The sequence below is a fragment of the Pan paniscus genome, chromosome 15 (genome assembly GCF_029289425.2).
Source record: "Pan paniscus chromosome 15, NHGRI_mPanPan1-v2.0_pri, whole genome shotgun sequence".
Classification (NCBI taxonomy): domain Eukaryota; kingdom Metazoa; phylum Chordata; class Mammalia; order Primates; family Hominidae; genus Pan; species Pan paniscus.
Genome location: NC_073264.2, coordinates 57,425,731 through 57,569,909, shown reverse-complemented (window position 1 = coordinate 57,569,909; position 144,179 = coordinate 57,425,731). Strand labels below are relative to the sequence as shown.

At 40.5% G+C, this 144,179-nt stretch overlaps 1 long non-coding RNA gene across 2 annotated transcripts; it reads right to left on the bottom strand.

Moving 5' to 3' along the window:
- Nucleotides 1–25,463: 25,463 nt before the first annotated feature.
- LOC134728896 (uncharacterized) lies at nt 25,464–142,357 on the bottom strand. 2 transcript variants are annotated; one of them, XR_010109758.1, is made up of 7 exons: nt 142,252–142,357; nt 131,743–131,868; nt 127,126–127,171; nt 124,990–125,168; nt 122,867–122,932; nt 108,317–108,413; nt 25,464–26,308 (listed from the first exon to the last, which is right to left on the bottom strand). It is a non-coding gene; the product is annotated as an uncharacterized LOC134728896 (long non-coding RNA). The 2 variants fall into 2 exon arrangements; XR_010109757.1 differs by lacking the exons at nt 25,464–26,308; nt 127,126–127,171 and adding exons at nt 57,021–60,988; nt 62,918–63,002 and having other exon boundaries at nt 142,244–142,357.
- Nucleotides 142,358–144,179: the final 1,822 nt, after the last annotated feature.

Sequence of the window (144,179 nt, the reverse complement as noted above, 5' to 3'; positions counted from 1 at the left end):
CCTGATTGCCCTGGCCAGAACTTCCTATACTATGTTGAATAGGAGTGGTGAGAGAGGGCATCCCTGTCTTGTGCCAGTTTTCAAAGGGAATGTTTCCAGTTTTTGCCCATTCAGTATGATATTGGCTGTGGGTTTGTCATAAGTAGTTCTTATTATTTTGAGATACATCCCATCAATACCTAGTTTATTGAGAGTTTTTAGCATGAAGGGCTGTTGAATTTTGTTAAAGGCTTTTTCTGCATCTATTGAGATAATTATGTGCTTTTTGTCTTTGGTTGTGTTGATATGATGGATCATGTTTATTGATTTGCATATGTTGAACCAGCCTTGCATCCCAGGGATGAAGCCAACTTGATCATGGTGGATAAGCTTTTTGATGTGCTGCTGGATTTGGTTTACTAGTATTTTATTGAGGATTTTTGCATCAATGTTCATCAGGGATATTGGTCTAAAATTCTCTATTTTTGTTGTGTCTCTGTCAGGCTTTGGTATCAGGATGATGCTGGCCTCATAAAATGAGTTAGGGAGGATTCCCTAACTTTTTTTTTCTATTGATTGGAATAGTTTCAGAAGGAATGGTACCAGCTTCTCTTCGTACCTCCGGTAGAATTCAACTGTGAATCTGTCTGGCCCTGGACTTTTTTTGGTTGGTAGGCTCTTAATTATTGCCTCAATTTCAGAGCCTGTTATTGGTCTATTCAGGGATTTAACTTCTTTCTGGTTTAGTCTTGGGAGGTTGTATGTGTCCAGGAATTTATTCATTTCTTCTAGATTTTCTAGTTTATTTGCATAGAGGTGTTTATAGTATTCTCTGATGGTGGTTTGTATTTCTGTGGGATTGGTGGTAATATCCCCTTTATCATTTTTTATTACGTCTATTTGATTCTTCTATTTTCTTCCTCATTAGTCTTGCTGGCGGTCCATCAATTTTGTTGATTGTTTCAAAAAACCAGCTCCTGGATTCATTGATTTTTAAAGGGTTTTTTTTCTGTCTCTATCTACTTCAGTTCTTCTCTGATCTTAGTCATTTATTGCCTTCTGCTAACTTTTGAATGTGTTTGCTCTTGCTTCTCTAGTTCTTTTAATTGTGATGTTAGGGTGTCAATTTTAGATCTTTCCCGCTTTCTCCTGTGGGCATTTAGTACTATAAATTTTCCTCTACACACTGCTTTAAATGTGTCCCAGAGATTCTGGTATGTTGTGTCTTTGTTCTCATTGGTTTCAAAGAACATCTTTATTTCTGCTTTCATTTCATTATGTACCCAGTAGTCATTCAGGAGCAGGTTGTTCAGTTTCCATGTAGTTGAGTGGTGTTCTAGTTTGATTGTACTGTGGACTGAGAGACGGTTTGTTATAATTTCTGTTCTTTTACATTTGCTGAGGAGTGCTTTACTTCCAACTATGTGGTCAATTTTGGAATAAGTGTGATGTGGTGCTGAGAAGAATGTATATTCTGTTGATTTGGGGTGGAGAGTTCTTAGATGTCTGTTAGGTCTGCTTGGTGCAGAGCTGAGTTTAATTCCTGGATCCTTGTTAACTTTGTCTCGTTCATCTGTCTAATGTCGACAGTGGGGTGTTAAAGTCTCCCATTATTATTGTGTGGGAGTCTAAGTCTCTTTGTAGGTCTCTAACGACTTGCTTTATGAATCTTGGTGCTCCTATATTGGGTGCATATATATTTAGGATAGTTAGCTCTTCTTGTTGAATTGATCCCTTTACCATTATGTAATGGCCTTCTTTGTCTCTTCTAATCTTTGTTGGTTTAAAGTCTGTTTTATCAGAGACTAGGATTGCAATTCCTGTTTTTGTTTGTTTGTTTGTTTTCCATTTGCTTGGTAGATCTTCCTCCATCCCTTTATTTTGAGCCTATCTGTGTCTCTGCACATGAGATGTGTCTCCTGAACACAGCACACTGATGGGTCTTGACTCTTTATCCAATTTGCCAGTCTGTGTCTTTTAATTGGAGCATTTAGCCCATTTACATTTAAGGTTAATATTGTTATGTGTGAATTTGATCCTGTCATTATGATGTTAGCTGGTTATTTTGCTAATTAGTTGATGCAGTTTCTTCCTAGCATCCATGGTCTTTACAATTTGGCATGTTTTTGCAGTGGCTGGTACCAGTTGTTCCTTTCCATGTTCAGTGCTTCCTTCAGCAGCTCTTGTAAGGCAGGCCTGGTGGTGACAAAATCTCTCAGCATTTGTTTGTCTGTAAAGGATTTTTATTTCTCCTTCACTTATGCAGCTTACTTTGGTTGGATATGAAATTCTGGGTTGAAAATTCTTTTATTTAAGAATGTTGAATATTGGCTCCCGCTCTCTTCTGGGAGATCCGCTATTAGTCTGATGGGCTTCCCTTTGTGGGTAACCCGACATTTCTCTCTGGCTGCCCTTAACATTTTTTTCCTTCATTTCAACTTTGGTAAATCTGACAATTATATCTTGGAGTTGCTTTTCTCGAGGAGTATCTTTGTGGTATTATCTGTATTTCCCAAATTTGAATGTTGGCCTGCCTTGCTAGATTGGGGAAGTTCTCCTGGATAATATCCTAAAGAGTGTTTTCCAACTTTATGCCATTCTCCCCGTCACTTTCAGGTACACCAATCAGATGCAGATTTGGTCTTTTCACATAGTCCCATATTTCTTGGAGGCTTTGTTCATTTCTTTTTACTCTTTTTTCTCTAAACTTCTCTTCTTTCTTTATTTCATTCATTTGATCTTCAATCACTGATACTCTTTCTTCCACTTGTTCGAATTGGCTACTGAAGCTTCTGCATGCGTCACGTAGTTCTCGTGCCCTGGTTTTCAGCTCCATCAGGTCCTTTAAGGTCTTCTCTATGCTGTTTATTCTAGTTAGCCATTCATCTAATCTTTTTTCAAGGTTTTTAGCTTCTTTGTGACGGGTTTGAACATCCTCCTTTAGCTTGGAGAAGTTTGTTATTAGCTATCATCTGAAGCCTCTTCTCTCACCTCGTCAAAGTCATTCTCCATCCAGCTTTGTTCCATTGCTGGCGAGGAGCTGCCTTCCTTTGGAGGCTAAGAGGTGCTCTGATTTTTAGAATTTTCAGCTTTTCTCCTCTGGTTTCTCCCCATCTTTGTGCTTTTATCTACCTTTGGTCTTTGATGATGGTGACGTACAGATGGGGTTTTGGTTTGGATGTCCTTTCTGTTTGTTAGTTTTCCTTCTAACAGTCAGCTGCAGGTCTGCTGGAATTTGCTGGAGGTCCACTCCAGACCCTGTCTGCTGGGGTATCACCAGTGGAGGCTGCAGAACAGCAAATATTGCAGAACGGCAAATGTTGCTGCCTGATTCTTCCTCTGGAAGCTTTGTCTCAGAGGGGCACCCAGCTGTATGAAGTGTCAGTTGGCCCCTACTGGGAGGTGTCTCCCAGTTAGGCAACTCGGGGGTCAGGGACCCACTTGAGGAGGCAGTCTGTCCGTTCTCAGATCTCAAACTCTGTGCTGGGAGAATCGCTGCTCTCTTCAAAGCTGTCAGACAGGGATGTTTAAGTCTGCAGAAGTTTCTGCTGCCTTTTGTTCAGCTATTCCCTGCCCTCAGAGGTGGAGTCTACAGAGGCAGGCAGGCCTCCTTGAGCTGAGGTGGGCTCCACCCAGTTTGAGCTTCCTGGCCACTTTGTTTACCTACTCAAGCCTCAGCAATGGCGGACGCCCCTCACCCAGCCTTGCTGCCACCTTGCAGTTTGATCTCAGACTGCTGTGCTAGCATTGAGCAAGGCTCCATGGGTGTGGGACCCTCCAAGCCATGCACGGGATATAATCTCCTGGTGTGCTGTTTGCTAAGACCATTGGAAAAGCACAGTATTAGGGTGGGAGTGTCCCAATTTTCCAGGTACCATCTGTCATGGCTTCCCTTGGCTTGGAAAGGGAATCCCCCCACCCCTTGCACTTCCCAGGTGAGGCGATGCCCCGCCCTGCTTCGGCTCACACTCCATGGACTGCACCCATTGTCTGACATGCCCCAGTGAGATGAACGCAGTACCTCAGTTGGAAATGCAGAAATCACCCATCTTCTGCATCGCTCATGCTGGGAGCTGTAGCCCCTGGTACCTATTTTATAGGATTGCTGTGAGGGTCAAGTGAGTGAATAGATATAAAGTGTTTAGAACCATGCCTGGCACAAAGCAAGTACTACCTAGGAGCTTGCTATTAAAATAATTTTAACATAATTATGTATATTTATATAAAAATTTACATAATAAAATAATAGCAAGCTCCTACACAGTGCTTGCTTTGTGCCAGGCATGGTTCTAAGCACTTTACGTCTATTCACTCATTTGACCTTCATAGTAATCCTATAAAATAGGTACCAGGATTATCCCCACTTTACAGATGAGAAAACTAAGGCACACAGAGGTTAAGTAATTAGGAGATGTTGCAGGTCACTCAGCCTCTAAATTGGATCTAAGATATAGATGCCATAGCTCTTTGAAAAGTTAAAAGCATCAGACATGGGTCAAGGGACATAATGACAATCTGGATGGTGACAATGGTGATAATGCTTGGTCAGTACAGACACACATATCCAAGTAAGAACCAGAGCAAGAGGGGTAGACAAAAGCCAGTCCAAGTTCTCTGGGGGCATTATACTTATGTAATTTGGGGTCCCACTTTAAGAAAAAGTTCAAAATTACATACCAAAATGAATATTTATTTAGAGAGAGAAAAGAAATCACAAGTTAAAAATCTAAAATTATGTCAAATGCAATAAACACTACAACATAATAAATCAACAGCCTGACATACCTCTCAAATTCTCTCTTTCCCATCTTATTGGCTGCATATTCTTTAATCACCTTTTCATAGATCAACAATCGTATAGTATCATCTGCTAAAGAGAGCCTAGAAAACAAATTTATTCTTTCCTCTAGTGCAGTAGATTAGAATGTGTTTGTAATATTAACAGCTTAACACTTTATTTCAGTTTTAAAATTTGTTACTAGAAATAGTGTGTGAATTTTAGGATGGATTTTGAGTTTGCGAAAACCCTGAATACACAGATCTTTTGTAATGAGCTGATGATTTCAGGGCATTTCCAGGTTTGCCATGTTGTGCCTGCTCGTTTGTACTCTTTGAATTAATAGCATTCATAAACCAGAGTCTAGGAAGGAACCCAAAGTGTGTAGCCCTCCAGCTTTCCAGCTCTGAGGGCACAGATCCCCAGGCTACCAGCCTCTGACCTCTAATGCCCAGGCCCCTCTGGCCTTCACTTCACAGCTCTGAAGGTTGCAGCTGTGTTTCTGGTAACAGAGTCTGCTGGTCCCCAGGAAGTGGCACCCAGCTCCCAAGAGCAGTTCAGGTTTCATCTCCCAGGTCGAAGACTGAAGTGCAGCGACATGATGGCCCTGTGATCCAGGCCAATGTTGGCAGCGCTGGCCATGGCACTGGAGGGGTAGGAGGCCCAGGCAGGCCCTGGAGTTAAAGCCGTGATTTATTCCAGGAAGGAGGTAAGGGCTTGATGGGCAAAGACTGAGCCAAATATGCTAATGAGAAGACTTGCTAGACTGTGCATGAGCTGAAAGGCAGCTAGGCATTTCATCGTTCAAGTCAAACATCTGAGACATTCCAGCAGTCAAGACAAATCTTCAGTTGAACAACTTTCATTACAAGCCATGGAATGAGCAAAGTGGGGTTGGGAGAGAGCACTAGATTAGCAGTCAGGAGATCTGGGTTTCACTGCCTGTATTAGGCTGCAGCCAGCAAACCATTTAATTATCAGCCTGTAATTCCTCTCAGTAGATGGAAATGCTGAAATGGATCACCAACTCAGTCCTTTTCAGGACCCTGGACTAGCCAGACAAGAGTGTGAATGGGAATCCCCACCCCTCATATCCTAACCACCCAAATAGGCAATTAGCTGAGAGGAAGCACAGTCCTTGCCACTTTTCCTAGGTTCATTGTAGAGCACCCTGGGAATTCCATGAGAGGGCACCATAAACTATTCTTTAAGAGTAGAATATTTTCTATTGCCATCCTGCAGTTTTAGAAGTTGTACAAAGTCATGAAAACCTTGGAGCCTGAAATCTCAAACAGAAAAGAGGAGGTATGGAAGAATTTACAAGCACCCTCTTCTAGTTTGAGGCTTGTGGAGTGTATTCTCAATGATGAAGGTGGAAATAAAATGTTTTCCAAATAGAGCTTTTAAATGTTTCCAAATGTTCTTCTCCTTCTCTCCTTTTTCTTTTTCCAAAATATTAATGTATCATATAAAAATGCTTGTCACTTCCTAAGTTGTGTTTATTTAAGCATCTTAAAATAACTTGTAGGCTTTTCTAGCTAGAATATTAGTGAATAAGCTCTTAAGCTACTGCTTCTCCAATCAGTAGAAAAAATGTTTTAATGATGCACAGTGGTGTGACATAAAAAGTTAGAATATACACCCCTGATGCAGTTAAGAAATTTCTAAAATTTAGTCACTGGTGTACAAATCTGTTCAGGGAACACTTTGACTTTCAAGAACAGCATCACGAGTGCTCTGGTGTCAATTGGTTTTAAAAATGAGTGTGCGGCACTTCTTTTTCTCTGACCAATAATTTTTCTTGTTTTAAAAATCATTATTGTTATCTCTGATAATAAAGAAACAGATGGCCATAATAAAGATTACAAAGTGTATACTGTAAAACCATGAAAGTTCTGATAATCCCAGAGATAAACACTGCTTGGTTTATATTCATCCAGATATTTTTTCAAAGCATGCTATTACAGATCTTCACAGTATACATAAATTGAAATAAGAACATACATAATGCTATTTTCACATTGCCTTTTTGTTTTCTTTAACTTGAATCTTAGTAATGGACATCTATCTATGTCAATGCATGTGCAGTTGCTTCTCTGTTTTACACTACCCTAGTATCCTATTGTATGGCACTATCATGATTGTTTAATCTGCTTTAGATATGCATTTGGGTTATTTCCAATGTTTCTAAATGGCAGCAGTAATGAGTAAAATACTTGTTTCATAATCTTCGTGCACATCTGCAAGTGTTTCTGCAAGAGAAATTACTAAAAGGGGAATTGCTGGGACAGGTACTATGCATCTCTTAATTTTGACACACACTGCCTGTCTTCTAAAAGAATCAAGCCAATTTATACCCTCACCATTATTACATAAATTAGCCTGCCTTTTCCTCTTACATTTTTGCAAACACTTGTACCCACTAACTTTTAAAGCTTTACCAATCTGATTAACAAAGAAAGATAACTTATTTAAATTTCTTACATCTGGATTTATTGTTACATAAGATATAAAGATATTATGGAAGTGATCACTAATAATAAACTTACAAATAAGTAAATAAATAAAGTAGTAATAAAAAATTTAGTTCAGTAGTTTTTAAAGCTTTCTCTAAGTTTCTTAAGCTTTAAGTTTAGACATCGAAATAATAGACCATCAAATAACAGTACGGATTACCAACAGAGCGGTTTCATAATGGAAGCAGCATGCTCCTTCTCCAGTTTTCTGTGCTTAGGAAGTTGGATGTGTGTGTTCTGGTTCCTGTAAACTTCCTGACATTTTACCCTTTCCCTCAGTCTCCCCAGCTCCCCAAATGAAGTCCATACATGAGTAGGCAGCTATAAAAATGATTTATGTATATAAATAGGTTGCTATTACTTTCTTCTAAAGATTAAGCGGTCTAGCTTCAGTTCATAGGGCTTTCAGGAAAGCATGGCTTCATTTTTAGTGATTTCAATTTAGGAAAACTGTGGGGGTGGGGCAGGGAGGAAAGAAAGAAGGAAAAATTTGAAAACATTATTTTGGAGATTCGTAGCCAGAAAACAATTTATAATTCAGTCCAAATTATAGAAAATAATAAAAATTCAAAAACATTGGGCAACACTATAATCTAATAGCAGGTGTACTGTAGTTTATTCTGAAATATAATTTTTGTCTCTCCAATTCCCCAAGACAATATCATAGCAGGACCAATTTATTTGTAAAATAAATTTTAGTCTTATTATACTTGGCTTGATTATTTGCATAAAAGGCAGCAAGAATAATCATTTGCCATACGGTCTTTTCTTTTTAAAGAAAATTTAGCTTTGCTGAAATGTTTTCTATAAGGAATATAATATTATACATTTTTTTTGAAGTCTCAAGCCCAGCCAAGAATATATCTGTGCCTGCAGATATCTGTATAAATTGGGTGAATTCTTCTCCTTTTGAGATTTCAAGAAAACTTGGGGTTCCTCGACATGTCAGAAGGTGACATTCTTTATTTACCACAGGTCAGGACCCTGTAAAGGTCAAGGTATAAGGCCAGTTTTCCCAAGTGGCTCTTATCAGCTGTATATTTTTACAAGGCAATCTGAAAATACATCATTCTAGCCAAAGCCTTGGTAAAATAACCAGTGTCTCTAGTTATGTCATGTTATAAAAGAAAACAAATTCTTATTGAGCTTATGTGAAGAACTGTGTGACCATAAATTAAGAATACTTACAAATAGCTTCCAAATTTTGGAAAAATTAGGTAGAGGGAAAGAAATTATATTTTAAATTTTGCTCATTAGAGTATACTTTACGCAATTGTTAATTTTAAAGAAAGTTTCCCTGACTGTGAAAAACAAAACAAAAAGAATCAGAAAATGTTTTAAACAAAAAGTCATAAAAGATTATGTCAGTCTTCTATTAGTTCAGTCCATGCAATTAACTCCTGTTCTGCTTATTCAGCAAACCTCATGAATATATCAGTACTCCATGAGAATCCTGGAAGTTTTTCTATTTTAATAGCACAATCTCTAAATTTATCAGAAACTTATATAATCTTAGAGTTGATTATAATCCACTCTATAAAAGGATCAAAGTAAAATAACAATTGTGGGTGACAAAAGGCTTAGACCAGCCATGATTAAAGACACAACTAATGAGGTTACAAGGGATCATGGTGGACAGGAGGCAGGACTAGATTGCAGCTCTGGACAGAGCAGCATGCGGAGGCTTGCATTATGAATTTTTAGCTCCAGATCAAGTGCAAGAACAAACCAGCAATGCGGAGAGGACCCACAGACCCTCTGAAGGAAGTGCATTGCTCATGCATGACCCAGGAGACACCCCAAATACTGAGTGCCCCAGCTGCGGAAGCGGGAAAGGGAGACACTCCTCTCCCGAATACACACCCCCACTGGAGAAGGTGAAGGTCTGTTTGCAGGAGAAGTTTCTGACTTTACCTGGAGCTGAGTCAAGTTAGAGAGCTGAGTGAAATACAGGGGTAGAGGAAGCAGCAGAAAGGCCCTGGGAGCTCACTGGGTCCCTGAGCAGCCTATTCCTTCCAGGCACCACAGGGATCCATCAGGAGGGTGGCCAGAGGAGCAGGGGGTAAAACTCCACAGGGAGAAGGAATTCTCTAGCTGAACTTTGTAGTAATTTGAATGAGGCAAGAAGCCTCCTGGGTAGAACTTGGGGGTCAAATCAGGCATGCACACTTCAGAGGCAGAGGAAGAACTAAAGCCCTTTTCTCTCACAGCTGGGAGGCAGAGAGCCTCAGGCAAGTTTTCGAGCCTATTGCCCACTGCCTGGAAACAGACTTGGGGCTACTGGGGGAGGCATGGTGGCAGTAAGACCGGCCCTTCAGTTTGCGTGGGAGCTGGGTGAGGCCTGTGACTGCTGGCTTTCCTCTGCTTTCCTGACAACCTGCATGACTTAGAAGAGGCAGCCATAATCCTCCTAGGTACACAACTCCAGTGACTTGGGAATCTTACTTCCATCCCCCATAGCAGCCACAGCAAGACCCGCCCAGGGAGAGTCTGAGCTCAGACATGCCTAGCCCCACCCCCACCTGATGATCCTTCCATATCCGCACTTGTAGTGGAAGACAAAGGGCATATAATCTTGGGGGTTCTAGGGCCCCGCCCTCTGCCAATCCCTCACCACACTACTACAGCTGATGCTTTCTGGAAAGTGCCACCTCCTGGCAGAAGGCCAACCAGCACAAAAATAGAGCATTAAACCACCAAAGTTAAGGACCCTCATGGAGTCCATTGCACCCTCCACCACTTCCAGCAGAACAGGCGCTGGTATCCATGACTGAGAGACCCACAGATGGTTCACATCATAGGACTCTGTGCAGTCAACCCCCAGTACCAGCCTGGAGCTGGGCAGACTTGCTGGGTTGGCTGGACCAAGAAGCGAGACAACAATCATTGCAGTTTGGCTCACAGGAAGCCACATCCATAGAGAAAGGGGGAGAGTACTACATCAAGGGAACACCCCGTGGGACAAAAGAATCTGAACAACAGCCCTCAGCCCTAGACCTTCCCTCTGACAGAGCCTACCCAAATGAGAAGGAACAAGAAAAGCAACCCTGATAATATGACAAAACAAGGCTCTTCAACATCCCCCAAAAATCACACTAGTTCATCAGCAATGGATCCAAACAAGAAGAAATCCCTGACTTATCTGAAAAAGAATTCAGGAGGTTAGTTATTAAGCTCATCAGGGAGGGATCAGAGAAAGGCAAAGCCCAATGCAAGGAAATCCAAAAATTGATATAAAAAGTGAAGGGAAAAATATTCATGGAAATAGATAGCTTAAAGAAAAAACAATAAAAAATTCAGGAAACTTTGGACACACTTTTAGAAATGTGAAATGCTCTGGAAAGTCTCAGCAATAGAATTGAACAAGTAGAAGAAAGAAATTTAGAGCTCGAAGACAAGGTCTTCAAATTAACCCAATCCAACAAAGACAAAGAAAAAAGAATAAGAAAATAGGAACAAAGCCTCCAAGAAGTCTGGGATTATGTTAAATGACAAAACCTAAGAATAATGGTGTACCTGAGGAAGAAGAGAATTCTAAAAGCCTGGAAAACATATTTGGGGGAATAATCAAGGAAAACTTCTCTGGCCATTAAAGACACCTAGACATCCAAATACAAGAAGCACAAAGAACACCTGGGAAATTCATCACAAAGATATCTTCACCTAGGCAGATTGTCATCAGGTTGCCCAAAGTCAAGACAAAGGAAAGAATGTTAAGAGCTGTGAGACAGAAGCACCAGGTAACCTACAAAGGAAAATCTGTCAGATTAACAGCAGATTTCTCAGCAGAAACCCTACAAGTTAAAAGGGACTGGGGACCTATCTTCAGCCTCCTCAAACAAAACAATTATCAGCCAACAATTTTGTATCCAGTGAAACTAAGCATCATAGATGAAGGAAAGATACAGTCATTTTCAGACAAAGAAATGCTGACAGAATTCGTCATTACCAAGGCACCACTACAAGAACTGCTAAAAGAAGCTCCAAATCTTGAAACAAATCCTGGAAACACATCAAAACAGGACCTCTTTAAAGCAAAAATCACACAGGATCTATAAAACAAAAATACAAGTTAAAAAGCAAACACAAAACAACAAAAACAACAACAACAAACACAAAGTACACAGGCAACAAAGAGCACGATGAAAGCAATGGCACCTCACATTTCAATATTAACGTTGAATGTAAATGGCCTAAATGCTCCATTTAAAAGATACAGAACTGTAGAATGAGTAAGAAGTCACCAACTAACTATCCGCTGCCTTCAGGAGACTCACGTGACATGTAAGGACTCACATAAACTTAAAGTAAAGGGTTGGAAAAAGGCATTTCATGCAAATGGACAGCAAAAGCAAGCAGGGGTAGCTATTCTTATATCAGACAAAACAAACTTTAAAGCAACAGTGGTTAAAAGAGACAAAGAGGGACAGCATATAATAGTAAAAGGCCTTGTTCAACAGGAAAATATCACAATCCTAAATATATATGCACTCAATGCAAGAGCTCCCAAATTTATAAAACAATTACTAATAGTCCTAAGAAATGAGATAGATAGCAACATAATAATAGTGGAGAACTTCAATACTCCACACTGACAGCACTAGACAGGTCATAAAGACAGAAAGTCAACAAAGAAACAATGGATTTCAACTATACCTTGGAACAAATGGACTTAGCAGATATATACAGAACATTTCATCCAACAACTGCAGAATACACATTCTATTCGACAGCTCATGGAACGCTCCAAGATAGACCATATGATAGGCCGTAAAATGAGCCTCAATAAATTTAAGAAAATTGAAATTATACCAAGTACTCTCTCAGACCACAGTGGAATAAAACTGGAAATCAACTCCAAAACGAACCTTCAAAACCAGGCAAATACATGGAAATCAAATAACCTGCTCCTGAATGAGTATTGGGTCAAAAACAAAATCAAAATGGAAATTAAAAAACTTTTTGAACTGAATGACAATAACGACACAACCTATCAAAACCTCTGGGCTACATCAAAGGCGGTCCTAAGAGGAAAGTTCATAGCCCTAAACGCCTACATCAAAAAGTCTGAAAGCGCACAGACAATATAAGGTCACGTGTCAAGGAACTAGAGAAACAAGAATAAACCAAACCCAAACCCAGCAGAAGAAAGGAAATACCCAAGATCAGAGCATAATGAAATGAAATTGAAACAAAAAAATACAAAAGATAAATGAAACAAAAAGCTAGTTCCTTGAAAAGATAAATAAAACTGATAGACCATTGGCAAGATTAACCAGGAAAAAAAGAGAGCAAATAGAAATACCCTCATTAAGAAATGAAACAGGGGATATTAGAACTGACACCACTGAAATACAAAAGATCATTCAAGGCTACTATGAACACTTTTACACACAAACTGGAAAATCTAGAAGAGATGGATAAATTCCTGGAAAAATACAACCCTCCTAGCTTAAATCAGGAAGAATTAGATACCCTGAACGGACCAATAACAAGCAGTGAGATTGAAATGGTAATTAAAAAATTACCAACAAAAAAAGTCCAGGACCAGATGGATTCACAGCAGAACTCGACCAGACATTCAAAGAAGAATCGGTACTAATCCTCTTGACACTATTCCACAAGATAGAGAAAGAAGAACCCCTCCATAATTCATTCTATGAAGCCAGCATCACCCTAATACCAAAATCAGGAAAGGACATAACCAAAAAGGAAAACTACAGACTGATATCCTTGACAAACATAGATGCTAAAATCCTTAACAAAATACTAGCTAACTGAATTCAACAACATATCAAAAGGATAAGCCACCTGGATCGAGTGGGTTTCATACCAGGGATGCAGGGATGATTTAACATACATGAGTCAATAAATGTGATACACCACATAAACAAGAATAAAAACAAAAATCACATGATCATCTTAATAGATGCAGAAAAAGCATTAGACAAAATCCAGCATCGCTTTATGATTGAAACTCTCGGTAAAATCGGCATTCAAGGGACATACCTTAATGTAATAAAAGCCATCTATGACAAACCCACAGCCAACATAATGCCGAATGGGGAAAAGTTGAAAGCATTCCCTCTGAGAACTGGAACAAGACAAGGATGCCCATTCTCACCACTCTTCTTCAGCATGGTACTGGACGTCCTAGCCAGAGTGATCAGACCAGAGAAAGAAATAAGGGCATCCAAATTGGTAAAGAGGAAGTCAAACTGTCACTGTTTGCTGACGATATGATTGTTTACCTTGAAACCCTAAAGACTCCCCTAGAAAGCTCCTAGAACTGATAAAATAATTCAGCAAAGTTTCCGGATACAAGATTAATGGACACAAATCAGTAGCTCTTCTATATACAGTGACCAGGTAGAGAATCAAATCAGGAACTCAACCCCTTTTACAATAGCTGTAAAAAAAATAAAATAAAATACTTAGGAATACACCTAACAAAGGAGTTGAAAGACCTCTACAAAGACAACTACAAAACACTGCTGAAAGGAGTCATAGATGACACAAACAAATGGAAACACATCCCATACTCATGGATGGGTAGAATCAACATTGTGAAAAGGACCATACTGCCAAAAGCAATCTACAAATTCCATGCAATCCCCATCAAACTATCACGAACATTCTTCACAGAATTAGAAAAAACAATTCTAAAATTCATATGGAACCAAAAAAGAGCTCACATAGCCAAAGCAAGAGTACACAAAAAGGACAAATCTGGAGGCATCACACTACCTGATTTCAAACTATACTATAAGGCCATAGTCACCAAAACAACATCGTATTAGTATAAAAATAGGCACATAGACCAATGGAACAGAATAGAGAACCCAGGAATAAACCCAAATACTTATAGCCCACTGATCTTCGACAAGGCAAACAAAAACATAAAATGGGCAAAGGACACCCTTTTCAACAAATGGTGCTGTGATAATTGGCTAGCCACCTGCAGGAGAATTAAACTGGATATGCATTTCTCACCTTATGCAAAAATCAACTCAAGATGGATTAAGGACTTAAACCTAAGACCTGAAACTATAAAAATTCTAGAAGATAATATTGGAAAAAGCCTTCTAGACATTGGCTTAGGCAAGGATTTCATGACCAAGAACCCAAAAACAAATGCAATAAAAACAAAGATAAATAGCTGGGACCCAATTAAACTAAGGAGCTTTTGCACAGTAAAAGGAACAGTCTGCAGAGTAAAAAGACAACCCACAGAGTGGGAGAAAATCTCCACAATCTATACATCTGACAAAGGACTAATATCCAGAATCTACAACGAACTCAAACAAATCAGTAACAAAAAAACAAATTATCCCACCAAAAAGTGGGCTAAGGACATGAATAGACAATTCTCAAAAGAAGATATACAAATGGCCAACAATCATATAAAAAAATGCTCAACATCGCTAATGATCAGGGAAATGCACATCAAAACCACAATGCGATACTACCTTACTCCTGCAAGAATGGCCATAACCAAAAAACAGTAGATGTTGGCATGGATACAGTGAACAAGGACCACTTCTACACTGCTGGTGGAAATGTAAACTAGTACAACCATTATGGAAAACAGTGTGGAGATTCCTTAAAGAACTAAAAGTAGAACTACCATTTGATCCAGCAATCCCACTACTGAGTATCTACGCAGAGGAAAATAAGTCGTTATTCAAAAAAGATACTTGCACACACAAGTTTATAGCAGCACAATTCACAACTGCAAAATCGTGGAACTAACACAAATGCCCATTAACCAACAAGTAGATAAAGAAACTGTGGTGTGTGTGTGTATATATATGATATATGATGGAATACTACGCAGCCATAAAAGGAATGAATTAACCATGTTTGCAGTGACTTGGTTGAGATTGGAGATTATTATTCTAAGTGATGTAACTCAGGAATGGAAAACCAAACATTGTATGTTCTCACTGATATGTGGGAGCTAAGCTATGAGGACACAAAGGTATAAGAATGATACAATGGAATTTGGGGACTCGGGGGGAAGAGTTGGGGGGGTGAGAGATAAAAGACTACAAATATGGTGCAGTGTATACTGCTAGGGTGAGAGGTGCACCAAAATCTCACAAATCACTACTAAAGAACTACACATGTAACCAAATACCACCTATACCCCAATACCCCAATAACTTATGGAAAAATAAAAATAATAAAAAACAATACACAATTAACAAGGAAATTTGGTTACTTCTGTGGCATAAAACAATTTACATAACAATCATAATTACTACTGATAAGATATACTAAGACATATTAGAATCACAAGATCTCATAAAATTTTGGAACACTTACTAATAATACAGTTATATAAACCTAATCTAAAGAAGGTTAACACCATTTCATACTTGACAATTCTTCCTGTATGATTTTAGTATACCAAATGAGCCAAATACGTCCCTTTTGGACTTCAAGGACCGTATATCAAAAAATTAATGAGGTCAAAAAGGCAAAATTTAGAATTTGATTTTGGAAAGTTTATCAAATATCAAAAGTTTAAAACACCTAATTATCACAAAATAGGGTCACAGGTCATTGCGAAATAAGTCATTCATTTAACCAAAGTGATAACTCAAAGATTTCAAAAAAGGCAAAAGTCTTTATTCTTTGAAAAGACTTACTTTCCAAACAGTAAGCCCTAATAAAGATAGAATGAGGCTAATTAAATCTGTCTCTCAAACCTTATAAATAAATCTATTAAATTTTAATCATCTTGACCACAAGATGCAATTTCTATAAACCTTTTTATAACCTTTTGTAATTGTTTTTATTAAAAAGTAAGTTAATGCTCCAAGAAAACCTTGTTAATCTGACATAGGGGCCCAGATGCTGGTCTTGCATCAGTGTGCCTTTGATATTAATGTTTAACTTATAGAGAAACTCTGAACTAATTTTATTTCTCAAAATCGACCCTTACAATCTCATGCTCCCACCTCTTCTGCAATAGTCCTTGGACCTACAGGGGTTAGTTTTAATTTCTGACCCTGTGTCTCATGAATTTGGTTTATTTTGATTGTCATCTTCTCTTGGATCTGAGGATGAGACTTTAACTGCTGTCAATGTTTAAGATTTAGCAGGACTTGGTGTCCCTTTTAGACCCAGGAGTCAAAGCCCTATAACTTAACAACACAAAGACTTTAAAAGCAATACAGAAAATTACATGGATGTAATAAACTTAACTTTTTAATTTCAGCTTTTCTAGGCAAATAAAAAAACTTAATAACAATGATGCAGAAATTATTTCAATAAAATATAAAATCTATTTGTTAAGCCAGTTACCACAAGGTAAACAAACAAACAAAAGACCTTCTGAAATGTGATTGCTTTTCCCTACAGGGAGTCCATTTAGATAGGCTGCAAGTTAAAATTTATGAAAATGGCTTGACTTACTTAGACATAGGAAGAGTGTGTCCTGTGTCCTAAGTGAAAGTTTTCTATTTTATATAAGAATTTAAAGCCACGTGCACAGGACATTATATTGGAAAGAAACATTTCCTTTAGACCTTTAAAATAAAACATTTTTAGCATCAGTCCACAACATCAGGTAGAATCTGAAGGAAAAAAGTTACAGGAGCTGACAAAAATGTTGAAGAAGAGAGTTATTATATCAGGCCTTCTTGATGGGGGGAGAAAGCTGAAAACAGTGAGACACAATAAAAATTAAACTTTTGGGTTAAAAATTAAAATCTCTTGTCATTTTATGAAGAGTAAATCAATACCTTAAGAAAATTTTGTTGTTCTAACCCATTCTTTAGTGTATTTTTAATATGAAAGCCCAATCTCTAGAAAGACTATTGTAAGTAATTTAATTATAACCAGCTTGATTACATAAAGTGTTTTTTCCATAAATTGTCTTTTTACAAACCTTATTATGACTTATACAAACCATTTATGACACCCTTGGACTTCCTGTTTTATCCTAAACAGCCCTCTTTCTTAAATAACCAATTATTTTGTTTTAAGACAAAAATTTTACCGCACGATTCCTTCTCATGTAAAATTATTTTCCTTTTAACCTTTCTTACCAAAAGTATCACTTTGTACTTATCTTTCTTTACATCTTTCTTATTTACTGGTTCATTTTACCTTGTTTTATAAATAACCTTTAAATAACCTTTGAATTAGACAAATTATTTCCTTTTAATAAGAACATATTGTTTTTTAGAAAAATATTTTCCTGTAATTGTTTTAAAAAGCTAGGTGACCCAAACGTTTAATGAATATCTATGATTTAATTTAACTGTAGATTCTAAATTATTATATATACATTTGTTTTACAACCATTTATTGTTATATTAACCTAATTACGTTTTGTAAAAATTAATTTACCTAGATTACTTATGAAAACTGTGATTGTCATCATTTAAAGTTATTTTCTTGTTAACCATTTTTTATAGTCTGTGAATTTCAGTTGCTAACCTAAGTAAGAAATTTAAGGTTAAGTAAATATGGCTTTTTTTTTTAGTAAGACAGGATTTAGCTATTTTTTATTAAATTGATAATATTGCATACCTATTTATCAAAAAATTACATGATAATCTTCTTTTGGGCTTCATTTAGAGCTTTATAACCCTCATGTCAAATCTTGACATCTGATAATATTTAGCACAGATAAATATAAAACTGCTTGGCCAATAAATCAAAAAAATAATATATGTTGACAATTCTGAATCCATTCTCATTTCATTTTACCAATTAATTAAGAGCCAGCTTATTGATTAAAAATTTACTTAAGTAGCTTGAACTTGAAAAGTATTTGGGCTTATTTACTTAATTTATGAATATTCCTTTATTTTTAAGCCAATTTGGTACCTTATGGCCATAATACATAACAAAACACATATACGTACATTTAAACACACCTAAGCACACATGCACACTTACTCATACAAATAATGATTCTATAGCTTTTACTTTGGAACTGTAGCCATGAGATATCATATAAATTTACAAGTTTACAAAAAAAAATGCTTGGATGCAAACAGTGGTTTTTATCTCAACACCAGTAGAGAGGCCTTCTAAACTAGAAAAGTTACATTTTCTTAAACAAAAACCACATTCTCTTTTTTTTTTCACAAACTTTACCAAAACACATCTTACTCTCCCACTATTCTAACTCTTAGTAACCTTAATTCCTAGTGAAAAAGGTAGGATCACTTAATTGATCACAACATGAGGGGGTGTAGCAGAGGTGGGGATGGTTAATGGGTACAAAAAAATAGAAAGAATGAATAAGACCTAGTATTTGATAGCACAACAGGGTGACTATAGTCAAAATAAATTAACTGTTCATTTAAAAATAACTAAAAGAGTATAATTGGTTTATAACACAAAGAATAAATGCTTGAGGAATGGATACCCCATTTTCCATGACATGATTATTACACAATGCATGCCTGTACCAAAATATCACATGAATATATGTGTATACCTACCATGTACCCAAAAAAATTAAAATAAAAAAGTAACATGACTTTAAGATTTTAAATTACTGGGGAGAATTTTGAAACTAAATATACCAAATTAATCTTACCAAAAAATACTGAAGTCATGTGAACTGAAAAGCCTCTGAGTTAGCTTCTATTGGTCTGATAAATGCTTATTTTTAAAAAGCCAATTAATGAGAGCTCTTTCTTCTAATTGGTAGTGAAATATTATTTCTACATGACTTTATAAACATACAGACATAACAAGCTCAGACAGAGGTGAATTTTACAGATTTAAAATTTTTCATTTACCTGTTTTCAAAAAATTTCTCTTCCCTACTTTAGACTATTAATCTCTTGATTATCTGTTCCATGTCCTAAACAATAGTTAATTAGGCAACTCTAAATTTTCATCTCCAAAGACATGACTTAAGTGAAGCAAGGTAGAAAATTCAAAGTCACAGACGTAAGTCTAAACAAATGCAAGGTCTGTTATGTAAACTTTAAGCTATTGTCTTCCCCCTAAATTTCCTAGTGGTTTAGGTGCAGAGACAGAGATGCCCTTACAAAATGGAGATTTCCTTTAAAGATATGTATTTCCCTTACAAAGAGTTTTATTACAGTGACTTAGTTTGATAGGTTGTGGTTTCAATTTAGCTTGATTAGATTACCGGCTTTAGGGTGGAGACCTTTAGGAAACAGGATCAAGAAAGCATGTACAATTTTCTAATCTAAGCATGCAAACAACTAGTAGCCTCCTGTAGTAATGACCATTTTCTGTAAACTGTCCTCAACTTCCCCTAACATTGTAGCTCTTATCTATTACACATGCCAAAGTCAAATCCTCTCACAGTACTAGCTAATCTCAGGTGCCCCCAAAAGCCAAAGAGGTCAGGTAACACCATGCAAAAAAGCAGAGCTTTAGATCGGAGAAGAATATGTCCACGACTCTAGAAACTCCCCAAAGAAAGCAGAACATCCAAAACAGAGATGAATGGTGCCTTTATTCTCAATTCTTTAAGGGGCTTGAGTCTTTAGAAGCCCTCTCTAGATTTTTTTCACTTGGTACTGAAGATGGCAAAAGGGAAGGAGGAATAGGGTGGGAAAAAATAATGAAAAAATTAAAAATAATAATGAAAAAAAAAAAGAACAATTTTTTTTTAAGAAAGGAAAGCCAGGCACGGTGGCTCCTGTCTGTCATCCCAGCACTTTGGGAGGCCGAGGTGGGTGGATCACTTGAGGTCAGGAGATTGAGACGAGCCTGACCAACATGGTGAAACCCCATCTCTACTAAAAATACAAAAATTAGCTGGGTGTGGTGGTGTTCACCTGCAGTCCAAGCTACTTGGGTGGCTGAGGCAGAATTGTTTGAACACAGGAAGCAGAGGCAGCAGTTATCCAAGATCGTACCACCGCACTCCAGCCTGGGTGATATAGCAAGATTCCATCCAAAAAAAAAGAGAGAAAGAAAAGAAAAGTAGAAAGAAAAGTAAGATAGGAAGGAAAGGAAAAAAAGGAAAGAAAGAAAAACAAAGAAAGAAAGGAAGGGAGAAGGGAGGGAGGAAAGGGAAAGGAAAGGAAGGAAGGAAGGAAGGAAAGGAAGGAAGAAAGAGAACAGAGAAACCAACTGTATGGGTTCATTTTTTGTTGTTGTTGTTTTGTTTGTTTTTTTGTTTTTGCAGCTGCAAGGAATTTTACCCAGAGGCCTTGCTCCCCATAATTTGGAATTCTCCTTAAGATTTGACCAAGTCAGGTAGAGTTGATCAAATCTGATGGGAGAAAGATGGAACAACCTACCAAAAAAAAGTTATTGAGTGATTTAATGGTAAGGAGAAATGAAGATCAGCTGGTGGTCAACCTTAACTTTTAGTCATTGTGGAGAATTTTCAAGACAAAACCCCAATTCGGCTACTTACCTAAGATTGTTGCCCAGGCTCAAGACTGCTCTCTACCATCTTAGAAACAGGAAAAAAACTCAAACTCGCTTTCCCTATTGGAAGTGAGCTGAAACACCAGAAAGGAATTGCCTGCCCTTTATCATCACAGAAGCAGGAAAACTCACCTTCCTTGTTGGAAGTGAGTAAACCTCCAGAAAAGGAGTTGAAGAGCAAACCCAACTTTGGAGGATCTCAACCAAACTTTGGAGGATCAGGGATTCTCTGGAGGGGGCACCTCCCAGACATCAGCAAATTGTCCTGTTGGTTTGAGCAATAGATACCCCAAGCTGGTATCAAACACCACTGGGAGATTTGTCAAAGGTCAGGGCCACCTCCACTCAGAGTCCCTTCATGCTTGACAATTTGTAAACCAAAAAGTATATGAGACAGGTCTCAATCAATTTAGAAGTTTATTTTGCCAAGGTTAAGGACATGGCCAGGAGAAAGAAAACAACACAGAATCACAGAGACAGTCTGTCGTCTGTGCCTTTCTCCAAAAGTGAATTTGAGGGTTTCAATATTTAAAGGGGAAAAGTGGGGTGGAGGAGTAAGAGAGAGGGTATGGGCATCCACACATTGCAAGGGAAAAGGAGCAGGTAGGGGAATAATCAATTACGCATTTGTCTCATGCTCAGTAAGTCGGCAATTTATTATCAGATAAGGTGAACATACCTGTGGAGATAGTTAACCTTTTATCTGCTTAGGAACAAAAGGAAGGGCAGCTTCTTGTATGACTCAGCTTTCATCTTAATTTTTTCCTTTTGGCATAGTGAATCGGGGTCCTGAGTTTTTATTTGTCTTTCACACTGTGTTATAGGAGTTTTGCATTTTACATTTGGCCAGATATTGCAAAATCATTTTTGAAAGAAGTTGTACCAATTCACACTCTCCCTGGTGTATACAGGGCTTTTCCTCACTCTATCAAAGGAAGCTCTTTAAAAATTAGCAATCCTACAATTACCATGCATGATAAAACTGTACTGAGGAAATGGATTTTAAATAAAAGATGCAAATTACATAAATTGGAAGCTGTTTGGACCCCTCAAAAGGGAGTCAAGTCAGGCCCATTGATATGAGTTTCCCTTTACGGTGATACACCATTTGTCTGCATTTACACAAAGACCTTTGTGAACCACCCCAACTTTGGCAATTTTACCCAAAATCACCATCTCTGATGGAGGTGATGGTCCCAACAACACTTACGTGCCCATACCAAAACTGCTTTGTAGCACATTTCCATTCTAAAGCTTGAGCTTAACCCCAAGTTATTAACAGAATCATCTTGTGTTGCCCATGAATTATCCACTGTTCTAACTAAGCCACTGATTGCCCAAAGAGAAAATATCATATTCACTGCCACTAATCATAATGCTATCTTTGGATTATAGAACTTTTCCAGCAAAGCGCTCACAACACTTTAATATATCTCGTTTAATTGCACCGCAGCTTGCTGAGGTGGGAAAGGCGTTGTTGAGACTCTGTAGAGATATAAGGAGAAGTCTTGATATCCTCTACAGCAGCTATCAAAGCAAGGTCCTGTGGCAATGTCCCAGAATAAATCAAGATGGAGCCAAAGAAACTAAGTGATGAAACTCTTTAAAAAATCTATTAAATTATATATATTTTTTAGTCTCTTTTGTATTTCCTCAGAATCTGTAGGTGACCTTTAAAAATGCAGCATCAGGGCAAAAGTGGGCTACTAAGATGCTAGACCTCCTTCCAGTGGGTGTTAGTGAGGCTGGCAGATGGTTCCAGCCTCCCGTTTGGCTCATCATAAATCTAGACAGAGCTGAGGGCACAGGTGCCCACAGTCTTTTAACCTATAAATAAAGGAATCACAGAGTTTGGTGTGGATGGTTAGGAAGGGAGCGCAGGTAGCAGTGGGAAAGACAAATTTGGCAGTTTTAACCCTGTCACCAGCTGGGCAGGTACCTGATTCCAGTGTGTTAAAGCAGGCTCTTTGGAGCATTTGTGGTGGTATATTTTCATTAGGATTCTTTAGAGTTCACAGGCTCAATTCAGGTAGTGCAGTGGTTGTTTGGGTGAGAAACCCCACAGGTCTGACAGGGACTGTCTACTGTTTACAGGACAGTAATACATGCAGTGAGAGGCTTGGTTTTAATTCCAGAGAATAACAGAAAGTTTCCTGTTGGCTATTCTGAGCTCTCCTGTCAGAAAACTGACTTTGAAAGGACTCTGTCAACCCACTTGGATGTCCCAGAGCTGCGCCAGCCAGGGAATCCTCAGAGCCCCACTCTGCCCTGAGGCAACCTTTCCCTAGTGGAACCAACCCCTGACATAAAAGCCCCACTGAGTGGGTTCTGAAGTTTTTGCACCATCCAAGGCCTGTCCAGCCTGAAACAGCATGACACTTTCAATACAATCCAAACTCCTTCAGCTTCCCCAGGTCTCCAGGAGAGGGGCAGGTAAAAGGAAGAGGGAGAGAGTCCTTTCTGTGTCTTGAGCTGTGCTAGGAGTACATATAATATTCATAACTTTAAACACGGTAGACACTGGTTTAGCCATTTTGCAAAGGGGGAACTTGAGGATCAGAGAGGTTAAATAACTTGCTCAGAGTCACAGAGCTCCACAGTGTCTCTACAGACATGTGTTATTTTTTTCCTGCCCAGCATCCCTTTATCCTTAAGTAACAGCACCACCTTTCCTGAAGTTGAATGAGATCGATTACTTCCCTCTCCCACCCCAACCTCCCTGCAAGAGTGTACATGTGACTTAGGATTCACCAATCAGCAGCCTCACCAAGACCTGTGTTATAAATCTTGGCAAAGACCTTCCTCCATTCATCATGTGAGTCTGGAGCTGCTGAGGAAGCACTGTCCTCAGAATGAGGCCAATAGAGAAATCACTGGAGCAGAAAGAGAGAAGGAAATAGATTTCCAATGATGTCTTTTGAGTACCTGGATGTAGCTGTTCCTGAAGGCAAAACACATGCCTGGATTTGTCAGCTCTATTAGTTTAGACAATGAGTCCTTACTTTTACTATTTTGGTCAATGCACTAAAAAGCTGGAATTTGAACCTAGCTTTGTCTGACTCCAAAGCCAGTGTTCTTTTGACTCTACAGAACAGCTTCCCCACAAACTTAGCATTCACTGAGCCTGTATTTTCCTAAGGCCAGGTCTCACAAGTCCAAGTTGCAGGATTCAGGGTGGAGAACAAATCACAACGCACCCATGAAGTTGAGGACACTTGGAGGATTGGTCCATTGCAAAAGTCTCCCCTCCCCAACAGACACACACTCTCACATATACATATTGCTCTGAGGTTGGTGGGAAAGAAGCTTGCTTTGCTATCTGGGCCCATTCATACTCTGGAGCTTGTAGCGAAGCTGTGGTGGGTGATGAGGTCCCTTGGCTGAGATCCGTCCAGTTGTACATGTATGCTGGGATACTAAGCACTCCCAGGCGGATGGCAGGGCACCAGCAGTTTTCACAGTGTTCCTGGGAAAACATTGCTGGGTAATTGTTTAGTCAGCTTGGGCTGTCATAACAAAATAGTAGAAATTGCATGGCTTGAAGAACAAAAGTTTATTTTCTCACAGTTCTGGAGATTGGAAATCCAAGATCAAGGTGCCAGAAGGGTGGGTTTCATTCTGAGGCCTCTTCTCTTTGCAGGTGACCACCATCTCACTGTGTGCCCATATGACCTCTTCTTGTACACTCAGAGAGTAAACAAGCTCTCTGGTGTCTCTTAAGGACACTAATCCTATTAGATCAGAGCCCCATCCTATAGCCTCATTTAACCTTAATTACTTCTGTAAAGGCCCTGTCTCCAAATACAGTCACATCAGGGGTCAGGGCTTCAACATATGAGTTTTGGGGAAGTAGGAGGGATACAAACATTCAGTCTACAACAGAGATGTTCTGGAAACTTTTAGTCACAGGGAATGTGGAGAAAATTCAGAAAGAGTATTCAGGGGAGTCTACAGGCAGTTGAGGCTGCTTCACAGAGCTTAGGCTTAGGTAGTTTGCAGCAACAAAGATAGATATTTTCTGGACCTGTGCTTCTTTGCTGTCTCATGACAGGACAAATGTTGGGTTTTCCTCTTTTGTTTTGCTGGCAATGTATGTTGGGGCCTCCTGGTTTCAAGATAAATTCATGTGTTAAGGTTTGTGGTATCCCAACTGGGAAAGCTAAATTAGTTAATTGAAAAATGAAAAAGAGGAAAATTAAACCAGCAATTTCTCCAAACATATTGGGCCAATTTAAAACCCAGGTTAACATTGATTTATTGTTTTAATAAGATTCCTGTATAAGGAAAAATGACTGGTCTGCAACATAAATAAATTTGGGAATGTGTTTGTTTGGCTGCAATATCCAGGAGCAACAGGGCAAATGACTCCTTAAGTTTTTGCATTTTTTTCTTATCTTTAAAACCCCTGGGCCTTCAATTTTTAGTTATTCTTAGTCAAGACCAATGTCCACAAAATAATGCAAATATTCTGAGCTCCCCCTTCACCAAAAATGACCCATGAAGCCATCTCAGAACCCAGATGAGGGTATGGGGCAGACACTGCCCTGAAGCTCTCCAGCCAGGACAGTGCCATGGCTGGAAGAGAAACCCTGCTCAGAAGAGGCCAAGTGAGAGGACAGCTGGACCTGCCCTCAAACCCAGCCTCAGCCCGGCTCACCCTGTCAGTACAAGGTGTCCCCATAGGGGGCTGAGTCTCCAGGAAACAGTGGCACTGCTTCCTCCTTTATGAGTCTAGTCCATTTCAAGTTCAGAGAGCTTGGTCAGCTTCCCTTGGCCTCTCAGGCTGATCCTCATGCAGGGGCTTTGGGACTTCTCATTGAACATCCTGGAAGAGGTGGCCATGGGAAGCTATGTGCACTTCCATCTGACGACAAGGCCCAAGAAAAAGCGTTCAAAACTCATAGCCAAGTTCCAGACATTGCAAGGCTAACCCACAGCCTCAAAAATCACGAGGTCAACCTAGACTTCAACAACATAGAAGCCAGAGACATAAAGGGCATCTCCAGGGCCTCACAAAGATGGCAAAGACAATGCCCAGGCCCCTAGGCTCTCAGGAATCGACCTCTGGGAAGTAACAGACTCTATCTAGAAGGCAGCGAGCATAAATAGTGGATTTAACTGCTCCTAATGTTGTATTTCTTGAGCTGCGTGATAGATACGTAGGTATTGGTTTGGTTTTCCTTATCCCTTTTTGAATGTCTTAAAAACTGCATAATACATTTAAAAAATAAAGTAACATTTAAAAAGAGAAGGTATTGAAGAAGGAGAGTAGGAATGTCTTTTGAAACTCAATATGCTTAATAAAGTTGAGGGAGAACTGAAGAGTTACATGTTCATAAGTTCGGAGAAGAGACTTCCCATTCTGGGGCTACAATGTTTCAAGTCTTTGCCGAGTGTGAAAGAAATCAAATTTATCAGCTATTGAGTTGAATCCTAAAATAATAGCAACAGACCGTTCTTCTTGTTTGGACCCAATGGAATAGAAAATCCACAAGTTTTGTCTTTCTGCATGAAGAGTGCACTTAACCCTTTCAATGCTCATTTTCATGTAGCTTTCATACACAGACCAGAGAAGAGATAAACAGCCTTTTGCCTTTCACCATGGAGGATGAAATTCAGATACATCACAGGAGGAGGCTGAGCACACCTTGGGAAGGAATAGGAGGGCTAAGGTTAGAAACGAAGGCATTTTACTCCACAAACCCTCACTCCCCGCAAAGAAAGGCTTTACTCATTGCCCTGCCAGCATGTATCAAATGTTAGATAAAATTAATTGGGAATGGACATTGTTATTGATTTGTATTTGTTGGTGTTTATAACCTTACATTATCAACAAATGGTAGAGGTAAAAAGGCTGAGGTGTAATGAGGGGTGGAAATGTTTAATGGAAAGACATCACCTCTATCGTGAGGCATTGCTCACATGAACAAGCCCATGAAATTGATTTCCAGGAAAATGCTTTAGATGAAAATCCAAGGAAAACTTTGACAATTACCACAACTGTTATCTTTTGGGGAATGTTTATGCATATGTACATATGTTTATGTTTTTAATTGAACTATAGCTTATATTTGATAATAAGGAGGTGTATTAGTTTGTTTTCATGCTGCTGATAAAGACATACCCTAGACTGGGTAATTTATACAGTAAAAAGGGCTTATTGGGCTTGCAGTTCCACGTGGCTGGGGAAGCCTCACAATCATAGCAGAAGGCAAGGAGGAGCAAGTCATGTCTTACATGGATGGGAGCAGGCAAAGAGAGAGCTTGTGCAGGAAAACTCCCCCTAATCATAACCATCAGATCTCGTGAGACTCACTATCATGAGAACAGCACAGGAAAGGCCTGCCCCCATGATTCAATTACCTCCCACCAAGTCCCTCCCACAACACATGGGAATACAAGATGAGATTTGGGTGGGGACACAGCCAAACCATATCAGGAGGCCTATGTGAAACAGGTAAAGCTGAAAGGCCTTGTTACATATGGTAAGCATGTACTTCAAATAATAAGTTACATGTGGCTTCATTCATTGCTCCACTGTAAGTGATAAATTCAATGTGATTCGATTGATTAAAGAGTTACTAGTTGGAAGGGCGCGGTGGCTCACACCTATAATCCCAGCCCTTTGGGAGGCTGCGGTGGGCAGATCACAAGGTCAGGAGATCGAGACAATCCTGGCTAACACGGTGAAACCCTGTCTCTCCTAAAAATACAAAAAAAAATTAGCTGGGCATGGTGGTGGGCGCCTGTAGTCCCAGCTACTTGGGAGGCTGAGGCAGGAGAATGGCGTGAACCCGGGAGTCAGAGCTTGCAGTGAGCCGAGATAGCGCCACTGCACTCCAGCCTGGGTGACAGAGCAAGACTCCTTCTCAAAAAGAGTTACTAGTTGAATTAATAAATGGAAACAAAATGAAAATATTGTTATATAAGAAGACTCATTTGAGGGGTTAGAAAGAATACAGTGGACCTGTTTGATAAAATGCACAGCACTAATGCCCACCTGGAGAATTGTATCACTGACATGTTAACAAGAAAACCTTCAAAACTGTAGTGTGATGAGGTGGGAAAGAAGGTTCCAGCTCAGGAGTCAGGGAGATTTGGGTGGAGCTTGGATCCACCTTTTACCAGATGTGTGAACCTGGGCACCAGGCTGCTCGTCTGTATGATGGGAGTAATAAATACCCACCCAGGTGGTGGTCGCAAGGGAAAATGAAGACATGTTTATAAAACTCCAAGCTCGGGGTAGGCACACGGTAGGCACTCAGTCATAGCAGTCTCTTTTTCCACCTTGGGAAGAGATGCTTTTATCTAAAGGTGTCATTTTCTCAGGAGAAGGGAGCCTAGGTTTTAACCAGTTAGAGCAATAGTGAGAGAAACAAAGGAACTGGATTTTGTCAATATTTTCTCCCCATGGCTGCAAAACCCTCTATGAGACACATCGAGTTCTTGATTACAGATTTCAGCTGCCAATATGCAGGGGTGTAGCATATCCAGTTGTTAAATATTGAAATGCTTCCTTACTGGCTGCTAAGTTGCCTCTGCATCCACTCCCTGTACAACCACCCCAGCCACCTTGGAACCCCTCACCTTCCCTTGTTCCAGCAACCAAAGGGTTAATACCTGCTCCTTAGGGTAGTAGGGGAGAAGACTGTGCTTCAGGGCCTTTTTAGGAGCTCTGGCTCATGGATCATTCCAATGCACTGACACCCAGGCCCTACTGGTTTCTAAGTACTTGAATTATCACCTCTGTTTCTAACCAGCTCTCCTCATTTACCTTTTCTTTAGCTACCATCTCGTTTGTGGGAGAGCAGCAAACTTGAAATCATGCTCCCCTTGGGAGGCCCCTGGACTAGAGCCGCCTGTCCTAGCAAGTGTCTTGTCTACTTAATTTCCCTCCTTTGCTCCAGCTGCCATAAGGTCACTTTTCCTTGTAAAGTTTGTAATATGAACCAAAAGGATATAACTGAAGTCCCAGCCTACAGGGTAGCTTTGTTTATTTTGAAGATTTCAGAACCATGAAAGAAGGGATTTTAACAGTGTGGTTTCCTGTGGGTGGGCCTGATCTAAACACTGATCTTTTCCCAAGGGCACAGACTTGGAAGGAGCTCACAGAGCTGCTCCTGGACCCGGCCCATGCACACACAAAACTGAGCAAGTTTGGCCCCTGTTTCTCTCCAGTGGTGCCCCAGCCTGTGAACCACTCCTTCTCTAGGGTGTTGAGTTATTGTAAAAAGGTCCATGAATCCATATGCACCCCAAGCACTTTCTTTATTCATCTCACTGGTATTTACAGAGTACTGCAGCGTCCCCGTCCTTGCTGATTTTCAAATGTAATTCAATGCCGTGTGATTAATAAAATAAAACTTAATCCAAATCTTACTGAACTCAGGTGCTTTTTATCACATATTTTAAAAATCAACAGATACTAAAAGTACAACTACTATCAAGTGGGAATGGTATAAAATTTGACATTAACAAGAGGTACTCCTCCTAGAAAAGTTGGACAGCGTTGTGGCTCATTATGGAGGTGAGAAGAAGGCACATAATTTAATGACTAGTATAAGGGTAAAGAGACATCAGAACATCAAGCCATCACTCTTCTGCCTGGGAGGTCATTATTCCAGTCAATGGGGTGTCCCTGGTTCTGCATAACTACAAAGTAAAGAGGAATATTAGGGTAATTCTGGAATCTGAAACCTGAGGGAAGTGTGCTTACATCTAAATAGGACTTTTACAAGCAAGATCAGTCATGGCTGATGGTATGTCACCCCCTCTGGAAGCACAGAGATCTGAAGAGGGCTGGAGGCCAATGCAATTAGATTTGCGTCTTCTCTTCCCTCCCTCCTCAGCCCTCTGCCCTCCTGTTCTTCCTCCTCTGGCTGGTCTTCAGAAAAGTGTTGGCAGGTAGCTTCCAGCTGGGATAGCTGCCAGGTTTCTAGATGGAGGAGCTATGCTGCAGCTGTGTTGGCAGGGAAAGCAATGGAGGAGCCAGGGTAAATGAATTAAGTCCTGATTCTCCATGGTTAAGCTATAGGACATTTCTAACACATGGGGGCAGCTGCTGGCTGCATCACATCAGCTGATAGAAGTATAGTGTTGCAAACAGAACGAAATATAACAGTGACCAAAATAAAGAGAATCACCATGCTACAGCAATGTAGGGAGGGGTAACCTCCTTTTAAACAAAACCCCAATGCAATTTTTTTTAATCCACTATTTTTTATTATTTGCTGAGGATGTTGTAATACACCTTCAATCAAGCTGCACTATTTTGAGTAGCCATCTTATAATCGTTCTCATCTAACCCCAAATTGGCAGTATTCTAGGGAGTAGCCAGTTTCTAAGGGCAATATGTCAGGTCTCTATAGAATGAAATAAATGGAGAATTGGCAAAGTGAAGGTGACAAGGGGAATGTAGTCATCTGTGTCTCAGATCCAAAACACATTACTCTTTCCTCAAGAAATGGGATAAGTCATGGCTAAGCAACATAGTGGTGGAGGCATGCAAGGGCCAGCTCTCCAACAGAGCCTCCTCCAAATGTTTAAGACTCCTCAAGAGTTCACTTCTGATTTATCGAACTGATGAAAATATTAAGAATCTTTAAAATTGCTTTTGCTTCAGTACCATTGCAGTAGGCAGAATAGTGCCCTCCTCCCCAAAACGTCTATGTCCTGCTTCCTGGCACTTGTGCACAGGTTACTGTACATGGCAAAAGACTTTGCAGATGTGATTATTTTTTTTTTTTTTTGAGACGGAGTCTCACTCTTGTCACCCAGGCTGCAGTGCAATGGCGTGATCTCACCTCACGGTAACCACTGCCTCCCGGGTTCAAGCGATTCTCCTGCCTCAGCCTCCTGAGTAGCTGGGATTACAGGTGCCTGCCACCACACCTGGCTAACTTTTTGTATTTTTAGTAGAGACGGGGTTTCACCATGTTGGCCAGGCTCCAGGCTAGTCTCTAACTCCTGATCTCAGGTGATCCACCCGCCTCGGTCTCCCAAAGTGCTGGGATTATAGGTGTGAGCCACCATGCTCGGCTGTGATCTTGACATGGGGAGATTATCCTGGATTGTCTGGGGTGGGCACGATGTAATCACAATGGTGTTTATAAGTGAAAGAGGATGACAGGTCAATCATTGTCAGTGATATGATGTGAGAGAGACACGACTGGCCATTGCTGGCTGGGAAGACAGAGGAAGGCGCCACAAGCCAAGGAATGCAGAAAGCTTCTAGAAGATGTAAAAGGCAAGAAAACAGGTTATCTCCTAGAGCCTCCAGAAGGAACACAGCCCTACTGATGCCTTGACAACAGCCCAGTGAGACCCATTTTGGGCTTTTGACCACTGGAACTGTAAGATAATACACGTGTGTGGTCTTAGGCCATGAAACTGGTGGTAATGTTATAGCAGCAACAGGAAACTAATCCAATCACAATCACATCATGTCAGATTTGTAGCTGAAAAGTACTGAATTCCAGTTAGGATTAAAAACCGTCTATTCCATTTAGAAACATTTCTCTAACAATATTTATTAAACAAATATCTACAAAATATTTCAACTTTCATAGAACTGAATTTTCTCAGTTCCTTTTCTCAAGGGAGAGGTGAGTGTCAAACTCTAATTATATTCTATAGTTGGGTAAATATGGAGCAAGGGATTTTTGTAAAACCTAAGGCACATAAAAATATGTAACAGACAGAAATGGATATTTAGGTCTCGCATGGGCCACTCCAGTGAGAACTCAACTGCTGTGCCTCACCAGTTTTGGAAATAAACGCACGTCTAGATAAAACTCTATTTTTCCCATATCCAGTTTCTGAGATACATTAGAAATTCAGCCTTCAGAAGTAGTTAGTACATTACTTAAACTAATATCCCCAAGAACTTAAATTCAGTATTATACTGGCAGAAACTGGAGACATGAAACTTAATTCTTATGGCTTTCACAAGAGGAAAAGAAAGACAGCTTTTACTTGAATTGTTCACGTTAAGCTATTATTTTCCAAGGTGCATTTCAATGGCCTTTTTTTGGACCAGGTGTGCATTTCATGTAAAGTGATCTCTGACTTTAAAAGGTTCTGGAGTGGGAAATATATATAAGAATCATTGGCCTCACAGCATAGCATAATAACCCAGCCTGGTGTCTAACTGCACAATACAATCCTAGGTAAGATTGCTGGGAGCATATTTTAAAGCTCTATCCCTATTGGAAGTTATTTGTATGTCAATTGTGGATCAGCTGCAAGTAACCCAAGGCCCTCAGTAGTGCACTGTTAAGGAAATGAAAACAAGCTGGAATTGGTAGGGATCAGGACCAGACAGAAGATCCAGCTATAGCATTGCTTCTGAGGAAGATGACCAGTCCCCCAAAAGTAATGGGTTGGGGATATGGGAAGTGTGGGTTCACTCCAGTATGGCACTATTATTATTCAGGTAGATTCAAGTAGTAAGTATTGAAGTCTAACTGATGGTATCTCTGAATGAAGGAAGTACCCCTTAGCGCCTGGGTAGTAGCTGCACCTTCCAAGAAGGAATGTAATCCACATCCATCGTGTGGATTGAAGCAGAACAGCTTAAAGCTAGGATAGGAGGAAATGGGGGTAAAAACATATGTAGCTCTACAGGGAGAAAGAGTTAAGCAGACTGTCATGGTGTTGAACTAGGGGGCAGCTCCAGGCCAAGGAGGAAAGAGGAGTTGATGAGGCAGGGCAAAATCTCTCTGCTATATGGATTACACACTAAGAGAGTTACTCAAGAGACCAGCAGTTCCTTAAGCAGCAACCAAGCTTCAGACAGCTTAATTCTATATCTCATGCATGATGGGTAAGGAACCCTGGATAAACTTCTCAGACAGCTTAATTCTATGTCTCATGCATGATGGGTAAGGAACCCTGGATAAACTTCTCAGCTTGGTTCTGATCAGCTTGGGGACTGGCTGTGGCTGGTCCTTCCAGTTGAAAATCATCAGTCCTTGCAGACAGGCAGAGCCAAGGGCAGCGTGGGAGTGGCATTTCCAACAGTGTTGGCTTCATCCAAGTGGATCATGATATTTTTCAGTAAGAAGCTGTGAGAATTTGAATTTTGCATTCCTTCTCCAATCTTAAAGCTGCTCTGTTCTCGTCTCATGGACATTTAACTTTGCAATTCAATTAAGTGAGGCTGAAATTTGAAATGGAAAAGTTAAAAGAAGTCTCCCCAACATTTAATCCGCAGGCCTGGCCCTGCATTTGCTTAGCCCAAAAGAGTAAGGCAGAGCATGAGAGATGAACCTGAGGGCTTGGGAGCAAGGAAGGTAGGAAGCAAAGCAAACTCTGAACTGAATCAGAGCGCATGTAAGGCACAAAGTTAAGAAAGGTCCAGAAGAGCCGATGAACCATCACTGTTCAGGGATCTCTGAAGACTCCCAAAGAAAACCCAGCAGTGCAGAGGAGGCCAGTGGAAACTCAGACTTGAGGCCATTAAAGTCCCAGCTCTTCTGAGACATTAAGCAGCCACCTTCCCCACTAACAGCACACCCTTTTGCAGGCAGGGAGGCAGGGGAGCAGGTTGCGTGAAGCAGTCAACTTCTGGTGTCATTAGGGTGGAGAGAAGTTTTGGTTCACTTGAAAGGTTTTAGGTTTCAGACCTGATACATTCCCAAACACAAGGAGGGCAAATTGCACACTTTAATTTACAAAGGCAAAATGCACTGGAGTAGAAGTCTGCAGGAGGATTTCCTCATGGATCCCACTCCATGGGGGCTTGCAGGAGGATGGTGGAAGAACATTTGCAAAGAGCTTGGACTTCACAGCGATGCAGCTGATTAGCAATCTTCTTGTTAACTTCCGACTGATCTGTTTCATAGATTATCTTTTCTATCCCTTCCCACCACTCCTTAATACAGTCCTGATATGCCGGTGGTGGGAGGTGGGGTCAGAAGAAAGAGGGAGGTAGGTGTAGAACTGGACGATCTCATTGTCAGAGTGTGAGTGGCCCTGGTGACCCACCAGGACAAAGGACCGACCTTGGACTTTGAGGACAGAGAAGGCCTATGGCCCATGTAAGACCTGGCCACTGAATTATTAAGGGACAGGTCAAAAAATAGCTTCTTCCCTTTTTTAGTTTCCCTTTTGGCTGAGCTTGCATTACCCCACCTGTCAGATTAAAAGTGGTATGGAGCTTTGTAAATACAAATACCAGTTATGAAAACACCTGCAGCGATGATCTCAGGTGGTGTCTCCAGGAAACAGAATGCGAGATGGAGATTGCATGCAGGTAGCTTATCGGGGAGTGCCATCCACGGGGGAGTGAAGGAGGCCAGATTGGGCAGTGGGAGAAACTCAGCAGTGATGTAGTCACAAGCAAAAGTCTCAGCTTATTCCACTGGGAGCTCTGAGGCTGGGCTGGCTTTGCAGAGTTGTCCTGAATTGGAGTGAGGAGGACAGGTCTTAACACTCCTGCGTGGTCACTCATTGAATGTGGGCTGCCCAGGAGAGAAGGATGTGACCTTGGTCCAGGTGGCTTTCTTCAGGCCTGTCCTGGAAAGGCACTTGGATGAGGAGAGTCAGCCTCCAACACAGGGAGAGTGAAGCCTCAGGTTTGCGGGCTACAATCTGGGTGGTGTGCCACTGTGTCCTCTGCAGCCCTCCCCTGCACTGCTCCCATTTTCTGGCTTCATACACTACATTCTGGCAGCAGTTCCCCCAAGATACTGAGGGACCTTTTTTCCTGGAAGACACTTTTTTTTTTTTTTCAGACAGAGTCTCGCTCTGTTGCCCAGGCTGGAGTGCAGTGGCGTGATCTCGGCTCACTGCAAGCTCTGCCTCCTGGGTTCATGCCATTCTCCTGCCTCAGCCTCCCAAGTAGCTGGGACTACAGGCAACTGCCACCACACCCAGCTAATTTTTGTATTTTTAGTAGAGACAGGGTTTCACCGTGTTAGCCAGGATGGTCTTGATCTCCTGACCTCGTGATCTGCCCACCTTGGCCTCCCAAAGTGCTGGGATTACAGGTGTGAGCCACCGCACCTGGCTGGAAGACACTTTTAAGACAAAAGTTAGTGGTATAAACTACAACTCTTGCCACAGCAGCTGATCTTGGGGTATAACTGGTTCTCACCATTCTCCTTCTTTACTATCCATTCTAGATCCCCATCATCTTCTCTAGCTAGTGCCTTAATGGTTTAGATGGTTTACCTGGGGAGTGGTCCATACTCTCATCCCCGAGTAGCTTAGGTGCCTGGTCACTATGTACTTCTCGAGCCATGGATGCTGCTCTTGTTCATTTCTCATCAAAGTGGGGCAAGAGAGTCAGGAGGCATCCAAGCAGATCACCTGGTGCCACTCACTTTTTCCAGCTCTCCTTCCTTCTGATGATCAGGGTCAGTTATTCCAGCTAGAATGGTGACTCCTCTCTTTGCCTGGCATAAGAAGCTTGCCACAACCAGGTGGAAGCCATAGTCTGAGGTTTAGTGGGCTACTTGCTATGTCCTGCGGTGAATGCATTTCCATTCTGGGAACCAGGACCTCTGAACCACAAAACCCAGAGTTGTGAAGCCAAAAACCACAAATTCTCCAAGTCAGTCACTGGGAGTGACAGAAAGCAGGGCCACTCCTACTTCCACTTCTCGGTCCCCAGAACCCTTCAATCTATCTAATGGTTTGCATGCAGGTAGTTTACTGGGGAGTGCTCTCAGTATCACACTTGTGGGGGTATGAAGGACTCAGAACTGGGCAGCTGCAGAAGGACCATGATACAGTCACAAAAAGCTTCAGTGAGTCCCACAGGGAACTTTGGGGCTGGGTGACCCTGCAGAGCTATCCTGAATTGGGATGAGCAGGCCAGACCTTTACCCTTCTGCATTGCCATTTAATGGTTGTTGACTTAGGGTATACCCTGCATCCTGGAGGGTGACACCCCATCTGCGTTGGGCATCCTCTCCCTCTGTGGCCCCTCTTCCTCTGATTTCCTTATCCTCAATCTTCTCATCTTTCTCCTTCCAGGCCCCTGACCAACCAGCCAAGTATTTATCATTGTCTATAAAGATTCCAATCTCAGGCCGGGCGCGGTGGCTCACACCTGTAATCCCAGCAATTTGGGAGGCCGAGGTGGGCAGATCACAAGGTCAGGAGCTCGAGACCAGTCTGGCCAACATAGTGAAACCCTGTCTCTACTAAAAATACACAAAAAATTAGCCAGATGTGGTGGTGTGTGCCTGTAGTCCCAGGTGCTCAGGGGGCTGAGGCAGGAGAATCGCGTGAACCTGGGAGGCGGAGGTTGCAGTGAGCCAAGAGCGTGCCACTGCACTCCAGCCTGGGTGACACAACGAGACTCCGTCTCAAAAAAAAAAAAAAAGATTCCAACCTCAGATGACTATTCTTTTCACCCAAAATAGATAGACAGGTGAATCACCCAAAGCTGTGCCCATTGTGAGGCTTTCCAGCTTACACCTACATGATGAGCTGAGCCACCCATGTACCAAATTTGACCTTTACTCTCCATTGTCAGGTGGTCATAACAGAATCCCCCATGTGGCTGAGGGAGAAGCACCAGTTTCTCAGTGGATGCCACAGGGATCTGGGCCACCTGCTCGTGCAGCCTACTTACGCCCTGTGGCCCTTTTTGTGCCAATTCTCAGATACACCACTTCCACCTTACTTTAAGACAAAGGGTTTGAGAGTTAACATAGTCCTGGGAAAAGATCACACATGCATTCTTTTGTCTGTCCAAAGTGATCACGAACTATTTCTGATCTTCCTTTCTCACTAGAACAAAAAACCCCCACATTATCCATATTAAAAGCCACATACTGTGTCTCAAGACCAAGTTGATCATCGTAGCAAAGATGTCACATGTTCACAAAATCTGTAAAATCGTGGCTACTATTTGGTTGAGTTTACAGTAATCCACTGTTTCACTCTTCAAGATCTGTCTGCCTTTTGTAGGGGGGCAGACTGGCTCATTAGTTGGGACATGATGGGGACCACTCTCCTCCTCCCCCCGCATCCTTTTAGGTCTTTAAAAATTGCACTAGTCTTTGACATTCATTGCCCCTTGGTTGTTGTGATGGTTAATTTTGGGTGTTGATTGGATTAAAGGATATCCAGATAGCTGGTAAAGCATTATTTCTGGGTATGCTTGTAAGGATGTTTCTGGAAGAGGTTGGCATTTGAATCCGTGAACTAAGGAAGATCCACCCTCACCCAATGGGGGTGACACCATCCAATTGGCTGAGGACCCAGATAGGACAAAAAGGCAGAGGAAAGGTGAATTATTTCTCCCTCTTCTGGAGCTGGGACATCCTCCTTCTCCTGCCGTTGGATATCAGAATCCCTGGTTCTCTGGCCTTTGTACTCCAGAACTTCCACCAGTAGCCCTCAGGTTCACAGGCCTTTGGTCTCTAACAGAGTTACACCATTGGCTTCCCCGGTTCTGAGGCCTCCAGACTTGAATGGAGCCACAATGCTGGCTTCCCTGGTTTTCCAGCTTACAGAAGGCACATCATGGACATCTCAGCCTCCATAATCATGTGAGCCAATTCCCCTGATAAATTGCCTCTCACATATCTATATGTACATACTATTGGTTCTCTCTCTGAAGAACTCTAATACAGTTGTGAAGTTGTTTTCTATTTACTATCTTGGCCAATGAGGTGAGGAGATGGTTTTCATTCAGCCTTCCTTGCATTAATAGCTCTTACCCCACAGCTAAGGAGCTAACATGGGTGTTTTTTCAATCACTGATTACATCTGTTCCAATTATACATTCCAGGGCTGAGAAAGAGACTTCCTGGTGGATCTGTGCACCAGTAGACACCCTAAGAGATGGACCTGACCAGCTCCTCACTTACTATCTGGACTCCATGTGTCTACACTTTAACAGGCGGTCTAGATGACACTTCAGCTCCCCAGGTGTCAATATCAGCTTAGACTCTGTGTCCAACTGTCTCTGAAATATTTGGGTATTCCCTTTTTCCCACTGTATGAGTACACAAGTTCTAGAGGAAGCATATTCCAAGGACTTTCTGGCCTTAAATAGCATATCCACTCCAACATGCCTGCTTCTCTGAGTCCTTTGGTCCTGTCTCTGGCATTTTCCATGGTAGTTCTGACACTTCCACTTCATATAGTATGAGCCATCTATTTCTCCAAGTTCCAAGATACATCATGGCAGCATTTAGATTGTTTTCTTGGGGTCCTTGTCAGGGTGTTATATTCTGTATCATGGGAGAGGATTCTCATATCCCTAAACTCTCCCTTGTCCAACTTTATTTTCTGTCTAGGATCCAGAACTCGCAGAATCCAGTCCAACGGGTAGTATCCTGGCTTTTGCCAGTATGTGTTATTTAGGTCCTGCAGCCCCTTCCTAGTGCAGCCTTTTTCTTTTCCAGCAGACCCACTGCTTCCCCAAACAAGTCAAGGTATGACTCAACCCTATTCACATGCCTGTTGATCAAGAGGGAAGCTGTGAGTGGATTTGGGGGAGGAGGAGCATGTTGCCTTGTAAAACAGAGACCTCTGTGACATCTTCAGGCAAGGGAGGAGCATTAGCCTTTAACAAAGAGCAGTGGGACCCAACTGTGGTCCCAGAGGGTTCAGAAGAATCTGGAAATTCCCACTTTTCTAGTACACCAACCCAGATATACCTATCCCAGGCCCAGGTCCCACTCCAGGCCTTAGCATAGCAGACCTGTCAGGGCTAAGAACGCAACCTTCTCTGGAGCTCTGCTACTTTCTTGATTAAGCCTTTGGCCGTCCTTCAGTTTATCAGCTCTCCAACTGCAGGAGATGAGTCTCTGTATATGCTGCAAAGGCAGACTTCTAGCTTTCACTTTTAGCCTTTAGTTTGTGATTTATCACTCTTTGTACCAACTGTTGCAGGTTTGGATCCCTGAGAAAATCTGAGACAGTTTTGCCCACAAAAAGCTTATTAGGAAGTGGAACTACTCTGGGGACCATCTCTTTAAGGACAGTGAAGGAAGCAGAATTGGGCCAAGGGAGAAGATGAACCATGATGCTACCACAACAGAGGCCTCACTGCTCCCATGGCGAGCTCTGGAGCCAGGATGGCCCTGCAGCGTGGTCTCAAGTTGAGATGAGTGGGGCAGGCACCCAGTAAGGGTTGCCCCTTGGAAGGAAGTGTAACCTTGGTCAAGGTGACTGGCTCTCTTTAACCCAGAGCAAGTCCCAAACAAGGACTTAGTTAAGAGTTGTCAGCCTTGGGGAGATGGAATGAGTGCTTGAGGCTGCTGGGAGGATCTAGACAGAGAATCATGACATCGTCTACAATGACCCACCTAACACATATGGAGTTTTACAAACCTTAACTGCATAACAAGTCATCGTTTTCAGATTCTCAGGTAAAATTTAGGTGAAATACATCTTTGTAAGTCTCAATTACACAGCATCTTAAGTTTTCTAGGGGTCTCAGGTTTCAAAACAAACCAAGGTCTTTTTTTTTTCCTTTTTAACATAGACAACAAAAGGGGTCCATGTGGCATTTGGAGTAGACAATCCCAGTGATGGTCCTGCAAATGGTCCCAGAATTTCAACCCTCCTGTCTACCCTTCCTTTGCTACTTGGAGCTGAAAGCCACAGCCAAACTCTAAGCAACTCAACATGCTAATAGCCCTATGGTATACATACATGTGTTCTCTGAGCCATACTTTCATGGTCCTGAGCCACCCATAGCCACCCACTATCTGCATTGGGTCTGTAGACAACACACTGATTCCCTCTGGTGCAAAGAAGGAGCATAATAAGCAAGGCCCATTCCTTAGCAAAGAAAAGCAGTTGAATTCGGTGCAATGAAGACAAATTGGCCATAAACTCTGCAAGCCACGGAGGTTATTTCAGTTACTAAATGATTAAAGTCTCTAATCTCTGGAGCGGTGATAAAGAACACCGGAGAAGGGGGCTGGGTTTTTGATGCCTGGGGAAGGTGCAAAAACATCTCTCTTGAGACCATGCCAGAGGAAGCCCACCCCATAAAAGAACCACAGATAAGTAAGACATCATTAATAAATCAATGACAGGAAAATGAAAATGGAAGCAGATGAATCAGCCAGCAGATCGGGTTGTAGATGAAAAACAGCACATCTGTTGCTGCTGTCGGTGCATTAACAAATAAGTCTGCTGGATCAGATGGTCTTTCACGCTAATACTTGGAATAATGAAGCTTCAAGAGCGATTAAATCATAAATCAATTTTTAAATGTATCTTGTAACTCCCCCAAACAACAGGAGGCATATTTTTCCTTGCTTGAATTCTTTTTGGCAGGCATCGGAAGGTGCAGGGATAAAAAAACGCTGCCTCATTTTGGCTCTGCTGTGAGGTACAGGCACACAGCTAATTTAGTGTTTAGCCTCACGATTTGATTCTTACCAGCTAAAGGCACCGAGCTGTGCTTCATCTATATGTTAAATCCAAGCCAATGCATTTCAGCCTGAGCAGTACCCACCCGTCTTCTTGTCCAAGACAGCTCGGTTCTAGTGCCTGTTCCTCTTCATGCAGCTATTGATTTACATTTTATTTTGTTATTTTTGAAGACTTCAGCAAAATTAGCAATTGAGGTGGTGAAGTATTTTTCTCCTTTGAAGCATAACTCCTTTTCTTCTATACTGAAAAAAAAGTTGCTTCTCTCTAATGGCAGAGTGGCCTGGTTGTAGGACATTAAGGATGGACATGAGTGGTTAATTTGGCAAATTCTACATCCATGTCCAAGAGGAAGAGATGTGCTCTCAACATAATTTTTTACTTAAAAATGTTGGGACAATAAGGAAAGAGAAAAGGGAAAGGTTCAGGCTAAGAGAGGCAGACAAGGCCAGAAAGGACATAGGGTCACAGATCAGAAAAGGAAATCAAGTTTTGCTCCAAAATTTCTCTGAAAAGCAGAAAATCCTGTGAACTGACCAATAAATGAGTTCTTACTGAATAAGACAAATGGGGAAGAAATAGGAAGAAAGAAGGAAAAAGAAAGATGTGTAAGAAGATGAGTAGAAATGGTGAGAGGAGAACCCAGGATGAGGCAGAGGGAAACCAGGCCATATTTCCTCTCAGCGCACGGCCTTTGCTCCACATTACACCTCCTAACCAGCCCGGGGACAGTTGCACTCCAAGGAAGCAAACTGTTCCCTTCTTCTTCTTCTTCTCCTTGAAACACAATGGCTCTTTCAGGAAACAAACAAACAAACAAAAGCTAGGAAGAAACTATTTTGTTTACTTTGTCACAGAAAACAGGCTACCCTTGGGTCAGGAGATAGGGTATTCTGAGTTCATTTAGAACAGCCAGCAACACCCATGTTTGGTGAGAAGATGCCAAAAAATTATACCAAGTGGAAACTTTTATGTTAATTAATGAGTGACAATCAAATAAAACGATCAAGTCTCATACAAACATTTCCAGAAATAAGCACAAAGGTAGACAGAGGCTGGTTTTTTTTTTAATCATTGTAGGATCTGACAATATAAACTTTTCATATTAGATATTACCTATATACAATTAGAATCCAAACCAATTGGAAGATTCCATGGTCACCTGATAACTTCAAATGAAGATATCCAGAAAATTTAGGGACAGGTGATATCCTATAAACCAAGGTTTCTCAAACTTTTATGTACCTACAACTATCTGAGGATCTTGTGGGAATTCAGATTCTGGGGAAACATTTCTGGAATGGTAGAGTAATGACCTCCAAAAATAGACTTTTCCATAAGAAGCAATAAACATCCTGGCAAAAATAGTCAAAATCAATTTTTTTCAGAATTGTGGAAATTAGCCAAAGGTATACAACACTCTGAGGTGCATTTCTTCAAGAAAAGCAGCTGAATATTGGTAAAAACAGCAAGCTTTGTGACATTCTAGCTTGCCCTATCCCCATTCCCTTCTCCACAGTTTCCTAATAGTCTCAAAAGTGAACAGCCTTACAGCCATGGTAACTGTAAAAACAGCAGCCTAGCAGTTACTGAAGGAAGAAGAATGGGTTTGGAGCTTAAGTCTAAAGACACTCAAGATTCAGAAACAAATAAGTGAAAGGAAGGAAGAAGATCTGCTATGCAAACAGTAACCTAAAAAGAGCTGGAGTGGCTATAATATTAACAGAAAAATCGACTTTAAGACCATTGTTACTAGAGATAAAAAGAAGATTTTATAATCACAGAATGACCATTCCATCAGGAAAACATAACAATTACAAACATGTATGTCCCTAATAACAGAGGCCCAAAATACATGAATGATTAATAGAATTGAGGAAGAATTAGATTCAGCAGTAATAGTTGTAAATTTCAATATCCCACTTTTAATAAGGGATAGGCTGACAAGGCAAAAGATCAACAAGGTAATGGAAGACTTGAACAACACTATAAAACAGCTAAACATAACAGAAATCTATAGCACACTCCACCAAACAACAGAACACACGTTGCATCAAGCAAACACTCAGCATTCCCCAAAATAGAACACACGTTAGGCTATAGAAAGAAGTCTCAATAACGTTAAAGAGATGAAAATCGTAGAATCTTCTATGACACAATGGAATGAAATTAGAAATCAGTAATGGAAAGAAATTTCAGGAATTCACAAACGTGAAAATTAAAAGACACACTTCTAAATAACCAATGAGTTAAAGAAGGAATCACAAGGGAAAGGAAATAATGCTTTGAGATGAATAAAAGAAAACCACAACATATCAAAACTTATGGAAGGCTGCTTGCCTTAGTCCATTTTGGTTGCTATAACACAATACCACAAACTGGGTAGATTTTAAGCAACAGAAATTTATTTCCCACAGTTCTGGAGCCAAAACAATCTTGAAAAAAAAATAGGAGGATTCATACTTCCCAATTTTGAAACCTATGACAAAGCTCCAATAATTAAGACAGTATGGTACTGGCACGAAGATAGACTTATAGATCATTGAAATAGAATTGAAAGTGCACAAAGAAGCTGTTAATTAATGGCCAATTGAATTGTGACCGAAGTGTCACAGCAATTCAATGAGGGGACGAACAATCTTTTCAACAAAGGGCGCTAGAACAACTGGATAGCCACAGGCAAAAGAAAGAAGTTGATCCCTTTCCTCACGCCATATATAAAAACTAACTCAAAATAGATCAAAGACAAAAATGGAAATACTAAAACTACAAAAGTTTTTTTTAACTATTAGTTTCAGGGGTACATGTATAGATTTGTTATATAGGTAAATTGCATATCATGGGCACTTGGTGTACAGATTACTCAACACCCAGGTAATATGCATAGTATCTGATATGTATACCCTCACCCTCCTCCCACCCTTCATCCTCAAGTAGGCTCCAGTGTCTGTCATTCCCTTGTTTGTGTCCCTGTGTACTCAATATTTAGCTCCTATTTATAAGTGAGAGCATGCAGTATTTGGTTTTCTGCTCCTGCATTAGTTAGCTTAGGACAATGGCCACCAGCTTCATCCATGTTGCTGCAAAGGATACGATCTTGTTCTTTTTAATGGCTGCATAGGCTTCCATACTGTCTATATACCACATTTTCTTTATCAAGTCTACTGCTGACAGGCCATTAGGTTGATTCTACGTCTTCACTATTGTGAATTGTGCTGTGATGAACATGCATGTGTATGTGTCTTTAGAGTAGAAAAATTTATATTCATTCCTTTGGGTATATACCCAATAATGGGGTTGCTGGAATGAATGATAGTTTTAAGTTTGAGAAATCACCGAACTGCTTTCCACAACGGCTGAACTAATTTACATTCCCACCAGCAGTGTAGAAGTGTTCCCTTTTTTTTCCTGCAACCTTGACAGCATCTGTTGACTTTTTAATAATAGCTATCCTGATTGGTGTGAGACGGTAGGTATCTCATTGTGGTTTTGATTTGCATTCCTTTCATGATTAGTGATGTTGAGCATATTTTAATATGCTTGTTGCTTTTGTGTATGTCTTCTGAAAAGTGTCTGTTCATGTCCTTTGCTCACCTTTTAAAGGGATTGTTTTTGGCTTTTTAAATTCCTTATAGATTCTGGATATTTGACGTTTGTCAGGAGCACAGTTTGCACATATTTTCTTCCATTCTGTAGGCTGCCTTTTTGCTCTGTTAATAGTTTCTCTTGCTTTGCAGAAACCCTTTAGTTTAGTCCCATTTGTCAATTTTTGTTTTTGTTGCAATTGCTTTTGGCATCTTTGTCATGCAATCTTTGACAGGGCCCTTTACAGAATAGTATTTCCTAGGTTGCCTTTCAAGGTTTTTAAAGTTTTAGGTTTTACATTTAAATTATTAATCCATCTGAAGCTCATTTTTGTATATGATGTAAGGAAGGGGTCCATTTTCAATCTTCTGCTTATGGCTAGCCAGTTATCTCAGCACCACTTGTTGAATAGGGAGTTCTTTCCCCATTGTTATTGACTTTGTTGATGATCAGATGGTTGTAGGTGTGTGGCATTCTTTCTTGGCTATTACGTTACATTGGTTTGTGTCTATTTATGTACCAGCAGCAAGCTGTTTTGGCTACTGTAGCCTTGTAGTATAGTCTGAAGTCAGGTAGTGTGACACCTCTTTGTTCTTTTTGCTTAGGATTGCTGTGGCTGTTCGTGCTGTTTTGCTTTCATGTAAGTTTTAAAATAGTTTTCTAATTCTGTGAAGAATACCATTGCTGGATTGATAGAAATAGCATTGACTCTAAATTGGTTTGGGCAGTATGGCCATTTTAACATTATTGATTCTTCCTATCCATGAGCATGAAGTGTTTTTCCATTTGTTTGTGTCAAATCTGATGGTTTGAGCAGAGTTTTGTGATTTTTGTGGTAGAGGTCTTTCATCTCCCTGTTTGGCTGTATTCCTAGGTATTTTACTCTTTTTGTGGCTATTGTGAATTGGATCACGTTATTGGTTTGGCTCTCACCTTGGACATTGTTGGCATATAGAAATGCTACTGATTTTTGTACATTAATTTTATATCTTGAAACTTTGCTGAAGTTGTTTAATCAGATGTAGGAGCTTTTGGGCAGAGACTATGGGATTTTCTAGGTATAGAATTATATCATATGCAAACAGAGACAGTTTGACTTCCTCTCTTCCTATTTGGATGCTTTCTTTCTCTTGCCTGATTGCTCTGGCTAGGACTTCCAGTACCATGTTGAATAGGAGTGGTGAGAGTGGGCATGTTCTTGTCTTGTTCTCAAGGGGAATGCTTCCAGCTTTTGTCCATTCAGTATAATGTTGGCTGTGGGTTTTTTGTAGATGGCTTTAATTATTTTGAGGTATGCTCCTTCAGTGCCTAGTTTTTAAGGATTTTTAACATAAAGGGATGTTCAATTTTATCAAGTCTTTTCTGCATCTATTAAGATGATTATGTGGTTTTTGTTTTTAGTTCTGTTTATGTGATGAATCACATTTATTGATTTGCATATGTTGAACCAAACTTGCACCCCAGAGATAAAGCCTACTTGATCATGGTGGATTAGATTTTTAATGTGCTGCTGGATTCAGTTTGCCAGTATTTTGTTGAGGGTTTTGGCATCTATGTTCATCAACAATATTGGCCTGAAGTTTCCTTTATTTGTTGTGACTCTGCCAGGTTTTGGTATCAGGATGATGCTAGCTTCAGAGAATGAGTTAGGGAGGAGTCACTTCTCCTCAATTTTTTGGAAAAGTTTCAGTAGGAATGGTACCAGTTATTCTTTATTTGGTAAAATTTGGCCATGAATCCATCTGGTCCTGGGCTTTTTCTGGTTGGTGGGCTTTTTATTACTAATTTGACTTCAGAACTCCTTATTGGTTTGTTCAGAGATTCAGTTTCTTCCCAGTTTAATCTTGGGAGGTTCTTTGTTTCCAAGAATTTATCCATTTCTTCTAGGTTTTCTAGCTTGTGTGCACAGAGGTATTCATAGTTGTCTGAAGATTTTTTGTATTTCTGTAGGGTCACTGTTAATGTCCCCTTTGTAATTTCTGATTGTGTTTATTTAGATCTTCTCTTTTTTCTTTATTGGTCTAGCCAGAAGTCTCTAAATCTTATTTATTCTTTCAGAAAACTAACTCTTGGATTTGTCAATCTTTTATGTCTCAATTTCCTTCAATTCAGCCCTAATTTTGATTATTTCTTGTCTTCTGCTAGCTTTGGGGTTGGTTTGCTCTTGTTTTCCTAGTTTCTCTTGGTGTGATGTTAGGTTGCTAATTTGAGTTTTTTTTTTTTTTGGAGACAGGGTCTTACTCTGTCATCCAGGCTGGAGTGCAGTGGTATGATCGCAGCTCACTGCAACTTCTGCTTCCTGGAATCAAGTAATCCTTCCACCTAAACCTCCCAAGTAGCTGGGAATACAGGCACGAGCCACTGTGCCCAGCTAATATTTTGTAGGGATGGGGTTTCACTATGTTGCCCAGGCTGGTCTTGAACTCCTGGGCTCAAAGCAATCCACCTGCCTTGGTCTCCCAAAGTGTTGGGATTACAGGTGTGAGCCACTGCATCTGGTCCTCTAACTCTTCACCATAAACTCCACCTTTTAACACTACTTTAGCTATGTCCTGAGATTATGGTATATTTTATCTTTGTTCTCATTAGTTTCAATTTCTTGATTTCTGCCTTAGTTTCATTGTTTTCCCAAAAGTCATTCAGGAGCAGGTTGTTTAACTTCCATGTAATTGTATGGCACAGAGTGATTTTCTTAGTATTAATTTCTATTTCTATTGCACTGTAGTCTGAGGGTATGGTTGGTATGATTTTGTTTTTTTAATTTGCTGAGAATTATTTTATGGCTGCTTGCTGTTTGGTTGATTTTAGAGCATGTGCCATATGCAAATAAGAAAAATCTATATTTTTTGGAGGGGTGGAGAGTTCTGTAGATGTCTGTTAGGTTCTGATATGGTTTGGGTCTGTGTCCCCACCCAAATCTCATTTCAAATTATAATGCCCAATGTTAGAGGTGGAGCCTGGTGGGAGATGATTGGGTGATCATGGGGGTGGGTTCCCCCTTTGGTACTGTTCTCATGTTAGTGTGTCAGTTACCATGAGATCTAGTTGTTTAGAAGTGTAGCGCACTGCACTCAACTCTTCCTCCTGCTCTGGCTGTGTAAGACATGCCTGCATCCCTTTTGCCTTTTGCCACAAGTTTCCTGAGGCCTACCCAGCCATGCTTCCTGTACAGCTTGCAGGACCGTGAGCCAATTAAACCTCTTTTCTATATAAATTACCCAGTCTCAGGTATTTCTTCATAGCAGTGTGAGAATGGACAAATAAAGGTCCCAAATATCTTTGTGAGTTTTCTGCCTCGGAGATCTGTCTAATATTGTCAGTAGGGTGTTAAAGTCTCCCACTATTATTGTGTAACTATCTAAGCCTCTTTGCTGGTCTCTAAGAACTTGCTTTATGAATCTGGTTTCCCCCTTGTTGGATGGATATATATTTAGGATAGTTAGGTATTTTTGTTGAATTGAACCCTTTACCGTTATATAATACCCTTCTTTGTCTTTTTCAATCATTGTTGGCTTGAAGTCTGTTTTGTCTGAAATTACAACATCAATCCCTGTTATTTTCTGTTTTCCACTTGCTTGTTAGATTTCTCTCTGTTCCTTTATTCTGAGCCTATGATTATCATGAATGTGAGATAGGTCTCTTAAGGCATCATACAGTTAGGTATTGCCTTTTTATCAAACTTGCCACTCTGTCTTTTAATTGGGATATTTAGCCCATTTACATTCAAGGTTAATAATATAGGTTTGGCTGTGTCCCCATCCAAATCTCATCTTTAACTATAGCTCCTACCATTCTCATGTTTGTGGGAGGGACCCACTGGGAGAAAATCTTCACAAACTATGCATGCAACAAAGGACCAATGTAGAATCTACAAGGAACTCAAACAAATCAGCAAGAAAGAAACCAAATAATCCCATCAATGAGTGGGCTAAGGACATGAATAGGCAATTCTAAAAAAAAAGATATACAAGGCTGGACCATGGCAGCTCATACCTGTAATCCCAGCACTTTGGGAGGCCAATGTGCATGGAATGCTTGAGGCCAGGAGTTCAAGATGAGCCTGGCCAACATGGTGAAACCCTGTTTTTACTAAAAAATACAAAACTTAGCCAGGTATGGTGGTGCATGCCTCTAATCCCAGCTATTCAGGGCTGAGGCATGAGAATCACTTGAACCTTGGAGGCCGAGGTTGCAGTGAGCCAAGATTGCACCACTGCACTCCAGTCTGGGTGACATAGTAAGATTCTGTCTCAAAAAAAAAAAAAAAAAAAAAAGGAAGGTATGCAAGTGGCCAACAAATACATTCAAAAATGTTCAACATCACTAATTATCAGGGAAATGCAAATCAAAACTACAATGCAATACCACCTTACTCCTGCAAAAATGGCCATAATTTAAAAATAAAAAAATAATAGATTTTGGCATGGATGTGGTGAAAAGGGAACACTTTTACACTGCTGGTAGGAATGTAAGCTAGTACAACCACTATAGCAAACAGTGTGGATATTACTTAAATAACTAAAAGTAGATCTACCATTTGATCCAGCAATCCCACTACTGGCTATCTACCTGGAGGAAAAGATGTCATTATATGAAAAAAGACACTTGCACATGCATGTTTATACCAGGACAATTTGCAACTGCAAAAATATGGAACCAGCCCAAATGCCCATCAATCAACGAGTGGATAAAGAAAATGTGGCACATATACACTATGGACTGCTACTAAGCCATAAAAAGGAATGAAATAATGAGATTCACAGTAATCTGGATGGAATCGGAGACCATTATTCCTAAGCGAAGTAACTCAGGAATGAAAAACCAAGCATCACATGTTCTCACTTATAAGTGGGAGCTAAGCTATGAGGATACAAAGGCATAAGAATGATACAAATGGACTTTGGAGACTCGAGGGGACGGGTGGGAGGGGGACAAATGATAGAAGACCACACATTGGGTACAGTGTACACTGCTCAGGTAATGAGTGCACCAAAATCTCAGAAACCACCAGTAAAGAACTCATCCATGTAATCAAGTACCACTTGTTCTCCCAAAACCTATTGAAATAATAATTAAAAAAGAAAGTGAAAAGACAATAGCAAAGACATAGAATCAACCCAGGTGCCCATCAGCAGTGGATTAGATAAAGAAAATGTGGTACTTATACACCATGGAATACTACACAGCCATAAAAGAACAAAATCATGTCCTTTGCCAAGACATGGATGTAGCTAGAAGCCATTATCCTAAGCAAATCCTAAGTAACAGAAAACCAAATACCTTATATTCACACTTGGAAGGGGGAGCTAAGCATTGGATACACATGGACACAAAGGTGCGAATAGACACTGGAGACTCCAAAAGCGGGAAGGGAAGGAAGGAGAAGGGAAGGGCTGAAAAACTATCTATTGGGTACCATGTTCACTACTTGGGTGACAGGATCATTAGAAGCCCAGCCTCAGCATCATGCAGCTAACTCATGTAACAAACCTGCACGTGTACCCCCGAGTCTAAAATTTAAAACAGAAAGTGAAAAGATAATGCATAGAATGAAAGGGAATATTTGAAGATCATATGTCCATGATCTATCAGGTAGCCTTACAATGCAATAATAAAGAGACATAACTCAAAATTGGTCAAAGTACTTGAATAGACATTTCTCCAAAGAAGATATAGAAATGGCTAATAAGCACAAGTAAAGATAATCAACATCATTAGCCATCAGTGAAATGCAAATAAAACATACAGTGAGATACCATCTCATACCCACTAAAATGGCCATCCTAAAAAAGATAATAACAAGTGTTGGTAAGAATGTGGAGAAATTAGCCGGCATGGTGGCTCACACTTGTAATTCTAGCACTTTGGGAGGCCGAGGTGGGCTGATCATGAGGTCAGGAGATCAAGACCATCCTGGCCAACATGGTGAAACCTCGCCTCTATTAAAAGTACAAAAATTAGCCGGATGTGGTGGAGCATGCCTGTAGCCCCAGCTACTTGGGAGCCTGATGCAGGAGAATCACTTGAACCCAGGAGGCGGAGGTTGCAGTGAGCTGAGATCACACCACTGCACTCCAGCCTGGCAACACAGCAAGATGCCATCTTAAAAAAAAGAAACAAAAGGGGAGAAATTGGGAATACAAAATGGTGAAGGCACTTTGGAAAACAGTTTGGCAGTTCCTCAAATGGTTAAACCTAGAGTTACCATATAACCCCACAACTCTACTCCTAGGTGTATGTATATACCCAGGAAAAATAAAAACATATATTCACACAAAAATTTGTAGATAAATGTTCAGAGCACCATTACTTATAATAACCAAAAATTTGAAACAACTTAAGTGTCCATCAACTGATGAATGGATAAATGTTAAAATATGTTATATCCACACAATGGAATATTATTTAGTCATAAAAAAGAATGAAGTACTGATTTATACTATAGCATAAATGAACCATGAAGACATGCACTACGTGAATGAAGCCAATTAGAAAGATACATATTGTATAATTTTATTTATGTGAAATGACCAGGATAGGCAAATCCATGGAGACAGAAAGTAAATTAGTGGTTGCCTAGGGCTAAGGTAGATTTGGAGAGAGGTGGAAAGGGACTGCTATTGGGTGTAGAGTTTCTTTTTTAGGTGATGAAGATGTTCTAAAAGTGATTGTATTATTAGCTCTACACCTCTGTGAATATACTGAACGTGTTTGAATTGTATAATTTAAATGAGTGACTTTAAACTTTAAATTTGTTTTAACAAATTTAAACAATTTAACAATTTGTTAAACTTTAAATTTGTTCCTGTGAATTATATTTCAATATAAAGCTGTAATCTGGGAGGAGAAAATACCACTACCTAACTCCCTCATACAATGAGAGAAAGAAAAAAGAGAGGATGGGAAATGTAGTCTCCAATGACTGGCATATTCCAAGTTCTATTACTAAAAGAAAGAAAGCAGGATGGGTATTTGTGCACTTAGACTCTGCCACACATCCCATCTCCACCACGTCCTGCTCTCTGACATAGCCTTCATGTGTGCAGATCAGGGCAGAAATTCCCCAGACATCCATCCTATGCTACCCTGGCAGCCAATGTGACTATTTCTCTGAAGGCCCTTCTCCCATCTACTGCAAGTCACCTACCATGGAGTTTACCTACTCTTCCGTGATATAGTTTTGTTTACTCAAAATGGAAAGGACATGTCCTGACTTAGTGTGATGTCTCCTTTAGCCCGTACCTAATGTCCTGGCCTATACAAAGTAGAGCCTGTTCCCTTCTGAGGTGAATACTTCTTTGAAAGAGAAATTTACTCCAAGTTTTTGAGGGCTTAAGTTAGATGCCCTGTGGATAAATTTCCCTGGTATCAAACTCTCTGTTTCATGTCATCCTTTACCACACACTTCTTTTTTTTTTTTTAAATCAAGACAGGGTTTCACTCTGTTGCCAAAGGCAGGAGTGCACTGGCATGATCTCAGCTCACTGCAACCTCCGCCTCCTGGGCTCAAGCGATCTTCCTGCCTCAGCCTCCCAAGTAGCCAAGACTACAGGCACATGCCACCACACCCAGCTAACTTTTGTATTTTTATAGAGACAGGGTTTCGCCATGTTGCCCAGACTGGTCTTGAACTCCTGAGCTCAAAGGATCAGCCCGCCTCAGCCTCCCAAATTGTTGGGATTACAGCCATGAGCCACCATGCCTGGCCACCACACACTTTCAATGACCTTCTACTTTAGGGTGAATTCTTTAGAATTCTTTAGCATCCTAAAGGGGTTGAGAAGGCCTCCAGCTTAATAGGTCAGGGACCTTTACCATTTTATCACCCACAGGGCCCAAGAGGTCTCTGTGCAGGAAGGCTTAAAATCCCTTCCTTCCAATGGTGAGTCCCACTGTATTCTTCGCTACATTTATAGAAGGAAATTTAGTAAGTGTCAGATAAGTGCTTGTTGATCTATTGATTCAGCCTCACCATAGAACTGAGAAAATTCAGTCTAAAAAGAAGTAAAATCGTGCTTAAAGCTTGCACTACAGGGTAGTGTAGGAGGGTTCACCAGGGTGCCTCAGTTTTCCCATTTGTTAAATGAAGATGCTATTTTTGAAGTGTGTGAGCATCTCCAGATAAATGCTAATAACTGAGAAAATGGATTCAGCATCTGACTGTCTGAAAGTGGAAGGAGTTGACAGAAAAGCCCTCCTTCTCTATAGTCAGGCTTCTCTGTAACACGGGAGAGAGGCTGTTTTTCAGCAAGCTCTGGGAAAGAACACAGGGAACTAAGCTGAGAAGGGTAAGTTCATGACTCAACAGACATCCTTTCCTGTACTTTTGCTTTATCTTCTTACTTAAGCAAAGTTGAAATTGTTTCCTTGCTGAGCTTGTTTTTCCAGAGTATTAGCTAATGTGGTAATTGGGATACATTTGTTCCTGTTAAATTCAGGATTTCAAGAAGCAGCTGAATTTAAACTAACCTAAGTGTGATATATAAAGATCTTTAGTGTTCTTTAATCCAGACCATTATTAAACTTCCTGGAATATGGAAAAAAAACAAAATAATTAAATAAACTCACATTGTGTTGTAAAGTCCATTTGCATTGCACATACCAGAAGATCATGCTTGGATGGGTTTTTTTAATTTCTTTACTTATTTCCTTTACTAATGACCTCTGTACTCATTAGAAGGTATTAGCACATTACAAAGACATTATGAAGCCTCGATGGGCGTACATTTGTCCCATATTTAATTTTATTCCTGAGAGTAATGCTCAGGTTTTCCTTCATGCTGGTTTTCTTTTCAGCACACTCTGGTAGTTTGCAAATAAAACAATCAGGGCTAGTTTCACAGGAGTACAACCTATGCAACCACACAGGGTCCCATGTTTAGAAAGTTCCCAGACTTGGAAGGATCACATACTCGTCTTAATGTTCTGCTGTCATTTTTGTTAGTTTATTTCCAAAGAAATTCATTTCTTTGGAGAGCCATTCTCTCTGTGGTTTTAGGTTGACATAAGTGACTCCATTTTGGTACTGATACCCTTCACATCGTCTTGAGATTCTCAATAATTTCGAACAAGGGGCCACATACTCGTTTTGCACTTGGTCCTGAAAATTTTGTAGCTGGTACTAACCACAATACTTGGAATTTCAGATCTCACCTCTGATCATTATTAGCTGTGTGGCCTTGGACAGGTTTCTGAACCTCTCTCAACTTCACTCTCCTCAAACATTAAATTTGAAAGAACAACATCTGTCTCAGAATTGTTGTAAGAATTAGCATTCAAATAAGATAGAAAATACACTGGTGTGTAGCACATAGTTCTAGTAACTAACTCTTATTAATTGCACACTCTGTGCCAGGCACCGTGCGTGCTGTTTACACAGATCAGCTCATTAATTCCTTGCACCTGTGGCTGATGATCAGCAAATACACCATTTGCACTTAGAGGATTTTTATAGCCAGTGTCCATTTCTCACTGGTCCAGCCTCCATTCTGGTTGGTGTCTATGGTGATTATGGTTATCATTACTATTTCTCTCGATGCTCTGTGCAGCTGGTAGTATTTTATAAATGAAAGAATTGAGGCACAGACATATTAAGTAACTTGCCCAAGATCACACAGCTTATAAGTAGACACTCCTTAACTATTAATGGCATAAACTCTAGTAAACAGCAGAGAGAGGTGAGATCTTTTAACTTGAAGTTTAATGTTCTTTCCTTCTGTCTCCAATTTTTTACCCTCAAGGAGTTAATAGTTGAGTGAGAGTGATGTTACATATAAATCTGGCTACTGCACAAAGCTGTGTGCTCCTACCTGTTCAGCCTCACCTGCCAAACACATGCTCTCCAAGCTGCTTGCAGTTACCCTCTCAGGCTTCCAGGCCTTTGATTAAATTGTTTCCTCATCTAAAGGTTCTTCCCTAATTCCCAGTCCTTAGCACTTCCTACCTAATATCTCACTTTCTTTTAAGAATCAACTTAAGTGGTTCACCCCTTAAGAAGTCCTCTCCTCTGAGCACTCTTAGAATTTTACGCATAGTTTTATCATAATGCGTCTCACATAACTTCTAATGCTGGTTTTCTTGTCTGCCTTCCTCCAGGCCTGAAAGATCATTGATGAGCAAAGATGACATATTGCTCATCTGGGTGTCACCAGCACTTAGGAAAGTGTGCCTGACACATAGCTACTATTCAGTACATAATGAATGAAAGTTGGTACCATTTTCCAAGGAATATCAGATGCTCTAATTCAAAGGGGGGAGAGATGAACTCAATGGATAGACACAGCCTTCATAGAGGAAGTGGTCTGCATATTAGGTTTTGAAGGATAGGGAAGACTAAAATAATAGGATTGAGGATACAGGCAGAAAATCCACTCAGATGGAACAGCTTGTGCAAAAGTGGGAATATGGAAGGGTTAAGACAAAGCTTGTTTAGAAAACAACAGGTAGATCATTTGGCCTGGAACATTGTATTCTTATTGAGCAAGGGATCCCCAAACCAAATGCTTCTTGGAACCAGGCTTTATAGCACAATAAATAAATAAAACATGGCCCCATGTGGTACAATAGAAGGGGAAGGGATTGTGGCAAACCGAAAAACACATGCCCTATTGTGAAGGAATTAGTTACTACTTCTCCATGACCAATAATCATGTAAGGATCTTTCGATTTTTCCAGATAACATGAAAATCCAGATTCTACATGTGTGAAATATCTTGATTTTTTTTTACTTTTTATTTTTAAACAATTTTAGACTTGTAGAAAAACTGGGAAAATACTGCAGAAAGTTCATGTATACTCTCCACCCAGCTTTCCCTAATATTGTCAGCTTTCATACCCATAGTATAATTCTCAGAACTATGAGTTAACATTGCTATAAAGAATTAAACTGCAGTGCTTATTCAAATTTCATCAGTTTTCCCCTAAGGTTCTTTTTCTGTTCCAGGATCCAGTCCAGGATCCCACATTGCTTTTAGTGTTGTATTTTTTTGTTGTTGTTTTGTTTTGTTTTCTGACAGAGTCTCACTCTATTGCCCAGGCTGGAGTGCAGTGGCATGATCTTGGCTCACTGCAACCTCGCCTTCTGGGTTCAAGCGATTCCCCTGCTTCAGCCTACTGAGTAGCTGGGATTACAGATGCCCACCACCATGCCCAGCTAATTTTTGTATTTTTAGTAGAGACAGGGTTACACTGTGTTGGCCAGGCTGGTCTCAAACTCCTGACCTCAGGATCCGCCCGCCTCGGCCTCCCAAAGTGCCGGGATTACAGGCGTGAGCCACCATGCCCGGCCTAATTGTTGTATTTCTTTAGTTTCGGTCTTTCCTTGTCTTTCATGACTTTAACATTTTATTTTGTTTTTAATTTTTTTTATTATACTTTAAGTTTTAGGGTACATGTGCACAACATGCAGGTTTGCTACATATGTATACATGTGCCATGTTGGTGTGCTGTACCCATTAACTCATCATTTAACCTTAGGTATATCTCCTAACGCTGTCCCTCCCCCCTTCCCCCACGCCACAACAGGCCCCAGTGTGTGATGTTCCCCTTCCTGTGTCCATGTGTTCTCATTGTTCAATTCCCACCTATGAGTGAGAACATGCAGTGTTTGGTTTTTTGTCCTTGCGATAGTTTGCTGAGAATGATGGTTTCCAGCTTCAACCATGTCCCTACAAAGGACATGAACTCATCATTCTTTATGGCTGCATAGTAGTCCATGGTGTATATGTGCCACATTTTCTTAATCCAATCTATCATTGTTGGACATTTGGGTTGGTTCCAAGTCTTTGCTATTGTGAATAGTGCTGCAATAAACATATATGTGCATGTGTCTTCATAGCAGGATGATTTATAATCCTTTGGGTATATACCCAGTAATGGGATGGCTGGGTCAAATGGTATTTCTAGTTCTAGATCCCTGAGGAATCACCACACTGATTTCCACAATGGTTGAACTAGTTTACAGTCCCACCAACAGTGTAAAAGTGTTCCTATTTCTCCACATCCTCTCCAGCAACTGTTGTTTCCTGACTTTTTTTTTTTTAAATCAAGATACAAAAATTAATTTTATTTCTATGCATTAGCAATGAACAATCCAAAAGTGAAACTAAGTAAAAATTATGTTCATAATAGGATAAAAACACTCAGAAATAAATTGAACAAAAGAAGTGCAAGCCTTGTACACAGAAGACTACAAAACATTGCTGAAAGATATTAAGAACATATAAATTAATGGAGAGACATTCCATATTCGTCGATTAAAGACACTATTATTAAAATGGTCATTCTCGTTCAAACTTATCTGTAGATTCAACACAATCTGAATCAAAATACTGGCACAGCATTTCAACACAGTCAAAATGCTGGCAGGCATGTTTTTGTACAATTTTTTTTTTTTTATTATACTTTAAGTTTTAGGGTACATGTGCACATTGTGCAGGTTAGTTACATATGTATACATGTGCCATGCTGGTGTGCTGCACCCACTAACTCGTCATCTAGCATTAGGTATATCTCCCAATGCTATCCCTCCCCCCTCCCCCCTCCCCACCACAGTCCCCAGAGTATGATATTCCCCTTCCTGTGTCCATGTGATCTCATTGTTCAATTCCCACCTATGAGTGAGAATATGCGGTGTTTGGTTTTTTGTTCTTGCGATAGTTTACTGAGAATGATGGTTTCCAATTTCATCCATGTCCCTACAAAGGATATGAACTCATCATTTTTTATGGCTGCATAGTATTCCATGGTGTATATGTGCCACATTTTCTTAATCCAGTCTATCATTGTTGGACATTTGGGTTGGTTCCAAGTCTTTGCTATTGTGAATAATGCCGCAATAAACATACGTGTGCATGTGTCTTTATAGCAGCATGATTTATAGTCATTTGGGTATATACCCAGTAATGGGATGGCTGGGTCAAATGGTATTTCTAGTTCTAGATCCCTGAGGAATCGCCACACTGACTTCCACAATGGTTGAACTAGTTTACAGTCCCACCAACAGTGTAAAAGTGTTCCTATTTCTCCACATCCTCTCCAGCACCTGTTGTTTCCTGACTTTTTAATGATTGCCATTCTAACTGGCGTGAGATGGTATCTCATTGTGGTTTTGATTTGCATTTCTTTGATGGCCAGTGATGATGAGCATTTTTTCATGTGTCTTTTGGCTGCATAAATGTCTTCTTTTGAGAAGTGTCTGTTCATATCCTTTGCCCACTTGTTGATGGGGTTGTTTGTTTTTTTCTTGTAAATTTGTTTGAGTTCATTGTAGATTCTGGATATTAGCCCTTTGTCAGATGAGTAGATTGCAAAAACTTTCTCTCATTCTGTAGGTTGCCTGTTTACTCTGATGGTAGTTTCTTTTGCTGTGCAGAAGCTCTTTAGTTTAATTAGATCCCATTTGTCAATTTTTGCTTCTGTTGCCATTGCTTTTGATGTTTTAGACATGAAGTCCTTGCCCATGCCTATGTCCTGAATGGTATTGCCTAGGTTTTCTTCTATGGTATTTATGGCCCAAGGTAATTTATAGATTCAATGCCATCCCCATCAAGCTACAAATGACTTTCTTCATGGAATTGGAAAAAACTTCTTTAAAGTTCATATGGAACCAAAAAAGAGCCCACATTGCCAAGTCAATCCTAAGCCAAAAGAACAAAGCTGGAGGCATCATGCTACCTGACTTCAAACTATACTACAAGACCACAGTAACCAAAACAGTAAGGTACTGGTACCAAAACAGAGATATAGACCAACGGAACAGAACAGAGCCCTCAGAAATAATGCCACATATCTACAACTATCTGATCTTTGACAAACCTAACAAAAACAAGAAATGGGGAAAGGATTCCCTATTTAATAAATGGTGCTGGGAAAACTGGCTAGCCATATGTAGAAAGCTGAAACTGGATCCCTTCCTTACACCTTATACAAAGATTAATTCAAGATGAATTAAAGACTTAAATGTTAGACTTTAACATTTTAGATGACTACTTGTCAATTATTTTGTAGAGTGTTTCTATTTTCTCATGATGAAGTTGAGATTTTTGCATTTTTTTGCAAAAATACCACAAAAGTGATGCTGTGCCCATCTCAGTGCATCATATTGGGGGTACATGACGTCAATATGTCCTATCAGTGGTGATGCTTACTTTGATCATTCAGTTAAGGTGGTGTCTGCCATGTTTTTCCACTGTAAAGTTTTCATTTTTTTTTTTTTTTTTTTTTTTACCCAATAAACCAATAGTTTGGGGACAATACTTTGAAGCTACAAGTATCCTGTTTCCTCTTAAACTTTAGTCCACTGATTTTAACATCTGTCAGTGGATCTTGCCTACAATGATTACTGTTTAATGTAATATCTGCCTAGTGGTGATATATTTCCTGCATTCATTCTACATTTATTAATTAGAATTCCTCTGTAAGGAAAAGCTGTCCTATCCCTTTCCCCTGTTTATTTATTTATTCAATTATTTATAGTAGTATGGATATTTATTTTATTTTATGGATTACAATCCATTATTATTATTGTTATTTTGTTGCTCAAATTGTTCTCGATTTGCCCATTGGGAGTGCCTTCCAATTGGCTTGGCTGTGATGTGCTTTTGTCATGCCTCATCCTATTTTGAGCACTTCCTTATTTTCTGGGATGGCAACATGTTTCAGAGGCTCATCTTCTGCTTTCCTCGCCCTAGCCCTGGAATCAGCAACTTCTCCAAGAAGCTCTGGCTCCTCTTATTGGAAAAGAAACATCTTGGATTTAAAATATAAAAAATGAACTCAAACATAAAAATATATTGCGGATGCATATTTGGGTCATATAGTTTTTCACGTTGGAACCTCTGATACAAGAGATCACAGAGATAGCAGGAAAGGTCAGAAGGTCGACTCTCTACTTTGAATTGCTAAATACGTATTCTAAACATGTAGCAGAAACAATAGCCTTGAAGGAAGAGATTTTTTCACTACTCAAGCCAGAGCCAAGTTTCTGGGCCAGACAATAGATTTTTTTTTTTTTTTTAATTAATAAGCTTTGTGTTTTACAGCAGTTTTAGGTGCACAGCAACATCAAGCAGAAAGTATAGGGTTCCCAAATAGCTCCTATCCCAACTTACACAGAACCTCCTCCACTACCAGCATCCCCCACTAGAGTGGTACAATGGATGAACTTACATTGACATATGATTGTCACTCAAAGTCCACAGTTTACATTAGGGCTCACTCCTGGTGTTGTATGTTTTAAGGGTTTTGATAGATGTATAAAGACATGTATCCACCGTTTTGGTATCATACAGAGTAATTTCACTGCCCTAAAAACCCTCTGTGCTCTGTCTATTCACTCCTCCCTCCCCACAACCTCTGCCAGCCACTAATCTTTCTACTGTCTCCATAGTTTTGTCTTTTCTAGAATGTCATATATTGTAATTAGAATCATACAGTATGTGGCCTGCTCAGATTGACTTCTCTCATTTAGCAATATGCATTTAAATTCCTCCATGTCATTTCATGGCTTGATAGCTCATTTCCTTCTAGAGGTAAATAATATTCCATTGTCTAGATATACTACAGTTTATCCATTCACCTACTTAAGGACGTTTTGGTTGCTTTTAAGTTTTAACAATTATAAGTAAAGCTACTATAAACATCAGTGTGCGGATTTTTGTGTGGACATAATTTTTCAATTTGTTTGGGTAAATACTAATAAGTATAATTGTCAGATCAGACGGTATGGCTATGTTTAGTTTTGTAAGAAAATACCAAACTGTCTTCCAAATTGGCTGTACCAGTTTGCATTTCCACCAGCAATAAATGGGAGTTTCTGTTGTCTTGTCTCACCAGCATTTGGTGTTGTCAGTGTTTTGCATTTTGGCCGTTTTAATAGGTTTGCAGTCATATCTCAATGTTGTTTTAATTTGTATTTCTCTGATGAGATATGATGTAGAACATCTTTTCATATGCTTATTTGCCATATGTATACCTTTTTTGGTGAGATCTCTGTTTAGGTCTTTTGCCCATTTTTTTTGTTTGTTTGTTTTTTGTTTTTTTGAGATGGAGTCTCACTCTGTCACCCAGGCTGGAGTGCAGTGGTGCTATCTCAGCTCACTGCACCCTCTGCCTCCTAGATTTGAGCGGTTCTCTTGCCTCAGCCTCCCAAGTAGCTGGGACTACAGGTGCCATGCCTGGCTAATTTATGTATTTTTAATAGAGACAGGGTTTCACCATGTTGGCCAGGCTGGTCTTGAACTCCTGACCTCAACTGATCCACCTGCCTTGGCCTCCCAAAGTGCTGGGATTACAGGCATGAGCCACGGTGCCCAGCCTTGCCCATTTTTAGTTGGGTTGTTTGTTTTCTTATTCTTAATTGGGTTGTTTGCTGAGCTTGAAGGGTTTTTAGTATATTTTGGATAATAGTCCTTTATCAGACGTCTCTTTTGCAAATATTTTCTCCCAGTCTGTGGCTTGTCTTCTCATTCCCTTGACATTGTCCTTCACAGAGGAGAAGTTTTTAATTTTAATGAAGCCCAGCTTATCAATTATTTCTTTCATGTGTCATGCCTGTAGTTTTGTATCTTAAAAGTCATCTCCATACCCAAGGTCAATTAGGTTTTCTTTTATGGTATCTTGTAGGAATTTTATTGTTTTTTGTTTTATATGTAAGTCTATGATCCATTTTTAGTTAATTTTTGTGAAGAGTGTAAGGGCTTTATCTAGATGGGTCTTTTTTAAATTTTATTTTTATTTTTATTTTTGCATGCAGATGTTCCAGTTGTTCTAGCAACATTTGTTGAAAAAACAAAACAAAACAAAACAAAAAAGCACCACATTTTCTCCATTGAATTGCCTTTGCTACTTTGCCAAAAATCAGGTGACCAATCATGCAGGTCCGTTTCTGGACTCTCTATTCTGTTTCATTTGTCTCTTTGTCTGTTTTTTTCACCAGATGCCACACTGCCTTGATTACTGTAGCTTTACAGTAAGACAATAGATTTTTAAGAATACAGTACTCACCTGGCTGGTTCTCTTAAAGACAGTCCAGACAGCATGGTGCAGCAACAAAACAGGAGAGACGATGGGGCCAAAGAGGGCTTTCACATTTGTCTAACTCTCCTGCACACACACAGAAGGGAAGTTTGCCTTACTTCTGGATATATCAAGGGAGTGATATAAAGGGCCCCAGTGGATCTGAAGGAGCTTTTGGTTGGGATGAGGGATACACAGAGTACATGGACATGCTAATCTGATACCAAAGAGGAAACAAAGACACTGGGCTAAAGGTGTGATGTCCAAAGACCAGATGGTGCAAGCAATATCTCAGTGAATGCCAGTCCATAATGAAGGCCAACCCCTCCTTCCCATTGCTAGAAGCTTCAGCCTTCCCTGCAACTTAGAATATCTGTGGAGAAAGTGGGGGAGGGAACCTAAATACACCAAGTTTGTAAAGTTACAACAAAATATAGAAAAAACTGACATGTTTTAACACACTTGTTAGCTTGGGTTTTGTTTCTTTGTTTGTTTGTTTTTAAGATGGAGTCTTGCTCTGTCACCCAGGCTGGAATGCAGTGGCGTGATCTCGGCTCACTGCAAGCTCCGCATCCCGGGTTCATGCCATTCTCCTGCCTCAGCCTCCTGAGTAGCTGGGACTACAGGTGCCCACTACCGCACCTGGCTAACTTTTTGTATTTTTAGTAGAGACGGGGTTTCACTGTGTTAGCCAGGATGGTCTCGATCTCCTGACTTCGTGATCCGCTCGCCTCAGCCTCCCAAAGTAGCTTGGGTCTTAAAAGTCTCACCTAGGCCGGGTGCAGTGGCTCATGCCTATAATCCCAGCACTTTGGGAGGCTGAGGCGAGTGGACCACGTGAGGTCAGGAGTTCAAGACCAGCCTGGCCAACATGGTGAAACCCCATCTCTACTAAAAATACAAAAATTAGCCCAGCATGGTGGCACATGCCTGTAATCCCAGCTACTCGGGAGGCTGAGGCAGGAGAATGGCTTGAACCCAGGAGGTGGATGTTGCAGGGAGCCAAGATCGTGCCATTGCACTCCAGCCTAGGCAATAGAGTGAGACTCAGTCTCAAAAAAAAGAAGTCTTACCTGCTGTAAAATCATGAAGCTAACTTAGTGCTCATCTATCAAACTTATACTGAATGAGGTTACTTGAATGTCTGAGTTCAGACTTCTAAGAGCATGAAAGGCAGCAGAGTTCTCTTGAAGGGCAGTAGAGCCTCCTTTTTGTTTTTTGTTTTGCACATTCTAGTTGTGCTAACCAAGAGAGATGTACCCCCACCCTACTCCAGGTAATCTTATTAAAACATTCGCTCCAATTGTGTTGAGTCATGGCTCATTGGATAAGAATATTTAGATATTAGAAGTCCACATCATCTAAGGTCAAGCCTCCAGTGAAAGGAACATGGAGGTGATGCAATTATACTGATTTCTGAGCAGATGGCTGTTTTCTAGAGGGAAATGGTGCATAAAACACACAAATAATGAAAGACTTGAGAGAGAAATTCTTCATGGCAGTCGTGACTATAAAATCAACACAAAGGGACTAATTCACAGAATTGGTACAATGTTTAAAAGCACTAGGGAAAATTAGAGGTACTTGCTGCCCTGATGGGGCATTCTGCCTAGACTTGGAGGTGTAAGGGCATAGGATGGGGTGCAGGTATACACGTTTCTATATGTGGTATATGCAAATCTCAGTTCACAAACCCAGGTGTGGAAAGAGTTAATACTTACAATGACCCCCTTTTCTTCCAGGCAATAGAAATTTAATTTCAGTCATTTCCGGATACCTGCCTTTCCCCTGTGATTGCATCTCAGTTTGAGGATTACACAGTGCTACTGAATGAAGGTTAGGAATGTAGGGCATCTCATCTAAGTTGGCTGCACTCTTCACTAGCATAGCTACTTAGATGGGACAAGGACACCTGCTGGTCATTGCCAAGTCATCCCTTGTGTCAGACCATACCATAGTAACTCTGGATCTGGTTTTGAGTGGCAATACCTTGATGTCTCCATGCCATTCTGGGACCACAGAAAACTTGGTGGGACCATCCACAGCCATGTGTCACTTCCTTGGTACCCTTGGGTACACAAGTATAATTCTACTGTCCCAGTACCCCAACCTCACCATTCACAGGTCTACTCTGAGACATTTTCAAACTTATCTACCAGGGCAGAGTAGACAGCCATCCTTACTTGGGGGTCTTGCCTCCTTTCTCGAGTCTACCAGAGAAGGTAAACACAGGTTTCTTCTGTACTACAATCCCAAAACATATCTGGAGTTCCTGTTGTGGAACATTCTTCCTGGTACCTACCAGGAAGAGAGCTGGGTGCAGGCTTTTTCATCCAGGACTCATTACCATCTAAGACAGCGGTGTTCAATCTTTTGGCTTCCTTTAGCTACATTGGAAGAAAGCAAATTGTTTTGGGCCATACATACAATACACTAACAATAGCTGATGAGCTAAAAAAAAATTGCAAAAAATCTCATAAAGTTTTAAGAAAGTTTATGAATTTGTGTTGGGTGACATTCAAACCCATCTTGGGCTGCATGTGACCTGCAGGCTGCGGGTTGAACAAGCTTGATCTAAGCTCTCCTTTCTTCTGTTTTCAGAGAAAGAACAAGCTTTCTCTGTTTTCCTGGTTGGTTGATGAAGGGAGCTTGGGGCACACTTTGGCCTAAAGGAGGGAGAGCCATGTGGATTTAGGAAGCTTCTTTTTTATTATTCATCACTTCTTCTCCCACATCTATTGTACACACTCCAGTTCTGTTCTCCTGAGGCCAAGACTTTAAAAACTAAAAAACTAATTAATTGACTCATTTTGTGTTATTTGCTTTCTTCCCAGTTATTCCTTTCCTTAGGTAGTGATGCCTACATAGACAGAAGGATCAAGGGTTACAAGAGGGGTGAAAAACTATACATATATTCTAGCCATATATACACTACTGTGTTTCCCCAGCATCGTGATCCCTGCCAAGGTCAGCTACAGCCCACAATGTACACTAGGAAAAAATCAAACAATGTGGACTTAGCAGCTGGATTAACGGTGGGGTCAGCTCAGGAGACCTCACCTTAGATTCTTTGGTTCATTCTCTGTTCTTAGTCTTCTTGGAGGGCCCCAGTTGTTGTATTTTAGAAGCTAGGACTTCATCAATCAGATATCATGCTAAAATGAGTCCAGCCCTTTTCTTGTCTCCTCTCACTTTGCCTCTTCTCCTTTCTCTTTTTCTTCCTGCCTCTCCATTTTTCTTTCTCTACTCTGCTCTGTCTTTCCTCTCCAAAGGCAAATCAAAGGACATGATTCCAGGACATTTGCAGGAGATTCTCATTTGCTTTGTTGGTGAAATTATTGTTCAGTCTGACATCTGTGGCCCCAGCATCATACCCAGTTAGTGCCTCTTTTCACCTTTGATACTGTTCAGATTTGAGTGATGAACTATGTGGCCACTCTAGTCATTACAGACCAGCTTATCCTTAAAAATATTTGACCTCAGTTGAAAACTATTTAGATGTCATAACAATTTAAACAAATATGGACATACTGTTAGGGCATGCTCAAAAAAGTCAGGCTTCAGGAGATGGAGCAAGACGGCTGAATAGAACCCTCCAGTGATGGTCTCCGCAACTGGAACACCAAATTCAACAACTATCCACACAAAAAAGCACCTTCATAAGAACCAAAAATTAGGGGAGTAATCATAGTACCTGGATTTAACATCATATTAAGAAAAGAGATACAGAAGGGGGTAAGAAAGACAGTCTTGAATCACTTATGTCACCCCCCACCCATCCTCCAGCAGTGGCCATGTGGCATGGAGAGAAAATCTGTGCACTTGGGGAGGGACTACGCAGTGATTGTGGGACTTTGCATTGGATCTCACTTCTACCCTATCACAGTGGAAAATAAAACAAGGAAGAATTCAGCCAGCACCCACAGAGGGAACATTTAGATGAGCCCTAGCCAGAGGGGAATTGTCCATCCCAGCAGACAGAAACTGAACTCTGGCAAGCTCCACCACCATAGGTTAAAGTACTCTATGATCCTAAATAAACTTGAAAAGCACTCTAGGCCACAAGGACTGCAATTCCTGGGCAAGTCTTGGTGCTATGCTGGGCTCAGAGCCACTGGATTTGGGGTGCACACAACCTAGTGAGACACCAGCTGGGAGGGCTAACAGAGTGCTTGCATAACCCCTTCCCCAACCCCAGGCAGTACAGCTCACAACTCCTTCCTTATACTTGAGGATAGAAGAGGGGAAAGTAAAGAGGACTTTGTCTTACAACTTGGATACCAGCCCAGCCACAGTAGAACAGAGCACCAGGCAGAGTCATGAGGCCCCCATTCCAGGCCCTAGCTCCTGGATGACATTTCTGGACACATCCTGGGCAAGAGGGGAGCCCACTGCCCTGAAAGAGAGATCTAGGCTTGGCAGCATTTACCACAAGTTGACTGAAGAGCCCTTGGGACTTGAGTGAATATCAGTGGTAGCCAGGCAGTACTTACCACATGCCTAGCCAGTAGTGGCCACAAGGAAAAACTCCTCTGCTTGAGGAAAAGGGAGAGAAGACTGGGAAACACTTTGTTTTGTAGCTTGGGTGCCAGCTCAGCTGCAGCAAAATAGAGCACAAGGTAGCTTCTGAAAGTTCCCAACTCCAGGCCTTGGTTCTGGGATGGCATCTCTGGACCCTCCTAAGGCTGGGGGGATCTTGCCATCCTAAGAGAAGAACACAAGCCTAGCTGGATTCACCACCTGCTGGTTGTAGAGCCCTTGGACCTTGAATGAACAGAGGCTATAGCCAGGCAGTGGTCACCAAGGGCCTTAGGTGAGACACAGTGCTGTGCTGGTTACAGGTCTGACCCAGTGCAATCCCAGTGATGGTGTTTGCATCACCCCTCCCCCAGCTCTGGGCAGCTCAGCATAGAGAAAGAGATTCCATTCATTTGGGGGAAAGTAAGAGAAAAGTATCTCTGCCTGGTAACCCAGGGATTTCTCTCAGATCTTACCCAAGACCACCAAGGCAGTAGTACCTCTATGAGTCTGCAAGAGCCACAGCATTGTTGGGCTTGGGATAATCCCTAATCCAGATATGGCTCTAGTGACCAAAAACTTAGATCATAACACCCAAGTCTCTTTGAATACTTGGAAAGCCTTCCCCAGAAGGACAGGCATGAACATGTCTGCAAAGACTACAATAAATACCTAATTCTTCAATGCCTAGATGTGGATAAATATCCACAAGCATCAAGACCATCCAGGAAAACATAACCTAATCAAATAAACTAAATAAGGCATCAGGAGGTCAATCTCTGATAGACAGAGATATGTGACTTTTAAGATATGGAATCCAAAGTAGCTGTTTTGAGGATGCTCAATGAAATTCAAGATAATACAGAGAAGGAATTCAGAGTTCTATTAGATAAATATAACAAAGAGATTTATGTAATAAAAAGAATCAAGAAGAAATTATGAAGCTCAAAAATGCAATTGATGTACTGAAAAAAGCATCAGAGTCCCTTAATAGCAGACTTAATCAGGCAGAAGAATTAGTAAGCTTCAAGATAAGTTATTTGAAAATACATGGTCAGAGGAGACAAAAGAAAACAGAATAAAAAAGAATAAAGCATGCCAGAAGATCTAGAAAATAGCCTCAAAAGGACAAATCTAAGAGTTATTGGCCTTGAAGAGGAGGTAGAGAGAGAGAGAGTATGGAAACTGTATTCAAAGAAATAATAACAGAGAACTTTCCAATACTAGAGAAAGATATCAATATTCAAGTACAAGAAGGTTATAGAACACCAAGCAGATTTAATCCCCAAAAGACTATATCAAGACATTTAATAATCAAACTCCCAAAGGTCAAGGATGAAGAAAGAATCTTGCTACTTTTAGCAAGAGAAAAGAAACAAATCACATACAAAGGAACTCCAGTACATCTGTCAGTAGACTTATCAGTGGAAACCTTACACACAAGGAGAGAGTGGAATGGCATATTTAAGGTGCTGAAGGAAAAAAACTTTTACCCTAGAATGGTATATCCAGTGAAAATATCTTTCAGGCATGAAGGAGAAATACTTTCCCAGATAAACAAAAGCTGAGGGATTTCATCAGCTGCAGACCTGTCCTACAATAAATGCTAAAGGAGTTCTTCAACCTGAAAGAAAAGGCTATTAATGAGCAATAAGAAGTCATCTGAAGCTACAAAACTCACTAGTAATAGTAAGTACATAGACAAACACAGATTATAACACTGTAATTTTGATGTGTAAACTACTCATATCTTAAGTAGAAAGACAAAAAAAGAACCTATCAAAAATAATGACTATAACAACTTTTCAAAACATAGACAGTATAATAAAGATATAAACAGAAACAACAAAAAGTTAAAAAGTGGCAGGATGAAGTTAAAGTGTCAAGTTTTTGTTAGTGTTTTCTTTGCTTGTTTGTAAGTTTGTTTGTTTATGTAATCAGTGTTGTCAGTCTAAAACAATGGATTATACAATATTATTCCCAAGCATCAAATAAAATAAATACAACAGATACACAAAATATAGAAAGCAAGAATTTAAAACATACCACCAGAGGAAATCACCCTCACTAAAGGAAGGCAGAAGGGAAGGAAAAAAAAGGAAAAGAAGACCACAAAACAACTAGAAAACAAAAGCAAAGTGGGAGAAATAAGTGCTTAGGTAATAATAACATTGAATGTAAATGGACTAAACTCTCCAATCAAAAGACAGAGAGTGGCTGAATGGATAAAAAAACAAGACCCAATGATCTGCTGCCTACAAGAAATACACTTCACCCATAAAGACACATGTCAACAGAAAACAAAAGGATGGAAAAAATATTTCATGCCAATGGAAACCAAAAAAAGAAAAAAAAACAACAGCAGGAGAAGCTATATCAGACTAAATAGATTTCAAAACAAAAACTATAAAAAGAGACAAAGAAGGTAATTATATAATGATAAAGGGGTCAATTCAGCAAGAGGATATGACAATTATAAATATATATGCATCAAACACTGGAGCACTCAGATATACAAAGCAAATACTGTTAGAGCTAAAGAAAGAGACAAACCCCAATACAATAATAGCTTGAAACTTCAACACTCCACTTTCAACACTGGACAGATTATCCAGACACAAAATCAACAAATATTGGGCTTAATCTGCTCTATAGAACAAATAGACCTAATAGATATTTTCAGAACATTTCATCCAATAGATATAGAATACACATTCTTTTCCTCAGCACATAGACCCTTCTCAAAGATAGACCATATATTAGGTCACAAAACAAACCTTAAAACAGCCAATAAAATAAAAATAACATTAAGGATCTTCTCCGACCACAGTGGAATAAATCTAGAAATCAATAATATGAGGAATTTTTGAAACTATACGAACACATGGAAATTAAATAATATGTTCCTGAATGACCGTTGGGTCAATGAAGAAATTAAGAAATGGAAAATCTTCTTGAAACAAGTGAAAATAAAGACACAACATATCAAAACCTATGGGATACACTGAAAACAGTACTAAGAGGAAAGTTTATAGCAATAAGCACCTATGTTAAAAAAGAAGAAAAACTTCAAATAACCTAATGATACAACTTAAAGTACTAGGAAAGCAAGAACAAACCAAACCCAACATTAGTAGAAGGGAAGAAACAAAGATTAGAGCAGAAGTAAGTAAAATTGAAATGAAGAAAACAATACAGAAGATTAATGTATTAGTCCATTCTCACATTGCTGTAAAGACACACCCGAGACTGGGTAATTTAAAAAGAAAAAAGAGGTTTAACTGACTCACAGTTCTACATGGCTGGGAAGGCCTCAGGAAACTTACATTCGTGGTGGAAGGGGAAGCAAACACATCCTTCTTCACATGGTAGCAGGAGACAGAGGGGTACCAGCAGGGGAATCACCAGATGCTTATAAAACCATCAGATCTCATGAGAACTCACTATCACAAGAACAGGATGGGGGGAACAGCCCCCGTGATTCAATTACCTCCCACTGGATCCCTCCCATGACACATGGGGATTATGAGAGTTACAATTCAAGCTGAGATTTGGGTGGAAACACAACCAAATCATATCAATCAATGAAACAAAACGTTGGTTTTTTGAAAAGATAAAGAAAATCAACAAACCTTTGGCCACTGTAAGAAAGAAAGAAAAAAGACCTAAATAAATAAAATCAGATGAAAAAGGAGATATTAAAACCAAAACACAGAAATTGAAAGGATCATTAGAGACTATTATGAGCAACTATATGTCAATAAATGAGAAATCCTAAATAAAGTAAATAAATTCCTAGAAACCTGCAACCTACCTAGATTGAACTATGAAGAAACCTAAAATCTGAACAGACCAAAAACAAGTAATGAGACTGAAGCCATAAAAAAAATCTCTTAGCAAAGCAAATCCTAGGACCTGATGGCTTCACTGCTCAGTTTTAACAAACATTTAAAGAAGAACTAATACCAATTGTACTCAAACTATTTCAAAAAATAGAAGTGTAGGGAATACTTCCAAATTCATTCTGTGAGGCCAATATTACTCTAATATCAAAACCAAAGAAAGTACACCAAAAAAAAGGAAAGAAAGAAAACTATTAGCCAATATTCCCCATGAACATTGACATAAAAGTTGTCAACAAAGTACTAGGAAACTGAATTCAGCAAGTACTAGGAAACTGAATTCAACAGGAGACTGAATTTAACAACACATTAAAAAAATTACTCACCATGACCAAGTGAGATTTATCCCATGAATGCAAGAACGGTTCAACATATGCAAATCAATCAATGTGATACATTATATCGACAAAATGAAAGACAAAAGCCATATGATCATTTCAGTTGATGCTGAAAAAACATTTGATAAAATTAGTATTTCTTCATGATAAAAACAGTCAAAAAACTGGGTATAGGAGGAAAATACCCCAACAGAATAAAACAGAAAAACAGAAAAAAGAATAAAATGTGACACACCCACAGCTAGTATCATACTGAAGGAGGCAAAACTAAAAACCTTTCTTCTAAGATCTGGAAGATGACAAGGATGCCCACTTTCACCACTGCAATTCAACAAAGTACTGAAGTCCTAGCTAGAGCAATCAGAAAAGAAAAAGAAATAAAGGTCCTCCAAATTGGAAAGGAAGAAGTCAAATTAACCTTGTTTGCCGATAATATGATCTTGTATTTTGGAAAACCTAAAGATTCCACCAAAAAACTATTAGAACTGATTAGCAAATTCAGTGAAGTTGCAGGATACAAAGTCAGAAGCATTTCTACATGCCAACAGCTAACAAGCTAAAAAAGAAATCAAGAATGTAATCCTAATTACAATAGCTACAAATAAAATAAAATACCTAGGAATAAATTTAAGCAGTGAAAGATCTCTATAATGAAAACTATAAATCATTGATATGATAGATTGAAGAGGACACAAAAAATAAAAGATATTTCATGTTCATGGTTTGGAAAAATTAATATTGTAAAAATGTCCATGCTACCCAAAGCAATCTATAGATTCAATGCAATCCCTATCAAATTACCAATGACATTCTTCACAGAAATAGAAAAAGTAATCCTAAAATTTATATGGAACCACAAAAGACCCAGAATCACCAAAGCTATCCTGAGCAAACAGAACAAAACTGCAGGAATCACATTATCTAACTTCAAATTATACTACAGAGCTACAGTTACCAAAACAGCATGGTACTGGCATAAAAACAGATATATAGACCATGGAACAAAATAGATAACTCAGAAATAAATTTATACATTTATAGTGAAATCATTTTCAACAAAAGTGCCAAGAACATATGCTGGAGAAGGGATGGTCTCTTCAGTAAACGATGCTGGGAAAACTGGATATCCATATGCAGAAGAATGAAACTAGTCCCCTATCTCTTGTCATATACAAAAATCAAACTAAAATGGATTAAAGACTTAAATCTAAGACCTCAAACTATAAAACTACTACAAGAAAACGTTGGTGAAACTCTCTAGTACATTGAACTGGGCAAAGATTTCTTGAGTAATATCCCACAAGCAAAGGCAGCCAAAGCAAAAATGGATGAATGAGATCACATTATGTTAAAAAGCTTCCACACAGTGAGGGAAACAATTAACAAAGTGAAGAGATAACCTACAGAATGAGAGAAAATATTTGAAAACTACCCATCCAGCAAGGGATTAATAACCAGAATATATAAGGAGCTCAAAATATTCAATAAGAAACCATCTAATAATATGATTAGGAAATGGACAAAAGATCTGAACAGAAATTTCTCAGAAGAAGGCATACAAATGGCAAACAGGTATATGAAAAGGTGCTCAACATCATTTATCGTCAGAGAAATGCAAATCAAAAACAATGAGAAATCATGTTACCCCAGTTAAAATGCCTTTTATGCAAAAGACAGGCAATAATGAATGCCAGTGAGGAGGTGAAAAAAAGGGAACACTTGTACACTGTCAGTAATGTAAATAAGTACAACCACTGGAGAACGGTTTGGAGGTTGCTCAAAACACTAAAACTAGAGATACCATATAACCTAGCAATTCCACTGCTAGGTATACACCCAAAAGAAGGGAAATCAGTATATTGAAGAGATATCTGCACTCCCATGTTTATTGCAGTACTTTTCACAATAGCCAAGATTTGGAAGCAACCTGTGTCCATAAACAGATGAATGGATAAAGAAAATGTGGAACATATACACAATGGAGTGCTATTCAGCCATAAAAACTAATGACATCCTGTCATTTGCAGCAACATGGATGGAACTGGAGGCCATTATGCTAGGTGGAATATGCCAGTCACTGAAAAGACAAACCGCATATTCTCACTTATTTGTGAGGGCTAAAAATTAAAACAATTAAACTCATTCTACTCTCTTGGAGAGAGACAGAGAGTAGAATAATGGTCACCAGAGTCTGGGAAGGATATGAGGAGGAAGGAAAAGAGGAGATGGTTGATGGGTACAAAAATATAGTTAGAATAAATAAGACCTAGTATTTGATAGCACAACATCGTGACTATGGTCAACAATAACTTATTGTACATTTAAAAATAACTAAAAGAGTATAATTGGATTGTTTGTAACACAAAGAAAGGATAAATGCTTGAGGTGATGGATACCCCATTTACCCTGATGTGATTATGCATTGAATGCCTGTATCAAAATATCTCAGGTACTCCATAAATATATACACTTACTATGTACCCACAATTAAAAAGGAAAAGTCGGGCTTCAAATAGAGCTAATAATACAGTGTGAGATGGTCAAACAGAAGCCTGGGTTAAGTCCCATTGGAGCCTACAGGGTTAAGTCAGAGTTGGGAAACCTTGGTTGTCCGACCTTGGTGGAAGTGTCAGCTATCAGTTGGCTTGGCCTTCAAATCCTGCTCTGAGGTGTGCGGATCTCTCTGGCAGTACTGGAGGGTGGAGATGGGATTGGGGAAAGAGCAGAACAAAATGTTGGAGTGTCTTCCTGTCTACAGCCTTGACAAATGTCAGGCTATCCAGAAATGAAGCTGGAACAGAAATAAGGAGATCAAGAGAGATCCTGGCCAAGGAGCTGTGTCTTCCCAGTTGATAGGGTAGGGACCTTTAAGTCTGACTTTTCCCTTCTCTTAAAGAGCTTCCTCTACAGCATTGGGTAAGCTTTGAGAAGACATCTTCATGAAAATGAAAACTCTTCATTGTAGCTTCAATAATTTATGAATTAAGAACTATTCTCTAATCACCATAAGTTATCTTTACAAAAGGGGGGAACAACAACAAATATGTGTAAAAAAAGCTGGATCTTTCCTCTAACACATGTGAATAATAATAATAATCAATAGCCCTTAATCGAAAACCATAGATTTGAAACAAAATTACAGCAAAATCTAGAATCCATACTTATGTAGCAGATACACCTTTCCAGTTATGTTTAGCTTAAACTATTTGAGAGATAGCAGTTTGGCAGGGTTCTGAGCACTGGAGACTTTGACCTTGGAATAAAAAAATTACATTAGAAAAATCCACAAAGTGAATAATTAAGAATTTGCTATACATTAAGTTCATTATTCTTCAGGTTAAGGGCTATACAGACTATATAATAAAAGAAATTATTAATAATATTAAAGTCATTGAGGACATTTTCACAGTTATATTAAAAGCAGAGGCTGGATTAGTATAGGGGAGTTATTTTGTCTTCTGACACCATTTCTTCCCCTGGTCCAATGAAATGTCTTTTGAAGAACAGAGTAGAGTACATGTAGCCTACTACCAACGTTAAAGTGATTAGCGTGGCTCTCTCAGGGATATCCAACCTGGATTAGGCAAGACCCAAACTGAGTCACAGTCAAATGACCAACCAGAGCCAACCTGCCACCACACCAGAACAATAAAGGCTTCCAGAATCTCATCAAAATGCTCTTCTTTTTATAGGGATTAAAGAAGAAAGAAGAAAGGAGAAGAAGAAGAGGAGGAGGAGGAGGCAAAGGTGATCTTAGCTAGAAATGGAAAGGAAAAAAAAAAGAAGCTCAAAAGAAAGAAACTATGATAGTGGCTCTTAAACTTTTAGCATAAAAACATGGATGAGCATAAGAATTACCGGGGCCCAAGTCAAAAAGGCTCATTCCTGGGCTCTACTTGCAGAGATTCTGATTCAGGATTAGAATCTCGACCCAGGAATCTGGGTCTGATACAAGTGCTGTACTGATTTTGGTGATTGGATGCCAAATGAAAAATCATGTGGCTTGGGGCTGGAAGGGAGAGGAGGAGATGATGAAACCTCAGGCCTTCTTAGCCAAAGCTTTGATAGCTCTCTACTACCAGACAGCTGGGCATGTCAGGGTTGAAGAAATATTATCTGTCTTAAACAATTAAGTGGTTTTGTGACTAAATGGGAAGGCTCTTTGGTATTGTTCACCCAGAGCTCTTTTGGGAAGGAAAGAAAAGCTCATGACCACAGTTTGGGGTCTGCATCCCCAGAACAGCACCATTCCCACCAGGACTGAGAACTGAGATATTACTCTCCTCCAACAAACATCAACAAGCTCTGCTGAGCCTGAGCCCTCCATTAAATTAGTCTTGCCTCCTGCTCCTATATTTTTCCCACGTGAGCCTAATTCATTATCTAGTCCTTTTTTAACAGAGGATTTTATAATTCAGAGCGGAGTGGAAGATCTCTTTGGGAGCAGAGACAGTACTATTTTGGGATCCTATTTATTTTATAATTTTGCATGTAAAGAGCAGGCAGCCAGAAACACACACGATCTATTTTTTTTCCTCTATGTTCTTTCCTCCCAACAGAGTTCACATTAAAGCTAGAGAAATACTATTTTTTAATCCCCAAGTGGTGGGCACAGCTAACAGGCAATGGAAAGCGGCATAAACACTCCTCACCCATCAATACATCCACAGGCCACATGGCATGTACACCTCACAACACACACTCTCCCACCCTCAAACTGTTTCATATTTCTTTTAAAAATGTACTTTTTTTCTCTCACACACATTCTCATGTTCTCTCACTCCCAACTTCGTAATGAAGCCCACTTTTTATTTAGTCAGGATCTTAAAGATCTTACCACAGACGATCAGATTTAATCATACAAGATGCCCCTAGTGAAGGATCTCTACAATAAAAGGTCTTGACACAAACAAAAATGAAGCAAGCTTCAGATTAGTCAGCCCCACTCTGCAGATGGTCTTTGTGGGCTTAATGAAAGTAGGTTCAGGCTGAAGACCTTGGATATACAAATTGACTAAACAAACATCAATTTGTCTACCAAAGTGCCTCTGAATCACAAATGAGTAAAATCGAGTTGTCTTGGAATCTGAGTTATTTGGCTTTAAACTTGGCTGGCAGTACCATTAACTATTGATCTGTTAATTTACAATGGTTTAGAACAAGACTTTGATGGAAGGTACTAGAGCTTTGAACATAAAGTCAATAAGCCTCTTATAAAACAACCTTACCCATGTATTATACATACACCCATCGGCAAGACTTCATCTGGGGCATTTCTCAGTCAGGCTTGAATTCACTGACTATTCATAATATTGAAAACCTCCTATTAAACCCAAGCCATTTAAATTTCTAATTACCTGACCATTATACATTACCTTAATACTGATGACTCAGTACTCTGTGCCTCTCTGATGTGCTAATAAAAAGGGAGGGTGATTCATTTTCATATGTTCCCTTTTCTAGGAAATGAATCAGAGACTCTTGCTGCAATGCCTGTGTTCAAAGTTTATTTCAAAACCAGAGTAATTGAAAAACATTTCTCTATTTGGAAAATCTAATGAAAACATTCTTATGCTAGAACGGACACATAGATAAGCTTAACTGGGCAAGGGATGGGAGGACCACAGTGACTTGAAACTGGGAATGCCAGCAAAAAGCAGAGAGAAATGCATTATGTGTCCTGGGCAGTGGGTCCTTAGCAGGTATTTGTTCTTGCTCAACCCTTCCTTCATTTTCAGTCTTACTTTTCTTTTGCCTGCCAGACCTCTTGTCTCCTTGTTGAGAGAATGCCATCCAGGGTCTAGCTTTTTATAAGCAAAGAGTCCTGAAAGACTGACTTTCATCATTACCATATTTTGGACAGAAGCTGATTTCCCTGGGCTGAAGACATTTTGCAAGTTGGAGGAGTATTTGCATGACAAGCAACAGGAGTTTTTGGACATCTGGAGGCTTAGTTCCAACGTGACCTTAACTGTGCCCTCAATGCCACATTCATCTGCTCAGTCTAGTCTGCAAATGATCCTCTTCTGTGGACCACTGATCTTTCAAAAATCTTTTCAGATAGTTTATGAAAAGACAATGCAAATTATTAACAAAGATATGAATAAGCACGTGCTCTCATCAGTAATTAAAGAACAGCAGGTTGAATCAAAATTAAGACGTGTGTGTGTGTGTGTGTGTGTGTGTATGTTTGAATTAATTTGAGAAAGATCTTTAATAATTACAATGCTAGTGTTCCAGTTAGAATGCTTAGGCTGCAATATCAACACCCAAAGCAAACTTCTAAAACAGTATGTATAATATATTATTTCACATACAAAGAAGTCCCAAGGAAGGACAGCTCCTGAGTTGGTTTAGGGTTCAACAGCATTATCAGTCTCTCATCCTCCACTGGTTTTATTCTCAAACTGTCATAGTTCAAGGTGTATGTGCATACATAACAATGTTCTACACACAAAAGGAGACTGTTCTGGTCTATTTTTAAGAATGAAAAACATTTACCTAGTAAACGTCACAGTTCATCTCATTAGCCCCAGCTCGGTCACATGCCCATCTCTAAACCAATCTCTAGTGAGAGAAATGAGATTAGCAAATTCGGCTTAGGCTGATAAGGATTTATTCTCAGAGGAAGCATGGACATCTGAAGAAATTAAGCCACTAGTAACAGGGAAAAGGGGGAAATAATGACTCTTGGGTAGGTAACCTGTGGTGTCTGCTCTGGCTGCCAAGGATATAGTGAAATGGGCCACATGCAGCTGGTAGGCATTCTGGAAAGTAATCTGGCATTATATACTAGGATACTTAAAAGCATCCATACACATTGACAAAGTAATTTGACTTCCAGAAATAAAGCCCATGGAAGGTGAGCCTAAATGTAGATAAAGCTTTGTGCTTAGAGGAGTTCATTGTAGCACCTTTATAAGGGAAAGAAGGAAGGAAGGAAGGAGAAAGAGAGGGGGAAAGAAAGAAGGCAGGAAGAAAGAGGGAAGAATGGAGGTAAAGAGAAAGAAAGAAGAGATGGAGGGAAAGAAAAGGAAGGAAGGAAAGGAAGGAAAAGAAGAAGGAAGGAAGGACTTAAGGATCTAATAATAAGTTACATAATTACAGTACATCTGTTTGATTAACTACTCTTTGGTATGTTATTTTTAATATATTCTTTTAGAGACAGGGTTTCACTATGTTGCCCAGGCTGGACTTGAACCCCTAGGCTTATGTGATCCTCCCATGCGCTGGAACTACAGCCGTGTGCCACTGCACGTGGCTTCTCTAGCATTTTAAAATGAAGTTTACAAAGAGTTTTTCAGAATGTGGCAAAATGCTCATATTATAGTGCTAAGCAAGAAAAGCAAGATGTAAAATTATATATATAAAACGCTACGTAAAATATTAATAGCAACTATCTTCTCAACATCTACCGTGAGCTGGGAACTTATACACTGTCTCTAACCTTGACAACAACCCTGAAATGTAGGTATTTTTATGTCTGGTTTGCAAATAAGGCAACTAAGGCTAAAAGATGTTCAGTAGGTTTCCAGAGGCACTCAGATATCAAATGGTAGAACAAGGATTTGAGTCTAGGCCTCTCTGGCTGTTTGGAACACAGTCTCACAGTTTAGGAGCAAACTTCTTTCTTTCCCCTTTGTTCTCTTCTCCCTTCTCTGCAGCTGATGGATATGAATAAAATATCCTCAAGTTCAGCTACATGAATATGTCTTGTTAGGAAGTATAAACATTCACAAATATTTAGTGAAGTGCAATTGAATAAGGACAATGGGAAATTAGAGGGGCCAGGGGTGGGGCAAACAGGAAAGTGAGGAGGAAAGATAGGTGACTGGAGTGACTACTGAGAACTCAGAAGTGACTCTCTGATGCCTTTTCAGCTGATTCCAAGTGCCTCATTCAGTACACAGGCCTCGTGGTCAAGGACGATCCACACCAATTCGTCAAGACCCTCTCTCAGGACTCAGGTGCTTATTTAGATGTTGAAGCCCAGCCTAATTCACATGCTAATCAGAAATTTCTTCTACCAGGGCCTGCCTGATCAAGACGGGCGGGTACATATTATGATCGCAGGAATAAAGGTAGTGATGGATACATCTGTGAAAGAAGGGGGTGGGGGGGTCAATACATTGGAAATCACACATTATTTCGTAGCATAAAATTCACAGGCCCAAGATAAAGGTATACTTGCAACTAATAAGTGAAAAAATATTGAATTAAGGAGAAAGTGAAAGGAATGATGATCCTCTGGACATCTGCTTCTGTGGTTTTTCACTTCAGTGCTACCTCTGCTATTAAGAACCCAGTTGTGCATATTGGCTGAAGACATAATCTGTTGCTGCAGAATTTAAATACAGACATATTATGTTTTCATATTTATACTGTGACCAAGAGAATCCTCATTCAGGCCTCAGCCTTGTATTTTTGCTACCATTTCCAAACAGGAGGTGAAAGCCCTGCTGTCACGGTGCTAGGGTTATGGGATAATTAACATCCACAGGTCCCCTGGCTCCCTTGTTTATATGAGAAATGAAAGAATAAAACAACCATGCAAGAATAACGAGTATCACAGCTAATTTTGGAAAGCCCATTAAAATAACAAATCAGCAATGTCTTCAACAAAAATCACTGGAGATAAGAATCATACAGAGGACGGTTTCTTTTGCAAGAAACAATACATACTTTGCAAAGTATACATTTTTAACACTGAGGTTTTTAAAAACTGATTTAATCTTTCATTTAATATTTTCAGGTTTATTTACTATGCTTGATATTTCATATCTAGCAATACATTAAATACGGGAAGAGAAGAAATTTTCGTGTGGCCAAATCATCCGCTTGGACATTTTTACATGCTTTGTCTGTGCAAGCTTCCCAGTCAGCCCTGAGCAGGCAACATGCCACCCTGGTAACCTAACTCCTTTGCTTGAAATCCTTTATCTTCATAGCCCTCCCCAGTCATCATCCCAGACATCATAAGAAGCAGCCTGACAGCTCTAGGGCTCCCTACTGAAAGCCCAAGGAAAAATTATTTGGTGCTTAGGCAAGCAAGATAACTTCTGGCTCCAAACTCTAGGGGGTCCTCCCTTATTCTTGCCCTTGAAAGGAGCTTTCTCTGGGCTGGCGAAGGTCATTGCTAGGAGGAGACCTAGGGCTAGGGGCTTGCTGAGGCAAAATGGTAACCAGAAGAGCTGGAACAGAAAGAACCAAGAAGAAAGGCAAACCAGGTTTGAGGAACTTGCCAAAGGAGAAGGTATGAGACCAGATCCACCTTCAGATCCAAGGGGGCACATTTAGGGCCAGGAGCAGAAAACAAGGCTAAAAGATCAAAAGTCACTACATAGTAGGAGGGGCCAAGATGACCAGTTAGACTCAGCTACGGTCTGTGGCACTCAGGAGAGGAATTAAAGGAGTGAGTGAATTCAGCACCTTCAACTGAAATATCCAGGTTCTCACATTGGGACTGACAAGGCAAATAATTCTACCCACAGAGAATGAAGAAAAGCAGGGTGGGGTGATGGCCCACCCAGGAGTGGCATGGAGCCAAAGGAACCTTCACCCCCAGCCAAGGGAAGCGGTGAGTGATTGTGCAACCCTGTCCGGGAAATCATGCTTCTCCCATGGATATTCACAACCTGTGGATAAGGAGATCCCCTTATGAGCCCACTCCACCAGGGCCTTGGGTCCAACACACAGAGTTGTGGAGTCTCAGCAGAGCAGCTGCTCAGGCACACACAGAGACCCAGGAGTTTTATATACTCTGGCCCCAGGTTCCTCAGCAAGGTGGGAGATCCATATGTAGATATATTTAGGAAGGGGGCTGAATCCAGAGAGCCAAGCAGCATCATTCTGCAGGCCCTACTTCCATGGCACCTCACAAGTTAAGACCCACTGACTTGGAATTCCAGCCAGCCAATGGCAACAGGCTGGAGTCTGCCTGAGATGGGACTGATATCCTGGGGGAAGGGGTGGCCACCATCTCTGTGGTTTGGTAGCCTCAGTCATTGCAGTCTGTGGGCTCTAGAGAATAAAAAGGGTCTGGAAGAAGAAGGGCACCCCACAGTGCAGCACAGATGCCTTGCCAGATTGTGGCCAGACTGTTTCTTTAAGTGGAACCGCGATCCATTCCTCCTCACAAGGCAGGACCTCCCTGTGTGGGCTTCAGCCACTCCAGCAAGGGTTCTACAGACAGAGCTCTGATCTCTCCCTAAGATGGAGCTCTCTGGGGGAGGGGCGGCTGCCATCTCTATAGTTTGGTCAACTCAGTCATACCAGCCCATTGGCTCTGGAGAAGACAAACAGTCTTGATGAAGAAGGGTCCCCCCAGTGTGGCACATTTGCTCTACCAAAAAGCAGCTGAATTGCCTCTTTAGTCATGTCCCCGATCCCATTTCTCCTAACTGGGTGAGACCTCCCAACAGTGGTCTTCAGACACCTCTTATAAGAATGTTTGGACTGGCAACAAGTCAGTAACCCCCAGAGATGGAGCTTTCAGAGGAAGGAGCAGGCTACCATCTTTGCTGTTTTGCAGGCTTCACTAGTGATACCTTTAGGTATGGGAAAAACCAAGGCAATTAGGATCTGGAACAGACCACAGCAAACCACAGCAGCCCTATGGAAGTGTGGCCTGACTGTTAAAAGAAAATCAAACAGAAAACAACAACATCAACAAAATAAGACCCCATAAAAACCCCATTCAAAGGTCAGCAACCTCAAAGATCAAAGGTAGATAAGCCCACAAAGATGAGAAAGAATCAACTCAAAAATGCTGAAAACTCAAAAAACCAGGGTGCCTTTTCTCCTCCAAATTACTGTAATATCTCTCCAGCAAGGACACAAAATTGGGCTGAGGCTGAGATAGCTGAATTGACAGACATAGGCTTCAGAAAGTGAGTAATAATGAACTACTCTGAGCTAAAGGAGCATGTTATAACCCAGTGCAAAGAAGCTAAGAACCACGATAAAACAATACAGGAGGTGATAACCAGAATAGCCAGTTTAGAGAGGAACATAACTGACCTGTTGAGGCTGAAAAACACAATACAAGAACTTCACAATGCAATCACAAATGTCAATAGCAGAATAGACCAAATGGGGGAAAGAATCTCAGATCTTGAAGACTATCTTTCTGAAATAAGAGAGGCAGACAAAAATAGAGAAAAGAGAATAAAGAGGAATGACCAAAGCCTCTGAGAAATAGGGAATTGTGTAAAAAGATTGAACCTATGACTGATTAGAATACCTGAAAGAGACAGGGAGAATGGAACCAAGTTGAAAACATACTTTAGGATACCATCCAGGGGAACTTCCCCAACCTAGCAAGACAGACCAACATTCAAATTCCGGAAATGCAGAGAATACCAGTAAGATACTCCATGAGAAGATCCACCCCAAGACACACAATCATCAGATTTTCCAAAGTCAAAATAAAAGAATAAACATTAAGGGCAGTCAGAGAGAAAGGTCAGGTCATCTACAAAGGGAAGCCATCAAACTAACAGTGCACATCTCAGCAGAAACCCTACAAAGCCAGAAGAGATTGGGGGCCAATATTCAACATTTTTATTTTTTTAGACAGAGCCTCACTCTGCCACCTGAGCTAGAGTGCAGTGGCATGATCTCAGCTCAGTGCGACTTTTGCCTCCTGGGTTCAAACAATTCTCGTGCCTCAGCCTCTTGAGTAGCTGGGACTACACGTGCACACTGCCACTCCCAGCTAATTTGTGTATTTTTAGTAGAGACAGGGTTTCACCATGTTAGGCTAGGCTGGTCTTGAACTTCTGACCTCAGGTGATCCTCCCCACTGCCACCACCACCTCCCAAAGTGCTGAGATTACAGGCATGAGCCACCATGCCCAGCCTCAACATTCTTAAAGAAAATAACTTCCAACCCAGAATTTCATATCTGGCCAAGCTAAGCTTTAAAAGCAAAGGAGAAATAAGATCATTTTCAGACAAGCAAATGCTGCAGGAACTCATCACCACCAGGCCTGCCTTGCAAGAGCTCCTGAAGGAAGCACTAAATATGCAAAGGAAAAACCATTACCAGCCACTACAAAAACACACTGAAGTACACAGACCAGTGACACTATAAAGCAACCGAATAAACAAGTCTGCAAAATAACCAGATAGCATCATGATGACAGGATCAAATTCACACATAAAAATACTAACCGTAAATGTAAACGGGCTAAATGACCCAATTAAAAGACACAGAATGGCAAGCTGGATAAAGAGCCAGGACCCATTAGTATGCTGTCTTCAAGAGACCCATCTCATGTGCAAAGACACACATAGGCTCAAAATAAGGAGATGGAGAAAAATGTATCAAGCAAATGGAAAACAGAAAAAGCAGAGGTTGCCATTCTAGTTTCTGAAAAAACAGAGTTTAAACCAGCAAAGAGCAAAAAAGACAAAGAAGGACTTTACATAATGGTAAAGAGTTCAATTAAATAAGAAGACTTAACTATCCTAAATATATATGCACCCAAGACAGGAGCACCCAGATTCATAAAGCAAGTTCTTAGAGACCTACAAAGAGACTTAGACTCCCACACAATAATAATGGGAGACTTTAACACCCCATTGACAATATTAGACAGATCACTGAGACAGAAAATTAACAAAGATATTCAGGACTTGAACTCAGCTCTGGATTAAGTGGACCTGATAGATATCTACAGAACTCTCCACGCAAAAACAATAGAATATACTTTCTTGTCATCATCACATGACACTTACTCAAAAATTGATCACATAATTGGAAGTAAAACACTTCTCAGCAAATGCAAAAGAACTGAATTAATAACAGGCTCCCAGAATACAGTGCAATCAAATTAGAACTCAAGATTAAGAAATTCACTCAAAACCACACAACTATATGGAAATTGAACAACTGGCATCTGAATGACCCTTGGGTAAATAATAAAATTAAGGCAGAAATCAAGAAGTTACTTGAAACTAATGAGAACAAACAGACAATACACCAGAATCTCTGGGACATAGCTAAAGCAGTGTTAAGAGGAAAATTTACAGAACTAAATGCCCACATCAAAAAGCTAGAAAGATCAAGTTAACAACCTAACATCTCACCTAAAAGAAACAGAGAAACAAGAGCAAACAGACTCCAAAGCTAGCAAAAGATGAGAAATAACCAAGATCAGAGCTGAACTGAAGGAGATAAAGACATGAAAAACCCTTTAAAAAATGAATCCAGGAGCTGGCTTTTTTTTTGAAAAAATTAATAAAATAGATTGCTAGCTAGACTAATAAAGGAGAAAAGAGACAAGAATCAAACACAATCAGAAATGATAAGAGGGATATCACCACTGACTCCACAGAAATACAAACAACCATCAGATAATAGTATAAATACCTGTATGCACATAAACTAGAAGAAAAGGATAAATTCCTGGACACATACACCCTCCTGAGATGGAACCAGGAAGAAATTGAATCCCTGAATAGACCAATAATGAATTCTGAAATTGAGGCAGTAATAAATAGTTTGCCAACCAAAAAAACAAAACAAAACAAAACAATAAAAAGGCCCAGAACCAGAGAGATTCATAGCAGAATTCTACCAAAGATACAAAGAAGAGCTGGTACCATTTCTACTAAAACTATTCCAAAAAATTGGAAAGGAGAGACTCTTCCCTAACTCATTCTATGAGGCCAGCATCATCCTGATACCAAAACCTGGAAGAGATATAACAAAAAAACCAAAAATTCAGGTCAATATCCCTGGATGAACATGGATATGAAACTTCTCAATAAAATACTGGCAAACTGAATCCAGCAGCACATCAAAAAGCTTATCCACCACAATCAAGTTGGCCTCACCTCCAGGATGCAAGGTTGGTTCAACATGTGCAAATCAGTAAATTTGATTTATCACATAAATAGAACTAAAGACAAAAAATGCATAATTATCTCAATAGATACAGAAAAGACCTTCAATAAAATTCAACATCACTTCATGTTAAAAACTCTCAATAAATTAGGTATAGAAGGAATATACCTCAAAATAATAAGAGCCATTCATGACAAACCCACTGGAAGCATTTCCCCTTGAAAAATCAGCACAAGACAAGGATACCCTATTCTCATCACTCCTATTCAACATAGTATTAGAAGTTCTGGCCAGGCCAATCAGGCAAGAGAAAGAAATAAAGAGTATTCAAATAGGAAGAAAGGAAGTGAGACTGTTTGCAGATAACATGATCCTATATCTAAAAAACCACATTGTCTCAGCCCAAAAGCTTCTTAAGCTGATAATCAACTTCAGCAACATCTCAGGATACAAAATCATTATGCAAAAATCACTAACATTCCTATACACCAACAATAGGTGAGCAGCGGGCCAAATCATGAATGAATTCCCATTCACAATTGTTACAATAATAATAAAATACTTAGGAATACAGATAACTAGGGAAGTGAAAGACTTCTTCAAGCAGAACTACAAACCACTGCTCAAAGAAATCAGAGAGGACATAAACAAATGGAAAAACATTCCATGCTCACAGATAGGAAGAATCAGTATTGTGAAAAGGGCCATACTACCCAAAGTAATTTATAGATTCAATGCTTTCCCATTAAATTAACCCTGACAGTCTTCACAGAATTAGAAAAAAAAAAACTATTTAGAAATTCATATGGAACCAAGAAAAGCCTGAATAGCCAAGACAATCCTAAGCAAAAAGAACAAAGCTGGAAGCATCATGCTACCTGACTTCAAACTACTACAAGGCTAGAGTAACCAAAACAGCATGGTACTGGTACAACAACATACACAGACCAATGGAAGAGAATAAATAACTCAGAAATAAGACCACACACCTACTACAACCATCTGATCTCCAACAAACCTAATAAAAACAAGCAATGGGGAAAATATTCCCTACGTAATAAGTGATGCTGGGAGAACTGTCTAGCCAAATGCAGAAAATTGAAACTGGACCCCTTCTTTACACCATATACAATAATTAACTCAAGACAGATTAAAGACTTAAATGTAAAACCCAAAACTATAAAAACCATAGAAGAAAATCTAGGCAATACCATTCAGGACATAGGCATGGGCAAATATTTCATGATAAAAATGCCAAAAGCAACTGCAATGAAAGCAAAAATTGACAAATGAAGTCTAATTAAACTAAAGTGCTTCTGCACAGCAAATGAAACTATCATCAGAGTGAACAGACAACCTACAGAATGGGAGAAAATTTTTGCAATCTATCCATCTGACAAAGGGCTAATATCCAGAGTCTACAGGGAACTTAAATTTACAAGAAAAAAACAAACAACCCCATTAAAAAGTGGGCAAAGGACATGAACAGACACTTCTCAAAAGAAGACATACATGAGGCTGACAAACATATGAAAAAAAGCTCAACATCACTGATCATTAGAGAAATGCAAATCAAAACCATAATGAGATACCATCTCATGCCAGTCAGAATGGCATTAAAAGTCAAGAAACAACAGATGCTGGGGAGGTTGTGGAGAAAAAGAAACACTTTTACACTGATGGTGGGAATGAAAATTAGTTCAACCACTGTGGAAGACAGTGTGGCAATTCCTCAAAGACCTAGAGGTAGAAACACCATTTGACCCAGCAATCCCATCATTGAGTATATATCCAAAGGAATACAAGTCATTCTATTATAAAGATACAGGCATGTGTATGTTCATTAAAGCGCTATTCATGATAGCAAGGACATGGAATCAACTCAAATGCCCATCAATGATATACTGGATAAAGAAAATGTGGTACATATACACCATGGAATATTATGCAGCCATAAAAAGGAACAAGATCATGTCTTTTTCAGGGACATGGATGGAGTTGGAAGCCATTATCCTCACAAACTAATGCAGGAACAGAAAACCAAACATGGCATGTTCTCACTTATAAGTGGGCAGTGAATGATGAGAAGACATGGATACATGAAAGGGAACAACACACACTTGAGTCCTGTTTCTGGCAGGAGGGAGAGCATCAGGGAAATAGCTAATGGATGCTGGGCTTAAAACCTAGGTGATGGGATTATCTGTGCAGCAAACCACCATGGCACATGTTTAGCTATGTAACAAGCCTGCATATCCTGCACATATACCCCTGAACTGAAAAGCTGAAGAAAAAAAAAGAAGAAAGAGCTGAAATATAAAACAAAAAAGTCACTAGGTAGTCACGTCACAGGGATACAGCAGGAGTGGTGGGAAAAGGTAGGAATTAATCAAAAAGATTCAGAACTGCGTTCTCTAACCCTCCTATCATATGCCAGCTATGCAGAGGTTGGGAAAATCCAGCTAATTTAAAAGCCCAGTGCTCTGAAAGAAGACCTTTAAAACCACATGCAAATAGCCTAGTGCTAGTACTCAGCACAGATACTGTTCCAGAGAAGACTGAAATTGGCTGCTGTCATCCAGAAGTTGTCGTCTTTGTCCTTATAGTTTTTGTCTCCCTGAGGTAGCCCTGAAATAGAAATGTGTGGGTAAATGAGCTTTGGTAACAGAAGATTGCAGTGCACAGTGCATTCAGGGCCTGAGCTGAATAAGTATTCTGTCAACTTTTGCCTATGTAAGTTGTCAGAAGCAGTGACATCTTTGACATTTCCACCTCAGAATGGTATATTACCATAAAATGACTGCCACTCCTGATGAGCTGTTGGCTGGGAGGTAAATGGAAGTACCAGGTATGGAATCTGAGAGCCAGGGCCATTCCTCAAAGGGTACAGACCAGAGGGGTCCCCTCATTATTTCTATCCCTGTGGGATCTGTTGTAAAGGAGCAGGGACAGCTGCCTTGACAACATACAGGGTTAAAAGATACATAACAAAGAAGGAAGGAAGGAAGTTTGGGAGGCAGGGAAGCAGGCACCAGGTGAGCCAGCCTCAGCTCCTTATCAAAATGATTTGGAACCTGAGGAATCTACACACAATTCTTCCTGATGTTTTCAGGCCTTGTTTCAGGAGAGCACTGAGCACCATGTCACTTCCTGTCCTCTAATAACCCTATACAGGCAAGGGTTTGCTTCATAGAGTTCAAATCTGGACTTCTCTTTACATCAGGAATGGGGAGCTTTTGGGACATGACTCTTAACAGTCATGTGTTGATCTCTTACTAGTTCCAAAGAGCTGCCTGCAAATCCCAATCTGCTACAGGAGGATTGTTTAAAATCAACTTTTAACTTTAATATTAGGTTTATAGAAAAGTTGTTAAGGTAGTACAGGGAGTTCCCCTATACCTCACACCCAGTTTCACCCATTGTTAATATCTTACATTATTAGCATAAAATAAACTAATGAGCCAATATTGATACATTATTATTAACTAAAGTCCACACTTGCTTCAAATGTCTGTAGTTTTCATCTAATGTCCTTTTTCTAGTCTAAGATTCCTTCCAGGATACCACATTACATTTAGTTACCATGTCTGCAAGTAGAATCTTAAATAAAAAAAAAAGTGTGAAATCACTTAAGCGTTTTTTTGTTCTACACTCCTACCTGGAATAAACACCTTACTCACCCATAAAGGAGAAATTATTTCTAAGATACCTTTAGGCAACAACCTATATTCCTAAAATAAAATAAATAATTTGAAGCAATTTCAAATTTTCCTCTTACTATACTTAGGCAAGTCAGGTCTCAGAAGGAGAGTAAGGAAGGCCTCCAGTGAGAAACAGCAGACTTTTCTGCATCTCTCTTTGTTTTATAAATACCTCATTGTTACTTTTCAGCCCCTCTTGTTTCCTTCCCTTCCCACCCAGGTGCTCCATAAGAATATCTTGGGTTTGTTTAAAGTTCATGATTTGAGATGCTGCTTTCCAGGTTTCACATTTCAAGAGGTTCAAAGGTTAGAAGTTATCCCTAATCTGAAGAAACATGAAATTCCACAACAAGCATGATTTTCCCAAATACATAATGAATGGCCAAATAAGCAAACAATGAGGTCTGAACAGAAGGAGTTAAAAAAGATCACTAATTCAAAATGTCTACAGAGCACTGTGCCTGGTCTCAGGAAGTGTTTATCTGGGGAAATTGAGGACTGCTTTCAACAGAACACTTTTCTTTCATATTAGATGTGTTAAAGCAAACTAAATATGGCCTGAGAAGGACTCTGTACTTCTATATTTGAGTCCTTGTGGATGAACTGTAACCTGGCTAAATAAGCAGACAAAACTGAGAACCTAACTTAGTGGTATGCATCTGTAACAATAGCTAAGTCTTGGCCAATCCCAGCAGCTGTACTTCAACCAGTCATACACTGCTGAGTGTTCAAACTGTGTTCAAATAAGGCATACACTGAGCTGTGACCAATCCAGCTGTTCTGTACCTCACTTCCAAATTTCTGTTTGTCACTTCCCTTTTTTGTCTACAACTCTCTTCTACCACGTGGCTGTGCAGGAGTCTGTGAATCTACTGTGATTCTGGGGGCTGCCCGATTCACAAATCATTCATTGCTCAATTAAACTCCTTTAAATTTAATTCTGCTGAAGTTCTTCTTTTATCAGATGGCAGAGTTTTAGAAAACATAAAATAAACATTAGAAATACCTTGAACCTATGCTTCAACTGTACATTGTCAGTGAAGAGAAATAAAATAGGTGAATACTTTAAATTATGAAATAAATTTAATGGTGGATACCATTAAATAACCAATATGAATACATCTTCAAAAGAAAAATAATTATTGATGCAACACAAAAAAATAAACAAAGGAATGAAGAATCAGGGGAATTGTTTCATTCCCTTCTCATAGTGGATGCTTCACTAAGAAACAAATGTGTGATAAGATACAATTTATTATGATGAGAGTGGTCCTTGACTTCCCATCTTCTCTGATCTTTCTAAAAGATGCCTGCCATTGCCATTTCAATTTTCCTCTCTCCATTCCCTCCCTTGAGGAGAGTTTATCTCTGCTAGACAAGTTCTTCTGGCACTTTTGATGTTGGATCAAAAAATAGATGTTGTATCAGAAATAGATTAGAGAGACAGAAGGAGCATTGTAAGGGCCTCTGGAAAGATGTGTAGGGACTACACACAAGTGAAGAGCTGAACAAGAGGGGAGACAGTGAAAGCTTCATGGGCTGAGATAAAGGAAATGTTTTGGTTTCAGTTTTTCCAGTAAGGCCTTGGGTAACCGACAGATGGAAAGTGAGGAAAGGGTACTTAAGGTTGTTGCTTCAATCCTCTTTGATTTCCTTTAAGAGATTCAAGGAAATACAAATTTTTCTTGGGCAGGGCTTCCTTAAATGTGCTTGTCATAGGTTGCAACTGACTGCGGCCAGCGTTGTGGGCAGTAAAAGAATTTACCAAGACAGTAGTGAGTTAAAGAAAGCAGGTTTTTCAGCAGAGGGGCTTGAGTGTTAGAAGGAAAATTAACAAACAGAAGGGAATAGCATCAACATCAACAAAAAGGATGTCCACACAAAAACCCCATCTGAAGGTCACCAACACCAAAGGCCAAAGGTAGACAAACCCAGGAAGATGAGGAAAACCAGCACAAAAGGCTGAAAATTCCAAAAACCAGAATGCCTCTTCTCCTCCAAAGGATCACAACTCCTTGCCAGCAAACTGGATGGAGAATGAGTTTGATGAATTGAAAGAAGTGGGCTTTAGAAGGTGGGTAATAACTCCTCTGAGCTCAAGGAGCATGTTCTAACACAATGCAAGGAAGCTAAGAACCTTGAAAAAAGGTTAGAGGAATTGCTAACTAGAATAACCAGTTTAGAGAAGAACATAAATGACCTGATGGAGCTCAAAAACACAGCACAAGAATGTCGTGAAGCATACACAAGTATCAATAGCTGAATCAATCAAGTGGAAGAAAGGATATCAGAGATTGAAGATCAACTTAATGAAATAAAGCATGAAGACAAGATTAGAGAAAAAAAGAATGAAAAGGAACAAACAAAGCCTCGACGAAATATGGGACTCTGTGAAAAGACCAAATCTATGTTTGATTGGTGTACCTGCAAGTGACGAGGAGAATGGAACCAAGTTGGAAAACACTCTTTAGGATATTATCCAGGAGAACTTCCCCAACCTAGCAAGACAGGCCAACATTCAAATTCAGGAAATACAGAGAACACGACAAAGATATTCCTCAAGAAGAGCAACCCCAAGACACATAATCATCAGATTCAACAAGGTAGAAATGAAGGAAAAAATGTTAAGGGCAGCCAGATAGCAAGGTCGGATTACCCAAAAAGGGAATCCCATCAGACTAACAGTGGATCTCTCTTCAGAAATGCTACAATCCAGGACAGAGTAGGGGCCAATATTCAACATTCTTAAAGAATTTTCAACCCAGAATTTCATATCCAGCCACACTAAGCTTCATAAAAGGAGAAATAAAATCCTTTACAGAAAAGCAAATGCTGAGAGATTTTTGTCACAACCAAGCCTGCCTTACAAGAGCTCCTGAATGAAGCACTAAATATGGAAAGGGAAAACCGGTACCAGCCACTGCAAAAACACACCAAATTGTAAAGACCATCAACACTATGAAGAAACTGCATCAACTAATGGGCAAAATAACCAACTAGCATCATAATGACAGGATCAAATCCACACATAATAATATTAACCTTAAATGTAAATGGACTCAATGCCCCAGTTAAAAGACACACACTAGCAAATTGCATAAAGAGTCAAAACCCATCAGTGTGCTGTATTCAGGAAACCCATCTCACATGCAAAGACACACATGGGCTCAAAATAAAGGGATGGAGAAATATTTACCAAGCAAAAAAAAAAAAAAAAAAAAAAAAAAGCGGGGGTTGCAACCCTAGTCTCTGATAAAACAGGCTTTAAATCAACAAAGATCCAAAAAAAGAAGGGCATTACATAATGGTAAAGGGATCAATTCAACAAGAAGAGCTAACTATCCTAAATATATATGCACCCAATACAGGAGCACCCAGATTCATAAAGCAAGTTCTTAGAGACCTACAAAGAGACTTAGACTCCAACACAATAATAGTGGGAGACTAACACCCCACTGTCAATATTAGATCAACAAGACAGAAAATTAACAAGGATATTCAGGACTTAAACTTAGCTCTGGACCAAGTGGACCTAATAGACATCTGCAGAACTCTCCACCCCAAATCAAGAGAATACACATTCTTCTCAGCACCACATCACACTTATTCTAAAATTGATCACATAATTGGAAGTAAAACACTCATCAGAAAATGCAAAAAAAAAAAAAAAAAAACGGAAATCATAACAAACAGTCTCTCAGACCACACTGCAATCAAATTAGAACTCAGTATTAAGAAACTCACCCAAAACCACACAATTACATGGAAACTGAACAACCTGCTCTTGAACTGGGTAAATAATGAAATTAAGGCAGAAATAAATAGTTCTTTGAAACCAATGAGAACAAAGACACAACATACCAGAATCTCTGGGACACAGCTGAAGCATGTTTTTAGAGGGAAATTTATAGCACTAAATGCCCACAGGAGAAAACGGGAAAGATCTAAAATCAACACCCTAACATCACAATTAAAAGAACTAGAGAAGCAAGGGCAAACAAATTCAAAACTAGCAGAAAACAAGAAGTAAGATCAGAGCAGAACTGAAGTAGATAGAGACATGAGAAATCCTACAAAAAGTCAGTGAATCCAGGAGCTGTTTTTTGGAAAGATTAACAAAATAGATAGACCTCTAGCAAGACTAATAATGAAGGAAAGAGAGAAGAATCAAATAGACACAATAAAAAATGATAAAGGGGATATCACCACTGATCCCACAGAAATACAAACTACCATCAGAGAATACTATAAACACCTCTATGAAAATATACTAAAAAATCTAGAAGAAATGGATAAATTCCTGGACACACACACCCTCCCAAGACTAAACCAGTTGAATCCCTGAATAGACCAATAACAAGTTCTGAAATTGAGGCAGAAATTAATAGCCTGCCAACCAAAAAAAGCCCAGGACAAGATGGATTCACAGACAAATTCTACCAGAGGTACAAAGAGGAGCTGGTACCATTCCTTCTGAAACTATTCCAAACAAGAGAAAAAGAGGGACTCCTCCCCAACTCATTTTATGAGGCCAGCATCATTCTGATACCAAAACCTGGCAGAGACAAAACAAAAACAGAAAATTTTAGGCCAATATCCCTGATGAACATTGATGCGAAAATTCTCAATACAGTGCTGGCAAACCAAATCCAGCAGCACATAAAAAAGCTTATCCACCATGATCAAGTCAACTTCATTCCTGGGATGCAAAGCTGGTTCAACATACACAAAATCAATAAACGTAATCCACCACATAAACAGAACCAATGACAAAAACCACATGATTGTCTCAATAGATGCAGAAAAGGCCTTCAATAAAATTAAACACCCCTTCATGCTAAAAACACTCAATAAGCTAGGTATTGATGGAACTTATCTCAAAACAATAAGAGCTACTTATGACAAACCCACAGCCAATATCATACTGAATGAGCAAAAGCTGGAAGCATTCCTTTCGAAAACCAGCACAAGACAAGGATGCCCTTTCTCACCAGTCCTATTCAACACAGTATTGGAAGTTCTGGCCAGGGAAATCAGGCAAGATAAAGAAATAAAGGGTATTCAAATAGGAAGAGGGGAAGTCAAATTGTCTCTGTTTGCAGATAATATGATTGCATATTTAGAAAACCCCATTGTCTCAGCCCAAAATCTCCTTGAGCTGACAAGCAACTTCAGCAAAGTCTCAGGATACAAAATCAATGTGCAAAAATCACAAGCATTCCTATACACCAATAATAGACAGAGAGCCAAATCATGAGTGACCTCCCATTCACAATTGCTACAAAGAGAATAAAATACCTAGGAATACAACTAACAAGGGATATAAAGGACCACCTCTTCAAGGAGAACTACAAACCACTGCTCAAGGAAATAAGAGAGGACACAAACAAATGGAAAAACATTCCATGCTCATGGACAGGAAGACGCAATATCATGAAAATGGCCATACTGCTGAAAGTAATTTATAGATTCAATGCTATCCCCATCAAGCTACCTTTGACTTTCTTCACAGAATTAGAAAAAACTACCTTAAATTTCATATGGAACCAAAGAAAGAGCCCAGATAGCCAAGACAATCCTAAGCAAAAAGAACAAAGCTGGAAGCATCATGCTACCTGACTTCAAACTATACTACAAGGCTACAGTAACCAAAACAGCATGGTACTGGTGCCAAAACAGATATATAAACCAATGGAACAGAACAGAGGCCTCAGAAATAATGCCACACATCTGCAACGATTTGATCTTTTACAAACCTGATGAAAACAAGTAATGGGAAAGGACTCCCTATTTAATAAATGGTGTTGGGAAAACTGGCTAGCCATATGCAGAAAACTGAAACTAGACCCCCTCTTTACACCTTTTACAAAAATTAACTCAAGATGGATTAAATACTTAAACATAAGACCTAAAGCCATAAAAACCCTAGAAGAAAACCTAGGCAATACCATTCAGGACATAGGCATGGGCAAAGACTTCATGACTAAAACACCAAAAGCAACGGCAAAAAAAGCCAAAATTGACAAATGGGATGTAATTAAACTAAAGAGCTTTTGCATAGCAAAAGAAACTATCATCAGAGTGAACAGGCAACCTACAGAATGGGCGAAAAATTTTACAATCTATCCATCTGACAAAGGGTTAATATCCAGAATCCACAAGGAACTTAAATTTACAAGAAAAAACAACCCCATCAAAAAGTGGACAAAGGATATGAACAGACACTTCTAAAAAGAAGACATTTATGTGGCCAACTAATGTATGAAAAAAAGCTCATCATCTCTGGTCATTAGAGAAATGCAAATCAAAACCACAATGAGATACCATCACACACCAGTTAGAATGGCGATCATTAAAAAGTCAGGAAACAACAGATGCTGGAGAGGATGTGGAGAAATAGGAACGCTTTTACACTGTTGGTGGGAGTGTAAATTAGTTCAACCTTTGTGGAAGACAGTGGCGATTCCTCAAGGATCTAGAACCAGCAATACCATTTGACCCAGCAATCCATTTATTGGTTATATACCCAAAGGAGTATAAATCATTCTACTATAAAGACACATGCACATGTATGTTTATTGCAGCACTATTCACAATAGCAAAGACTTGGAACCACCCCAAATGCCCATCAATGATTGCCTGGATAAAGAAAATGTGGCACATATACACCATGGAATAATATGCAGCCATAAAAAATGATTAGTTCATGTCCTTTGCAAGGACATGGATGAAGCTGGAAACCATAATTCTCAGCAAACTAACACAGGAGCAGAAAACCAAACACCACATGTTCTCGCTCATAAGTGGGAATTGAACAATGAGAACACACGGACACAGGGAGGGGAACATCACACACCGGGGCCTGTCGGGGGCTGGGGGGCTAGGGGAGCGATAGCATTAGGAGAAATACCTAATGTAGGTGACAGGTTTATGGGTGCAGCACACAACCATGGCACATGTATACCTATGTGTAACAAAGCTGCACATTCTGCATATGTATCCCAGAACTTAAAGTATAATAATAATAAAAAAGAAAGCAGGTTTCCTTAGAGAGAAACTATGTTGCAAGGAAGCAACAGGCAGCATGGCAGAGAAGGGACTGTCTGCCAAGAGGCAGGGGCTGGAGGGAAATTTTACAGGGTGGTGCTGCTGGGGCTATGTGCAGGAGCAGGATGTGTCAGTAGGTTGTTTGTGGTTAGCCATCTCTCAGAACAGTTGCTGACAATCCCCACCTGGGGCCCCTTCCTTGACGCTGCTTACTTATCAGGACTCCAGGGTGCCTTGGCTCTGAGACTGGACCACATGGGTTATAGCTTAATGGGGTCATAAGTCTAACTTTGTAAGACTTTATCAGGTTCCAAATACTGACAAACTAATCCTAGTCATTTGAATCTCCCAGCCTGTTTTCTCATTTGTAAAATGGAGAAAATAGATAGGATTGACATTTCTGAATTATGTTCTATAGAAACGTAATAAACATTATCTAGAAAAGTTATCCTAAGTAAAAATTTGAAAACAATGGGTTTAACATATTTAGACTAGCCTGTTACCGCAAGGGGGTCTGAGAGAAGCCTTTGAAATTTAGCCAATGTGACTTGGGAATTTCGGTTAATGTTCTCCAGACTTGCTTGACAGTGGGACGCTTTTTCTATAACATCTCTCTGCTCAGTGTGTTTCAGATTATACTTTGGATAAATGCTGGACTAGATATTCTTTGTTTTTTTCCTCCCTAATTCTAAAATACATGATGTTATGAAAAATCATGTCCATCAATGTAAGACATCATATAATTGATCAGTTAAGAAAATCCATTTCCCAAGAAGAAAAGGGTCCCAAGAAGAGGGATTGGTGTTTCCTAAGTTATTAAGCTTGATGAAGAATATGGCAGAAAAAAGGGCCTGGAAGGACAAGGAGGCAGGAAGGGCTATGGAGGACTCTGTCAGGAGGAAAGTCAATAACTCTTCCAGGGTTTTCAAATTTACTTAACATTTGGAGTGGCCAGAATGCTTCTGTGTGTGTTATTTTTTACCTTAGTTGTGAGCATAGGGGACCTGTATGTCTTCTTGGGGTGGCGGTTATCAGAGAAAGGAAGACTGTGTCTGATAGATTCAGAAGTTCTGCCACCAAGACGTTCACCCACAGAATAACACATGATGAGCAATGAATGAGACATCATTTAACATACTGCAGAAGCAGCACAGAGGATTGAAAGCTCTCAAAACAGAGAGGTGAAGCCCTACGCCTTCTCTCTGGAGGCAGCTGGGGGTACTTTCTTCACGCCTTGAAAATCCACCACAGGTATGTGGAGATCCAAGAATATCAGTAATTTCTAGAGACCAGAAACAAAACTTTACAGGATGACCAATGTAAACTGATTGTAGTGGCATTTAGTGACATTTATTTCCTGTGAGCCACAAGAGCTCCATATTGGCAGATCTACACAACTGGAGTTATACAGAGAAACAAAAGCAAATCAGGGCAGAAGCTGACGTGCAATTCCTACTGGAGTTTCTTCCCTTCTTTAGCGGTTGGTTACTGGACACCCCACAGGAAAAGAGGAGCCACAGCCAGGATGGCTGTCATGGAGTAATTTTCACCTACTGAAATATTAATACTTCTTATCTAAAGTAATTTTTTTTTTGAGACCGAGTCTTGCTCTGTCACCCACGCTGGAGTACAGTGGCGTGATCTTGGCTCACCGCAACCTCTGCCTCACGGGTTCAAGCGATTCTCCTGCCTCAGCCTCTCAAGTAGCTACAATTGTACTATATAGTTTCTCACTTATAAAATCTGGCCAGATAATCAGACACAATTACTCTCTTCATTTGCTCCGTGGAGAGACCGCTTTTCTAGCATGCGGAGGGCCTCACTGAGCCTAACAGCACATCAGATACAGGCCACCCTTATGTGCTGCCTTGCACACACATATCCCTAAAGCGGGTCAGCAATTCCATAACAACATTAAAACAGCAACTGGGGAAGCAGAGCCCCACGGCTGAGAGGCACCCAACCAGATTGCAGTGCTATTTTTATCCCTCGAGCTGAGCGTATTGATGGAACGGAGAATTACTTTTGTGATTAAACGTGGCCAAAAACCTAGCAAGTGTTAATCTCTGGAAATCTGTTACAAATTGGATGGCAAGCACCAGCAAACTGCTGTTTTTTAAATCTAAAAATAGTTCTTGGTTCTCTTGTAAGTAATGCAGCAGGAAGACAAGAAATTTTAATCGGTCAGAGTGGTTTGGTTTTTACAGTCAATTCCTGAATATAATAGCAGGGATGGGTCTCTGGAGCCTCAAGTGAGAGGAGTCAGGTGCTGAGAGGATGGGCAGAGGCCCTGGAGAGTCTACATTTACATCTCTTAGCTGTTCTGGCCTAGATAACACAGCTCTAGAACCAGAAATACTCCAACTCAACGTTTTGGGGGCATTTATGTGATTGCGCTGGGAGTAGGGTCATACACGGGCAAAATCAGGGTGGCGGATTCACTGACTGGGTACCGGTTTGAACCAGTGATGAATGCATTGGCCATATAAAGTTAGTATTGGCTCCATTTCCTCTAGCTGTGTCCCTTTGGAAATCTGATCCTTTTTGTTCGGTCATGGAAGTGGAGTTTCCAGTTGGGGTTCATGCGGAGGTGGCTGGTGCCAAACCAGCTAAGGCATAGCAGCTCCGGACCCAGTGGTACAGCACGATTCTTCAGTCATACAAACCCAGCCCTTCACGAACACTTTTCAGAACACTCCCTCCAGGGCTCAGTCCCACATTGTCTAGTATTCATTCCCTGTCCCCTTTAAGGAGCCCAGCTACACTTTGGCTCAGCTTCCTCTTGCTTGGGTGGAGACCCTAGACCCTCTCATTTCCAGTGATGTTCTCACCCCCTCCCGCTTTGAACCTCACCCAGTGTGCCTGTTCCATATTCCAGGGCCTCTGTCCTATTTCCCCATCACACTCCAGTTCTGTGTCTGTGGCAGCCTCATGGGCTGGGGCAGAAACTTTGCCAGACTCCTCTCCCTGTAGCTTGCCCCAATCTCCTCTTTCCATCTCCCAACAGAAATCCTGCTTCAATCTGCATAGTCTCCTGAGACCTAAGGATGAGAACCTTCACTAGCTAGACCCTTTTGATGCCAGGCCCACCCTATCAGATCATGCTTGTGAGACAGCATTATCTTTCCAGGATAGCACAGTGGTTAAAAGCATGGGATAGACATTTATCCTGTCTTTTCTGTATTGAATGTATTTTAGGATGTCTAACTAGTTGACAAGGGTAAGTTCTTCTTATGGAATTCTAGCTAATAAATGCATAAAGAATAGTGGAATTAGAAAATTAGCACTTTGGAACACCCGGTGAAACAAGGGGTCTGTTCTAGGCAATGATCAGTGACTGCTCAAAGCATTAGGTAAAATTTTGATGGGGAATTTTATAAAGGATGGATCAACTTGACAACCTGATTTGACTAATCCACCTTAAAGGCATTAATGGAAAGACAGCCAGATATTATGAGCCTTCTAAAGGGATTCAATGGAAATTTCATAGCCCCGCCATGAGGTAACCTTTTAAAAACTGAAATCTGAATCTAATCAAGTCTTCAGATGCAAATATTAGTTTACAAACTTATGGGGGATAGAGGAATATGTTAAATGACATTGTGTGGACTCAGACAAATAGAGATCGTGAGATTCTGCCACAGGATAAATAAGCCGGTATTCAATAAAAAATGGCACTTAAAAAGGAAGAGTTACCTGTTATAAATATTTTTAAAAATCAAGACTGTACCAACCAAAAGAAACACAAAGGTGAAAGTGCGTTGTAAATGGCCAAGTTGTTAAACATTAGCTATTATTATTATAATGATTGCTCTACATCTTAGTCCCAGATCCTTCAGTCTAAGATATTCATTGTTAAGATAAGCTTCAGAAACTATCCACTTTATTTTCTAAACCTTGTGTCTCGAACATTTAAAGAAGCGTAGACACAGAATGTGAGGAAAACACAATTTTCTAATGAATACGAGGAAGCTATGACAAACAGCTAAATCATCAAGCAATGGCAAAACCGAAAGTCTAATCAGACATCAGTATCTTATTCTTAAACCTTCATACACTTTTTAGAAACCTTCTGATTGCAGGAAGCTTTGGCAAGTTCACTTAAACATACTCATGTACTCACTTTAAACAGTATGATAATGTTTCTATACGCACATATATACATTGACAACACTTGCTAATATTTATGTGTATATATATATACACACATATATATGTGTATGTATGTGTATATATATGTGTGTATTTATATATATACACACACATATATATATATATACCTTGTAGCCATGAATAAATAATCCTTTTAATTTTTCTCTCCCCCAGGTAAAATCTTATAAAGTAAAACATTGACTATTGGACACTCATGCGAAATAAATTCATCTGGATACATGAGGAATTCCAAATTAATCAAAATTTGACCTTTACAATTATCGGTTTTAGCTTTCGCTTTTCTGGATGGTAACCTTTCTGAAATGTGCTTCTCTCTTCTCTGCATCTTAAAAGAAGAATATCAAACACTTCCTTGACCTGAGGCTTGTCGTTATGAACATGGTAATACAAGGGTGTAATACACACCTTTGGAGTTCATTCCAGGTATTTAAGGTGTTGACTATTTTTCAATCCATGAAATGACCTCAGCTGACTGTTCTTTGAATCCTTTTTTGCTGTCGTTTCATGAAATCAATAGCTTATTTTTTCTATTGTTCAGCAGTATTTCATCTTATGGATATACCACAATTCATTTATCAATATTTAAAAAATGTGTATATGCTACAAATATACAATTCATTGCTAATATTTTTTGCTTTAGACTAGGGGTTAGAAAAAGATGGCCTGCCCCTCTACAAGTCACGACCAACTACTGCCTGATTTTGCATGGCTCATGAGCTTCAGAATAGCTTTTACATTTATCAACAGTTAAAAAATCAGAAGCAGAATAAACACCACTATGTAATATATCCACGTAACGAAATTTCACTTATACTCCCTAAATCAATTTGTTTAAAAAGTCGAATACATTGTGGCACATAAAAATTATATGAATTCTTATTTCTACACTTTACCGTTTTTCTTTCTACTCCCTGTGTTTCAGCTTGCCTCTGCAGTAGCTACTTGGTCATCCCTTCTAATTGCTGCTCCCAATCTGTTTTATTACCAGATAATCAAGCTCATTGATTTGCGGGCAAAATAAGAGTAAAGAGGCTCTGCTGAACACCAAAAGATTCTTTTGTAGGTAAAGAGCATGACCTTTAGTACCTGGGCTTTGTGAACAGTATTTTGCTGCTAAGAGGTGTTTTCTGTTGCCTTTCAGGTTCTTAGTTATGTTTCACATAAGTGAATGAGGCTGCTAAAAAAATGATGGTTCAGAAATACAAGATAAAAAATGTATCCTTGCAGTGTACTTGAGTTGAGGCTTCCATTAACTCCTTTTAGGGAAAAAGAATTTAGTGCCACGAAAAACTGAATCTTGCTTTTCTTAAATTCAGAATGAACCTCTGTACCATCATTATGCTGAGACCCCAAACTCTGATTACAAATTACCCTTTTAAAGCAAAAATAACAAATTTAATATCCCCCTCAGATCCTATTTGAATAAATTTACTGTATATACTGGACCCCTGGAAAGTGGAAGGTTACAAAGACTATATGTACAGTTCCTTTACATACAAATTCCTGGCAGTACTATGAGCATTTAATACTCACAAATGATTTTCTGATTAAAGAGAATTTTTTTTTTCAGCCCAATTGGAGCAACACTTGGATACAGTTAGGGTAGGCCTGTGATTTTTATGAAATGCCTGGTTAAAGTGTATTGTTCTAACTCTCTCACCTGTATGAACCTCACCCCCTCAATCTCTCCCTTCCTTTTTGCATGAATCAACACAGGTCCCTAATATGACACCATATAATGTCCCCAGCCCCAGCCTCTTTCATTTAGATCTTGGGTAACCTCAGCTTATTCAGATTAGATAAATAGTAAGTGCTTGGAGATAACAACCAGAACTCTTCAGGTCCTCTCCATAATACCCACTAGTGATTTCTGTAATATCAGAGTTTAGTGCTTTTCCCAATTACAATGGGCTTACCTTGCTCCTTGCAATTCGAAGTGAAATGTCTGTGATTTCAGTATGTGCATAGAGCAATGGACGTGTGGCTTAAGAGCACAAGCTACGTAATCCTAGGCTTTTCTGAGGATTCAGCAGCCTAAATGCATAGAGAATCATGAGAGCATTACTGCAGGAACAAAGCATTTCCATCTAAAATGAAAAGTCCATTAGCACATCCTCACAGCACTCTCTCCTCTCCACAAGGCTGGGAAATCACAGGAGGAAGCTGAGCTGATTTGATGAGACTAAAATCCCTTTTAATTATGATGAATAACCTAGCTGCTGTTATTATTTGAGCCAAACAAATGTATAATTGCCACTATTCAGAAGTTCTTTCTCTTAAAATGACAAATATCTTTATGACAACAAACTGTTCCTGAGATGGAAAAACAAAAATTCTCAAAATATATCTTCTGCATCGTTGGTTTGCCTCTGAGATACTCTGCTTTTATTCACATTTTAATAAAGTATCAGTGGTGGTGGGTTACAGGAGTAGGAAATAGTAAAGTTTTCTGTTTTCAGGATCAGGAATATTCCCATTATTTTCATTTTGAAAACAATTTGCAGGCTCCCAGTTACCTGTTCTGGGAATCACAAAAAGTTAACTGAATTTGCTGTAAAAATTTACAGAAAATTAGAACTGGTAGAATTGTTTGAGGGATTAGTGTTATCTCATTCAGAGTGCCTTGGTTAATGAGCTCAAGGCAAAAGTTCAACCCCAGTGAAACCCATAGGCCATAGTCCTGACCCACTTATCCTAAAAACATAGGTAAGGCTGGTAGACCAGTCTTACAAGTACCCTTGTATATTAAAGGCTAACCAGTCTACATTTGCATGAGCCAACTTTAGATGGAGAACAAGAGACAATAAAGCATAGTGGTTAAGTGCACTGGACTTAAAATCTAATAAACCTAGATTCAAATCCAGCTCCACCACTAAATAGTTGGTTCATTTTTGGCATGGTACTTATTCTCTTTGAGCCTTATTTGCTTCATCTATAAATTGGAGGTGGTAATAGTACACATAAGTTTAAGGCTAAATAAGCATTCTAGGTATTTTAAGCAGAAAGGGATTTAATACAGGGAAGTGGTGTTTAAAAACTTGTTGGAAAGACTGGAGTAGTGCAAGTCAGGGGAGCCACCAATAGGCCATATACTTCAATGGCATATCGTCATTACTGAATTCCATAGGCCCTGAAGCTGCTGTTGCTGCAGCCACAGCTACCTCTTCTTCCCACAAAGCTGGTGACTAACACCGTATTGTGGAATTCTCTGTAGCAAACACTCACATTCCTCTGACCTTACTTGCTAGCAAGGATGTAGCCACGACCTCACTTTTATCTTCCAAATCTTGGGCCATTGCCTCTTACAGGTAGCATCCAGAACTCCAGCTTTAAGGGAATCTAGTTTTTATAACAGATTTCCAACACCAGCAATGTAGGAACGTGCACGGAAAGAGATGTGACTGAATACTACATGGCAACAGACAATATCACACATGACACCTACCTCGTTGACTCGCTGTAAGGATTATATGAGATTATTTGGGTAAAATACTTAGCACAGTGTCTGGAATATAGTAAGCACTCAATATTTATATGGTTATTTACATAGTTGTTATGTTACTGAAACTATGGCATCCCTCGTGCATTAAATGCAACTTACTCACACAGTTCTCCTCGGGCAGCCGGATCTCTCCCTCCTTGAACAACTTTTTCAACATTAATTCCTATATGTCTAAGGCCCTGTATCAAGGCCATCTCATTTTCCCTTTGCTCCCAATCTTCCCCAGGCTTTTCTCAATTCCAAGTTTTATCCCATCTTTATCTCTCCACATACCATTACCCGGCAAAATGTATCTCTTATAAATTCTTAGCAGTTAAGCAAACAAACAAACAAAAAATGATTTTTTTTTTCTTTGAGGGCAAAGAGGGCTTCATCTTCAAACATTCCCAGGGCAAGAGGAAGTATTTACCTTCCATCTACCTAAAGCAGAAAAGAAAAGGGAGAAGGCTGGGCATGGCAGCTCATACCTGTAATCCTAGCACTTTTGGTGGCCAAGGTAGGTGGATTGCTTGAGCGCAAGAGTTCGAGACCAACCTGGGCAATTTGGTGAAACCCCATCTCTACACAAAATAAAAAATTAGCTCGATGTGGTAACGCACACCTGTAGTCCCAGCTACTTGGGAGGCTGAGATGGGAAAATCACCTGAGCCCAGGAGTAGAGGCTACAGCAGTGAGTGATGATGATCACACCACTGCACTCCAGCCTAGGCAATGGAGTGAGACCCTATCTCAAAAAATAAAGAAGAAATAAATAAAAGGGAGAAAAAAATACTTATTCCAATTGAAGCAGGCTGAAAGGTCCTATCCTGATAAGTAGTTACATATAGTCAGGTCTCAAGTAGGAAATATTTCTAAGATTCTGAAGTCAGAAGTGTAACTATGTTCCCCCCAATCTAAGATGTTAAAAGCCCCAAGATCATTAAGAGTTTAGGTGACATCTCCCAATTCAAGATGGAAAATTGAGCATATACAGTTACTGCTTTCTTTCACAAAATTCTATCAAAGAGGTAGCAAAATTTAACAGAAAAGAAAAGCCGTGGTAGTATTAAAAACAGTGTGCTGCCATGGTCTGAATGTGTCTCCCCAAAATTCATAGGTTGAAACTTAATCCCCAGTGTGATAGTATTAAGAGTTGGGGCTTTTAGGAGGTGATTAAGTCATGAGGGCAGACCCCTCATGAATGGGATTGGTCACCTTATAAAACAGGCATGAGGGAGCTGTTCACCCTTTCTGCCTCCTTCCACCATGGGAAGACACAGAGGGCAGCATCTTTGATAAACATCTATTCACCACACATTGAATCTGCTTGTGCCTTGGACTTCTCAGGATCCAGAACTGTGAGAAATAAATTTCTGTTTATAAATTACCCCATCCATGGTATTCTGTTACAGTAGCCCAGACAAACTAAGACATATGCCATTAGCAACTCAGAGATTTTTGATGAATTTCCTGAGGAGAAAGAAAACAGGAATCGGGTAGATAGATAAACTGGAGCTGCAGAAAAGAGATTTGGGATATTTACAGAAAGAAGCCTTGGCAGGGAAGAGAGTTATTCTCCTGGCAGGCTCTGAACTAGGAAAGCCAAGTCAGGGAATGTTCTTTCTACTTCTTGGCATCTGTCCTCCTCCTCCTCCTCCCCACCTGGCCAAAATAAAGACCTGCAGGAAGGAATAGTAAATAGAATGGGAGTTCTGCTTGGAAAGGGATCACTGAAAGGAGCAGAGCAGATCTTGAGGGAACTCCAGAGAAAGAAAAAGAAAGGAAGCACTACCTAGAGGGAAGTACAGTGAAGAACTTCCCACACCACTAACACAAGAGTAAATATGCTTTATCTTGGCAATTGTGGAGTTGTTCTCTACTTATGCCCCCTAAAAGAAGGCCATACATTGACACAATCTCTTCACTTTCATGGAAGCCAGAGTCAGCCCAGTGACTTGCATGAGAAGCCAGAGAACAGATAAAGAGAGGATCCCTATATCCTAACATTGCCCTTCGCACATAAATGTGAACAGTTAACAAAGATTATTAGACATTTGAGGAAAACCAAGAACATGGATTAACAGGAAATATTAAGATTTGTAAAAGGCAGAACATTTATTCTGAAGAAAAGAGATACTATCAGATACAGAAAAAAGTTTGAAAATTCAAGTTAGTATGCTTCTTAGTGTTGAGAGAATTCTGCCTCCATAAAACAAGAACATGCTGCTATGAAAAAGGAGCAATGATAGAATAAGAAATATTCTTAGAAATTAAGAATATCTTACTAAAATAAAATAGTGTATTAGAAAGTTTAGAAGGATATCACCCAGAACATAGTAAATATACAAAGAAATGTAAAATATGAGGGAAAACATGAAAACATGATGTTAATCTAGGAACTTCAACACTATTAATGAGAGTTTAAGAATGATGCAACGGAAAAAAATTAGGAGTGATAATTATTTTAAAAACTAAGGCAAAAAAATTTCCCTGAGTTGAAGGTTTTTGAGAATTTTATACTAGCTGAAACACTACCAGATTACACTGAAAGGGGGCAGAAAGAGGATGAAATGCAAGAAGGTTGTCGGATTCTACAGGCAGGGAACAGGCTGATTAAACTACTCAGCTGCAAACTCTACTACCCTTTTATGAAAAAGGAAGAATGACTCAGACAGTGGAGCTGAGGGTCCAGAAAGTGGAACCTGGAGCCCCATAGGATTATGTGCAGGCCTTAAAACCTAATGGAGTTTGCCCTGTTGGATTTTGAAATTGCTTGGACAGGTAATTTCTTCCTTCCCCTTTCTCCCTTTTAAATGAGAATGTCTATAACTGTTATTCTATACTTGTCCCACTACTAATTTTGGGAAGAGATAACTTGTTTCTTGAGTTTTACAGGTTCACAGATGGAGATGAACTTCGCCACAAGAAGGGTCATGCTCAGAGTCTCACTCATACCTGATTTAGATGACTTAGATGAAATTGAGGGGCTTTTAGGCTGATGAGACTTGATTTTAGACTTTTAGTTGATGCTGTAATGGGTTGAGAATTTTGAAGCTATTAGGATGGGGCGTATGTATTTTTCGTGTGGGTTGGATATGAATTTAGGAGGCCAAAGACTGACTGTGTTAGACAGAATAATGGCTCCCCAAAAAAGTTCACATCCTTACCCCTATAATTTACCTTACATGGTAAAGGGATTTAGAAGATTAAGCAAGGATCTTGAGATGGGGATATTACCCTGGATTATCTAGTAATCTAATCACAAGGGTCTCTATAAGAAGGAAGTAGAAAGGTCAGAGAAAAAAGGCAATGTGATAACAGAGTCGGTAAGAGAGAGACTTGAAGAGGCTATGCTGCTGGCTTTGAAGGTGGAGGAAAGGGCCACAAGCTAAGAAATGCAGGCAGCCTTTAGAAGCCAGAAACAGCAATGAAATGGATTCTTCCAAAAAGCCTTAAGAAGACACAGAGCACTGTTGACTCATTTTGGACTTTTGACTTCCACAGCTGCAGGATAATAAATTTGTGTTATCTTAAGCCATTAAATTTGAGGTTGTTATAGCAGCAATAGGAAACTAATAAAGAGACCAAAATCTTCAAAAATAACCTATTCAATATCAGGCCAGATAAGTGGAGGTCAGTCAAGGCTGGGAGAAGGAGGGAGATCACTGAAATACATCATTGCAATATTTTAAAAATTAACGAGAGTAACTAGACCCCGAACTTTTTGAAAAAAAATTATTTTAGACAGAGTCTCACTCTGTCACCTAGGCTGGAGTGCAATAGCACTATCTTGGCTCACTGCAACCTCCACCTCCAGGTTCAGGCAATTCTCCCACCTCAGCCTCCTGAGTAGCTGGGACTACAAGCATGTGCCACCATGCCTAGCTATTTTTTTGTATTTTTAGTAGAGATGGGGTTTCACCACATTGGCCAGGCTTGTCTCGAACTCCTGACCTCAAGTGATCCACCCACCTTGGCCTCTCAAAGTGCTGGGATTACAGGGGTGAGCCACTAGGACTGGCCTAGACCCTAAACTTAAAGGGTAGTGGGAAAGAATATGGAAAAAGTAAGTTTCAGCAACATTAAATACTAATAGACAATGGAGCAATTCCTTCAGAAGTCTGAGATAAATTTATCTTGCTTTTAATCTATAATGCTATACATAGTCAAACTCTTAGTTCACCATGAGGACAGAACAAAGATATTTTCAGACATGTAAAGATACAGAAAACTCACCCTCCTATACCTCTCTTGTATCATCATTTTTTAAAGGGAGTTATTTAAGGATATGCTCCAGTACACAAGGATGTAAAGCAAGAAAAAGGTAGATATAGGATCCAGAAAACAGCGGCTTCAATTCAGGAAAGTAGCTCGGAGAAGTTCCAGGATAAGAGCTGGGCAGGTGGCTTTGGGGAGCAGCCAGAACAGGTAATGTTCTAGAGGGAGAGGACTAGCGTTGGGGGAGGAAGGGATTCCGTGAACTATATACGATTACAAAGAAATTGGAAGGCCCTTATACTGTGAAAAGGGCACGGAATAGACGAATAGGGATGATAAGGAAAAAAAGAAAAAGAAAAAGCATTTAAAGGTTTTAGGATACATTAAAAGTGATACGAATTATGGCCCAAATGAAAGTAACCTGGAAGTCAGTGAGCTTCAGAAAAAATAAAATTGATTCCAAGCAAGAGAGAGCCCAAAGAAGAAGAAGCTGGAAGATAACAGAAATACAATGATAAGTGAATATTATTCTTTTTCCAGCAACTGAAAAAGAAGGTAATAGGAAACTCCCGAACAAGACAATAGCCACTTATAAGAAAGGTGTGGTTCAATTACGAAGCAAAGGTTGCTATGACATGATGGATGGTGACCAACTGGTAAACTGTAAGAAAGAAAAATCAATTTTATTTTTAAATCAACTTTCCTTTTAAGTCATGACATTGGAGTCAGAGAGAAAAAAATGTAATCTTTTCTTCTTGGCTCTAATGGAAAAATTTATATAACATAAACTGTAAATACTTTTTTTTTTTTTTTTTGAGACTGAGTCTTGCTCTGTTGCCCAGGCTGGAGTGTAGTGGCACAATCTCGGCTCACTGCCAGCTCCACCTCCTGGGTTCACGCCATTCTCCAGCCTCAGCCTCCCAAGTAGCTGGGACCACAGGCGCCCGCCACCACACCCGGCTAATTTTTTGTATTTTTAGTAGTGACAGGGTTTCACCATGTTAGCCAGGATGGTCTCGATCTCCTGACCTTGTGATCCACCCGCCTCAGCCTCCCAAAGTGCTGGGATTACAGGTGTGCACCACCACGCCTGGCCAACTGTAAATACTTTTAACTCGTTTTCATTTTTTAAAAATGAACCTATGGAGAAAGTGTGAAAGACAACTATGGCTTCAGAACAAAAAGTGTTACCAAGATTACTGTTTCCTCCCTACCAAATGAAATCAGTAATCAGTGGACATAATCAGCTTGGGTTTCGGGGTTATATTGTATGAAAAATAACTTTTCTTTAAACATTAGAATTACACTCAATTCAGAACAGTTGTTCTCAGACTTAAGCTTGCATCAGAATCACCTGGAGGGCTTGTTAAATCACAGATTGCTGGTCTCACCCCAGAGTTTCTGGTTTAGTGGGTCTGGGGTGGGGCCCAAGAATTTGCTTAAGTTTTCAGGTGATACAGATCGAGTGTCCCTTATCCAAAAAGCCTGGGAACACTTGAGTTTCAGATTTTTTTTTTTTTTTTGGAATTTGGAATATTTGCATATATTATACATAATGAAGATATCTTGGGGATGGGACCCAAGTCTAAACACACATACACACACACACACACACACACACACACACACCCCTTATACACATAGCTTACATTTAATTTTATATAATATTTTAAATAATTTTGTGTATGAAACAACATTTGTGTACGTTGAACCATCAGAAAGCAAAGGTGTCACTATCTCAGCCACCCATGTGGAAAATCTGGTATTTAGCATCACCATCATCTCTGACTCTGAATTTATATGCTACTGATAAGCATTTTCAAAAAGTTTTGGATTTTTGAAGCATTTTGGATTTTGGATTTTCAGATTAGGGATGCTCAACCTGTACTAATTTGAGGGAGATACTCACAAACATGAGGCAGGGTGGTGGTGGTGAATGTGACCAAATGAACACTGATCATACCTCCCATCCCAGCTCACTTATTGGGCAAAATGCAGGTGCAGCTGAAATCATCATTCACACTATTTAAGAGTTCTGCCTCCCCCACACCCCCTCGGCCTGTCTTCCTCCTGCCCCCGTTTTCTCTCTCACTTCTTCCTCATACCCACTTTCCTCTTCTTTTCTGGCCAGATGAAGTTAGCTAATACTTATGAGCTAAGTGCACTCATATTGCAACTGCACTCTATCTTCATATTATAAAGCGAGGAGTCAAGATAATTTACCTATCACTAATAGGATTAAAAATAAGAAGTTTAGTCATATTATTTGTAGTGAAAAAAGTAACATAGAGAGGACTTTACAAGAGCAATGTAACTGTGTTGTGAGAAAGAAAGGGAGTAATGTAAGTGAACTAAGAACTCATCTGTCATAGGAGGAAGAGTCAGCAGCTGTATTAGTCCATTTTCACACTGCTGTAAAGAAATACCCAAGGCTGTGTAATTTATAAAGGAAAGATGTTTAATTGACTCACGGTTCCGCATGGCTGGGAAGGCCTCAGGAAACTCACAATCATGGTGGAAGGTGAAGAGGAAGTAAGGATCTTCTCCACATGGTATCAGGAGAGAGAACTGCAAGCAGGGGAAATGCCAGACGCTTATAAAACCATCAGATCTCGTGAGAACTCACTATCAAAAGAAGAGCATGGGGGAAACTGCCCCCATGGTCCAATCACCTCTCTCCCTTGACACATGGGGATTACAGGTCCCTTCCTCAACATGTGGGTATTACAATTCCAGATGAGATTTGGGTGGGGATACACAGCCAAACCATATCAGCAGCATACACTTAATATTTGCAGACATGGAGGAAACCACTGGAAGAACCAGAATCTGGAATATTAAAGAGGGAGCTCAGGGCTGGGCAGAGGTGAGGTAAAGATCGAGTCTTTAAGTAACTGCCCTGGGCAGCAGCACTAGCGGGCCCAGGGATAGAACAAGGTGGAGGAAACCTTGTTTTTCATATTGTAAACTTCAGTCCCTTATGCATTCATTTTGTAATGCTATTACTTCTGTAATTACTAGATAAACACATGTTTTTCAGTTTTTATTTTTAAATAAGTCAGTTGAGATGAACCCAGTGATGTGAGCTTTTATTCCTAGGACCAAGGGCTGAAACAATGACTTACCAAGGGCTGATAACGGCACTTTTGCTGCTTTCCCAGTGGAAGCCCCAATCACCAGGTCCTGTTCATTTGACCTCTTGTTTCTCAAATTGGAGGAAAGGCCCCATTCACACATACACCCATTCACCTGCATCCAAGTGAAGCAGCTCATGCCTTCAATCTTGGATGGCCTGATGTGTAAAAGGCTCCTTGCCTTTCTGAACACCCCCAGAAGTAGACTTCTGCAGAGATAAGTAGACTTCTTGCAGAGATAAGACTGGGAGATACCTGAGAAAAATTACCCTGCATCCCAGTTCATTATGACCCTGTGGCTCATAACAAGATTCGGGCACTTTAATTCCTTTACTGGATTGTAAATTTCCTGACCATTAAGTTACATGATTAATCCTCATTTACCCCCAGTTCTCAACTTCAAAAAGAAATTAAGCCCCAGAGATGTTGTATGGGTATCCAAAATGCATTACAGATTTCCAAACAAACAAGATTAACGCCAACCCAGCAATGCTGACTCCCAGGCCTACATTTGTCTTAATGACTGTTATTCCTCAAGGCAGTAATGAGTCTTGCCATCCGGTGCTAGACTGTTGGCCACCTGAACCTCATACTTATTGCAACCTGCAGTTAAGGCCTTGGCATTCATTCAAGCCCCAGCCTTGAATCATCTGTTTGAAATTCAGACCTGGGCCGGGCGCGGTGGCTTACACCTGGAATCCCAGCACTTTGGGAGGCTGAGGCGGGTGGATCACTTGAGGTCAGGCGTTTGAGACCAGCCTGGCCAACATAGCAAAACCCCATCTCTACTAAAAATACAAAGGTTAGCTGGGCGTGGTGGCACGTGCCTATAGTCCCAGCTACTTGGGGGGCTGAGGTAAGAGAATTACTTGAACCCAGGAGGCAGAGGTTGCAGTGAGCTGAGATTGTGTCACTGCACTCCAGCCTGGGTGACAGAGTGAGACCTTGTCTAAAAAAAAAAAAAAAAAAACCTGAAGGGTTCTGCTCCGGGAGACTGGAATCTGGAATTGCAGTACTGATGGGCCAGAGGATGCCAGGCCCAGCGTCACTCGCTTGGCAGGACACACTGGCTAAGCGCTCCGACTCTGGACAGACAGCTCTGAGTTTAATTTCTTGCCTGTCGTTTTTGAGCTATGAGATTTTGGGCAAGTCTCACTTCCCCCATCTGTAAAATGGAGAGACTGCTGATAGCATCTATTTCATGAATCCTGTATGAGGACTAAATAGAATGATGTTTATATATGCATATAAGGTGCCTGAAATATATTCATTGACTGTTAGCTTTTAATATCAACCATGCCATTTTTCTTATTAAAATTGACGTAACGATTAATCAGATTTATTAAATTGTCTAGGAGAGAGAAGTCAAACCATAAACTACTATTAGAAATAGGAAGAGTTAAACCCAAAAACTGATCCCTTCCACAAGGAAAGCACCTCAGTGCAGATGGTTTGGAAAGAGCTCTTTGACATTTGGCTCACCCTCAAGTTTCCTGTTCATAATCACAGGCGACTTCACATGGGTCATAACAAGGACATCCTAAATGAAAAGTGAGAAGGACCATCTCTAACAAAAGCCGGGGGAGCTCGCTCACTGCGCTGAAGGCCCTGTGATGGGTTAACCATCCTGGGGGCAGAGCAAAGCAGTGTGACAGCTTCCCAAGAAGCTATTTTTATCTTGTGTTTTGAGCATCTGACTCAAGCTGGGTAAAAGGGTTCATTTTCTCACTTGGAAAGTTTTCAAAACACCAAAGGATTTGGTCAAGAGGGAAATATACTCACTCCAGCCAAATCTTTTTCCATGGTCAAAAAAAAAAAAAGGCCAGCAAAAATTTAATCATAAATCTGCTTCCGGCAATATGTGGACCCATTCAGGGGAAGTTGTCATTTGTTTATCAGTAGCAGACAGCAGCTTCCTGCAACCAACAGCAGCTGTCACCCTGCAAAAGGACATCTTTTCATTTTCATGAAGAGTAGTGAAAATTTTAAGGCAAAGCAAATGACAAAATATTTGACTGCATTTATCTGCCTTTTGGCTATTTTTACCCCTGTGCCATGCAAACGCCTTACAGGCTTTCCTGACAACATCTTACTTTTTATTCTAGTCCTGCTTAGCAGCCAAGGCATAGTGTTGCCATTTAAATTTTACAGATGGTGAAAGCTGAAACCCTGAAACTTCAGTAACATGAACATGGTGGGGCCAGAACTGGAAACCACTCCATGGTTGATTTAAAACTACCCCAAGTCCCAAGGGAGACACAACGGTCATCAGGGAAATGGGAACGCATACCAGTTCTGTGTCAACTTGGAGCAGGGCAAAGTGGTGACCTAGGAAAACATACAGTCTAACTGCTGATTTCTTCCCCAATGAAGAACTTGAGGTCTATAACACAGCATCACGTGTTTGCAGTGTAAGAATTCTGTTTTCTCAGCTAAGAATGAAGTATGAGATCACATGTTTATTGCTGCCGTTTACTTCCCACAATTCTTTTTTACATATTCATACTCTGGGTATTTTTTTTCTACATACCTCTGCCAGACTATGTAGTTCTCTTCTCATCCAGAGTTACCCTAGTTATTTTGCCAAAGTACCTGATCCCATTCATTCACTCATAGATCTTACACTGAATGCCTGCCATGGGACCCAGGGCTGGGAACCTGGGGACACAAAGATGAATGAGTCTCAGTTCCTAACGTCAAGGGGTTCAGAGGCTACCAGGGAAAACCGACATGTAAAGATGTAGGTAGATCTGTAAAGAAACGTCCTGGAAACCACAGAAGTAATTGTCTCTGATGGGTGAGGAAAGGCTTTCTTTTCTCCTTGATACCTCTCCTGAGTGCCTCTGGTTGCCTCACTTTGGCATCTCATCTCTGCCCTGCCCACTCTGCCCAGTCCCCCTTGGGTATTGACATTTCTGCTAATATCTCCCTCTCTGCACTTCACATCAGACCTCCAACCCCTAAAGTTATGATTCCAGGTCACAGAGGACAGGTTTGTGCATATAGTACTAATTTTTTCAAATGTCTTATCCATGAGCTGTTATTTTGTAGAGTAAATCAATGCTAATTCTTTAGAGCAAAGCAACATTAAAGTCTTTTTTTTTTTCTTTTTTTTTTCCTGAAGCACATTCTGAAGATTATAATCTACAAAGAGTACTAAAATGAGAAAGGATCCCTGGGCCTAGCTTGGTACTAATTTTTATTCATCTGATTTATAGAGTGGGTAGGTGAGGCAATGTCCTCCTCATCTCTGGACTGGGGATACGCTGACAGCTCCATCCATCAGGCAAGCTGTCAGAGCATAACGCTTCACAGAAGCTGTTAAACAAAGGTCCGAATGGCTAACACTTCTAGGAGATGAAAAAGAAGAAGTTAACCTTAGTGTCCAGGGAAAAGTATTTTGCTCATCTAGTAGAGAAATGGATGTAGCAGTAAAGTCTTTAGACAAAGGTATTAGAATTTAAAGACAAATTCCAAATACATGCCTGGATTTCTGCTGCCTTTATGATTCTGGAAGCAATTCCTGGTTAAAATGTATTGATAAATAATCAGCCAGCAACGTTGATCTCACTGAAACTAGGATCCATCTTCATTAGCAAATTTAAGGATCACTTATGTCTATAAATATAGGGCAGAAGAAATAGAAGGGATGTAATCCAAAGTCCGCGGTTATGCCTGTCCACCAAGGAGCTGGATTGCAGCTGGTGGTCTTTAACAATTAGGGGCATGAGAAGGACAATGATCATTTACACAATGACATTAATAGTGTAGTTGGTGACCATTTTATGGTATCTTGAGGAATTTTAGGCACATACAAAACATCCAAAGGACATATTTTAGCTGCTAGGTTTAGTATATTTTCTTTCTTTCATTTCAACACCTTCAATGCCTTTCAGCAGTTTTAGATCCCTCTGAGTTTTAGATCATCCAAGTTCCTCAAGGACAGAGAGAGGTTCCATTAGAGCATGACAGACTCATAGAATGACCTCTTTTGAAATCTAGGTCACACAGACAGCAAAAGTATCTCCAGTGGTCTCAGAGATCCTGGCCATGGCTCGGGGCCTGGAGAATAGCTTCAAGAATGGGGGCCTATGCAAGAGGGCCCTCAGCCGGCAGATGGCACTACAGTGTTTGGCAATCTGAACTTCGTGGGTGCTCTTTAATAAGGGCCTTTTCTCATCATTCTACTCAAAGTGTTGTAATTCCCTCTGATTGTCTTCTCTGCCCTCATTTGACTTTGCTGAGTCATTCCATGCTGTGTCATGAAACTCTGTGCTGCTGCAGAAGACTCAAAAGAAGCTCTAAACACTTTGTGGCTGTTGGGATAACTCAACATGGGGGGCAGGCTGCCATGCCAAGAACCCCAGTGAGGGTGGCTGAGGAGAGGGTCTATTTACGGGGGTAGTGCGAACCCGAGGGTGATGAGGGAGACATAGCTTTGGGTGGCTCTAAGTCTCTCAAAGCATTTGAAGACTCCACTCTAAGTGAACCCTCCACCTCCCCACCTCTCTCTCTCTCACTCCCCTGCCCTGACCCAAAGGCTCCAAGTATCCATATTGCATGGGCAAGTGCATTCTCCTACAGGAAAGATGGGGATGCATGTCAACCTCATAAGCCCCACATAGAAGGGAGATTTCTATCTCCCAGCTGTGCCTGTCTCATTTTGCTTGGAGAAAGAAGGGGATCACAGAGGGGTGGATCACACGCTCCAAAAAGGCAAATATTCTCCCCTAAAGAGAACCTCTTTGCTCCCACTGTTGGAGTTGGTGTCAAGGTGGAGTGGGGATGGGAAAGGATATATTTTTACAATCCTCTCCTAATGTCTAAGGAGGAAGGATCCCAAAGAAGATCCCCTAGTTGCTGAAGGAAGATGGGGGTGTTAAATTGATTCAGGTGGGTGGATGCAAATTGGAAGGGGGGAGGACACCTAAATTATTCTACATAATCAGAGGAGGAAAGAGATCAAGAGAAAAACTGGTGGGAGGCAGGGAGGACAAGAGAGAAGGAGACAACTAAGGTGGAGATTTTGATGAAGTGTTGTGTAGTGCAGTGTTTGATATATTCTCTTCTCCATCTTTCCAGAAACAGCCTGGAAAACCGACATTACCAAATAGTGCTTTACGAGTTCTATTGAGGTGGGGAGAAATGAAATTTGAGGAGGGGTTCAGTCTTGGGGAAGTGTTTGTGCGTGATCAAAAGGCAGGAGCAAGAACTGAACAACGTGATATAACTAGTGAAGAGTGAGGGACAGCACTCCACTTGGGTCTACTATTGCTATGGCCAAGGTCATTTTGGAGTGTCAGGGCCACTCTCCAGGTGAGTTATGGGGAGAGACCACAAAGAACCTGGAGAGATAGCATGTTTCATCCACCTCTGCTACTCTGCCAGTGACCTGAGAACAAAAGGCCCTCCCAGCTTAAAAGCAGGAATTTAGTGGGGCTCAGTGGAAGTGTTTGTTTTGATAAGAAGCTGCTTTAAAGCCACCATATGTTTGGTTTGATGGTGACACATGGCTGTAAGTGCAGCCTGGGCCCAGATACTAGCTTAGTCAGTGGTTCCCTACGTGTAGGCCCTGGTACACAAATAACGATGTCACCTGGGAACTTGATAGAAATGTCAACTCTCAGACGCCAACCAAATCTGCCGAACCAGACACTTGAGAGGTAGGGCCCAGTGATGTTGTTAAACAAGTCCCCTTGGTGATCCTGATACATCCTGACATTTGAGAATAACTGGATTATGCAACAATTCTCAATGTTTGGTATCTGAACCCCAGTAGGGCTTGTCAAACACAGAATCCCAAAATCTCTAGCACAGACACCAGAGATTTTGGCTGTGTAAGCCTTGGGTGAGCTTGGCACCCTTTGTTTAATAAGCTCTGCAGTAATTCTTGTCCCCATCTAAGTTCGGGAACCACTAGAGCAACAGATTAAGAAGAAACTGAGTCCATATCCTGAAATTATGAGCTAATGTGGCTGGCAAATTGAACAACTTATTGAAACAATAGAGACCTTCCAGGATAAGTAAAGGAGCTTAATTAATGTTCCCAATTAATACAGGATGTCCTGCAGCTCATGGAGAGGAAGCTTTGGAGATTATACTTAGGGAAGAATTCTTCATCCTTAAGCTCAAAGCTTGACTTCAGAGAATTCAAGCAGTTATGGAATAAATGGGGCCCCAGGGAGTAACCCAGAGACTAATTCATACCTCACAGGGCAGCAGCTGTGGCCCCAAGTGTCCAATGCAGATAGGGCAGGGCACCCTGCTTCTCCAGGCAGGATCTAGAGTTCAAGAGTAGTCCTTAGAATCACCCAGGAGTTAGGAGGTTGGCACAAATGCAGATTCAGGTTCCTGAGCCCCTCTCAGGCCTGCTGAATCCATTTGTAGGATTGGTGACCAAGACTCTAAATTCCTACTGTGTGCCTTAGCTGTCTGTCATGCACATTCCAATTTGAGAACCACTGATCACCGAGTGTGGTTAGCATCACTTACACTTTGGTGAAAGGCAAAGACTGTCCATGCAGTTCCAGGGTCAAAAGCTCGTGGGCCAGGCGCAGTGGCTCACGCCTCTAATTCCAGCACTTTGGGAGGCTGAGGTGGGTAGATCATGAGGTTAGGAGCTCAAGACCAGCCTGACCAACAAGGTGAAACCCTGTCTCTACTAAAAATACAAAAATTAGCCGGGTGTGGTGGCACGTACCTGTAATCCCAGCTACTTAGGAGCTTGAGGCGGGAGAATCACTTGAACCCGGGAGGTGGAGGTTGCAGTGAGCCGAGACTGTGCCACTGCACTCCAGCCTGGGCAACAGAGCAAGGCTCTGCCTCAAAAAACAAAACAAAACAAAACAAAAACAAACAAAAAAAAAGCTTGTGGCCTGGAGGGAGAAGCAGGGAAGATCCATCTCTCACATTTCCACCTTGGGAAGGGCAGAGAGTCCTTGGTTGTGGGTGAGGCCACTTAAAAATTAGTTTCCATGTGTAGGCAAAACACGTAATACTTCAGATATGCACTATGTAGTATTTAAATATATTAAGTTTAATATAGCTCCATGGTAAGAGTGCTTGTCTTCTGTTTAAAATATTCCCACGAGTAATGGGAAAGTAAGAAAATGCCTAGCCAGCAATATACCATAAAATTTCCTAGGGAAATTGCTTTGATATAGCTATAAATATAAGATTTCCCATAATATTTAATTTCCTCATTTCTTGTTTATTTTGTAATCCCATTTTCCTTAGCGTGTCCAATTGAAAAATTCCTTAATAATTAAAAAGAAGTGAGCAGGTGCATGTTTTGGAGACGGTAAGGAAGGGTTGCAGTTAGGAAGGCTGGAAAGTCTGTGTTCCACTCTGCAGGGGAGCGTGCAGGAGGAAGAGAAGCCCAGGCCGAGGGGTCACGAGGGGTTACCAGCGAAAGGAGGGTGAGCCCAATCCCTGAAGCCTCCAGAAGTGGCCAACAGGAGAATGCGTCTGAGTGTCCCGTTACTATTTTCACTGAGTCCCTCTCAAAAGTTGAACTGCCCACTCATCAATTTGAATGTTTTTCACCAGTTAACCCAGTCTAACAATAGGTTTTGGAGTACATATGCCTGTGATTTAGAAGTAACAAGACACTTTACATCTTTCCCTAAACATTTGCATGTCTACTTCTACAGCATAGACTTGTAGTATCTTTAAAACCCTTTTCTCCCAAGTGCAGCCTCATTAGAAGTCAACTGGCCTTCTGACTAGCATTTCAGACTCTGATTATTATACCAAAATCCATTAAACACATAAAGTCTCTTATTGGAACCTCCAATTAAACCTCAAGTCTCATAAAAGAGAATGAAGTGATTATAGGAAAGTCATCTAATACTATGCGAAGTGTTGGGAATGATAATGCTGGGAATGAATGCGGTGCCTTTTGCCCAAGGAGCTAAAATTAACAAAATCTAATTTTTCCCAATTCGAAATGATATAGAAAGGAAAATGTAAATAAAGTGACTCGGAGTAAATTCAATATAATGCTAACTTTCATTCAAGGTAAACCCATGGGTTAGTTAGAACTAAACAAATTAATTGTTCCTGGTGAGCCCCAGGGATTGGCTCACTTTCCCTTCCCTAATACCCCCTTCTGACTCTGTAACTTGTTCTTTTTAGCCCAAGAGGGCCTTTTGTTCTCAGATCACTGGCAGAGTAACAGAGGTGGTTGAAAGACGCCATCTCTTCGGGTTCTTTGTGGCCTCTTCCTATAACTCGCCTGGAGAGTGGCTCTGATACTTTAAAATGACCTTGGTCATAACAATAATAGACCCGAGTGGAGTGCTGTCCTTCACTCTTTGCTAATCATGTCACGTTGTCCAGTTCAGGCTTAGCACATCATCTCCTAAACTTTGTCTAGTGGGGTAGGTTTTGATTCTTTTTTTGTTAATTATCTGACCTCGCATATGTCCAAGTTTTTCTACTGTGAAATGGGAATAAGTGTAACTGCCTAACCTAACCCCTGGATATATTGGGTGTAAATGTTTTATGCAATACCAGAGAATCACCATCATAATCATAGTAGAAACCAAGGTGCGGCTGTTCCTTCATTTTCAGGTTTCTAGAGTTTGTGGTGCATTCAGGGGAATCAACACTGTACTACACTGCCCAGTATCCATGTACAGTAGGGCAGTGGTTCTCACACTAAACTATGCCTGAGGACCAACTGGGGATCCTGTTAAAATACAGATTCTTGGGACCTGCCCCCAGAGATTTTAGTTCAATGATTTGGGATTGGGCTCAAGAAATTCATTCGTCCAGCAATTACGTGCAGACATTGTTAAAGGCACTAGGGTGATGGAAGTGAACGAAGAGACAAAAATCCTTTCGTGGTCTATCTGCATTTGTAACAGACCTCCAGGTGACGCTGAGGCCATTAGCTGTACTCTCCCAAGGGCCACACCTTGGCAGCAGCACATGTCAACTAGTGACAAGATCTACTCTCTGCTATGCCCATGGAAATTTCATCACATTTCCAAACTCTGATTCTCCTTCTTTTCCACTGGGACCTACTTCTTGGCCACAATCTTCAGGAATTAGTTTTTATATTCAGGAACAATGGTTCACTGGGGTCCTTCTCAGCAAGTTCATTTACTCCCTTGCTTTTTTATTCCAGTATCACACATTATTAGCACTGGGTTCCCGAAGGACCTCCTTAGTATGAGAGTCTTTAAGAAGGCTCAGGAAACATCACTTGTTCCAGAGACTTTGGTAACAGGAATCATCAAGAAGATGTCTGGATTTGACTTTCAAGGATCAGAAGACAATTAACTTGATGAGTTCTAACCTAAACCACAAGCTTACCCTTAAGAAAAATTAGCCTTATACTGAACCTACTCCAAGTCATTTCATTTATATTTTCCTTTCTATACCGTTTTGAGTTGGGAAAAATTCACTTTTGTTAACGGCCCACACATCCTGTGGAATGAAGCCTTCAGTCTAAAATGCAGTTGATTAATTTCACTAAGTCCTTTGATGCATCAATACTAAAGATGTGTGGGAAACTTAGCTGACCTGGACCAACAGAGCAAATGAAGTAGCTTCACAAGGGCATTGGCTGATTTTTTTTTAAAAAAACACTTTTTACGTGCAATATCTACCTTAAAAAAGATGTATTAGTAAACAGAGCTGAATTATAAAAAATTCTTTTCACTCCAGCGAACCTCAAGTACCCAAAGCTGACAACAGATGACTCAGTGAGTAAAATAAAGGCAGAACAAGGCAACAAGGACAAGTAAGACTTTAAGTGAGTGAAGGAAATGAAGAACTACAAAAATACCTAATGGATTTTAGGTTTATTGAAAAATGTATCTAGGGAGATTGCTTAAGTTATATTTCATGTAGTCCATATTTTGTTTATTTATGTCCTGCCTCCTTCCTAAAAAGGATTGGAAACTGCTCATTTATTCTCTGTATCTGGTGTGAGATAACATTTTAAAGAAAAGATTACTGTTTCATTCTTAATCTCCTTCCTCACAAGTTCTCCAACCATTAAAAAATTTCAAACAGGATAAGGAAACGACATACTTCTCTTATGATAAGTTTTCCCATATCCAGAAAAATCTGCCATTTTAATAACTATTTTTTATCAATCTTAGAGATCCTCCCAGCTCCAAAAAAACTGGGTCGGTATGTAAACATTATGTTTGTAGTTGATGGCAGTGAAATTGCAAAACGAAGCGTCTTGCTTTATTTCTAATTTTAAAAGTATATGTGAAACTTTAAAAAAGAAGTCTCCAGTTTTTGAAAACAAGCTTCCTTTTCCATGTCCTTCTAGGCCTTGGCCTCGTGCATACACATTTTACATACATGCACCTCTTGTGTGCAATTGTTTCACTTAACATTGTATTATAGGCATTTTCCCCACATTGTTATGCATTTTAACTTTGAAAATTTAAATTGCCATTTTTAATGGCTACATAATTGTCCATAGAGTTGCTGTATCATTAGAATACAGGAAAAGGAAGGGAGATATTTGAGCAGATGGCCACGACACAGTTCAGGAAATGAGTCACATCACTGTTGTTTACAGTGTGCTGGAGCACTTCATATTCCAGGGAGAGAGGTCTGGCCCTGAAGAGTTGATTACTGTAAGGGCTTATTTATCTGAAACACATAAGATGGAAGCTGTCCTGGTCTCAAATTTGTTGTGAAGCCACTCTTTATTCATTTCCTGTATTGATATCCTTCAAGGGACAATATGTTCTGCAAAAAGCAGAGTGAACACCTGAAATGAAACAACTCATCCCTGCATTCTGCACAGTGGCTGGGCTGGTAGGTGTGAGGGCTAGGGGCCTCCCGATGCCCCAGTTCTCTCTCTCCCTCTCACACACACACGCCACCACCACCAGCACTTCAGTGGAGTTACAGTGTACAAGGCATATAGAATATGAGGCAGCAGCAGAGTGTAGTGGCCACGAGCATGTAGTCTGGAACCAGAACTTGACACTCGTGTTCTTGCATCTTAACCTTTAGCATCTGTAAAAATGAGGTAATAATAATCACTTAAAGTCTTACTTGTCCTTGTTGCTTTGTTCTACCTTTATTTTACTCGCTGAGTCATTTGTTATCGGCTTTGGGCACTCGAGGTTTGCTGGAGTGAAATTGATTTTTTATAATTCAGCTGTTTACTAATAGATATTTTTAAAGGTAGATATTGCACATAAAAAGTGGTTTAAAAAAGAGGATAATAATATCCTCATCCTATGGAGTGAGGATAACGTTCACTCCATAGGGTTATGGTGGGGATTGAATAAGGTAATATCCATAAACATAAAGAATAGAATTTGGCACGTGGTAAGCGCCATGTCAGTGCTTATTACTATATTTTCTTGCCACTCACTTCTTTTTTTTTTTTCTGAGACGGAGTCTCACCCTGTCACCCAGGCTGGTGTGCAGTGGTGTGATGTTAGCTCACTGCAACCTCCACCTCCTGGGTTCAAGCAATTCTCCTGCCTCAGTCTCCCAAGTAGCTGGGACTACAGGCATGTGCCACCACGCTTGGCTAATTTTTGTATTTTTAGTAGAGATGGGGTTTCACCATGTTAGCCAGGCTGGTCTCGAACTCCTGACCTCAAGTGATCCACTCACCTCAGTCTCCCAAAGTGCTGGGATTACAGGCGTGAGAAACTGCACTTGGCCTCCACTCACTTTTAAGGACAGCAGAGCAGAGGTCCAACTGCCAGGACAATAACTGGGCATTATCACCCCTTTGATAATAGGAAAGAATACACTTCCCTGTAACATCCTGACCACTTCTATCTGTGTCCCATAGAGAGAAAAATGACACTTATTTTACAAAAATTTTAACCCAGGGACAATATGTGAGACCCTGTGTGTACATTTTAAGCCCACAACTAAAGAACTACTCCTGGAAGTTTACGCCTTGGTTTCGACTTCAAGCACATAGTGTGAGTGATACTATTTAGTTAGTACAAGATTCTCCCACCACCATTACTGGCTACCATTTATTCATCACCTACCACCTGCCAGGACTCTCTCTTTCATATAAGTACATCTAGCCCTCACAACAACCTTATAAGGTAAGTATTATTATTATTATTATTCCCATTTTATATTTAAAAGATGTGGGAACTTGGGGCCAGAAAGATAAGGTGATTTGCCTAAAGCCAAGTGGACTCAGAATTAGAATTTAAATTTAGGTCTGGTTAACTCTCAAGTCTATTCTTTTCCCACTGCGCCCACTCCTGTTTACTGTGATCTTTGTACAAAGAGGACTCGAGCCTTGGGGGCTTGCACTGCTGATTAACTAAACTGGCTAATGCCTACAGCTGCTGTGCTGAACTGTTCAGTGCTTCCCACATGTGTCCTGGGCTCCATGCCAGCCCTACAAACCCCCCTGCCTCCCGACACCCACACCCGCTCTTCAGACTCAGCATCTGTGCTCCTGACCCTGGCCTGGGTTGGATCCTCCACCCTGCTCATGAAAAGAGTAGTGTGAAATTGACATCGAGACAATCAGATAAAGCTGGCTGGTTCTGGTCCTACCTGTCAGCTACCTCCTCCTCTGTTCCCACGTCTGGCGACCTTCTGTTTCACCTCAACTCCTCTGTCCACTCTTTACCCACTTCCTGCTGAGTAGGCGTTGAGGTTATACAGGAGGTGATGGAGACCCCTGTCTCTTTTCCCTTCCCCCCTACCTGGCACTGGGCACGAGAATCCCTGATTACACTCCTGGAAGTGAGGGGGCACACACCTCCCTTGGGATGGAGAAGAGTGAACTGAGAGAGGTGCAGAGGCCTCACTCACGCTGAGTTGCTTTTTGGAACATCAGGCAGAAGGGGCTCACACTCCAAACCCACACTGAGATCACAGCATCTTCGTGAACTGATTTTAGGAGTTCTATTGCCCCACACCTCCCTGGCCCCCAAAGATTCAGATGTTGCAACCCTATCTCCCCATACATCAGAATATGACCTTATTTGGGAACAGGGCAGATGTAATTGGTTAAGACGAGGTCATAGTGGAGTGGCCTTTAATTCAATATGACTTGTGTCCTTATAAAAAAGGGCAAATGGGCCGGGCACAGTGGCTCATGCCTGTAATCCCAGCATTTGGGGAGGCCGAGATGGGCGGATCACAAGGTCAGGAGATCAAGACAATCCTGGCTAACACGGTGAAACCCCGTCTTTACTAAAAATACAAAAAATTAGCCGGGTGGGTGCCTGTAATCCCAGCCACTTGGGAGACTGAGGCAGGAGAATGGTGTGAACCCGGGAGGCGGAGCTTGCAGTGAGTGGAGATCACTCCACTGCACTCCAGCCTGGATGACAGAGCAAGACTTGGTCTCAAAAAAAGAAAAAAAGAAAGGGCAAATGGACACAGACATGCTCACAGAATGCCTTCATGTGAAGATGAAAGATCTGGATGATGCGTCTACAAGCCAAGGGATATCTGACTGCCAGCAAGCCACCAGAAGCTAGGAGAGGGCATGGGACAGATGCCTCCTCATGGCCCTCAGAAGGAGCCAACCCTGTTGACGCCTTGAGTTGAATTTCTAGCCTCCAGAACTGGGAGAGAATAGCTTTCAGTTGTGTGAGCCACCCAGTTTGTGGTATTTGTTAGGGCAACCTTAGGAATCTGCTAAGCTGGAGAGATGCTCAGAGGAGTCATGAAAGTGTCTCAGCTCTGGGGTGAGGTAGGGAGAAAATCAAGTCAAGGTTGTGGGAGTGGCTTCTGGATGGGCTGAGGGAGCCTGGTTCATGGACAGGCCCCAATCCCTAGCTGAGTTTCTTCAGAGAGAGTTCGAAACCAGGAACAGCTCACCCTCATCAAATGCCCAATGCCACGGGCAGTCTCTGGTGCCTGCCTGGGGATATGGGAAAAAGCGAGATTTTAAGCCTGGCTCACCTTCATGGTAAGGAGTCATTACAGCTTTCATGGGCCTTAGGCGCTTTGGTTTTTCTGGGCTTCTTCCTGCATTTAAAAAAATAATTAAAATATTTTATGACTTCATTGGTGTAAAGACAAGTATAATCTATGCTGGACCAATCACTATATATTTGTTATTATTATATTCATTTTTCTTCTGATTTTAAAAGAAGCTAAAATTGAAACATTTTCTGTGGACCCCTGAAAGTGGTGTGGGCTCAGCCGCTGCGCCTGCTGTGCCTATGGGATAAGTTGGCCCCACCCCATGGATAAAATGAGAGAACCATCAGGGATGCAAAAAAAAAAAAAGACCTTTTCTGGATGGTACTGACACCAAGAAACTGAGTCTTAAAAAGGACTCCGAGCGAGTGTGTTATATTAAGCTCTTTCTCCATCCTTTAAAAGCTATGCAATTGCTACGCAGCTTGTATATCTGGTGTCAAAAGATCCATAGTTGCCTTTCATTTTTCCTTTACCTCAGGATGAACCAAAAAAATAAATACTTCCAGGTATCGATAGAGAACCTTGCTACATATTGGCTGTCACCACCTGCAAGCGTGTGGCCATAAATCCATACCCCTTCTGCTAGGGCAGCTGTTGTACATTGTCAGAACCCTACATAAAACATCGCCCTATGTACTGTATTATTGGCCCTCCTGATTTACTGTATATACAGTCTGCAAGTTAAATACCAACAGAAGCACCCGAAAATATATTCTCTTGCAGCCCCTGTCTGAAAACTGCATTGCCCAAATAATGTCTGCTCATTCATCATTTACTTCCCAATATCTGAGTGTCATTCTCTGAAATACATCCCTACAACAGTGCCATGTGAAACACCAGCCCAGAGAAGCGGAAGCGGAATCTCCAGCTTCAAGGCCCAGACATTTAAAAAGGGGGCCTGTTTCAAAAATGAGACTAAGCAATTCAAACCATTGGTATCTCGCTTCCCTTTAAGGGACTTTTACTGGCTTCCCTTAATGTAATATTGGAATCCTTCTTCCTTTTATGCACACCTCCTAGCATTAGGAGCAGTGATAACAAATTGAATACATAAACCCACATAAATGGTTCTCCCTAGAATTCATTAGGAAGTATTCTTGTTTACACAGAATTCCAATTGATTTCTGTGAGGGATCCAGGAGCATAGATTTCTACTTAGTGACAATCCACTGGAACACACAAATCCAGAAGTAAAACTGGTTCCCATGTGATATAGTTTGGATCTGTGTCCCTGCCCAAATCTCATGTTGAATTGTAATCCCCAATGTTGGAGGTGGGACATGGTGGAAGGTAACTGGATCTTGGGGGTGGGTTTCTCATGAATGGTTTAGCACCATCCCCCTTGGTGCTGTCCTTGTGACAGTGAGTGAATTCTTGTGAGATCTGGTAGTTTAAAAGTGTGTGGCACCTCCCCACTTCTCTCTCTTGCTGCTCCAGCTGTGTGACATGCTGCCTCCCCCTTCACCTTCTTCATGATTTTAAGTTTCCTAAGGCCTCCCCAGAAGCTGAGCAGATACCAGTATCATGCTTCCTGTACAGCCTACTGAACCATAAGCCTATTAAACCTCTTTTTAAAACAAATTACCCAATCTCAGGTATTTCTTTATAGCAATGCAGAACAGATTAATATACCATGTTACAGGTTATCAATACGAGAAAAGGAAGAGTGTAGTGGACATGTACTTGTTTCATAGACTGATCTAGGTTTGAATATCAGCTTTACAACAACTAGACAGACATTTTTGAGCCCTGATCCCTCATCTAAAAAATGAAGTCAGTGCCAATGCAGGACAAGGTTGACTGGGAATTCAACCTCCATCCCCTCCTTTCTAACAGAACCCTAATTTTGTCTAGGTAACTACTCATCCAGGGCTGGCTTCATGGACAAGTGACAGGGCCACATGCTCAGAAGGGCCCTGTGCTTGGGGAAATGCTCTGCTATTACCATCTTGAAATGCTTAATAATTTTATCTTAGAACTTCTGGTTTGCAAGTAAAGTCTGCTGGGACAACACAGCACACAGTGAGCAGGTAAGATAAACATAATATGCACATCTGCTATCTTAGCCATCCCATTTGCTACCTCCATAACATACTTACCTTCTACTTGCTTTTACTCATGCTGGACTCCCATCACTGTGGCTTCACTGGAATTCGATGATCATGTTCTGTATCAACATGTCTGCAATTGAGTAGGTAGGGGTACTGACAGCCCTGGGTGGCTATACTTTCCATTCCAGTCATAACTTGCTTGGACACAGAAAGAAGGCAGTGGTATTCTAAGAAACACAAATGATCAAGGAAGCTTTTCACAGCCTTTCTTACTCATGTTACACCTTTGTGTTAGTCAAACACTTATTCTGAAAATGATGGAAGGGAAAGATAAGGCAACCCATGGTTCTTTTATTTCCTTAGGTCCTTCCTTAATCACAATGAGTAGCAATGTAGAGAGTGTTAGCAGAATGTGCACATATCAAGAAATGAAATAAAAATTGTTGAATTAGTTGTGTGCAGTATTTCCCTGCTTGGTAAGAATGAAATACTGTGCATTTATGAGCTACAAACTATGAATTACTTTATTTCACAGATTCACATAGGAATTAAGTTCCCTTATATATGCCAACCACAACCCTGGCTCCAAGTGTGGGAATGATAGCACCAGGGGTAATTTCATCCCACTTGCTGGTGATTGGTCCAGGACAGGCATGCCACTCAATCAGACCAATGAGAAGCTTGCTAGGGACTCCTGAGAAAGTTCTGTCTTCTGCTTCCAGAACCGACTCTTTTTATTCCATCTTTCTACAAAGTGAGGATGAAGTCAACATGCAGAGGAGGGTAGAGTCACAAATTCATTGACAAAAAAAAAAAACTTTTTAAAAGAATTTGCACGGCTGGGTGCAGTGGCTCACGCCTGTAATCCCAGCACTTTGGGAGGCCGAGACGTGTGGATCACAAGGTCAGGAGATCGAGACCATCCTGGCTAACACGGTGAAACCCCGTCTCTACTAAAAATACAAAAAATTAGCTGGGCGTGGTGGCGGGCGCCTGTAGTCCCAGCTACTCGGGAGGCTGAGGCAGGAGAATGGCGTGAACCCGGGAGGCAGAGCTTGCAGTGAGCGGAGATGGCGCCACTGCACTCCAGCCTGGGCAACAGAATGAGATTCCGTCTCAAAGAAAAATAAAAATTAAAAAAAAAAAAAGAATTTGCGGAAAAATAGAACTAAAGCTTCCAGTCTAAGCAACCTAAACACTGGTCTCCCGCTGTGACTTCCAGGAATGCGAACCAACTATTCCATTGTTACTAAATCCAGTTTAAGATGGATTTTCTGTAACTTGATGCTGAAAGCACATTGATAAATGTTTGTTGACTGAGTGGATGAATGTGTACAGCATTATAATCCCTGGCATTGGACTGGCCATGACAAACTTTATGGCTCTTAAAGGAGGAGTCAATCTGACAGCTGAAGAACAAGGAAGAAGACAGTGCAGGAAGGAAGGGGCACCCTGGTGTGCGCAGGGGTGAGAGGCTGACAAACATTAGGGGTCAGAAAGGAACATGGTCTGGAGATGCAAATGATTCATGCAGGGAGAGCAGGGACCATGGAGTGGCTGCCCTGGATTTTCAAGGGTCTGGGATTTTCTCAAGGTCGCCGGCGTGGTTAGTTGTAGGGGAACCCTATGCTATGTGTAGAAGTACTTGGAGTGGGCCGGGCGCGCTGGCTCACGCCTGTAATCCCAGCATTTTGGGAGGCTGAGGCAGGCTGATCACGCAGTCAGGAGATCGAGATCATCCTGGCTAACACGGTGAAACCCCGTCTCTACTAAAAATACAAAAAAATTAGCCGGGCATTGTGGCGGGCGCCTCTAGTCCCAGCTACTTGGGAGGCTGAGGCAGGAGAATGGCGTGAACCAGGGAGGTGGAGTTTGCAGTGGGCTGAGATCGTGCCACTGCACTCCAGCCTGGGCGACAGAGCGAGACTCCGTCTCAAAAAAAAAAAAAAAAAAAAAAAAAGGGCTTGGAGTAGTGAAGAGATCTGCAGCCGCACAGCCATGATAAGATCTTAGGAACTACCTCCTTATTTATATAAAGGTGCTTTACTGAAATATTAATAGCTCAGTTTGGGTTTGAAACCGAGCTGTGCCTCTCACTAATGGTGTAACCTAAGCAAGTTACTTTATCGTTCTGTGTCTTGGTTCCCTCAAAAGGAAAATGAAGAAGATATGAGCAGTACTTACCACCTCCTTTTCCATGAGGATAGTGAGGTCATCCAGCGTTTGGCACCTGGCAGGAGTTGCGTGGATGTTGGTTATTGTTATGTCTTTTGATTGCCTTACATGGTTCCTTGCAGGGGGAGAATATATATATATATATATATATTTTTTTTTTTTTTTGGGAGTCCACCATTCCTACACCTTTCCCTCATCTTTTAATGTCTGGAGACTGCTGTCTGCAATTGTAAACCACTCCTTCACCTTCCTGATGCCCACATTACATGTAGCTTATTTTTGCCTTACTGATATTCAAGCTGAAGGAGGATGATGAAGAAGCTCTTGGGACCAAATTCAACACCAGCCAGTCAGCCTCCCTGACTATCCCCAACAGAGACTGGAGTGGCTCGATTCTACAGCTTAGAGTTTGTAGAGGAAAAGCTAAAATCCACACAAGAAATATTTCTGTGGCCGATTTCAGCTGATTTATAAGATTTTTTCAAGTAAATAAAGCATATTATCACCATTTTCAACATATCGTAGAATACTGTCCATCTTGGTGATCTGTTTCCCCAGGCCATATTTGGCAACATTTGGTATTACCTCCCACAGACTCTTGCACTTCCTTGGCCACAGGAATCAGATACGACCCTGTTAGGGACAGCACGTTTTCTTTAGTTTATTCATTCATATTCATTTAATGCTTATTGCATGCCAGGTACCATTTGGTGAGCTGCCTTACACAGTTATCCGCATTTTATATATTATGTGTGATATAACGGATGATCTTACACATATGTACTTCTGCATTTCAAATAGCTCAAAGTAAACTACAGAGGGAATATGCAACTTAAACCACAAACTACTCTTTAAAAACTTTGCTTCAAAACTCCAACCAAGAATTGGATAGTTTGTAATTGCACTGATTTCTGGCCCCTGGATTAGTCTAATCTTTCTGAAGTGGATATAGAAATATAATTCCATTCAGCACATCATTATCACCAGTATTTACAGCTTGCCTTTAAAAAGTAAACAAATTGGAGAAACTAGAAAAATTCTCAACCACCAAGTCCCCAAATTTCCATGAATCTTTATATTAATGTGATAAAAGATATAAAAGTTCTTGGCTGTGGTTTAATACTAGAAGATGATTCAGATGTAGAACATCTGACAAAGATTTTAAAAATTCTTTTTTAATGAATATGCAGATGAAGCAAGCTCAGTGTAGAATAACAAAATCACATATGTTGTCAATTATTTGAAACACACAGCACAAACAGCCAATAAACACAGGTAGAACCCCTCAGTGTTGTTGGTAAGATTATGGGGGTGGGGAGAGATTGCTTACAGCTGTTATGTTAATTAAGGAATAAAATAGCTCCATCTGCTACTCCATCTCTCCGTCGAGCTACCCACCCTTTTTGCTGCTTGGTTCTAAGTTGACACTGAACTAGGGAGCTGACACCTAAGTCCCTGGCCTCAGTTGATTTCCATGTTGAATAGAACTTGGAGAGGAAGGTATGGCAGGCTGAGTCACAGACTCTCATCTGAACACATCTCCATCACTCTTAGGCCTGAGATGGGGGTGGGTGGCATGGCAGGCTTGCCTTCTCCCATGCAGATGTAGCTGTGGTTATGGGTAAAAATCTGTGGAGTCATCTTGCTTTATTTTTCCACATAATTTGCATGTAGCACTAACCCCATTAGTACACAGTGTAGCCACCAATAGTCAGCTTTGGTTGCAAGATCCTAGGAGAGTGAAGTTTGGGATTTTTATCCAGTGTCTTTCTTAGGGCCCAAATCAGAGACACTTTCTGCTAACTGTTGAGACATAGATTAGACCACAGACTGAATACATTTTATAAAAAATGGGGAGCTTCTCATGCATCCAGCCTTTATATATGAGCAAGTGACACTTTGTAGCTTTCTCTATCACCTCATGTTCCCTAATTAGGGTAAAAATCATTCTGTCCAAGATGAAGGCAGGCAGAAGAGTAAGGAAGATTTAAAATGCATTATATTCATTACCATGCTTAAAGCCGTTAGTATGTATCAAAAGTCTTTAATAAAATAAACATCCCATTGCTTTAAAAAGTCAGTGAAAAATCATATTATCCTCCCTTTTGTTTTTTCTACTTTCTTTTCTGGAGGAACTAAGGAGCAATGAAATATCAAGAAGGTAGTTAAATTTCAAGAGGAAAGATTCGTTGAGCACCTGTCATGTGGTGCGCATAGTCCTTTATGCGCAGAGTGCCCCATTGTCTCCCTCACAGAGTCCACAAACCTCCCCTTGCTCTCAACTAGAGACCAGGAGAATTATTGTTCTTTCTAACCCTATGATGGAATTGGCAATCCCTTCTTGAATCCTTCCACCACCCCTCCCCGACACCACGTCCCCCTACACGACACAATCCTTGAAAAAAGTGGCACATAACTGCAAGACTCATCCCACACAGAAAACAAGGAGAACAACCATTGACAACTAAGTGTTTCTCTAAAGAGGCAGCAGGGCTCAGGGGCAGAAAAGAGTCAGGTGGCGGGGCCTGTTTTATCAGAAGAAAAAGACCAAAGTCATGACAACAGAATAGATATTCTTTCTTTGAGACGAAATTGGGTTAGTGACTCTAAGAAAAAATATTAAGGTTTACGGCAGTTGCAAGCTCTCTTAGGAGTGGAGAATGGTCTGAGACTGGGATGCCCCAGTTTATCTAATTCTTTGGAGCCATCATTATCTTCCTCCAGAGATTACGACACTCAAGAAGAGGAAAATATCGGCAAAGATTGGTTGAAGAGCTGAGGCATTACTCAAATTGCAAGGTGGAGGAAAATGTTCAGGTTACTCTTCTCTTCTTTTGGGGAGGGGTAGAGCTTTCTGAGGGAAGGGGCTAGGCTGTTTGTGAGGCATCAGGGGTGGAGGAGGTGCTAGGAGCCAGCGAGCAGAGAGGGATGGCGGGACATACCCCCAGGAAAACAGGTGTCGTAGGTATCTGTGTTTAGGTGGTTCTTCCTATTTATGCTGCAGGAAGACAGCTAAGTGGATTGTTGGTTGTTTCAACTTTTATTTCTCCCAGACTCTAATGTCCCTCTCAGAATCGCCTGATCTTTCAGTAAAAAGCCCTTCCTTCCCACCATGCCATCTACACCGTCCATAATGTGCGTGTCCATTCCAAACCATTTTTGGGTGAAGGGCATTGAAACAGATGCCAGTGGCTCTGGAGAGCACCAGAAATAAACTTGAGAAGCTCAAGACAGTGTGATACAACTTCTTTACTGCTTCTGTAGGTTAGTGAAGATTCCCCTAATAATGATATACACAATCTAAGTTATATTCACCTTAACCACCAAATAAGATTGCAACCCAAGAGGCTATGAAATTCTTCTTCCTACATTTCTTTGAAACAGAAATCTCTTTAAAATCATCCAAACATAATGGTGAGAGGGCATGTGGAACACTTCAATCCAGGGCTTACAGCAGAAGTAGTCAAGAGTAAGATAAACAGTGTGATGAGGATCATGCAAGCCCAGCGTGTTGAGGAGCCCAAGATGCTGAAGCCTTTTGTACTGGGAATCATTGTAAAAATGCAAACAATGATGATGAAACTCACTGACTGGTTACAAAGTGCCAGGCACTGTTCTAACTGCTGTCCATGTAATAACTCATTTAATAAACAAATATTTTTGCAAATCAAGTGCAAAGAGAATAGAAGAGGTCTATTCGTTGTCCCTAATTTCCCTTGCAAGGCATACTAAACATTCAAACGAGCTTCTTTCTTGGTATAATTTATTATTTACTAATCACTGATGGCATCCTGAGACAACCAGAAAGAGCCAGCCTCAGACACCAACATAGCAAGGCCAACTCTACTAGATTCTACTAATAATGAAGTTCCCATCCCAGGTTCCCAGGATCACAGCCTATTGCAGAAGTGTGCAGCAGTCTCTCAGTGGTATAGATTTGAAATAGGTTGAAATAATGTTCTGTTGTTTGAGCAACATAAATGGAAGCAGCATTGCTAAATAAGCTATCTTTTAATCAAAGCCAATTTAACTATGTTTTTCTGTTTATAATTCATTAACTTTAAAAACATGGTATTATACAAAACATAGAAGTCATGAATTAAAATCCCTGCAGTCAAATTAGACTCTGCATGTCTGGTATATTTAAAAGATAATGTATAGGGGTTGCCATGGTAACTCATCAAGTGGTAATTCTGTACCTTTCTGAGTGAAAACCTTGAAAGGAGAAGACAAGCAATTTGGGGAGATAACAGCACCAGAAATTGAGTTCATCTGTAACTTAGGCTCTCTGTGAGTTTGTTTACCAGCTATTCACCATGTGGATGAAAAACAGTAAAAAGACAAAAAAGATTCACATTTTAAGGCTCCCTAAAATTGCCAATTCCACTGTATAGCTGATTCTCAGCACAGGAGGAAATGGGACTAGAATGCTGGGAGATGACACTATCATCGAACAGTGAGCTCCAAGGAGAAGCCTAATTGTTACTTCTCAATGGCAGAAGGCAGGTGCTTCCCCCGGGGCAGGATTCTGTTTAATCCTTAGGTCAGAGCCCAGCTTCAACTCAGTGTCACAGGTCAATTACCACCCTCCAACCCTGAGGGGCGACATGAACCATACTCACGCACCGGCGCATGCTCCCTCCTCAGCACCTCTTGTACATTCAGAGCTCCTGCATGGGATGCCGAGAACTCACACCCTTCCAGGGCTGCTGAAGATCATATGACTGATCATCAACTTTGATTTTGACCCATCTGTCAACAACGACACAATTGATGAAAACTTTCTAGGCTTTTTTGTAACTCTTTGCTTTCTCTCTCACCTTATTTAGATGGCATTGAATCCAGGTTCTCTAAGACTGTCATCCCCACTCTCACACCTGTCCTGGTTTCTCTGTTTAAAATATTTGTATGAAAACCGATAGATTATAAAATCTACTTCCTAAGCAGGTAAGTTGCCTAATATGGTCAGGAAATGCGAACGACCATAATAATCGTGAGGACATTATTAGTGGCAGGGATTTATGTCACTTAGCTTTTAAAATTCCAAACGATGAGGAATAATAGAATCAATTGCATGGGTGTTGTCAACGGTGCTGAGTTATGTTATTTTCAGTGGAGGCAACTTTTCCCCTGCCCGGGAACACTGGTGGTTGGGGGTCTTATGAAAAGTCAGTGATGGCAGAGTTGTGACAAAGTGAGGACCAGAGAAGGGTTCTCTTTTTAGATGATGTGTAAGCGTGATGAATATGTTTAGAATGTAGATACAGATAACACATTAGCAAACAAAGTAAATAATTAATGTTTTAGTTATCTAGACAATTCCAGTGTTTACTGGAGTTACACTGGATTCTATTTCATTTATTAGGAATTTACTTAACTTCCTAACTTTGCACCGGAGAATTATTTATGAAGCAACTAATGAGGCCTGGATAGGGATATCAATGCTAAATCAACTGGCCATGCTTGAACCAAAGGGTTCTACCTGGGAGCAGTCTACTTTTCAATACAAACCAACAGCTATGTGCTGATGAGCCATAGCAGTAATAAAAGTGGTTCTATTCTATAAATGGCATATGTTGCCTTCTAAAACAACGCATGATAATGTGCCTTTTCATGCCAGGCACCTTCCCTGATAATGGATCAGTTTCCATCTTAGTTTCTACAAAATTACCTCTAATCCCCTCAGACCACATTCATCAGAGGAAAGCCTTCACTGAAATTAGCTTGCTATAGAAAGTGTTAATGGCTACAAAACATTGTGAACGTACTTAATGGCACTGAATTCTATACTTAAAAAAGGCAGTAATCATAAACTGCATGTTATATATATCTTATCATAATAAAAATGCTATTATCAAGGTTTTTTATAAGAGTGATATGGTAGAGGGTGTTAGGCTGTTCTTGCATTGCTATAAAGGAATACCTGAGACTGGGTAATTTATAAAGAAAACAGGTTTAATTGGCTCCCAGTTCTGCAGCCTATACAGGAAGCATGATGCTGGCATCTGCTTGGCTTCTCGGAAGCCTCAGGAGACTTACAATCATGGCAGAAGGTGAAGGGGGAGCAGGCATGTCACATGGTCAGAGCAGAAGCAAGAGAGGGAGCGGAGAGGTGCCACACACTTTTAAACAATCACATTTCATGAGGACTCACTCTACTGCAAGGACAGTACCAAGGGGATGGTGCTAAACCATTCATAAGAAACCCACCCCCATGATCCAATCACCTCCCACCAGGCCCCACCTCCAATACTGGGGATTACAATTCAACATGAGATTTGGGCAGGGACACACATCCAAACTATATCAGGGTGCTAGGGAGGGGAAGTGGGAAAGAAGGGTAAGACAGCACTGAAAGGGAGGAAAGGAGGGAGAGGGAGAGGAAGAGAGAGAGGGGGTGGAGCAAGTGAGGGAGGGAGAGAGAAAAAAAGATATTGACTGATGAGAATGAGTTTCAGAGTATGGCAGAAGTTTTTTAGGTAGACGAAAGTGTGAAGTGTTGCAGTAGACATTTGTGATGCTTGGCTGCCTGGCATCTGAACACCCTTTCTACTCTGGAGGAATCTCAAGATGAAGCTGAGGGTGGCATTTGGGGAATAAACTGACTGAGGCAGATCTAAGAGAATGCATATGCCTAGGATGCTACATCTTGAGGGAGGGACTAAGATGCAGGTTAAGCCAGCTGTGGATGGCTCTGTTGTGTCATTTCCTCTGGTTCTTGCCCTTTCTCCTGTTTTTTTTTTTCCAGCTCTCATGTTAATTCTGCAATAAAATCCTTCTGGTAACTTTTTTTCAACCTAAGTTATTCTATGTTAGTTTCTGTGGTTTGCAATGTTAATACAAACAGAAAACAAATAATTACTCCCACATTGTCAAATAATACTTGAAATCAAGTTCAAAATAGAATTTCAAATTTTTTTTTTTTTTTTTAACAAAATGAGAATCTTAGCTGAATTGGTAGCCACAAATCTTCCTCTGTTGTGGCAAAACCGTTTGATCTTGCCCATTTTCAGTCAAACAGGGGCTTGGGTAATTGGGAAATAGTTTTCTATTCTATCACAAAATCCAAATCTCCTGGAAGATTGGAAGGACTGATTTCATGCTCTCTCTCTTTTTGTTATGGCTTCTTCAAAGGTTGCAGTAGGAATTCCCAAAGAAGAGTCTGTCTTTTCCCTAAGAGCCTTACTAATGAGATGCCAGCAGCAGAGACATTATCTAGTGGACCCTGGGCTATTCCTCCAGAGTGAGGCAAGAAAGAGCTGACTAGGACCCAGGCTCCAAACCACAGAGCCCCATGCTGAGAAGCAACCTCATTCCCACTTGGGAGGGCAGGTGAGGGGGTGGTTTTTCTCCTAGCATAAAGTCTTCATCTCTTTCTTTGAGTTTATCAACCTTGATACTCAAGACAGTTCTGAAGAAATTGTGGAGCCCTGGTATGGTTTGGCTGTGTCCCCACCCAAATCTCATCGTGAATTCCCACATGTGGGAGCGACCTGGTGGGAGGTAACTGAATCATGGGGGTAGGTCTTTCCTGTGCTGTTCTCGTGACAATGAATAAGTCTCAAGAGATCCAATGGCTTTATAAGACGGAGTTTCCCTGCACAAGCTCGCTCTCTCTTTGCCTGCTGCCATCCATGTAAGACGTGACTTGCTCCTCCTTGCCTTCTGCCATGATTGTGAGGCTTTCCCAGCCATGTAGAACTGTAAGTCCCTTAAACTTCTTTTTCTTCCCAGTCTCGGGTATGTCTTTATCAACAACGTGAAAACGGACTAATACAAGCCCAGAAGCACCCAAACCCAAAATGTCTGTGTAGCAGCAGCATCTCTGGCTGTGGGTTGACCAATGGGGTGTTTCTGTTTACTTCTTCTTCACCTCCTCTCCTTTTTCCCTGATGATTTGCCCACAGGTGTCAGAAATGAGCTGTGTACCAAAGCTTATTTACATCCTAACTCTAAGAAAAACTATGCTTTTTAAAAAGCTACATTATCTCTGAGGATTTCAACCAAAAGGCTGAAATCAGAATCCCAGAAGCCTGTATTGGAATCATTTGGGGTGGGTTTATTTTCTCCTAAATGATGAACATTCACTGCCCTTGTCCTCTAGATGTGCACACACCCCCATTAGGATAAGCACTCACTTTTCATTGAGGTGACCAGGGCAATGTGCAGCAGGTTTTCTTCAGGATGAACAGTTCCTGGTGGGGATTTGCACCCAGTGTTTCCTGCTCCACATCCGCATGGTATCCATCGGGCACGTGGTGGAAACCAGAATCTGGGTCCATCCTGGCTCTGCCCTTTAAGCACCAGGCTGCTTGACAGCACCCCAGTTTGCACTTGCATTTGGAGAATTGTAAGGATTGGGGAGAAAACAGGGTGAGAACATGTCGGGCAATGCAAAGCACTCTAGAAACACCATTTGCCAGTGTCATGAGTTCTAGTTGTATGGGGTGTGAGTGCTAATGCTCTCAAAGGACCGCTCTGGAAAAGAAATGAGGCTGAATGTTAAACAGTGACAAGTGCCTTATGCCTTGCTTCAATGAAAAAAAAAAAAGGTCTTCTTTTTCTTGCTATAGAAAAAAAAAATGGAAATTGAGAACATGAGTGACTTACAGGTGAGCTGGTTCCTCTCTGAGAAGTTCGAAAATGTGTACCGAGGTAGAAATCATCATAACTTTGTTAACAGAGGTGTCCATTTTCTTTCCAAGAGATATTAGGAGCACTGGGGATTTATATTTGATTTCCTTACTTTGTTTTCTCTCTGCCAATTCTTCTAATGGAGAAAATACGTGGTTATCAGAGAGAAAGAGGAATAAAAGACAATGTTACTATGGAACAGGCTATTACCAAGCCAAGGTTGATAATGGAGAGAAGTTGCATTTAGGAAGATATATAGTGATGTCTGACCAAAGTGAAAAAAATAAATAAAGAGATTCTGTTACGGACTTGGCATTATCTTTTGTAAAGTTGGCACACTATTTTCAATTGCAATTTTATGAGTTTTTTAGAAACTAAAATAACAAAATAATTACATTAATGCCTACATAGACATGTTTGTGTTGTTTGATATTCTTGAAATATTTTAAGTCCTTTGCATAATCAGATTAAGTAACATGAACACAAAACTCTATAGCTAAAGGCCAGTGTGATCCCAGGAGAGACCAGCATTAGCAAACAAATTAATTCCCGAGTAAACCAGAGAGAAAGGAGTTAAGCCTTTGATCTAAGACTTACTATTTCCAAACCATCTTCAAGTTAAATTACAGATATATCTCCTGAAGTGAGTCATTGGAAACCAGGGCATACATGGCACCCCATTCTTTCCTTCTATGACCCCATTGAAGGAGGCAGGTTGTGTGAGTGTGGCGAGACGCAACGCTCCATTTTGAAACACTTTGCCAATTTCCCCCCCTCTTCATGACCTTGGGTAAATGACTTCAGCACTTTTGAGCAGGGTGCTGCCTTTCCTACACTATAAAAATGGCTGTTATGTCTATCGATCATGCAAAGGTGCCACGAGGCTTAATTTATTACTTAATGTTTGTGTTACACTCTGCAGCTCTTACATGGAAGGTGTTATAGAAATGCAAAGCAGCAATATATTACCTAAACATCTGCCTCCTCAAATAGCTCTCCAGAAAGTTTTCATTGCTTCAGCACAAGGGATTTCCTTCAAAATGTATAATTTTGTCCAGGTCTTTCTTGGCCCATAAATTGATTCTCCCTCTTTTCACAGCATAGAGTCTCCGTGCAGAGCACACTTTCCATCTTGTCCCTGAAATGTTCACTGTGGATGCTCTCCCTTGTGTGTGCATTGCAATTACTGACAGTCTCTTTTTCCTCATCACGTTTGCCCTCTTCATTCTTTACTCCAAAAAGCTATTATAATTTAACCCTTCTTTATATGCTTAATTTCATACATGGATATGTTACGTCTCACCCAAGAGCATGATGTTTTAAAATTAGGCACTAAAAACAAAAGAAATCACTTAAGAATTTTCTTGAAAATAAAATAAGAAAATGCAAAAATAGAAGGTCCAAGTCTGAACATGTTTTGATGAGATGAAGTTAACTGCTAAATTGCTAAAGATTGTATTGGAGATTATTTCTGGTAATGTTAATATTGTCCATAATTTTGTAAAAGTAAGTTCTTCATTAAAGAACTCTATAGCAAATGGGTATTATTTACATAGAAATTCCAGAGTTCCAATATCTATTTGCCTGGGATTTAGATAACTTCTTTTCCAAACACGATTAGAGAGAGAAAATAATAAATTATGCCAACATATTGTATTCAAAGGCTTTCTTCTTTCCACATTTTTACTTTCACTTCAGTTTTGAGACTATTTTTTTATTTGCATATTATTCTTCAGCCCTACGTTTTTGGTTATGGGAGTATCTTAAAATGTACCTGGGATTTGATTGATTGATTGAGAGACGGGGTCTCACTCTGTTGCCCAGGCTGGAGTGCGGTGGTATAAACATGGTTCGCTTGCAGCCTCAACCTCCTGGGCTCAAGCAATCCTTCCTCCTTGGCCTCCCAAAGTTTTGGTATTACAGGTGTAAGCCACTGCACCCAGCCCTGGGATTTGTCTTAAACAGGTATGATTGTAATTGCCCAGGCAGGTTCTTCTTGCCCACTGCCCAGAAAAGCCAATGCACTGAGGGCAGCAAGAGTGTTCACAGCAAGGAAAGATTTAATTATTGCAGGCCAGCCAAATGGCATGATGGGAGATAATTCTCAAATCTGCCTCCCTGAGAATTTGGGGACTAGGGTTTTTCAAGGCTAGTTTAGCAAGCAGGGGACTAGGGAATGGGGAATATTTGTTGGCTGGGTTGGAGATGAAATCATAGGGGGTCGACCCTGTCTTGTGCTGAGTTAGTTCCTGAGTGTGGGTTACTGGTCTGGGTGGTGCCAGTTGGTTCATACAGAATTGAAGATCTGAAACATATCTCAAACACCAGTCTTTGGTTTTACAATAGCAATGTTCTCCATAGGGGCAACTGGTGAAGTTATAAATTTTGTGGCTACATCACTCCTGAGTAGTAAGTAATTTTTAAAAAGCAAGTCATAAAACAATGACTGGTTAGGGTTTACACCTACATCTTAGCAGAATTCAGGTTCCTATCACAATTGTAACCTTGTGGACTTTCATTAGTTTTAAAAAGGTGATTTTGGTCCCCGAGTAAGGTGGGGGTTACTTTCAGGAAGGAACTGCTATCATCTTTGTCTTAAAGTTAAATTATAAACAAAATTCCTCCCATAGTTAGCTTAGAATGAGCAAAGGCTTAGCTTGTGAAGTTAGAAGCAAGATGGAGTCAGTTATGTTAGATTTCTCTCACCGTCATAATTTTGCAAAGATAGTTTCATCACAGATATAGAGACAACTGTCTTGGAAAGAAGAGTTTATTACTTACAGGTTCCAAGAGAAGGGGCATGCCATATTATGTCAGGCCTCCGGGGAAGTACCCAGGTCAGTCAGGAGGCAGAAGGAATGAGGGAAAAGCCTGGTCTAGAGTCTTACTGTGGTTTCCATGGGAGAGAAAGGGTGAGGCAGGGAAGGCAGGTTTGAGCAAGCTTAGAATTGGATAGTTTGGATAATGTGGGCAGGCTCTGGCCATAGGGGTGGTCTCTAATTGTCTGATGCCCGGCCTTGGGTGATTTGGCAGTGGAAATACTGGCTTGGTGTATTAGAGCGAGATAAAGGTGGTGGTTGAGGATATGGGCTTTGGATTGGTGGGGTTGTATACAAAAGGTGTGCTCACAGGCAAGTTGTCTGCTATCTCTAAAAATTAGCTAACCCCTGGAGGGGCAGTCCCTCCTCAGGTCCACACAGCCCCCACAGTGTCAAAGCATCATAAAATATGAAAAAAAAGAACATGATTAATACAGGGGTATCATCTCTGAAATTTTCCAAGCAAATCTTTAAACTAAGTTTGGCTATATATAATTCTTTTTATTTAGTGATAAAATAAATGCTTTATAAGGAAAAAAGTTGTGAAAAGAATCATGAAAATTGCTACCATTGATGAACACTTACTACGCCTAGCAATTGATGAAACAGTACATATATGACCTCAGTTGAAGTATTAAACTACAAAAGAAAGCTAAATGAAAAAGAAAAGCTTAAATTACCTCCTGCCCTTATTTACTTGTTGTTTGCAAGAGGCAGATCCAGGCAGCTTGGAAAGAGGTAAATCAGCATTTTCTTCTTTCTAGACAGAGCTGAGTCAGCCTCCCAGCACTCACGTATGGTGTTGTGAGGCTGCTCAGTTAGGAGCATAACCTGCTACATCGGGCAGTTAACTGGCCAATTTGAATGAGTTCTGGCATTGTTTGGCAGCTCAGCTCTGACAGTGACTCTAACAGAAAATCCCTCCATATATGTCCTCAGTTTGTGGGTAAGCGTTCTTAAACTGGCAGTATGCAGGGAGTTACTACCTGGCATATGTACCACCACATCCCAAACCATATAGATGGCAGGTATCATTTTGTCTGAGCAAGGACGCAACCTCAGAAACTCTCAACAGAGTGTTCTAGGAAATTCACACCCGATTTTCATAGGTTGGCATAATAGATGAAACATATTTATTTGTCATCTGATGTGGCTTTGCTGTCTCCCCACCCAAATCTCATCTTGAATTGTAGCTCCCATAATTCTCACATGTCGTGGGAGGGACCTGGTAGGAGGTAATTGAATCACATTGACAGATCTTTCCCATGCTGTTCTCGTGATAGTGAATAAATCTCACGAGATTTGATGGTATTATAAAGGGGAGATCCCCTGCACCCGCTCTCCTGTCTGCTGCAATGTAAGATGTGTCCTTGCTCCTCCTTTGTCTTCCACCATGATTGTGAGGCCTCTCCAGCCATGTGGAACTGTGAGTCTATTAAACCTCTTTTTTCTTCATAAATTACTCAGTCTCGGGTGTGTCTTTATTAGCAGCATAAGAATGAACTAATACACCATCTCTATACAGAAGGATGAAGACTCTATCTCTATACATAATTATAACTACTTTTTAGAGTATTGTAGATCAAAAGATAATCAGTTACTATTCACTGACTTAAGAAAATCAGACATAATTTGAGGTTTATATGTTTATAATGGATATTTGTCCATGAAATGGGATAAATATGAAATGAGACTTTCAAAAATGAAATGTCTTATGAAATGTACACTCCTGCTGATGAACTCAAGCCTTTTCCCAGCTAGCTTCAGATGGGCATCTATTGCTTTGGACTGCACAACATCATCCCCTAGTGCCACTTTCCTCTAATACCAGGACCACTCATTCCCATGGGTACCCAATTCCATAGCTGTGGTGTGGTTTGATTGGAACTGCTGTTGCCAACCTTGCCTCACTCCAACCTCCCCACCCCCCACCCCAAGCTGTACAGAGGTAGGCACCTGGTCCAGCTAGGTAACAATATCCCTCCATCCATAGTGACTGCTTCTAGGCTGAGCCAGTCACAGCTCTTCCCATCAGGGGAGACCATTTCTGCAGGAGATGCTAGGCTAGGAGGGTGATATGGTTTGGCTCTGTGTCCCCACTCAAATCTCATGTTGAATTGTAATCCCTGATGTTGGAGGTGGGGCCTGGTGGGAGGTGATTGGATCATGGGGGTGGTTTCTGATGGTTTAGTACCATCCCCCTAGTGCTATCTCATGACAGAGTTCTCCTGAGATCTGGTTGTTTGAAAGTGGGTAGCAACTTCCCCTCCACCTTCCTCCTGCTCTGGCCATGTGAAGACCATGCCTACTTTCCCTTCCCCTCCTGCCATGATTATAAGTTTCCTGAGGCCTCCCCATAAGCAGAAGCCGTATAGCTTGCAGAACCGTGAGCTAATTAAACCTCTTTTCTTTATAAATTACCCAGTCTCAGGTATGTCTTTATAGCAGTGTAAGACCAACTAATATATAGGTATTAGTTGGGTATAAGCAAGGGGCTGGTGGTGGTCACCTTTCCTGTCATGTGAAAGACTGCAGGTATAATTATGTGAGCACAATCAAGAGACAAAGGGAGAGAGACAGCAACAGTGATGGGGACAGAGTCTGAGCTCTTGGATTCAGCTGTTCCTGAAATCAGAGGCACACTGAACTTCCCAGTCCCAAGAGGCAGTAAGTTCCTTTTGTGTCCCCTTAGGCTAGTTCAGAAATTGGATTTCTGAATTTGCAGCTGGCAGAGCTCTAATTAATACAAAGACATGTTAAAAAAAAAACAAAGGGATATTTTTTACTGTCTTTATAGTGCTATTTTGTGGTGTTCTGACTGTTGCACAGGTGCTTGTTATTGAAGAGATACATGCTCTATATAAAAGACATTTACTGAGTGCTTACTATTGCTAGGCATTATTCTAAGTACTTTCCAAACAGTGAGTAAATTAATTCTCATAAAATCATTTGCAGTGGGTATTACTAGCAATGTTATACAGATGCAGAAACTGGGACAGTAAAACAGTAAAGAAACTTGTCCTAGGTCACAAAGCCTGCAAGTGGCAGAGCTGGGATTTGAACCTAGGCAGACTGGCTTGAGTCTGTGCTCTTAGCCACTATGCTAACACTTACAACTTGCTTTTGTCCTAGTTTTATATTTCATAATTACATCTAATAACAAAAGAGAACAAGGCACCATATACCTTCTCCGTTCCATGCCTTGAATGCTGGCCTCTAGCTGCTGTTCTTCCAAGGTGAGAAAGAGACCTAGTTATACTTTACAGAGAATTTGAGAATCATGGTCCTTTAGACTTGGGAACATTTTGGAAGAAACACTGTCCATAAGCCTCACCTAAATTGGCACAACTGAAAATGCCCATCTTTTCATAAGTCTATTTGAACGATGTTATTCAACCAGTGATAAATTAACCCCAAAATACATAGGTGAACTGCAGTATATAACATAGAATAAATATATCTGAGAAAGTCAAATGTTGTGAGATGGGAAAGGGTACTCCTGCTGCTCAAGGATTAGAGTTGAAAGCAGGAAAATCTGCTGTGCTTAACTGGGTAAAGTCACAGCATTTATATTTCTTGTTGATAGCTAGTGAAGATTCTCCTTGAAGCTCAAGTTCTCGCTGCCCTCTGTCCCAGTCCCCTGTAGAATTGTCAAATCCCGCTTTTGCACTTACTTGATTACCTGCCGAAATCCTGAAATTGCCACAGCTGTTGCCATTTCAGCTCCTTGAATTTATGAGCACCAATGCATCTCCCTTGCATCTGCTTTGGCTGTTGCTTTTGAAAGGAGCGATCACACAAGGAGGGGTAGAGGAAGAGGCCCAGATAGTTCTGTGGCACTGAAGGCAGCTAAGAAAAGAAGGAACTCTTGACTTTGCGATTAGAATAGTAGCAACTGAGAACATTAAACGTGTTTATCTTTCTTCTGAGGAATGCCAAGTATTTTTAAAAAGAGAACCCTGACTCATCGTGCAGAAGCACAAGGACACACACTAAAAATAGTGGCGTGGTTTCTAACATCGAGATGCTCCGCAGCGGGTGACGAGAGGTTTGCTTCTAAATAGACAGGTAACCTACGGAGAGCATATGACGATCTTCTCTCTAAAGGAGTCTGTCAACTCTGTGGGATCTTCCTTTCAGATGACTGATGGGTACAGCAGGGTGGAGGTCAGGAAGGGGAGGCCAATGGATATGGAGGTGGTACTGTTTCCGTAAGCATTTCTCTTCTTTCTTTAATGGAATCGACATGCACTCTGGCTTCCGCAACGTCCTAGATTAAAGTGGCTTTAGGCCAAGAGTAAGCCAGTCAGACACCCTTTACACATCCTCAGTTCTAGGTGGGCTCTGGTCTGGGACCCACTATTCTCCCTGATTGATCTGTGCCCTGCCACGGCCTCAGAGAAAGACTGATTCCTGCGTATTCACTAAGGACAGTAAGATGCTTCTGGACAGTCAGATATTTGGGACCTTGATATTCCCCACAGTTGAGTCCACTGGCTCTTTATGCACAGGTGACCAGCACTGACCGAAGCTTCTCAGAGTGAAACTGAGCATCTTTCCAGGTGCCTGCACCGCCAAAGCCGAGACCATCTCTCCATTTCCACACACAATGGCACCTTCAGAAAGCAGGGAGAGGATGTACCTCCCTGCCAAAATCAATCCTGGTCAACTCCAAGTGAGTCTATAAGCCTTACTAAAATAAAGCTGATTTAACAAATAATGGCTTAACACTTGGAATCACTAAATGCTATGCTTTAATGTATTTGTAAGAAAATCTCACCATTTGATGTTAAAAGGAGGAACAAGATGAATTTTGACACGCATTTGTCAAATCTTGAGGAACATTAACTTTCTGAGCAGAGAAGACCTTTTTAGAGCCCCCAGATGGAAACTGGATAAAGTCCTTTAGACTTATGAAAAGCTACATGCTTGAACACAGCTCCTGCCCTGTGGTTTCAAATACAGGCTTAGGACTTCTGCCTCTGAATAGGCTGTCAGGCAGCAGACTGATGCTCTCACCAAAAATAACTAGAAAGGCCACATAAAATAAAATTAAATTTAAAACTCTGTTAAAAAGACATAAGAGAACTGCTGATGCATAGGTGACGATCAAGGCCACAGTCTGAAGAGGGTAGAATCACAGAGGGGTGAGTTGTTGATCTGTTGATCTGCAACTTCTTTTATTCGGGGACATTTGCAGAGTCTAGATGTAGAGTAAGAATCCGCCACTGGAGCAGAGAAATCAGCAGAGCTCTAGACAGCCTTGGAGGGTTCAAAAGACAAAGCTGAAAATTTACGAGGCCAAGATCCTGGTGAGAGGCAGAAAACTGACCCTGGTTTTCTCTTCAAGAGGTTAAGAGAGCAAAAGGCTAAAAGATTAACAGAGCAAAAGGCTAAGTGGAAAGACTGAAAAGAGAGTGAAGTTTTTGGCAGGGTCACCATGCTTAGGGAACAAGAATTATGGTTCAGGACCCACAAGGGGAAGGGCCCTGGTGAATAAACCAGGGTCTTGGCTGAGGCCTTAGGAGCCTAGATTTCACTCAGCTCAGTGAAAGTTGATTATCCCCTTCTCAGCTTGCCTAACAAAAGAAGGTGTACTCCCCTTTGGTG